This window comes from Apium graveolens, chromosome 10 (genome assembly GCF_009905375.1).
Source record: "Apium graveolens cultivar Ventura chromosome 10, ASM990537v1, whole genome shotgun sequence".
NCBI classification, from domain to species: domain Eukaryota; kingdom Viridiplantae; phylum Streptophyta; class Magnoliopsida; order Apiales; family Apiaceae; genus Apium; species Apium graveolens.
The window spans coordinates 25,310,027-25,454,205 of NC_133656.1; the positions used below are offsets into that span (position 1 = coordinate 25,310,027).

A 144,179-nucleotide genomic window follows, 5' to 3' on the forward strand; every position below is an offset into this window, starting at 1 on the left:
AAGTTATTGCCTCAGTCTTTAGAGGTTAATCACTGTCATGACTGACGCTCAATCATAATTAGAACATCTTTTATCTTAAGTCCTAATTACCCTGAACAATTTCGACCATTACTGGTTCGATCCATACTTTCTCGTGGTTTAGCACGTGCCTCACTTGGCAACATTATAATTATGTCATATTTCCTTTATCAACATTTCTATTCTTGAGAATTTTGAATATTACCTTTCTCCTTGTAAAACCTCTAAGGTTATCCTTCAATCGTTCCTCCTGTATTCCCTAGATACAGGGCATATCACAATACCATTTACTAATACTAGAACCATTGTCTATATTCTTCTGAAAAATTTCTCCACTAATTCTTAAAGGTTGTTGTTACCTTAATCCTTTCCCAATCATACTGTCAAAACTCATACTGTCCCTATTAAGGGTGACATGCCAACCTTTATGCAGTCCCCTAGGATTCATTTTAAGTTACCAATGTTCTATCCTTAATTCCACCTTTAAAAGGTACCTGCGTCCTTCCATGGATAAATCAAGTCATATATCCTTGAAAGATTATCTTATTCATCATTCCCACCTCGATAGTCTATACCTAACTTCATAATAGCATCCTTATTCAAATTGAGGTCAATCCATATGGCCTCCAAAAGATAACAATGGTCATCCGCTTTTCTTTCCTGATTTGGTAATGATAACATGGATGTTCTGGAAGATATTGGTCATGTTCAACGTGAACTTCTTCTTAATAATTCCTTATTTACTTTTGTTGTTTATCTCAACAGTCACCTCAATGTTGGGATACCTCCCATACCTGGCGTCTCCCTTTCTGGGTATCGAGCCACCGGTCTTACATTTCACATTATTGAAGGTCACTTCCTTCATCCAATTTTTCCTGATTTCTTACTTTCTTGTCTCCTCAGTCTATCCGTGTCTCAATATTTATCCTTCGAACTATCTCAAGGTTTCCTCGAATCCTCCCAACTTAAAGGGGGTACAATATATGTATCTCTTATGCCTTCAACCATCAATTTTAACTCATGGTAGATCATCATCCTGACGATTACATACTTTTCTATTTCTATTGCTATGAGTCTTTAGGGTTTCCTCATACCCAACTCCCTTATCATTCCTCAAACTCTATTGCCTTTATATTCCTTTCCACTTCAGTTTCTTTTTATTTTCCTTTCTCTTATCATTATTTCATGAACCAACACAACATAAGCATTGATTCCAAACATTCCGTCATTCTGGATTCGTGTCTTCAGAACGAATCTTGACAACTTTTACAACTTAAATTCACAATTCATCATACTCGTCTGCCTTTGTTCTGGCTCTAAAGCTTTTACTCTATCTCTATAACCTTGGGAAGTACTTTCCTGAAAACAATTGACTGAACTTAAATCAGTTTATTATAATCTCTTGCTCCGTGCCTTCCTTGGTCTTTCACCAGCGGGTGGTCTCTCTCTTAGGAGGGTAAGTGATAAAAATAGTCTTTTGTGATTCGTCAATCATTTAGAATCTCAAATAATTCCTATATTTCCTTTAGCCAGGCTCTTGCCTCGACTGGGTCAACCTGTTCCTTGGAACTCTGAGAGCTTAGCGACTTAAAGGTCCTGAAAGAATTTCTCACCGCATTGTTTCCTCAGGGTGGTGGTTGGGGATAATAGTTTAAGTCCTTTTTAGACAGGTCCATGAATTGCCGTATAGGAGTGCCGTCTCGGGTCTCCTTTCCTTACTCGACTTCTGCTTTTGCTTTTTTTTTTTTTTTTGTCTAAATATTTCTTCCTACTCCCCATAATTGGGGTCATCTTTTAATTTAAAATCTTCATTTTCCACTTTATTATTTTCCGGGTTCTTTATATCTTAATTGCGACCTCCCTGATTATCACGTTCAAGGTTTGCCCTTAATCTTATTCCTTGTGGGGGCATATTACTTGGAAAATTTTGAGAATCTCCGGATTTTTGTCTTACTTACTTTGCTTAAGTCTTCCCCTCGTTTAGTCCTTGCACGATTGCAAATTATGAATTCTTAAGTTCGATAAACTTCATGTCACTCTCTTAAGTGTTAATAGAGCAATTAACAATGTGATTTATCACAATCAAACTGATCTGAACTGAAATTAACGAATATATACATAACCATTTGTTCGAGGGTACAACAACTGAACATATTAAAGAGGATTACATCATATGAACTTATCGCTCCTATCCCAAAAGTACTACCGTAGATAGTCATCTCATCATTAACACTAATCATTCATAACTTAGGCTAATCCTCCAAAAGCGGTGCTACATGAAACCCTTGTTTGATTGCTCTGGCTCTACACACTACCATGGATTAAGAGATGCGAGCACGCACGACATCCCTAACCTGCTCCATCACAGAGGTGATGAGGTCTAAGATAGTCGCAAGTAGAGCCGGATTGACCTGACCCTCCAGATGGCCTCTTGCTGTAACACGGGTGGTAGCCTCAATCCTTTCCATGCTATACACTAATCCTGCCGGAAGTATCCCACCCTCAATCCTTGGTGCAGTAAGTCGATCCAACAGATCACTCCTAACATTACGGGCCTCAGACAGGCCACCCAAAGTCATATAATAATTGGCGATAAGAGAAGCCTGAGTGGTAGCATCTAGCAGTCCATGGGGTGCGGGTGGTGCAGACCCAGGAGATCCAAATGGATAACCAAGCACGGTATCAGGTGACAATGGTTCAGGGGATAAAGGTGGCATTTCCTCAGTATGTGCTGGGCTCTGTTCAGAGGATGGGACAGGAATTGGTAGAACCTCATGGATGTCTACAGGAGCCTCTGGAAGAGGGTCTGATACTGGTATAATTGGGGTCGTGGAAGGCCCCACTCCTTCTGCCCTCATTAACCTTTGTGCCCTTGGTAACTCTTCATCCTCTAGTGCCACCCTCGCGGCCATTCTTGCTCTGGTAGTCGCCCTGACTACGGTCATCAGTTCCTCAGCGGTCCTCTCTTCATTCTCATCAGGATCCTCCATGAGATCCTCCTCAGCCACAATCCTTTCCGGAATAACATCCTCAACCGCAACATTCTCTATCTGAACCTCATCCGGTCCCTCATTAGGGTACTCCATCGGATTCACAATTTGATCTCCAACTTGTAATAAAACATCCTCATGTTGATGCTCCTGAACCTCAAGGTTTGGTGCCCCGCTGCCCTATACGAGAACAAACTATGTTACTATCACGATACCTATAAGGGTTCCCATAAGGGTTTTAACTGTCAGTGCTACGTTAGGTAGCCCGATTATGAACTTGGCAAGAGTTCTTATTATCTTTGTGAACTTATTATCTTAACGTCCCATCATCTCTGAGGTTTATAACACTTAGCTCTGATACCATTTCTGTAACACCCCCAGATCCGGGGTCGGGGATCCGGGTCGTCACGAGTTCCATTTCCCTTAATAACACCCAATCTTAATAATTACTCAACTACTCTGTACTGTGACCCCACAATAAACACACACACCACACGTTATAGTCTCAGAGATGAACATCCAAAAATAATCACAAGTCGTTTTATTCCACAATTATATGCCAATACACCTTAAACAGGTTTCTGAATAAATTTACATTTCTTTGCCATTATTACAATTCATAAATATACATAATCTGATACATCAAAAGTTGAAAGCCTAGCCTATTGGTAGTTCCTACCTCAGCTATGGCGGCATCAGTGCTTATAGAAAACTGCGGAACGTCTCCTAACCTCTTGCGAATCGGAAGCTTGGTCCGGTTCATCTTGTCTATCTGATGTTGTGTGATGAAAGAAGAAAGCAAGGGTGAGCAGCAAGCCCACCAAAATAATATGTATAATGATTAACCATATATGAGCCTTCTCATAGTACTCATGAAAGTCTTGGTCAAAAGAAATGAACCAAGTTTGATATCTTAATGCGATGAAGTCGCAAAATATTCAGTATATATACATATATACTTTTCAAAATATTGGAAGTCCTCTTCCATGCATAATATACACAAAATCCCAGTGTATAACTGTATATATATAAAAAAAATATCGTTGCAAGGTGATCTCATACATCTAACCTTGTCTCAACGTTTTTCTGAAAATCTTTGTCATTCATAAGACAATTATTAACTAGATATAAGTTTAAAAGATGAGGTTACCAAATACCCCAATATACTTATATCTTTCCCAATACTACTTGAACTACCACCGTTCAAGTTATAACCAGTTTCAAAAGTTCATCACATAGATGAGACTACAAGACAAGATTTGAATAGATTCAATCTTTGAAATATTATTGAATGAAATAAAGTTACGAGATACTTTATTTAGTCCCGATATATATATAACCACATATATATACCCCTTTCAACATTTCCTGAAACCTCTGTTATGTAAAGTATGAACAGAGTTTGAAACATCCAATGAATTTTGGAAAGGAAAAGAATTTTGGCATAAACCCGATATCTCACTGATCAGGCAAAGATACCAATAAGTAACCTTTTCTACTGTAGATGGATGAATTCCTCACCGGTCATCACCCTGGCCGCATTAGGACCTCGCGCTCGACCGTACCCCGGCCCCTCACGCGTTGATGGACTGCCACCCAGCCACTTACACAATAATAGACCATACCCCGGCCTGTCGCTTATGCCGACTCAATCAAATGGACTTACTTCCCGAACATTGGGCAAGTAATCAAATTGTTTTCTCAAAACAGCAACCTCGTTGCGAATATAAAATACACCACAGAGCCGGATTCCCCAGGTTTTGAGCGAGTATTTAAATCCCCTTAAAAGGAAGATCTTAAATATAAAAAAAAAGAGTTTTGGGATCCGCTCTGACTTTTAAAAATCATTTTGAAGACTCGAAAACACTTTAAAGAGTGTTTGGAGTAAAGCTGATTTAATGAAGTAAATCAGTCCCCTGAATATTTAGAAAATGACTGAATATTATTATTTAAATAATATTCCCATAAAGAATAGTCTTTATAAAAATAATTGAAGTAGAAGTATTAAAATTTATACTTGAAACGAGTATTAAATAACCAAATATATACTTATATGAAAGTATTATCTTTATTTGAATAATCGAAAATAAGTTTGATTATTGACATCTTATTCTTTAATAAAATAAAGAATATATCTCAGCAAATAATCGGAGTCATAGATCCTCAAATGAATATTCAAATAATATTCAATAAATAAAATAAGCTGAGTCATAATACCTCGAATGAATATTATAAATAATATTCAATAATAATATAAAAGAGTCATAAGCCCTCGAATAATATTCAAATAATATTCAATAATAAAATAAAGTTTAAAGTTATCGAATAAACCTTATTCGATTAATAGTTTGGAAAACTATAACCATATATATATATATAAATATATATATATATATATCCATATCCATATATACAAGATTACTCGGGATCCTCGACTCCCGGTTTTAGAAAATATTTTCACCTTTGGGTCCCTATACTAAGGGTATATGCAAGATACCGCTATCCTCTAGCATAGGTATTATCAACTGAACCAACAGATATATATTTCAAGAATATAAAACAGGCATGCATATATACCATATCACATGCTACAATATATCGCAAGAATTTGCTAAATAACCAACATGCATCTATCGCAAGATAATGCATATACAAGTGTATATATCACAACAACAGTATAACGGATAGAATACTTGCCTGAGCGACTTGGGGGTGAGAAAGGCTCGGGACGAGTCTGATAACCTATAAACAACAAGTAAGTTGGAATTAAACCAAAATCACTTGTAAATCTATGATTTAACTAACTTAGACTCTAATGCTAGTTTTGCGCTCACCGATTCGCTTAAGTCACTCGGGTACTCTCGGCTCCACCATTTTTAATAATTTAACCTTTACGAGTTTTAAAGCGATTCCTTCGCGAATGACTTACCAACTGCCTAACACACTTACCATAAATGTTTCACACATTAAATAACCCTTTTTGGTCTTTAACCTACATTCCAAAGTAAGGCGAGGGAAAAAGTTTCGTTCGCGAAACGTCGTTACTCTGAACGGTCGTTTCTCCTAAACCGTAAATCGGAATCGAACGAACTACATATCAAAACGAAGCTCGTAACATGAGCTATCTAAACATGGCAGTGGTCACAATCTAGAAGGGGGTTCTCGGGTCCTAATGCTATACACAAAAACAGTCCAAAGAAAATCGGACGTTACGACGGCTATGTTTACGCGATTTCCAATTTTTTAACCATCCACAATCAACCCAAATCAACCTCAAATCCAACATACAACCATCCTCCATCCTTATCATATCATAACCACCCCAACCAATTCAATTTAATCTTTCATACTTATGCTTAAACTTAACTTTAATCATTCTTAAGTTCTTTTAAATCAAAACCACAATAATTACCATTCCATTCACTACCAAACCAAATCTCAAACTCTAAATCATAACAACAAGATACAATATCAACCCACTACTCAAAATCACCTTATAATATATATGAACCTAGGGTTTGGAAATGGTATACCTTCCTTGAAGTGGTGGGTGGAGCTAAGAAGCCTTAAGAAGCTTTGAGAAGCCTTAGGAAAGCTTGGATCTTCAAGAAAAACAAGAAAAAGTTCAAGTTAAAAACTTGAAAACACTATTCATTGTCTTCTTCCTTGATTAAATGAAGAAGTTAGAGGAAGAATTAATGGCTTAAACTCATGATATAGCCATAACTAAGCATAAAGATGATTAGGGAATTTTCTTACCAATTTAGGATGCTTGGATCTTGATTTTTGAAAAATCTAGCCTTTAAAAATGTAAAAAGCCGAGAGCTAAGATGAAGAACAAATGCCTTGGTTGTTTTTGATTTTTGATGAAATGATTTTGCTAGCTTGGTTGGCTTGATTTGTATTTGATTTAGCAAATTACTACCTTGCCCTTGAATTTGTGTGGTCCTTATTCAACCACACCTCCTTCCTTCCCATGTCATGCTTACCTCATCCTCATGATGTCATCCTTCCTTCCTTGTCTTCTTTCTATTGGTTGGATGACATCATTCCCATTAATCCCTTTGATTAACTTCCTAATCGTTTGCCTAATGACCGCTGATCTGTTATACGGTTCGCTTAACTTTCGTTCTCGTTTATCGTTTGAAGGATCATATCCGGGATCTTATTACTTAGGTTCCCTTAACCTTTCTCAATACATTATATTCCTTTTTATGATCCTCTATCATAATCCTTTAATTTAAATCCTTTTTATCCTGTTACCTTATACTCAATTCTCTCCGTATCTTGTGGATTTCCGGGAAAAACCAAAGTGTTCGGAATTGGATTCTGACGACATTTACATACACTTATATACTTCATAGAGTACTAATAATATCCCAGAATATCCATAACAGAACCCCTACATAGTGTGGCGTGAAAAGTTTTCTCATTCAGCTAAAACACTATTCACAAGGGTTACAAAAAGTTGAAAAATTTTGGGGTTATTACACAGTTGGCTTTTCGTATGAACGCTCTACACTAAAATGGTCATAACTCCTAAACCGTAAATCCCCGCGCGACGATCCACACATGAACAGAAACTAAAAATCAAGATCTACCCATTTAAGGCCAGTGACTTACAAGTTTCAATCATTTACATGGCCGAATAGACTTCCGAAGGCAGACCAAGTGCAATAGGCTCCACATTCCATTTCTACTACTTGTTCTTGACACAATCACTACTTATGACCAACACAACACTTTTTACTTCTCAAGATCCACCCAAATACACCTTATATACTTTATCCAGCATCACATACAAGCATCACAACTCGAAAACTCAAGTACTTAGCAAGAATATGAGCAAAACAACCTCACACATACACAAACTTTTGGATCTTGACACTACATCATAAATAACTCTTAAACCCACCCTTAAAACTTTAAAGAGTTGGAAGTTATACCTTATTGAGCACTAGGAGGGTTATTACTAAGATGATTAGGGCTTGGTTTGCTTGAAAAACACTTAGAAGGGCTAGATCCTTAAGAAACAAAACCAAGAAACCATGTTTGTCAAAACAGTCCATAAAGTTCTTGAACTTCAAGAATTTGTTTCTCACAAACCATTAAGAATTTGGCCATGAAATCATAGACATACCTTTACTAGGATGTAAGGAAGCTTTGTGAATTTTTATAGAATCTTTAGTAGAGGGAAGGATGGAGAAGTGAAGTGAAGAAGAGAGTTCTTTCCCTTTTCTGCATGAAGCAGCCGAGAGCAAGAGAGGGGTGGGGGGGGGGGTTGGCTTGATTTTTTGTTAAAGTGTGGGAGTGTATAAGATATGTTTGATAGTGTGTATATATGGACATAATAATCAGCCAAAAAAATATGCTTGGTTGACAATTTAGATGAGTAGAAATGAGGAGGTATGGCCTTGTACTTCCTTGTCTCCCACTTACTATTCACTTACTATTCTACTACTATTCCACTAACTATTCTTGTTAGCTTCTAATTACCTAGTTACAACTCCACACTACTAGTTAGCTTGGTTTTGCATGGCCAACTTGCATGGAATTAATTTCTCATTCGATTATCTATCGTACACGTAATTGTCGTTCCATTCCGATAGTTTACTCACATAACATTTCGTTTCGTAGTGAATTCTTTTATCGCTTATAATCTTTTAACCAATTCTATTCCTTTCTCTTGATCATAGAAACACCTTGATATAATGTTTATTCCACGTAGTATTCCCGGTTCTACGCCATTCCTTACGGATACGAAAACACGTAGTATAATCGTGAATCTTCGAATTCTGACGGCTTTTATATTCACTTATTTTCCTCGATAAACAAGAATATGATCTCGGATTTCCAAAATTCCATTATTCATATTTGTGATGAAGTCCATACGTATTACATAATTAGTTCCAGTTCCTATTCACTGAAGTTTTAAAATATTACAAAAATCAGGGTTCTTACAGTTAAGGCTTGTAGCTTTAATATCCTAACTATTTGTAGTACTTTACTGTTTAATCAATATTATGCATATTTCTGCTAGTTAGTAATGTGGGTCCGTCATAGGTTGGTATCAGAGCCACAAGTTTGAGTAACTGAACAACATAGGATAAATGAATATAAGATAGGAATTTATAGGATAGGATGAACTTAGATAATTTGGGTTTTTCGGATGTTAGAATCTATAGGTTTTCTTACCCTTTTATTTATAACTGCGTATATATATAAATGTTTGACAGGAATTATCCTCATCGACTCCCGGATTCCCTACTACTGTGCCATTCCCTCTTTATGAGCAGATGGTAAGGATGGTTGATCGACTGGAAGGCGAGAACGCAAATCTTTGACGTAGGGTGGACCAATTGTACAGCGAGGACTTTGATGACGAGCCCAACCGACCCCGACTGATAGCCAGGCTCGAGGAGATCATCCAGATGGCTGAGGACCGATTGGCATTGATGATTCCATACCGTGAGAGAGAGAGAGAGAGAGAGAGAGAGAGAGAGAGAGAGAGAGAGAGAGAGAGAGTCAGGTCACTCTTACCGCCATTGCCGACGAGCTCCGCCGAGTGATTAGCAGTCTCCGTGCCCCTGTTTCCCCACCATCCTCTTAGACTATCATATAGTCTACTTATTTCCAGCATCTTTGTTGATTAGTACTTTGATTTCCATTTGTACCTTGTACCCAGATTGTTTCGGGAAGACTTTATTTGCACTTTATTTCTTGTTCATACTTTGTTCACACTTTTCATTCGAACTAATATCAATTTCGTACTTTGATTATCTTTATTTCCATCTCACTACCATGCTATATGCTTGCTTAGATAGAATTTTGTTGTTTAAATTATGTCGACTCCTTTAGAACTTGATCATGTTTAATCTTTCCCTAAGATATCCCTTGAATATACCTTTGCTTATATAATTGCATCTGTTAGTTGTGATACCTTGTAGCTTAATAAGTTGCACCTCATCATAGAATAACAATTATAATAGACCTTTGCATTTTTGAAAACACCTTGAATAAGACCTCATTACTTAATATTTACCCTTGTTATAACTTGTATATGCAAATATTTAACTGTGAATAAACCTTTCTTCTCTATATTCAGAATCATGCCTCCTCGTAGAGCTCACAACACCAATACCGGGGATCATGAAGATCCAGCACCCAACTTGGATCAACTTATGCAAATACTTCACCAACAATCTGTTAACTTTGCTCGACATCAACAACTCCTTCAGCAACAACTTAAACATCAACAACAACCACTTTCACCACCCCCAATCCCTACAACTTTCAAATCATTCCAAGCTATGAAACCACCGGAGTTCCGTGGAACTCAAGACCCTATAGAAGCCCAATCTTTGCTTAAAGAATTGGAGAAAGTTTTCACGCTAACTGTTGTAAGTGAAGATAAGAAGGTCGACTATCTGTCTTATTTTCTGAAAGGCGAAGCGAACTATTGGTGGGAGTCAGCCCGTGCTTTAGAGGAAGAAGAAGTTATCACTTGGGATAGATTCAAGAAGATTTTCTTAGACAAGTATTTCCTGAGGTATATGCAAACTCAAATGGAATTGAAGTTCTTTGAATTGAAGCAAGAAGGAATGACTATGGGAGAGTACGGAAAGAAGTTCACTAAATGGGCTAGGTTTGCTGGATATTATGTGGACACAGATGAAAAGATAGCGAAGAGATTTCAACAAGGTTTGAAGCCTTGGCTACGAAGCAGAGTGGCTGCTTTTGAATTGACCACATATGCTGAAGTGGTCCAGAAGGCTATGGTAATCGAAGGAGAAAGTGATCAAACCTTGAAGGAGAAAAAGAGTAAGAAAAGAAAGTTTCGAAACAGTGGTGAAGGAACGGCTCAAGGGAGCCAAAGTGGAAGGAATTTCAAGAAAATTGGATTCTAGAACTAGGGAGGACCCCGAAGCTTTAAGAAGGGTGATAATAAGAGTCAGAAGAATAGGATTCAAGGGCAAAGTGGTCAAAGATCCCAGCAAGCAACAAATCTGGAGTGTAAATTCTGCAACAAGAGACACACGGGTAACTGCAATAAGGCTGACATCATTTGTTTCAAGTGCAATTCGAAAGGTCATTATGCGAATGAGTGCCAAAACCCGAAGCCTCTTGTTACATGCTTCAAGTGTGGAAAGATCGGTCATATGTCGAGAGATTGCAAGACCCCCGAAAACAACAAGTTGATGCAATTGACGGCCACCCCTTACAATCAAGCAATGACATCTTCTGTTCTAACTCTTCAACTACCTTCAAATCAACCTTTTGAATCTGCAGCTCCAGTGTTCCCTCCCTCATATCCTGCTCAGGCCAGGACATTCAACATGAATATCAAGGATGGTGTTCAGAGTTCTAAAGTTGTAGCAGGTACGCTTTCTGTCAATAACATCAATGCAAAAGTGCTATTTGATTCCGGAGCTACTAGATCTTTCATATCTGAATCTTTTGTTGGCAAGTTGAATTGTGAAATTGAACCGTTAGTTGACCCCTTATCTATCATTTTGGCTAATCGAGAACGAGTATTTGTTAAAAGTATTTGCCCTCGGTGTAAAATAGAGATTTCAGGCTATAGTTTCTCTGCTTCCCTTTATACATTTTCAACTAGGAGAATTTGATATTATATTAGGAATGGATTGGTTAGCAGAACATGGTGCTCAAATAGATTATAAGAAGAAGAAAGTGATTCTTAAGCCCCCTCAAGGAAAGAAAGTAGAGTTTAAAGGGCAGAAACAATTTAAAACATTTTTGACGATGATTCAAGCTAAAAACATGTAATTGGTAGATCTAAGGAGACGCCGAATATAGAAAGTATCCCGATAGTTAATGAATTTCCCAATGTATTTCTGGACGAACTTCCTGGATTGCTGTCTGACCGTCAAATTATGTTTTCTATCGACTTAGCACCTGGCGTGGAACCTGTATCAAAGGCACCTTATCGTATGGCGCTAGCAGAAATGAAGGAATTGGCCAAACAACTACAAGAGTTATTGGAAAAAGGAGTTATAAGGCCGAGTGTATCTCCATGGGGTGCTCCAGTTCTGTTTGTGAAAAAGAAAGATGGAAGTATGAGACTGTGTATTGATTATAGAGAGTTGAACAAATTGAAAATTAAGAATAGGTACCCTTTACCTCGTATTGATGACTTGTTTGATCAGCTTAAGGTAGCAGCTTACTTCTCGAAGATTGACTTACGATCGAGATATCATTAGTTGAAGATTAAGCTGGAAGACATACAAAAGACTGCTTTCAGAACCAGATACGGACATTACGAGTTTCTATTTATGGCATTCGGATTCACAAATGCGCCAGCCGCCTTTCTGATGTTATATTAGGAATGGATTGGTTAGCAGAACATGGTGCTCAAATAGATTATAAGAAGAAGAAAGTGATTCTTAAGCCCCCTCAAGGAAAGAAAGTAGAGTTTAAAGGGCAGAAACAATTGGTATATCTAAGGAGACGCCGAATATAGAAAGTATCCTGATAGTTAATGAATTTCCCGATGTATTTCTGGACGAACTTCCTGGATTGTCGTCTGACCGTCAAATTATGTTTTCTATCGACTTAGCACCCGGTGTGGAACCTGTATCAAAGGCACCTTATCGTATGGCGCTAGCAGAAATGAAGGAATTGGCCAAAAAACTTCAAGAGTTATTGGAAAAAGGAGTTATAAGGCCGAGTGTATCTCCATAGGGTGCTCCAGTTCTGTTTGTGAAAAAGAAAGATGGAAGTATGAGATTGTGTATTGATTATAGAGAGTTGAACAAATTGAAAATTAAGAATAGGTACCCTTTACCTCGTATTGATGACTTGTTTGATCAGCTTAAGGTAGCAGCTTACTTCTCGAAGATTGACTTACGATCGAGATATCATTAGTTGAAGATTAAGCTAGAAGACATACCAAAGACTGCTTTCAGAACCAGATACGGACATTACGAGTTTCTATTTATGGCATTCGGATTCACAAATGCGCCAGCCGCCTTTCTGGATTTGATGAACCGAGTATTCAAGGAGTATTTGGACAAGTTTGTCATTGTGTTTATCAACGACATTCTAATATACTCAAAGAACGAGGAAGAACATGCTGAACATCTGAGAATAGCTTTGGAGACTTTAGGAAAGGAGAAGTTATATCCCGAGTTTTTGAAGTGTGAATTATGGCTGCGAAAACTTCAATTTCTAGGGCATATTGTTAGAAATGAAGGAATTCAATTTGATCCCGTGAAGATAGAAGCTGTTATGAATTGGGAAAGACCGAAGACCCCGATTGAAGTTAGAAGTTTCATGGGTTTGTCCGGATATTATCAAAGATTTGTGAAGGATTTCTTAAAGATTGCGGTACCATTGACAAAACTGACCCGAAAGAATGAAAAGTTTGAATGGACAAAGAGTTGTGGAAAGAGTTTTCAAGAATTGAAGCAGAAGCTAGTCACTGCTCAAGTATTATCCCTGCCATATGATCAAGGAGACTTTGTAATATTCAGTGATGCGTCACACAAAGGATTGGGTTGTGTTTTAATGTAACACGGGAAGGTGATAGCCTACGCGTCAAGACAACTTAAGCCTCACAAGCAAAGGTACCCAACTCATGATTTGGAATTGGCTGCAATTGTATTTGCTTTGAAGTTATGGAGACATTACCTATATGGAGAGAAATGCGAGATATATATGGATCACAAGAGCCTGAAGTACATTTTCACTCAGAAGAAATGAAACATGAGGCAATGAAGATGGTTGGAGTTGATTAAGGACTACGATTACTCAATCAATTATCATTCCGGGAAAGCGAACGTAGTAGGGGATGTTTTAAGTCGCAAGGAGAGATTGAATATGTTGACTATGGCTCAAGAGTTATCAAAGGAATTTGAGAAGATGGAAATTGAGATTCGAGCTCCAAGTGCACCTACAGAAATGATTTGTACGATGACTTTTCAACCAGAATTATTAGGAAAGATTAAGAAGTGCCAAGAAGAAGTGATGAATCAGAAGATGAATGAGTTGACCGGAGAAGATATTTGTACTCAAAAAGACTACCAAAGAATTCTAAGATTCTCATCAAGAATTTGGATACCGAATGTGGAAGAATTGAAGAATGAGATTTTGAAGAATGCTCACTACTCAGAATTTTCTATTCATCCGGGAAGCACAAAAATGTACCAAGATTTGAAACAAAACTTTTGGTGGCCGGATATGAAGAAGGAGATTGCACAATGGATTAGCAGATGCTACACTTATCAAAGAGTAATAGCCGAACACCAAAAACCGAGTGGACTAATTCAACCCTTAGAGATACATGAATGGAAGTGGGAGCACGTTGTAATGGACTTTATAGTTAGATTACTAAGGAAAAAATCTAATCACGACGCTATTTGGGTAATAATTGATCGATTGACTAAGTCGGCTTATTTTCTACCGATCAACGAGATATTTTCAATGGACAAGCTGATTCATATGTATCTAAAGGAAATTGTTACTCGCCATGGAGTTCTAGTATCTATTGTGTCAGATGGAGACCCCATTTTCAACCCCAGATTTTGGAAGCAATTCCAAGAACATTTGGGAACTCGACTCAAGATGAGCACTGCCTATCACCCACAGACGGATGGACAAAGTAAGCGCTCGATTCAGACCATAGTAGACATGCTGAGATCTTCTGCTTTGGACTTCAAAGGAAATTGGGATGAACATTTGCCTTTGGTAGAGTTTTCGTATAACAATAACTTTCATGCCAGTATTGGAATTGTGACGGCCTCAACCCCGGGGTCAGGAGTTAACGTCATCAACAACCAAAAAAACAAACATAATATAATCAATTCCATGATAGAATATAAATACGACCCCTTTTTCCAAGATCTCTTCCAAGTTTAAGTATGATTTAGGCTACAACTATTACAAGACTAACTTACAACAAACCATCCTGATGCAACTAACCTAATACAAGAACTCATCAGACCATCCTTAGTCCAACACAACTTCCTCAGAGGTGCCTGACATGGAAGGAATTGGAGCTCTGCCCTGACTACCACAGAAGAGTCTCCTAGGCATCTGCAATACATATATAAAACATTCTGCAAGGGTGAGCAATCAATTGCTCAGCAGTACCACTATATGAATAAAAAGGAAAATAATTTTAAATAAAACAGGTAAAGGAACAGAATTAATAGTTCGTTAGAAAACAAGTACAACATGTATAAACTGGATATAAAAACTAGCATGCTCTGTAAAACAAAATAAATTGTTGTATGTTGTGCGTAAATACCAGAGTTCAATTTTAGCATGCTATTTTCATTTTCAAATCTTCCGTTCCATTACAGGAACCATAAAACCATTTATCCTATTACAGGGACCCAAAACCATTTGTTCCGTTACTGGAACCTCAATCACTTGTTCCATTACTGGAACCACAAAACCACAATCAGGTATATATTGGATGGTATCTATGGACGGCTGATCATGCCTCCACACAAATTATCTAGGATAGTTGGTCGGGCTATCACAAAAAATGTCTAGGAAAGCTGATCGGGATTTCACACAAAATAACTGGATCCGCAGAGACTAGTCAGGTCTCTGATTAACTATGTTGGACTAATCGGTTATGACTTGCACGCAACTGAATTAGCCACTTACGCAACGTTATCCAATATCTGATTCGTTTTATCCAGTTTCAAAATCACTTTTACCTATCTCTTGTTAAAATCAATTTTGTCACAGAACACTATTCAAAACTTCCCTTCATTTTAATCACATTTTAGAGATAGGTAATTTCAGAAGTTAGTTCTCCCCAAAACATATATTTAACAACATTTTCAAACACCGGGGATACGCGTTCCTGTTCCAGTTCAAAAATAAACGATACTTCATTCATATTGTTAGTCCCTAACAATGTAACAAGAATTACAGAAGGGGGGTTGAATGGAATTCTTGAAACTTTTTCTTGGTTTAAAAGTGTTCTAACTTAGAATATATATATCTGTGTGAATTGATTTGCAGAGTGCGGAATAATAACTTAGAATGAATCAAAACACAAGTAATTAAAAACATAAGTCTTTAAAAACTTTCTGGTGGATTTGAAAGTATCCACCAGAGATATATATTATATCAAAAGAACTATGTGTAGCTAAATTAGCTCACAGTCGCTTATAAATATGAACAACTAAGTTTATAGAGAAATTCTAAGAAATACAGCTTACAAATGTTTCTCTGAGAAAAGTGTTCTTAGTCCTGTTGTTGTTCTATTTGCTACTTCTTGGTTTATATATCACCAAGATTACAAAGTAATAAAACAAAACCTATCAAGTCTAATACTCTGCTGCTTCATTACTCTATTCCAGCATCTTTGAATATCTTCATAATAGCATGGAAATGGCAATGCTTGTTTGTTCTCTAAAACCCAATTGAATAGGCTTCCACATTCCTTTTGCATACACTCGACGCATGTGACTGTGTTGTCACTGTCAACAGATATTTGAATTGATTATCCGTTGAGTACATGATCATCCGTCGAGTTATCTTGTTGATCATCCCTCGAGTAGCTTTGTTGATCATCCATCGAGAAGCTATTTGGCACTTGACTTCATTTCATTTATGCAGAATTACAAGACATCAATCATGTACATTTAATCAACCTATTCTGCATATCTAATTAAAGTCAACATGACTTATATGCTACTACAGAATCTATACAAAGATGTATGCATAAAAGTGCTACAGACTTATTATTACATAAGCTACTCTCTCAATGGATAACAGATCATTTTCCGTCGGGACTATAATGAGTCATCCGTCGGGACTATATTTGCGTATCCGTCGAGTGCTACATTTTTCACTAAGTTAAATCTACTAAGGTATTTTGTTAATGAAATCATCAAGTTCACAACATATCCACAACAATCTCCCCCAATTTATGTCTACTGGAATTGTAGGCATAAATTAAGAGAAACTTGATGATAACAAAACAACCTAAAAATACAACTTTAAGAGGAAAGTAGATAAAACTGTTAAGTGCTTCAATTAATAAAATGTACAAAGATTGGCTCACAATCATTTTCAAGGTGCTCCTCTAGCTTGAGCAGATTAATCTATTTCCTTGAAGATCTGGATCTCTTTCCAAGCTTTCTGTTATTTTCTTCTACCTGATTTTGAAGCTGTCTGTGGAATTCCAGTTCATCAGATTATGAGAGATTTAGCTTTTCTTTCATTTCCAAAAGAGTCTCATTGCTAGAGATGCTTAATTGGTCTTCTTATCTGAAAAATCTTCTAACTCCTTTGTCATCCATGAACTCCATCAGCTAGTAGGGCCTTAGATGCACTCTACTTCATGTGTAAGGAATAGTAAGAGTCTTTGGGAGTGCATCTTTGGCTCTAATACTTCTCAGTACTTCAATCTTCTTAAGAACAAGTCTTCTTGTTGTAACATTGAATCCAAAGTTCTTCTTGAATGATGAATAAACCTTAATCAGCACAGATTGTCTTTCTTGAAGGATCCTGTGAAGTGGCCACTGTATCTCTTTTCCTCCCGTATACTTGAACACTAACCTTTTAGGTAGATTCCTGTAAGCATCAATCCATCTAACTTCTTCTAGTTCATCTAGATAGAGGTTTAGATCAGAGAATTACTTGATGTCATATAAGTACATGTAATCTCTCTTGCTGACTTTGGATTGAGCTTTGATTAAAGATTTGGATTTGAGAGGGGACAGCTTCACTTTCTTGACTGCTCTTGACTTTGTTCTTTTTGGCTTGTTAAGGATTGACAGATTAAAGTCAGGAATTAGTAGACTTTCCCAGTCTATTGCTTCATCCTTAGGCACAATAGGTTCACCATGAATGTTCCTGTAAGGATCCACCACCTTAATGTCTTCAAATACCATTGAGGGTTTTGATGCTTGAGTTGTAGTTGGAGTGGATTCCTTGGGAAATTGATCCTCCAATTCTTTATCAACAAGGTCCAATTTCCTTTTGGTTCTTTTAGCCAATTCCTTGTATCTGTGAGACTTCTTCTGTTGTGGTTCACTTTGCTTCTTTAGATCTTGAGATTCAGTGATTTCAGATGGCTTGGCAGAGATTTGTTGAGTGGTTTTCACAACTTGTAATTTGGCTAAGATAGCAGCTTGCTCTTTCTTTTGTTTAACCTTTTTAGCATCTAGAGCAACTTGCTTCTTTTCTTGCTTCAATCTTGCCTTTTCTTCTCTCTTTGCCTTAGCAAATTGAGGGTGTCTAGCCACCACACAAATTTCTTTACCATTCCTGAAAACTTTAGCACTTCTCTTTTTCAAAATTAAATCAGCTGGATCCCTGTAGAAGGCAATGGATCTTGACAACAGTTTCTTCTCATCTGGCTTAGGTGTCTCATACACTGTGTCCAAGGGGTTCTTTAGTGATGATTTTGGATAGTTCACCCTTGGCTTCAAAATTATTTCAGCCTTTGGAGATTTGATGCAGGATGGCTGTCCTCTTTCCAGATAGTTCATGCTCATTTCATTCACAGAGATTTGCCTGACTTGAGAGTGATGAATGGCTGACTTTTCTGGCTTTTTTGCTAGCCCAAACTTCTTTTGAATGTCCTCATCAATTTTCTCCCAGTTGATTGGAATCAACTGCTCCTTCTCAGCTGCTCTTATATTGGTTGTTGCTTCATTTATCAGATTAATGATGTCTGTAACTGGTGGCTTGGTGAAAGCAATTGTAAGCACAATTACCTAACTGATTTGAATGTTAAGCTGTTTCTCCCCCTCACTTGGTCCTTTCTCCCCCTTTTTGTTATTATCAAGTTGAGTAGAGGAGGAGGTTTGTGCAACCACCAGTTTCTAAAGCAAGTCTTTCTGTTGAGCTTGATGCAGATGAATTGATGTAAGAGATGCTTCCATAGATGTCATCCTTGTATCCAAGGCATCTATCTTTGTGGCAAGATCAAAATTTTTCCTGAGCTGTCTCTTAATATCAAGCATTGTAGCTTCTGGAAGCTTAGAGTCCATTTTGTCATAAATAGCCTTCTTCATCTGATCAATATCTCCTTTGATGGTGTTGACATCTCTAGCATGTTGGAAGCCTTGAATTTGTTGTAGTTGCAGAGAAGCAAGATGTGCTTGAAGGAGCTTCTTGGTGTTGGCATTTGTGGTGGTTTGAAGAGCAGAATTTGTTTGATTTATGAGTTGAATCAGGGTTGTATTGAAGTAGTGTTCATCACAATGCTTTGAAAATTCCCATGATGGCATGCCTGATCTTGAGCTAGAACCTACTTCTCCCCCTATGTCCAATGGCTCTTCTTCACTATCTCCACCTTCATCTCCAAAGAAATCTGTTGAACCACCAGTCTCATAATCAACATCACCAGCTGTAGAGGGCAAAGCTGTAATGACATCCTTAGCCCTTAGCATTGACTGTATGGTGTGCACCAAGTTGAGCATCCTTTCTGCATTGCCATTGCCCTATTCAGCTAGAAGTTGATATTCTAAAACAGGGTGAGTAAATGTCTCAGCATCAAAGGAGCTTGAATCTATAACATCTTGAGGTTGCTGAGATAGTCCCTCCCAGTCTGCATCCTGGACATTCATTAACTCACTTATAATAACATCCACCATTATATCTTCAATACATTCTTTTCTCTCATAATCTCTCTTTTCTTGCATCAAGGTCACACCTTGGCTCCCCACCCTCACACCCTCACCTTCACCATCTAAGGTGGGACTCCTCTCACTCTCTTTTGCCAATCCTGAAAAAATGGATTGCATATGTTCACTCATTTCCTCTCCTTTTTCCTGGGAGTAACCCAGACTCTCACTCATATTTTCACTCCCTTCCCTCAATCCTAGAAGTGATTGTACTACCAATAAGTCTTCTGCACTTGAGATAATTAAGGAAATTTGAAGGTGTGCAGAGACACTCGACGGATAGGAGACATCCGTCGGGGTAGTAGTTTGGCTAGCCGACGGATAACTATTGTTAAGCTTATCCATCGGGATATAATCACTACTCGACGGATGAACAATATCCATCGAGAGAGTAGGAATAAATGAGTTTGGAGTGGAAACTATTATCGACTCTGTGCAGATTGATGAGTATTTTGGCACATATGTCTCAACAGTTCCTGAAAGAATTGGCAAGTGAGCCAACAAATCATCCAAAAGATGATGCTCACTTACACTAGATTTTGGCTTCCCCAACAGAGTTAAAGAAGGGGAATCAGGAATTGATGTGTTGATCATGTCCACATCTAGAGAGTTTGTTGGAGAATTTGGTGTTTGGCCACATCAAAATGACTTTGTGAAGGTGCAGTGACTGTGTCTTTAGCACCAGTTTGCACAATGTGCGTACCCTGTGCATCCCCAATGGTTTTTGATTTCTTCTTTCTAGCATAGGTTTGTGGTGAGCTTGTGTCTCTTACCCTTTTGGCCTGTGCTCTTGGTTGAGAGATTTGTTCAATAGTTACATCATTTTGGGAGAAAGCAACTAGAAATGAGCTTTTATCCTTAGTAAACACCGCAGTTTGTTGGGAAACTACAGTGTGGCTAGGCTGGGAAACACTTACCTCTCTAACCTTATCCTTAGGGTTTCTTTTATGTTCACCCTGTCCCTCACCTACCTTACCCAACTTCACACTCCCCTCTTTTGGTTTGGTGGATTTTGCAACTGGCATCTTTTGAGAGATACCAGAGGGGGCTTTCTTTGACTTGGATTTAGAAATTTTTGTTGATTTGGTAGCTTGGGTAGGCAACTGTTGGGTCATTGACACAGTTTCCATAGCTACACTAGAATTCAAAGAAATATGTGAGGTTGGAAGAGTAGGGAAAGATGAACTTACCTCACTTACCTGAGGTGCTTCCATTACATGGGAATAGAAGAGTGGCACCTCCTTGTGATGGTTTTCCCTGTTTAAATCTGCAATAATTCATCTCTCTTGAACCCAACAATCTAATTTGTTTTTCGGGTTCTCAAGCACAATTTCCTCAGAGAGGTGGTTAGCTAGCATCATGAAAAATCTAGCATAGTAAACATTTTTACCCCTCTTGTTTAACTCCCCTAATTTAAACCCCAACTCAAACAAAACATGATCACTAAAATTAAAGAACTTATCTGTAACTAGCATGTAAAGCATCTTAAGCATAGAAATATTGACAGAATCAAAATTACCGATTTTACCAGAAAAGACCTTAGTGACTACATCACACATGAAACTCCATTCTTTTCTAAGATCCAACTTCCTAATATCACTTATCTTAGAAATGGAGAGTGCATAGTTCATGGAATGAAGCATATTAACAATATCAGTATCTGTGTGTGGTGAGGTCACAGTATTATCAGGAATTTTGAAATATGCTTTAATAACATCACTATTGATACAAAATTCCTTACCTTTAATAGTGAGTGTGATGGTCTTATCAGTAGAGTTGTATGTAGCAGTCGTCCACATCTCTTCAACAACCTCACAGAAGATGGTGGGTGATTCTAGCATTGCATAGCTGAGTTTGCAGTTCTTCACAAAATCCATCATTTTGTGGTAGTCACTTGAATGTTGAATCCCCTTGTTTACTAGAGCCGTGAAGTTGTTTTTCTCATAGATGTATCCAGTTTGTGACATGATCTTGACTACTGGTGCCATTGTTAGAGAGTGGAAATTGCAGAGATAGAGATGGTAGTTGCTTTAGAGAAAGAGAGAATTTAGAGCAGATGATTTGAGAATGATAAAAGAAAAGTAATGGAAATGAATCAAGCTTTTATACTATCTCAAAAATAACTGTCAAAAATAATAAAGTAAAATAAAGTAACCAATAAGAATTGCCCAAAATAGCCGTTTAAAAAATAAACTGCAAAAATTCCTTCAATTATCCATCGTGTTATGCTTACAAACTGTAAGTATACTCAATGGATAATGTTCAGAGAATCAACGGCTAAGAATAAGACAATTGGACGGATGAGGATAAATCAGTTATCCGTCGAGTCATAAAATATTCCAGAAAAGTAATTGCTTTTTATTTGATAATTGTATAGCGACGGATGATCAAACTCGATGGATAATGATCATTCGTCGGGATGCAAATTTTGACTTAGCCAAAATTTCATCCAAGACTAAAAAATCAATTAATTTCTGGCTGCATTACAACTTGTAAAATATCTGAAAAAATTTTAAGAATAATTTATCATACCTAACTCACTTACCAACCTTGAAAAGGTGGATTCATCCAGTGTCTTGGTAAATATATCTGCAAGCTGCTTTTCACTTGAAACAAAATGTAGTTCCACAGTACCATTCATTACATGTTCCCTTATGAAGTGGTACTTGATGTCTATGTGTTTTATCCTTGAATGTTGTACTGGATTTTCAGTGATGGCAATTGCACTTGTGTTATCACAGAAAATGGGAATTCTATCCACTTGCAGAACATAGTCTAGCAATTGGTTTTTCATCCACAAAATATGTGCACAACAACTACCAGCAACAATATATTCAGCTTCAGCTGTAGAAGTAGAAACTAAATTCTGCTTTTTACTAAACCAGGACACAAGCTTGTTTCCTAGAAATTGACAGGTTCCCGTTGTACTTTTTCTATCAATTCTACAACCTGCATAATCTGCATCTGAATAACCAGTTAGATCAAAACCAGAATCTCTAGGGTACCAAATGCCAAGTTTTGCTGTTCCCTTGAGATATCTAAAAATTCTTTTAATAGCTACTAAGTGAGATTCTCTAGGATCAGCCTGAAATCTAGCACATAAACATGTAGCAAACATTAGATCTGGCCTACTAGCTGTTAAGTATAGAAGTGAGCCAACCATGCCCCTATAACTTGAAATATCCACAGACTTTTCAGTAGTATTTAATTCAAGCTTAGTTGCAGTGGCCATTGGAGTTTTTGCAGATGTGCAATCCATTAGATCAAACTTCTTTAAAAGATCATAAATGTATTTAGTTTGACTAATGAATATTCCATCACCAACTTGCTTAACTTGCAGACCAAGAAAGTAAGTTAGTTCTCCCATCATACTCATTTCATACTTACTTTGCATCAATTTGGCAAACTTTTTGCAAAGTTTTTCATCTGAAGAGCCAAAAATAATGTCATCTACATAAATTTGTTGAAGTATACTAGAGTCATTAACATTTCTAAAGAATAAAGTTTTATCTACAGTACCTCTTGTAAAGTGATTTTCCAAAAGGAACTTTGATAAAGTGTCATACCAGGCTCTAGGTGCTTGCTTCAGTCCATAGAGTGCTTTCAATAGATAGTAGACATAATCTGGGAAATTTGAGTCTTCAAAACCAGGAGGCTGACTTACATAGACTTTCTCCTCCAAATCTCCATTTAGAAAGGCACTCTTTACATCCATTTGATAGACCTTGAAATTGGCATGGGCTGCATAGACCTGAGGGCTTCAAGTCTTGCAACAGGAGCAAATGTTTCATCAAAATCTCTTCCTTCTTGTTGACAATAGCCCTTAGCAACCAATCTAGCTTTGTTCCTGACTACTATGCCATTTTCATCCATCTTGTTTCTGAATACCCATTTGGTGTCTATTGGATTCTTTCCTTTAGGCTTGGGCACCAGCTTCCATACCTTATTCCTCTCAAATTGGTTTAGCTCTTCCTGCATAGTTAAAATCCAATCAGGATCCAACAAAGCTTCTTTTACCTTCTTTGGTTCTTCCTTAGAAAGAAAGCTACTCTATAGATATTCTTCTTCAGTTGCTCTCCTTGTTTGAACTCTAGAAGATACATCACCTATGATAAGCTCAAAAGGATGATCCTTTGTCCATTTCCTTTGTTGAGGTAGATTATCTCTAGACGAAGAGGCCTCATTGTTGTTTTGATGTGTGGTTGAATTTTGATTGATTGAAACTCCCCTGAGTTTATGGATCTTTGATTTGAGAGAGGGGAATTTTCTGAAAGTGTTCTATTATGACTTTCAGCTCTTTGTGATAACCCGATGGATGGTGAATTTTGAGTACCGAAGGACGAGGCTAGTTGTCTCTCGACGGATGATGCAGGTTGTCTATCGACGGATGATGCATTTTGTAACTCGACGGATGTTGAGTTAACAGCTTCATTTGAGGTAGATTTTCCTGCACTATCCTTAGTAGTAGTTTCTTGATCACTTTCATCATCACTGTCATCACTAACCATCTCCACATTGTCAAATTTGAGGCTCTCATGGTAATCTCCATCTTGTAGTCCTTCAATATTTTTATCATCTAACACAACATGTATTGATTCCACAACAATGTTGGTTCTCATATTGTAGACTCTGTATGCTTTACCAACAGCATATCCAACAAAAATTCCTTCATCTTCTTTAGCAACAAACTTCCCATTCTGATCAGTTTGATTTCTCAAGATATAACATTTGCAGCCAAAGACATGAAGGAAATTTAGAGTTGGCTTCTTGTTCTTGAACAATTGATAGGGAGTCATGCATTTTGCTTGATTAACCAGAGAAATATTCTGAGTGTAGCATGCAGTATTTACAGCTTCAGCCCAGAAATATGTTGGTAATTTAGAGTCTTCAAGCATTGTCCTTACAACTTCAATAAGTGATCTGTTCTTCCTTTCTACAACTCCATTTTGTTGTGGAGTTTTTGCTGCTGAAAACTCATGCATAATCCCATTTTCTTCACAGAATGCTCTCATAGTGGAATTCTTGAACTCAGTTCTATTGTCACTCCTGATTCTTCTAACTTTGAAATCAGGATGATTATTGACTTGCCTTATGTGATTGATAATAATTTCACTTGCCTCATTTTTAGACTTTAGGAAATATGTCCAAGAGAACTTTGAGAAATCATCAACAATTACTAAGCAAAATCTTTTCTTTGAAATTGATAATACATTGACTGGTCCAAACAAATCCATATGTAGCAGTTGCAAAGGTTCTTCAATTGATGAATCAAGCTTCTTTTTGAATGATGCTTTAGTTTGCTTTCCTTTTTGGCAGGCATCACACAATCCATCCTTAGAAAACTCCACTTGAGGAATGCCTCTAACCAGTTAGTTCTTTCTTTACAAGTTCATTCATGGTCTTGAAGTTTAGATGGGATAGCTTTTTGTGCCATAACCAACTTTCATCCTAACTTGCTTTACTAAGAAGACAGGTAACAGATTCTGCATTTGATGAGTTGAAGTCAACTAGGTACACATTTCCTTTTCTCACTCCAGTGAGAACCACTTTGTTGCTTCTTTTATTTGTCACAACACGGGCTTCTGAGTTGAAGGTTACTGAATTGCCTTTATCACAAAGCTGGCTGATACTCAACAAATTGTGCTTGAGACCATCCACTAAGGCAACCTCTTCAATGATTACATTGTCATTTGAAATCAAGCCATATCCCACAGTATAACCCTTGTTGTCATCTCCAAAAGTAATACTTGGGCCAGCTCTCTCCTTGAACTCTGTGAGCATGGTAGAATCACCAGTCATGTGTCTTGAACAGCCACTATCCAAGTACCATAGATTCTTTTTGTTTCCCTGCACACATCAAAATCAAATCAAGTTGATTTTGGTACCCAAGTTTCCTGGGGTCCTGCCTTGTTAGCTTTCTTTTTCTGTTTCTTAGGTTTGATCTCATTTGACTTGGGAATTTCAGATTCATCCTTAGTCATTTGAGTTGGACCTTTGAAACCATTCATTACAGCAGAATTATCATGCATATTTTGATTAACAGAGAATGACATGCTATTAGTAAACATGTTATTCTAGTAAGGCATGCTAAATGGCTTTTGTGGAATACTAAATGCAGCATAATAAGGATTAGGTGCAAATGGCATATTAGCAAATTGTGCATTCATATTATGTGCAGACATAGCATTCATAGAAGGCATGGCATTCATATTGAAAAAATGAGGTGGCACATATATGGAAGTAGGCATGGCAGATTTGCAATTAACAGACAAGTAATTTACACTACCACACTTGACACAAATTTTTCTGAGAGCATATTTATCAGGTGTGTAGTTATACTTGTTAATTCCTACTTTACCATTTCTATTATTTTTCTTTTTAGCATCTGTTTTAACCTCAATTTTCTCCAGTATGTCACTGAACTGCTTGACTGTCATATGACCAACAATAGCCTTTTTCTCCTTCTTCACTTGATTGGTTTCTCCTAGAACAAAATTCTTGGAAACTGATCCATATCTCTCATTTAACTTAATAAGTTTGGCCTTACTCACAGGCTTGCTCACAGTCGACGGATGAGGATTTATATCACTCGACGGATAACCCTTTTTGTTATCCGACGGATGACCCTCATCATCCGTCGAGTCTACATCTTTTAGCAATCCTTCAACCAAATCGGATTCTAGCTTCTCCTTATTCTTCTTCCAGGATGCATCACAAAAGGACTCAATACCTTGAACTTTGGTGATTTGAGCATGAACATCTCTAGATGTTTTCCATGCCTTAATCACCTCCTGTTCTCATTCAAGCTACTTCTTCAAGATCTCTTCTTTCTTCAAGGACTCAGTTAATTCATCATTAGCAATTTTACACTCAATTCTCAATTTTTCAAATTCAACAAACTGAGACTATAGAACATTATTCCTCTCACTTAAAAACAAATTGTTTTATTTGGTTTTAGCATTTTCCTTAGTAAGAGACTTAAGTGTAATACGCAAATGATATAATTATATAGACATGTCATTTATTGCATCATTACACTCAGCTTTATATAAATGTGCAAGGTTAGTGGTGATTACCTGATTACTTGAAGAACTTGTCTCTGTTTCATCAGACTTGGCCATTAGGGCTAGATTGACATAGCTAACATCCTCATCCTCATCTAGACAAACTGCTGCCCAGTTATTTTCTTGTGTAATGAAAGCCCTTTCCTTTTGTTTGAGCAACTCAAAGTATTTCTGTTTATAATCCACAGGCTCAAACTTTTTCTTGTTAAAATCTGACTTTCTAGACTCACTGGCAAAGTGCCCTTCCAAGCCACATTTGAAACATTTGAATTTTGATTTATCCACCATGTTTCTATTTAGTTAGCTACTCCAAAGTTCTTCTTGAACTTGAGCTTGGAAAATCTTCTGGAAAGAAATGCTAGATGTTCATCAATATCTTCCATGTCATCTTGGCTCAAAGAATCTTCATTTTCTGCTGGCAGCCCTATGCCCTTGTTTTCACAGTCCTTTGAAGTTGATTCAACAGCTTCCATCTTCATCTCCTTCTCTTTCTCTAACTCAGCAACTAGTGCAATGGATCCTCCTTTCTTCTTTCCTCTCTCCATCCTCTCAGCTTGCTCTATTTCAAGCTCATAAGTTTTCAGGATGCCATACAGTCTCTCCAAAGTAAACTCCTTGTAATCTTGAGAGTATCTCAATGAGACTGTCATAGGTTTCCATTCCTTTGGAAGAGATCGAAGGAACTTAAGATTGGAGTCTTTTATCTGATAAACCCTTCCATGCAACTTCAGAGCATTTAGTAGTTTTTGAAATCTACTAAAAATGTCAGTGAGAGACTTACTAACTTCACTATGAAAGTGCTCATATTGCTGAATTAGCAGCTACATCTTGTTTTCTCTAACTTGTTCAGTGCCATCACAAATAATTTGTATAGTGTCCCAAACTGCCTTGGCAGTTTTGTAATTGATGATGTTGTCAAACATGTCACCATCAACTCCATTGAACAGAATATTCATGGCCTTCTTATCCTTCCTGACTTATTCAATATCAGGATCAGACCATTCATGCCTTGGCTTGGGGACAGATGGCTCATTTCCAGTTGCAGCTCTCATTGGTACATGAGGGCCTCTTTCTATGCAATCTACGTAGGCCTCATCTTGAGAAAGTAAATGAAGATGCATTTTTACCTTCCAGTGATGGTAATTATCTTTATCCAGAAAAGGAATCTTGACTCCAACATCCTTCTTGTTCATCTTGTTGTTTTGTTGTGATCTTTAAACTCGTTGTTTATCAAGAGCTTGCGCTGATACCAATGGAATTCTTGAAACTTTTTCTTGGTTTAAAAGTGTTCTAACTTAGAATATATATCTGTGTGAATTGATTTGCAAAGTGTGGAATAATAACTTAGTTAGAATCAAAACACAAGTAATTAAAAACACGAGTCTTTAAAAACTTTTTGGTGGATTTGAATGTATCCACCTGAGATATATATTATATCTAGAGAACTCTGTGTAGCTAAATTAGTTCACAGTTGCTTACAAATATGAACAACTAAGTTTATAGAGAAATGCTAAGAAATACAGCTTACAAATGGTTCTCTGAGAAAAGTGTTCTTAGTCTTGTTGTTGTTCTATTTGCTACTTCTTGGTTTATATAGCACCAAGATTACAAAGTAATAAAACAAGATAATAAAAAAAAACCTATCAAGTCTAATACTCTGCTGCTTCATTACTCTATTCCAGCATCTTTGAATATCTTCATAATAGCATGGAAATGGCAATGCTTCTTTGTTCTCTAAAACCCAGTTGAATAGGCTTCCACATTCCTTTTGCATACATTCGACGCATGTGACTGTGTTGTCACTGTCAACGGATATTTGAATTGATTATCCGTCGAGTACATGATCATCCGTCGACTTGTCTTGTTGATCATTCGTCGAGTAGCTTTGTAGATCATCCGTCGAGTAGTTATTTGGCACTTGACTTCATTTCATTTATGCAGAATTACAAGACATCAATTATGTACATTTAATCAACCTATTCTGCATATCTAATTAAAGTCAACATGACTTATATCCTACTACAGAATCTATACAAAGATGTATGCAGAAATGTGCTACAGATTTATTATTACATAAGCTACTCACTCGATGGATAACAGATCATTATTCGTCGGGACTATAATAAGTCATCCATCGGGACCGTAATGAGTCATCCGTCGAGACTGTAATGAGTCATCCGTCAGGACTATATTTGCTTATCGGTCGAGTGCTACATTTTTCACTAAGTTAAATCTACTAAGGTGTTTTGTTAATGAAATTATCAAGTTCACAACATATCCACAACACATATATACTGCACCATAAGAGCATGGTCAGGCTACTTGCCTTGTAGAGCTTTATAACTATTATTGATCGACTCTAAGCCGACTCAGACGCTCAGGCTTTATCGTCTAACCACTAGATCACCTTGGATTGGACTTCAACACTCAGATTCTTCGGTTAAAACCCTACTGAGCTCGTCGACAGTCCACTAGGTTATCCTTAGTTCGACTTCAATTCTTGAGTGCTTCGACTAGAACCGGAAGAAACAGGGAAGCTCGAATACTAATGAAAAAGGGGAAGAAACGGGAATATATGGAGACGAGTGAAAGGAGAAGGATGGAAAATTAGAGAGAGAGAACTAAGGATTGGATAAAAATTGAGATTGATACAGGGGAGTTGGTTGCATATCTGCCCACACTGTTTATTTGTTATATCTGTAAGGAACCAGCAACAAATGCGTGGCCCAAATTGCATATAAATTGAACACGTAGCAAAAACGATAAATATAACATTCTGGCAGTCCGATTTAACACGAAACTCGTAATTTTTGAACCAAGTCGCGCTATAAATCACAGAAATAGTGTTAAAATGTTATAAATATCCTGAAGTAAATAAAAACGTAATTTTCATAATTTTAAAACAATTTCTGAAATACAATTTATACCCGCTTTGAACAATTAAATGAATCAACGCGCGGGTGAAATTAATCCCTAATATTTCCAGAATAATTTTAAAGTTCTCAGAATATTATAAACTTCACAAAATATGAATTTCATAATTTTTGAGATATCTCTGAATTTAATATGGAATTTACACTGAAATATAATCAGAAAATCATACAGGGTTAAATAATTGATGAAATATTGATTTCTAAATTTTATAAAATCCCAAAAATAGATATTGTAATTATAAAATCATAAAACCAATTTTAGAGACAATCCAAATATTTATGAAAAAATAAAACTGCAATAAAATCACTTTTAAAAGCGAAACAAAATCATACAACCCAATAATTAACCACACAATTCAATCCCATATACTAGTAATCACATATATATAATAATAAAGCAATAACCCGATGACAGAAGCCATGTACATATTTTATTTATTTAATAGTTTCATAATTACACATTTAAAAAATACTAAAAATATACGAGTCGCTACACCCCCCCTTAAAAAGATTCCGAGACAGAATCTAATCTAACTAAACAAGTGAGGATATTTGTCAAGCATATCTGAATCTAACTTCCAGGTAGACTCTTCTACTCAAGGATTTATTCAAAGCATACTCACTATGGATATAAACTCATTCCTAAGGACTCGCTCTTAACGATCTAGGACTTGGATCGATCGTTCCATGCAGAATAAATTTGGATAAGAGCCAATTGGCTCCTAATCAATGACTTGGTTCGAATCAGATACATATCGCCTTAATATTGACATGCGGAACACATTATATATACTGCAACTGCGGCGGCAACATCAACTCATGGGCAGCTTTACCTATATTTATCAATACCTTGAACAGTTCACTATAGTTTGGACTCAACTTGTCCCTTCTAAAAACCTAGCCAATCTCTTTCAAGGTGAAACTTTTGTCAATACCCACAATCCTATTTCTATATCCATACTCTTTTGATGCAGATCCGCCTTCTTTTTTTGTCTATTATGAGCTGCTTCAACTACTTTCCAACCCAACACTAATGCGCCCTTGGTGTGCTGAATTAACTTATGATTCGACAACCTCCTTTCTCCCACTTTATCTCAATATAATGGGGGCCTACACTCCTCAACCCCTCAACATATCTTATATTTCCTGGATCGTTTTCTCACTTTAACCCTTCGTTTAAGGATGATAGGCTGTACTCACTTTCAATTTAGTTTCCAAACATTCGAACACTTCTTACTCTTTTCCATCAGCTAAGGCTGGGAAGTAATCTCATACATTCACTTCTTATCATCTTCAAGTATTTGAGCTTCAACATCTACTCTTGCCAATTCTTTTGCTGATTCCTTAATGAGTTTGATCACATTCAATCCTTCCTCTTTGAAAACTTAACGTATAGTTGCTTCCCTCCTAATCTTCATAGGGAAATCCTTGAGCATTCTACACGGACTTTCTTAATCTCTGAATAGCTGAGGATGTTATTAATTAATATAATTTACTGATCCAGGTACTCCTTATACACCATGTTCTTTAAATTCGTAAAGACGACTGGAACACCTGTTAATCCAAACAACATCACTAGAACTTGTAATGTCCATAACTCATTCTAATCACAATCTTTGGTATGTCCTTAGGCTGGATCTTAAGCCAGTCCCCAAGAAATAACACACTCCTTGAATTGGGTCACATAAGTAATCAATTCTTAATAGGAGTTACTTATTCTGATTCGTCGTTTTGTTAAACTCCCGATAATCAGTACACAATCTCATAATTCTATCCCTCTTCACCAACAACATCACTGGTACATTCCAGGGGACTATATCTGGTATACTCACTTCCCTTTCCAATAACTTTCACAATTATCGAACTAATTATTTCATTTCACTGGCTTCCAGAGAGACTCCAGAAATTTATTTATTACTCAAACTTCCTCAAGATTAGGTATTTTCTTCTTTGTATCTTTACTCATGGTGGATCTACCTTATATCCTTAGGTAATTACTCCTTTTCTCACATAATTGGAAGAACTTCTTATATTGCTTTTGCACCTAGAAACTTACCTTACTATTGGCTTCTGGAAACTTTACAATTTGCTTCTTGTAAATACCAATCCTTGCCTTACTACAGGAAAACCAACCCGACCTAAAATCACATCGAACTCTTCTAGCTCGAAGAGTGTCAGATCAGCTGCAACTACGTCCAAATTCTAGACACTCGATCCCTTGGTCCTTTTGAAAGTTCGACCTCTAGCTGTGCTGGATGTTGGCCCTTGGGATGTAGTATCTTGAGTAACCATTCTACAACTCCTTGTAATATGCCCAACTTTTCCACAATTGTAACACGTAACTCCTGGATTTTCTGGACTGCATTCCGATGCATAATGACCCTTATGACCACACTTAAAACATTGCACATTCTTTTTACATGAACCACTATGTCTCCTGTCACAGGACTTGCAATCCACTGCTAACTTGACTGACTGAGCTGGAGTAGAAACAACTGAGATAGTATCAAACCTGGTCTGGGAGAAACTCTGTCTCCTGAATCTTTTACTCCTGTTTCGTCCAAACCGATTATGAAATTCTTGACTGGATTCTCCTTGGTCTTCCTTGTCCATAACACCTTCAGACTTCCTTTTCTTATCACTCTCTTCCTTAACAACCAACTTCTGGTCACATTCCATTACCAGGGCGGTCTGAACCATAGAGGAGTATGTCTTGAGTTGCAATGCCACAACTTCTATGCGAATTTCAGGCTTTAACCCTTGTTGAAACCTCTTTGATTTCTGAATCTCCATACTTACATACTCAGGAACTAATCAGGACAATCTGTAAACTTGGCTTCATACTCCAACACACTTCTTTAACCTTGTTTCAGTTCTAGAAACTCGACTTCAACTGATTTCTTAGACAATCGGGAAAATACTTCTCCAAGAACAATTTTGTAAATCTCTCCCAAGAAACAGGGCCTTCTCCTTCCAACGCACGAGTGGATTCCCACCAATAATTTGCTTCATTCTTAAGAAAGTAGCTTGTATAATATGTCTTAAGATCATCACTTACTTGCGTGAGGGTAAATTCCTTTTCCATTTCCTTAAGACAATTTATGGCAACAACAGGGTCCACTTCGCCCTTGAACTCTGGGTACTTAACAAACTAAAAGGACTTAAAACTAGTAGTTTGGTTTAGCACCCCTTGTTGATGTTGTTGCTGCTGAATCTGGTGGATTAACTGCAACTGTTGTTGCTGCTGCTGGCACAACAAATCTAGAATTTCGTTTATAACTGGACCCTTCGCCAAACTACTACTATTTTCTTTAGACTGGGTAGCTTTCTTGGTTGGCATTTTCCTGAAATATAAAGATGAGTTCATTGAAAACATAACAAGAATGGTTGACAGAACATATCACCATTTAAATGATGTACCTGTATCAGGAAAATGCTGCCCAATAAAATACCCATGTCCTTAATATCAGGGTCCATTTATAATAGAGATCTAGATTAGCAATACTAGCAACAATAGCAACAATGACAATAGTATAATCAACAACAATACAGAAAAACTGAAATATAAAGAAAGTAATCACCGTAGCATGGCTCCTTAATACAATAACAACTGACTAACTTCCCGTCACTACTCAATTACCACATCCACACTAATCTGATATACTACGAGACTTGGCTGGCTATATCAACCACCAATTACATAGAACAAACTAGTAAATCAGGTCAACTTAAGGAACGCTGGACTCTTCTTAGTACCATAGTCCAAATTTCAACCAACCATTCCTCTAAGGATGATTTCTTATCACCCACAAGTAATTTACCAACCACTGAATTACTTTTCCCGAGGCTATAACTCCACTGATAGATTTTGAACCTTCGCTGCTACCCTTATTCTTAAATAACATCCTGATATAAGACTTTCATTTTTTTTATTGACAGTCAACTCTTATTTGCTTTCAATAACTAAGACTGTCTAATCACAGAGATACTGATGAAATTCATTATCATGGAGTACCAAATGAAATTTCATAATCAAGGGAATCGAATAAGAAGGAACAAGGAAGATGATGTAGGTATGATTGAGGGCAACCAGACAAGTACATAAGATGGCCAGTCTTAGTACTGCACAGTTCACAACACACAGATTGGTGGCGTCCCATCAGACCCTTTGTCACACAGACAAATGGTCAAATCATATGCATTATCTTCCCTAATCAACCGATGGAATCACCGAGGAAAGAAACAATATTTAGATAGAAAATTCACAAAGGGAAATCTGACTTATGATAGCTCAACAGAACCATAAGTTGCTTAATTCAAGCTTTGACTTTCTTACGGGAAAAACAAGCAACTTATTGGATAGTGAACAATTACTCTGGAAACAAAATATGTCGCAAGAGATACGTATAAGGTTTAAGATATAACAATAGTACTGATGCCCATACTTCAAGAAACTTGGCTGTCATATCAGCCACCGACTATTATCATACTATCCGAAGTCACCGAGGTCACACACTCGGTCCAGTAACATTCTTTGACATAGAAAATACAATATTTAGAAATAACGTTGGTGTCTCTTCAGCTGGCACATCAATGGTCCGCTCAAATGCTGAATTCTCGCAAACAGACTCATTTTCTCGAGAGGGATATCTAAACCTCTATCGGCATTGCCAACAAAACATGTATATGAGGGAGACCTATTAAAAGTTAGGGCAGTTCCAGTCTATCCTAATAGGCGTCAGGGTTATGCCTCTGAAACCCTTGATTGAACTTATAGACTCGCTCCTCTGATTGAGTTGCTGACTCACATCTATAGATAAACCTTCATGCACTCTTTTGACTCTATTCCTAACCTAAATCAGAGACTCAAGCCTGTAGCTCTGATACCAACTGTGACGGCCTCAACCCCGGGGTCAGGAGTTGACGTCATCAACAACCATAATAACAAACATAATATAATCAATTCCATGATAGAGTATAAATACGACCCCTTTTTCCAAGATCTTTTCCAGGTTCAAGTATGATTTACGCTACAACTATTACAAGACTAACTTACAACAAACCATCTTGACGCAGCTAACCTAATATAGCAACTCATCAGACCATCCTTGGTCCAACACAATTTCCTCAGAGGAGCCTGACATGGAAGGAACTAGACCTCTTCCCTGACTACCACATAAGAGTCTCCCAGGCATCTGCAATGAATATATAAAACATTTTGCAAGGGTGAGCAATCAATTGCTCAGCAGTACCACTATGTGAATAACAAGGAATTTTTTTTTGAATAAAACCGTTATAGGAATAGAATTCATAGTTCGTTAGAAAAAAAGTACAACATGTATAAACTGGATATTAAAACTAGCATGCTCTGTAAAATAAAATCAACAGTCGTATGTTGTGCATAAATACCAGAGTTCAATTTTAGCATGCTATTTCCATTTCCAAATGTTCTGTTCCATTACAGGAATCGTAAAACCATTTGTCCCGTTACGGGGACCCAAAACTATTTGTTCCGTTACTGGAACCTCAATCACTTGTTCTGTTACTGGAACCACAAAACCAAAATCAGATATGTATTGGATGTTATCTAGGGACGGCTTATCAGGCCTCCACACAAATTATCTAGGATAGTTGGCCGGGCTATCACACAAAATGTCTAGGAAAGCTGATCGGGCTTTCACACAAAATAACCTGATCTACAGAGGCTAGCTAGGTCTCTGATTAACTATGATGGACTAAACGGTTATGAATTGTGCGCACCGAATTAGCCACTTACGCAACATTATCCAATATCTGATTCGTTTTTATCCAGTTTCAAAATCACTTTTACCTATCTCTTTTTAAAATCAATTTTGTCACAACACACTATTCAAAACTTCCTTTCATTTTAATCACGTTTTAGAGAAAGGTACTTTCAGAAGTTACTTCTCCCCAAAACATATATTTAACAACATTTACAAACAACAGGGATACGTAACTTAAAACGTTCATTTTCGAAAATAAAATAATACTTCATTCATATATACAGAACCATAAGAGCATGGACAGGGGTACTTGCCTTGCAGAGCTTTAGAACTATTACTGATTGACTCTGAGCCGACTTGGACGCTCAGGCTTTATCGTCTAACCACTAGATCACCTTGGATTTGACTTCAACACTCAGGTTCTTCGGTTAAAACCGTACTGAGCTCATTGACGGTCCACTAGGCTATCCTTAGTTCGAATTCAATTCTTGAGTCCTTCGACTAGAACCGGAAGAAACAAGGAAGCTGGAATACTAATGAAAAAGGGAAAGAAACGGGAATATATGGAGACGAGTGAAAGGAGAAGGATGGAGAATTAGAGAGAGAACTAGGGATTGGATAAAAATTGAGATTGATACAGGGGAATTGGTTGCATATCTTCCCACACTATTTATTTATCATATCTATAAGGAACCAACAACAAACACGTGGCCCAAATTCCATATAAATTGAACACGTAGCAAAAAGGATAAATATAACCTTCTAGCAGTCCGGTTTAACAAGAAACTCGTAATTAACGAACCAAGTCGCGCTTAAAACAATTTTAGAAAATCACGGAAACAGTCTTAAAATGTTATAAATAACCCAAAGTAAATAAAAACGTAATTTTCATAATTTTAAAATAATGTCTGAAACGCAATTTATACACGCTTTTAACAATTAAACGAATCAACGTGCGGGTGAAATTATTCCCAAAATATTGCAGAATAATTTTAAAGTTCTCAGAATATTATAAACTTCACAAAATATGAATTTCGTAATTTTTGAGATATTCCTGAATTTAATATGGAATTTACACTGAAATATAATCAGAAAATTATACAGGGTTAAATAATTGATAAAATATTGATTTCTAAATTTTATAAAATCCCAAAAATAGATATTGTAATTATAAAATCATAGAAACAATTTTAGAGACAATCTAAATATTTATAAAAAAATAAAACTGCAATAAAATCACTTTTAAAAGCAAAACAAAATCACACAACCCAATAATTAACCACGGAATTCAATCTCATATACTAGTAATCAGATATACATTATTAAAAAGCAATAACCCACTGATAGAACCCATGTACATATTTTATTTATTTAATAGTTCCATAATTACACATTTAAATAATATTAAAAATATACGAGTCATTATAGGAATGCCCCCGTATGTATCTCTTTATGTAAGGAAGTGTAGATCACCTATATATTGGGATGAAGTTGGAGAGCGAAAGGTAATTATTCCCGAACTGATTCAACAAACGAAAGAAGCGGTAGATTTAATTCGAAACCGATTGATCGCGACTCAGGATAGACAAAAAAAGTATGTTGATCCACACAGAAAGGATGTAGAATACGAAATAGGAGAAACCGTTCTATTGAAAGTGTCGCCCTGGAAAGGGATAGCTAGATTTGGCAAGAAAGGAAAGTTGAGTCCAAGATTTGTCGAACCTTTTGAGATTTTGGGTAAAGTTGGAAAAGTGGCGTACGAGTTGGCATTACCGCCTCAAATGCAGCACATTCACAACATTTTTCACGTATCATTGCTTAAGAAGTTCAACCCCGACACCAAAAGCAACATAGAGAATGGACCCGTAGAGATTGAGCCAGATTTTTCTTATGTTGAGCAGCCGGTTAGCATTCTAGATAGGAAAGTTAAAGTATTAAGGAATAGAATAGTTCCTTTAGATAAAGTTTTATGGAGAAATCCCAAAGTTGAAGAGTAAACATGGGAATTAGAAAGCGATATATTAGATAAGTATTCTCATCTGTTTACTTAGATTGTTTACTTAGATTCTGGGGACATAATCCTTTAAGGGGGGAAGGTTGTAACGCCTGTAAATATTTGATATTAATATAATATAATATTCCATTTTATGCACTATATAATTTTACGTGTATTAGATGTCAGAAATTATATGAATTCAATGTGTTCGTATATAATCTTCATAGAGTGGTATTATGAATATTGTTAGATTATTTATAAGCGTATAATTAATTGTACACAAGAAAATTTCGTTAAGCGATTAAATAATATTTGAGTTTATCGCGATTAGATAATAATAGTTGCGATTAAACGATAAATTATAATTCGTATAATAGCGGCTTAGAATCAAATTACTTGCATTTTTCTTATGTGACTTAGAATTGTTAATTATATTTTATATGGCTTGTTTATTAGAGTATTGATCTTAGAATATTCTTTTAAAATATATTCTTGCTCAAAATTTTTAAAAATAATTTTATAAAACTTCTAAAATCTCATAGTATTTACGGTATTAATTTTATGATTTATGAAGTTGTATTTTATTTACTAAAATTCATTCTTTTTAATCATACTTTTATTAATTAATAGATTACTAGTATACCCTTGCATGCATTTTAGTTTATAATAGGGTCCAAGGCTAGGACCGTCAATTCCAACCCCACTAACTTGCTAGTTTAATTCTTTAACCTTGCATGCAATTTTTTCACAACTAGCAAGAGGGATTCTTTTGTAAATTCTCCATTCCACTACCACTTTTAGTACAAAACTAAAAGAATACTCTCATTATTCACCTCACATCCACTTAAACACCTCACCCTCTCCTCTCCTCTCTCCCTCTCGGCCGAAGCACACCACCACCCTCATTCTTGCTATTTTTCTTCACTTCTCTTCATTTTCTTTCACTTTTCAAGCTAGTCAAGTAAAGACCTTCATTATCTAGTGGAGTATCTTCATATTGAGGTGAGTTTTGTATGTGCATATTGTTGAAGCCGAAGTTGAGGCCTTAGTTCTTGTGAACTCAAGGTTTCAACCATGGTGGCTTATAGAAATGAGCAATATGTGATCTTGGAGAGGTGCTACACTTCTATTTTTCGAATCCATACTCATTGTTCATGACATTTGGCAATGACTCTATGAAGAGCCGAATGAGTGATATGTTGTTCTTGAAAATTTTATGACTTGCGGCCATGTTTCATGATTTTTGGAAGTTTTTATTTTAAAAATGAAGTTTTGTTGATTTGCAGCCCTTGCATGCTATGTTTCTTTGATTATTTATCATGTTATAAACCTTGTGTAGAAGATTTAACCATTGCATGTTGGTTTGCAAGAAGATCCGAAATAAAATGCCATGTGTGGTGCCATTATGCTTTGATACTTGATGTTTTTGAGTTGCATGCCATGATTCCTTTGATAAAATTCTAGTTTAGATTATATATGATGATATGAGCTTATGGTCAGTAGGTGTCATGAAGTTACCATGTATGTTTACTTCGAATTTTTGCTTTAAAATGTTAAGTGATGGCGTGTCTTGTGATGTGTTACTTTGCTTGTCTTTATAATTGATCATCATGCTTAATAAATTTCAAATGGACCTTATATGTTGTTAGTCAGTAGGTGTTAGTGTATTTTAAGCCTCCCCTGTTGGTTGTTGTTTGGTTTTGGTGGAATCATGGGAGTTAAGGTGGAAGGAGACACGTTAGTCATAGCAGGGCAGAATTTTGTACTAGAAGTTTAGGTATTTTAGGTGAGATTTAGCAAGGCCTTGGTAGTCCTGAGCTCAGGGGAGTTAGGACTTGGTTCATACATGTGTCCAGTAGCTTTAGAATCAATAAAAACTTGCATTTGGTTAGGTGCACACACACAAACCCGAGAGTAGCTCAGAATAAGGCACAGTTGGGTAAACTTGGCTTTTGGTCAATAATAACTATGTCATAGGTTAGGTCTTCATGGGGCCTTGGTATAAATAGATATAATGAAGTCTTAGGAAGCTTAACAAGTCATTAAAACTAGTAATTGAACTAGATAAATGAGTTTTAAGTTGGTAAAAAGAGGGCAGTGTAGTAACTCAGGGAAGGCAGAACTATCCCAACTTGGCATGGAGGACTAGGGAGGCCTAAGTGAGGCCTTGATGTCAAACCAATTGCAAAAGTTAGCTTAAATTCATAAGAAGTCATAGGAGTCAGAGTATAGCAAAGGCACAAGGTTGAAATTCATATTTCTGCCAAGGCACTCAAAGGGGTGCCAAAGTGTGCAACCAGGGAAGTCTAGTTGGTGCATTGGTCTCCGAGATGTCTGGCCTTCAAGTCAATGCAGAAAAGAGTGCTTGCTTCTTTGGCAATGTTTCAAACTCTGTAAAAGATGAGATCATCTTCACCACGGGATTCACTCAAGCAAACTTTCCAGACACCTATCTACGCCTTTCATTGATCACTTCCAGACTGCGTCATATAGACTGTATCTCCCTTACCATGAAAATCTGTAAGAAATTTGATTCTTGGACTTGTAGATTTTTGAGCTATGCTGGGTGTCTTCTTCTAATCAAAGTGGTGCTCTTTGGAATGCAAAACTACTGGACCATGCATCTCTTTCTTCCATTGAGTATCATCAAAGAAATCAGTCCTTATGTGTCAAATTCCTTTGGGGAGGTAACCCTAATTTGCGGCCAGGCGTCAAAGTTTCATGGAAAGACTGCTGTTTTCCAACTAGTGAGGGTGGTCTGGGACTCCGAAATATTTCGGAATGAAATCATGCATCGACTCTCTTCCAACTCAATGAAATCATGCATCGACTCTCTTCCAACTCTGGAGGATTATCATTAACACCTCTCCATCTCTTTTGATAACCTGGATCCATAGAAATTTTATTCACAGGAAATCAATATGGACTATGAATGTGCCCAATAATGCCTCGTGGTGTTTTAAAAAAATGCTAAATGCTCGTCAGGCTGCTCTTAGTCACGTAAAGTATAAAATTGGACCCCAATTCCTCTTTCTTTTCCGGCATGACCCGTGGTCTGGAAGCTCTCCACTCATTAAGAGATACCCTAGCAATATTATGTATCTCACAGAAACAGACAATCTGGTCCCTGTTGGTGATTTTATTCGAAATAACCTATGGTCTCCGCCAATTTCAAACCACCATTTAGTCATTGAACTTCGTAATGAAATTGAGGCTATTAATATTGGCAGCCACAATAAAATGATGTGGAACAACATCTTGGCTTCTAAGATTTGTTTAGCAGACATCTGGCATTCAATTCGCGACAGAGGCATTCCTCCTCCATGGAACTTGGTAGTCTGGGATCCTCTTTCCATTCCTAAGTGCAACTTCATTACTTGGTTGGCCTTTAAAAATAGACTGTATACCAAAGACAGATTGAGATCTTTTGGCATGCAAGTTGACACCAGGTGTGTACTTTGAAAAATCAGAATGAATCTGTGAGGCACATCTTTGATGAATGCGTGTACTCTAAGATTATTCTTAAACGCCCAGTTCTCTTGGGCCAATGGGAAACCTACTTGAATGGTATATTCTTTGCTCCAGGATCTTTCTCTAAAGCTCAGAAGCGTATCTCTCTCTTATATCTCTCGGCTGCTATCTACTACATTTGTAAAGAAAGGAACTCCAGGATTCATTCTGCTGCCCACGCTCTCAACTCTAATTTAGTGCTCAAAACTTCTCAACATGATTCGGGAAAAATTAGCCTCCTGTGAATGGTTCTCTAGACATTTAGATATGGATTGCTCCCTTATAGTGGACCTGTACTAATTTGTATTATTTTTTAGAGGCTTCCTTTCTTTGGTTTAGTTACTTTCAGTAAGTCTCTAGGTTTATTCTGTTCTTGAACTGCTAGGCCTGTCCAGTATTTCTTTTTCAGATTTTTCTAGGGCTTCTGCCTTTTGTTGTCTCCTAGAGTTTTTATAAAAAATTTATTTAGCAAAAAAAAGAGTCCTTATACGTGAGTCCTCTGAGTCATATCACCTCAGTGATATAGTTTAGAGTCTTTTCAAGCCTTGTGAATTGGTTAGGAGTGAAGGACTTAGGTGGAGATACCTTATTTCCACCAAAACACCCAAGAGTCATCATTAGAGTCACATTTAGAAGCTTAGTGAGGTGTATTGCATTGTATATGTATCCTGTGTGAGGCCTTGACCTCATATTGAGTTTGAGAGTTAGTTTAAATCATATAAGTTAGTGAGAGTCAGATTGGACAAAGGCCCCAAGTAGAAGAGCATTCTTTTGCCAAGGCACACAATTGGTGTCAAGGTGTACATTCGGGTAAGTTAAGGAGTGTGCATTGCATTTGTGAGTCATTTGAAGTGAGGCACAAGTGTGCCTTACTAAATTTAGGTTGAGTTGAGGTCTGTAAAGGAGGATTAGGAGTATTGGTCATGATAATTGTATGTTATATGGTTAATTGCATAAGTGTACTATTAATTAAGTGATAAATTGTCATGCCATTTCTTGCTAAGTGTTGTGTGGATTATGTGATGCATATATTACTTGTAATTAGTTGAGTTTAAATGTATGTATATATATATATCTATATATATAGTATACGCGAAAGGGTAGTTAGCAAGTGTTGTGACGAGGATACTATTTATTATAGGTTCAAGTAGGAGGCCAGGAAAGGAGCCCATATACGATTTCATTCAAGTGCTCAGTAAGCGTAGTCCAGGCAAGTGAACTCTTAACTTACCTCTATAATTCTGTTTCTTGTGATTAAATACCATGTGAATGCATGACTACAGTTTTAATAGAATTAAATAGTCCCTGACATCACCTAATGATTAGATCTTGGATTTAGTTAATCGCTTTCATACTTGAATTGCCCCTTTTTATCACATATTACCCCATACCTACATGAATATCATAAATATATCATGTAAACCCTAAACCCCTCATAAATTTGAATTAGTTCTTTTGGGAACCCTGGTCTTAATAACATTCCCTCATTTTAGACAACTTGTCACTTGAACCTTGACAATACATATACTTGTTATCTTGTCCCTGATCAAGAACCCTTTGATCTGAAATAAAAAGAATTGGATGGTATTTTCTAATAAGACTGAGGCGCCAGTCACTATTATAATTTTAAAAACCTTAGTAGCGGGGAGCCTGGTGGTTTTATATGGCCAATGTGTGCCGAAGATCCTCAATATTTGTGAATCACTTGTTATGTGGTTCAAAGCTTTGATGTGGGATGATCACCCCTCATTGCTCATAGCGCCGTGTAGATTTCCAATTCCATTCACTTATTAAAGACTTGAACTTTTATTTGAGATCTCATATTGTTGATTTACCTGTTGTTATTGTTTTATCGAGCATATGATGAATTGTTATACACTGTTATTCACTTGCTGAGCATTTTGCTCATTAATATATTTATTGATGTTATCCCTTCAATGAAACCCGAAGATGGTTCATTTCAAGCAAACCGCACGTAAGACATGTGGGACCGCAGGGTATGTTTATCGTCAGATGTTGGAGCAGGTAGGGAACTGTTAGTGTATACTGAAAATATTTATTTGAAGTATATACATTTATTTCTGGCCAGTTTAATTGAGAATCATTTGAATGTTTACATGTTGTCTAATATTATATATTGTGAACAATCTAGTATCAAATGGGATACATAATATTAGATTGTTAAATACGATTATATAAATAAGGTTCACAACACAGGTGGTGTTGGACAATCCACTGGTATGGCTGTAGTATTATTTAGATTAGTTTATATTGACTAATAAATAATGCTAGTATACTTTGTGTATATTGAACAAGATCAAATTTAGAATTGTTCCCTTAATACTGATTAAGAAGGAGAACTAAGATTCTACGTTATTATTAATGCTTAGGTTCTTAATCCGGAAATAGTAATTGACACGTGTATATTATTTACATGCTTTGATTTATATATGAAATAATTCTTTTGAATTATATCATTATATTTTGGGTGATGGAATTATATACATGGTGGATATTATTTATTGAAGGAATCCATGTCCTGATAATATTCGGGTTAATGATGTCCCCTTGAAAGCTCAAAAAGATTTAATTATGTGAAACCCTGCAGGTGGAATTTATTCTGGCATAATTAAATAAAGGTTGAGTGGATGATCAAGGATAAAAGATATTAATTAAATAAATTATCGGTAATTTATTTAATTAATGGACATATGATATTTTAAACATGGGGAATTTAATAAGCAAATAATATTGGAACCGAATTAATTAAATTACGGTATTAGGAAAGGTAGTGCAAATATTAATTCTTTAGTGGATTGAATTAATATTTAATTACATTGGGCTAGGCTCAAGATGTAATTAGAAGGCCCAACCTAATTATCCATGGTCCCTATTATAGCCTATATATATTCTTATTCTCTTCTTGCTTGGCAATTGTGTGAAAACATATTGTAGCCACCAAGGAGCAAGAAGAGAGGATAACTTGAGAAGACGGAGGCCACACTTCGCTCAAGGAAATTTGGGAATACAATAGAAGAGTGTGAAATCAACCATTAACAAGGTAATCTTCTTTTCGTAATCTTTATCGTAAAACGTAGTAACACCCCAAGTCCGTGGTTCCCAACAATTGGTATCAAGAGCCTGGTAATGGGCTCTACGTTTTATGATATAATGTCCATGTCGTAATTATATATGCGTGTATATAGTGTTTTGCTTGTATTGGTTTTGATGCAGGTTGTTAATCCACTATTATGGCCATGTATATTTTAATTATGTGTTTGGATCCCACGTGGTTTAATCGTGGTTAATTTTTGTTTTGGTTTCCACGGGGCTTAATCGTGGTTGTAATTTACACGAGGGTTGATCGTGTTAGAATAGATTTTACAAAATTAGTTTTGTATTAGATCTATTTTTTTGTAATTGTTCCGGGTATTTTATAATAGTTATGTGCGATCGGAAATCAATTCCGGTAGTTTTTTTTGTTCAGCTGTGCGATTACATGGGGCTGCTGGGGTGCTGGGGCTGCTGGGGGCGTCGTGGCGCGCTTGGGGCAGATTTTTTTTTGAGAGCTGGATTTTTTTTCAAGGGCCATAATAGTGGAAAATTTATTTTAATTTTTTCCATTAAATTTTAATTATTGCTTTAATTTATTGATTATGTGTGTCGTTAATTATGTGTGTAATTCTTTTAAAATTGCATGTTTAACTTAATTAGGACGACATTGACATAAATTTTATTTATTGCTTTAATTAAATGTTATATGTTGCTAAAATTATGTGTGTATTTTGAATGCATGTTTAGACATAATTATAACAACATAGGGCCCCATTTAATTTTAAAATTCCTCAATTTTAATAAAAAAATTCTAAGTGGGAGAGGGAATTAATATGAAATTAAATCCCATGGTCTCCATTATTGGTTGTAAGTATATTAACATAAAGACGAATATAAATTATATATACGTCACCCATCGTGGCATGTAATTTATGGTGTCTAGAATGTTATAGAAATTACTAGAACAAATTTCTTAAATTAATAAATTTTAAAAGGAATAAATACGGATTTTCTTTATTTCTGATTTGGGGCGATTTTGTCAAAAACGGGTTCATCGAACTTGTAAGGCTGTGGGTTTTAAGCGAGACCGATGTGACTCCTCCACTACCTGGAAATCAAACCATTGATGAATATTGAATTGAAGTATTCTATTCAAGGCAAAATTATGAATATTGGAAGGTATACACGCCACCCATCGTGGCGTACCAAGTTCCATAGATTTCGAATAATTTAAGATTTGATGATGGTATACACTTAGCTATGAAAAATAATATAGTCCACCCCAACGTGGCATATTATTTAGTAATAGGACCGAAGTATCATTTAAACAAAATTAGGTGGTATACATGTCACACATCGTGGCGTACCCGAAACTTATGGTGTTTAGATGTTAGTGCATTTAATTTTAAATAATTGTTAGAGGAATCAATAGCTCTTAATAATTAATGCAACCTTATTTATGTGATGTTTTTATGCATGATTCTCAGGATAAAATGGGCTTTAATCCACTATTCACCATACTTAAGGATAACAAACTTATCGGACCTAACTATATTGAATGGAAACGAAATTTGGACATTGTGTTGACTGCTGAGGAGTACAAGTTTTGCACTTATGAACCCAAGCCTAAACAGCCTGCTGCTGATGCTCCTGAAGATGAGAAAGAGTATTATAAACGGTGGATTAAGGCTGATGAGATGTCGCGATGTTACATTCTGGCAGCAATGTCGGGTGTTTTGCAGCATCAGCATCAGTCTATGGCCACTACTTCGGATATGCTCTTTAATCTCAAGGAACTTTTTGGAGATCAGAATAGGGCTGCTAGGTAAGTAGCCATGAAGGCTTTAATGAACACTCAGATAGCTGAAGGCACACCTGTAAGGGATCATGTTCTCAAGATGATGTCGCATCTGAATGAGATAGAGATCCTTGGTGCTGAACTTGATGGGGAAACCCAGATTGACATTATCCTTATGAGCTTGTCCAAGAGTTTTGAGCAGTTCCGCTTGAATTACAACATGAACAAGAGGCAATATAGTCTCGCGGAACTGCTAACAGAACTTCAGGTAGCTGAAGGATTATTTTGGCAGAGTGTTCAAGTGAATGTGGTTGAGAAAGGTTCTTCCTCTAAGCCGAAAGGTATTAAGAAGAAGAAAAAGGCTCAGACACAGAAAGCTGTGAAGGCAGTGGGAGTTCAGGGTGGTGTGAAAAAGCCTAAGGGAAAGTGCTTCAGATGCAAACAGTCGGGTCACTGGAAATAGGATTGTCCTCTTCCTAAGAAGACAAACAATACTGGTATGTCTCTTTTTCTAGTTACAGAAACATTTATAGCGGCTATATCTACGAGCACTTGGTGTGTAGATACAGGAGCCACTGATCATGTTTGTAATTCTATGCAGGGGTTCCAACTATCCAGAATGCTTAGAGATGGTGAGATATACGTGTTCATGGGAGATGCTACGAAAGTAGCAGTAGTTGCAGTAGGAGTTATTCATTTATCTTTTGGTTCTGATAGGATTTTGGTTTTGAACAATTGTCTTTATGTACCTTCTTTTGGAAGGAATTTAATTTCGGTTTCTAAACTTGCTTTGGATGGTTATAATGTTTGTTTGGATCGTAATGTTTCTATTATGATGAATAAATGAATTATATGTTCTGGTACATTGCAAGACAATTTGTATATAATTAATCCTAGTCAACCTGCACTGCAACTGCAATTTAGGGAATTGAACAACACATCTTCTAACTCTACTAAAAGAAAGGAACCTTCTAGTTTGAACCAAACATATCTTTGGCACTTGAGATTAGGTCATATTAACTTGAGGAGGATTCAAAGACTGGTAGTAGACGGGCCTTTAAGCTCATTGGCAGTGGAGCCATTTCCAGTTTGTGAATCCTGCTTGGAAGGTAAAATGACTAATAGGCCTTTCAAGGCAAAAGGGAATAGAGCCAAACAACTGTTAGAATTGGTTCACTCTGATTTATGTGGACCCATGAATATCCAAGCAAGAGGTGGTTATAAATATTTCGTCACTTTCATTGATGATTATTCTGGATATGGGTACGTTTATTTGTTGCACCGTAAGTCTGAGTGCTTTGATAAGTTGAAAGAGTACAAAGCTAAAACGGAGAAGCGACTTAATAAAAGTATCAAGTCACTACGATCAGATCGTGGTGGCGAATACTTGCTTGGAGAATTTAGGGAATATTTATCAGAAAATGGGATAAAATCCTAGTTAACTGCACCAGGCACACCCCAGCAGAACGGTGTAGCAGAGAGAAGGAACCGAACTCTTTTAGAGAGTGTTAGATCGATGATGAGTTATTCGGATTTACCCAAGTCATTTTGGGGACATGCCTTAGAGACATCAACTTATCTTCTGAACTTAGTACCTTCTAAGTCGGTTCCTAAAACCCCCATAGAATTGTGGACCGGGGGTAAATCGAGTCTAAGACATATTTGAATATGGGGTTGTCCAGCACATGTGCTGAATAAGAACGCGACTAAGTTAGAATCTCGTACAGAAGTAAGGTTATTTGTAGGCTACCCCATGGGAACGAAAGGATATTTATTTTATAGTCCGAAGAATCGGGATGTCATTGTTAGCACCAATGCAAGATTCTTAGAGGAGGAATATATAATGAATCACAAACCCATGAGTAGTGTCGTTTTAGAGGAACTAGTGGGAGGGACAAATAATACCCATGAAGCTGTAGTACCAGTAGAACAACCACAATATAATATACAACCTGTCATTAATACCGCACCAGTGCCTCGTCGTACTGGGAGGGTTGTTCAACAACCTGATAGATTCATGTTTTTGGGAGAGTCTTCAGACTTGGTCTCTGGTGAACATGATGATGATCCCCGTACATACGAAGAGGCAGTACAAGACAAAGATGCAGATCTTTGGCAAAAGGCGATAGAATCTGAGATAGAATTAATGTATTCTAATCAGGTCTGGGAGCTCGTGGAACCACCCAAAGGTATAAAACCTATTGGATGTAAGTGGATCTACAAGAAAAAGAATGGATTAGATAAAAAGGTGAAAGCCTGGAAAGCAAGACTTGTTGCGAAAGGGTATACTCAGAAAGAAGGTATCGATTATGAGGAAACCTTTTCACCGGTAGTCATGCTTAAGTCAATCCATATTCTTTTATCTATAGCAGCTCATCTCGATTATCAGATTTGGCAAATGGATGTCAAGACAGCTTTTCTTAATGGAAGTCTTTAAGAAACCATCTATATGCAGCAACCAAAAGGATTCATTAAGGAAGGCCAAGAGCATCTGGTATGTAAGCTTAAGAGGTCTATTTATGGACTTAAACAAGCTTCTAGAGACTGGAATATTCGTTTTGATCAGGCAGCCCAGTCATATGGATTTGATCAAAGTCCAAGCGAATCGTGCATGTATAAGAGAAGTGAAGGTAATGTAGTGGTTTTTCTAGTACTATATGTAGATGACATTTTACTCATTGGAACAATGTTGAGATGTTGTCATCAGTAAAGGCATGGTTGTTCAAACAATTTGACATGAAGGACTTAGGTGAAGCGACATACATCCTTGGGATCAAAGTTATAATGGATCGCAAGAAAAGGATGTTGGCTTTATCTCAAGAGCCCTACATTGATGAAGTATTAGCTCGTTTTAACATGCAGAACTCCAAGAAAGGTTTTCTACCTTTTAAGCATGGAGTTGCTCTATCTAAGAAGCAGTGTCCTTCGACACCTAAGGATATAGAGAGCATGAAAGTAGTTCCTTATGCTTCAGCATGTGGAAGCTTAATGTATGCTATGTTATATACGAGGCCTGACATCTGCTTTGCTATAGGCATGGTTAGTAGATATCAGTCGAACCCAGGTCAGGAACATTGGAGTGTAGTAAAAACTATACTCAAGTACCTGAGAAGGACTAAGGAGTATATGTTAATTTACAAGGCCTCAGATCTATTTCCTTTAGGATATACTGATTCAGATTTCCAATCAGATAGGGATAAGAGGAAATCAACCTCGGGATATGTTTTTACTTTGGGAGGTGGAGCCGTTATATGGAGGAGTGTAAAGCAGAAATGCATTGCAGACTCCACCATGGAGGCCGAGTACGTGGCGGCCTCTTAGGCTGCCAAGGAGGCTGTATGGTTGGACACGTAGATTTTTATGTAATAGTGGATTAAATAAACACTAATATACATATAGAATATTTTGAGTATAAGTGGGAGATTGTTAGTGTATCCTGAAAATATTTATTTGAAGTATATACATTTATTTCTGGCCAGTTTAATTGAGAATCATTTGAATGTTTACATGTTGTCTAATATTATATATTGTGAAAAATCTAGTATCAAATGGGATACAGAATATTAGATTGTTAAATACGGTTATATAAATAAGGTTCACAGCACAGGTGGTGTTGGACAATCCACTGGTATGGCTGTAGTATTATTTAGATTAGTTTATATTGACTAATAAATAATGCTAGTATACTTTGTGTATATTGAACATGATCAAATTTAGAATTGTTCCCTTAATACTGATTAAGAAGGAGAACTAAGATTCTATGTTATTATTAATGCTTAGGTTCTTAATTCGGAAATAGTAATTGACACGTGTATATTATTTATATGCTTTGATTTATATATGAAATAATTCTTTTGAATTATATCATTATATTTTGGGTGATGGAATTATATACATGGTGGATATTATTTATTGAAGGAATCCATGTCCTGATAATATTCGGGTTAATGATGTCCCCTTGAAAGCTCAAAAAGATTTAATTATGTGAAACCCTGCATGTGGAATTTATTCTGGCATAATTAAATAAAGGTTGAGTGGATGATCAAGGATAAAAGATATTAATTAAATAAATTATCAGTAATTTATTTAATTAATGGACATATGATATTTTAAATATGGGGAATTTAATAAGCAAATAATATTGGAACCGAATTAATTAAATTACGGTATGAGGAAAGGTAGTACAAATATTAATTCTTTAGTGGATTGAATTAATATTTAATTACATTGGGCTAGGCTCAAGATGTAATTAGAAGGCCCAACCTAATTATCCATGGTCCCTATTGTAGCCTATATATATTCTTATTCTCTTCTTGCTTGGCAATTGTGTGAAAACATATTGTAGCCACCAAGGAGCAAGAAGAGAGGATAACTTGAGAAGACGGAGGCCACACTTCGCTCAAGGGAATTTGGGAATACAATAGAAGAGCGTGGAATCAACCATTAACAAAGTAATCTTCTTTTCGTAATCTTTATCGTAAAACGTAGTAACACCCCAAGTCCGTGGTTCCCAACAGGAACTAGTGGTTCCATAATGTTTATAAACTTTGGGTTTAAAACTTGGTAGTAATTTGACTTAAGATATTTTGGTCTGTAATATTAAAAGATGTTAAATGTTGTTCAAACTCATTCCTGTGGATTCGGGGATTGTGGTTAAGGCTTGTAGCTTTAATATCCTAACTATTTATAGTACTTTACTGTTTAATCAATATTATGCATATTTCTGCTATTTAGTAATGTGGGTCTGTCACAGGGAATCCAAATTCTGGAAGAGTATCTAAACATACCTTGTTTATCCTTTTGGGTACACAATTCTTCTCCTGTCATAGTGTCCAATTCTTGTTCCATAACTCCCTCTTGACATCTTTTGATCTTTTCCATCAATGCTGGCTAAAAGGTAATCTCGTATACTTGCTCCTTACATTTCCTTGGTACTTGAACTTTAATCTCCATCTGTTCTAAGTCTCGTGCTAACTCTTCTGCAATCTGAACCATATTCAGTCTCTCTTTTCTGCTCAAGGCATCAGCTACTACATTGGCCTTACCTGGGTGATAGTTGATAGAATAATCGTAATCCTTGATTAAATCCAACCATCTTCTTTGTCTCATGTTCAAGTACTTCTGAGTGAATATATACTTCAAGCTCTTATGATCCGTGTAAGTATCACACTTTTCTTCATACAGGTAATGTCTCCATAATTTTAATGCAAAAACTATAGCTGCTAACTCAAGATCATGGACTGGATACTTCTGTTCGTGAGGTTTCAATTGTCTGGAGGCATAGGAGATAACTTTATCATGTTGCATTAGTACATAACCTAAACCCTTTAAAGAAGTATCGCTAAAGAAGTTCCTGGAAACTTTCTTCACATTTCCCTGTCCAAATGAATTTCTCGTTCTTCCTAGTTAGCTTGGTTAACGGAGATGCGATCTTAGAGAAATCCTGTACAAATCTTCAATAATATCCTGCTAGCCCAAGAAAACTTCTCACTTCCATCAGAGTCTTTGGTTGCTCCTACTTGGATACAGCTTCAATCTTTATAGGGTCCACTTTAATACCTTCCTTTCTTACCACATGTCCAGGAAATTGTACCTCTGTCAACCAAAACTCACACTTAGAAAACTTTACATACAGTTGTTTTTCTCTAAACCTTTGAAGGGCAATCCTTAGGTGCGTTATGTGATCTTCTGGAGTCTTTGAATAAATGAGGATGTCATCAATAAATACAATAACAAACTTATCCAAGTACTCCTTATACACCTGGTTTATTAAATCCATAAAAGCAACTGGTGCATTAGTCAATCCAAACGACATCACTAAGAACTCATAATGGCCATACCTTGTTCTGAATCCATTTTTGGGTATGTCCTCAGGCTTGATCTTCAGTTGGAGGTAGCCAGATCTTAAGTCGATCTTTGAAAAACATCATGCTTCCTTAAGCGGATCAAATAAATCGTCAATCCTCGGTAAAGGATACTTGTTCTTTATCGTTAGCTTGTTCAGCTCCCTGTAATCAATGCATAACCTCATACTTCCATTAGTCTTCTTTACGAATAATACTAGAGCACCCCACGGAGAAACACTCGGTCGGATAATTCCTTTATCCAACAGTTCCTGAAGTTGCTCGGCCAATTCCTTCATTTCTACTGGAGCCATTCGACATGGAGCTTTTGAAATTGGTCCGGCTCCCGGTATTAAATAAATAGAGAACTTTATTTCTTGATCAGGTGGTAATCCTCGCAATTCTTCTGGAAAGACATATGGATTCTCTCTTAATATGGGAATCTTATCCAAAGTAGGGGTCTCTTTCTTAGTGTCCAACACATGAGCCAAATATGCTTCACATCCTTGCCGCAACAATTTCCTTGCTTGCAATACTGAAACAAACTTCTTGCCCTGCTGCTGTCCTTGATAGCTTATCCTTACATTATCTGTTGTATACATAACAACTCTCTTTTTCATGCAGTCAATATTTTCCTTATACAGAGACAACCAATCCATGCCTAAAATAACATCGAATTCTCCTAACTCAAAAGGTATTAGGTCGGAAGGAAAAGAATGTCCTGAGATCTCTATGGAGCACTTAGGACAGAATTGACTTACAGGTACTCTATCCTTATTACGCACCTCTATGGTCAAAGGTTCCTCTAAGTCTTCTAATATTAATTGCATTTTATTCACACAGTTCATGGATATAAAAGATTTGGACGCTCCGGAATCAAATAGAAAGTTAAAAGGTACGAAATTAAGAGAAAGCGTACCTGCAACTACATCAGAATCATGAGCCGGAGATTTCTTAGTCATTTTAAAAGTTAGCTCTGACGGTGCTTGTTGCTGGTCCTTGGGATGCACTTCTTCCTACACTGTCCTGGGTAACTGATCTACAATTCCTAGCAATATGCCTCACTTTGCCGCAGCTGAAACAGGTCACTCCTTGGTTCTCAGATTTATACTCTGTGGAATAATGACCCTTCTGGCCACACTTGAAACAGTTGACGTTCTCTCTGCATTGACCACTTTGCTTCTTTCCACATGTCTTGTAGTGGATCACCGGCTTCTTGAACTTTGTCGGAGTAGAATTGACTGAGGTAGTACTGGGCCTAGCTTGTGGGAAATTCTGTCTCCTGAACTTCCTGTCTTTATTCTTTCCAAACCGTCATTGAAACTTCTGAGTTGCTCCTTCTTGCTCTCACTTTTCAGGCCCACCCTCAAACTTTCTTTTCTTCTCACCTTTACCTTAGCAACTAACCTCTGGCCACTTTCTATTACTAAGGCAGTCTGAACTACCGAAGTATACGTTTTGAGTTGTAGAGCTACAACACCACTCCTAATCTCTGGCTTCAATCCTTGTTGAAACCGTTTCGCTCGCTGAGCTTCTGAACTCACATACTCTGGTGCTATACGAGCCAACTCCGTGAATTTGGCTTCGTACTCTGTAACACTTCTGTCTCCTTGCTTCAACTCTAAAAACTCCATCTCTATCTGATTTTGGAGACAATTTGAAAAATATTTTTCCAAGAACAGTTCTGTGAATCAGGTCTAAAGAATTGGACCTTCTCCTTCTAACACTCTTGTAGACTCCCACCAATAGTTTGAATCATTTTTCAGAAAATAACTAGCATAATCTGTCTTTAAATCCTCACTCACCTTGGTGAGTGCAAAAGCCTTTTCCATTTCCTTTAACCAGATCATGGCAGCAACAGGATCCACTTCATCTTTAAATTATGGGGGTTTCACAGCCTGGAAAGACTTAAAAGTAATAGCTTGGGTTGTCCCCCTCTTCTGGTGTTGATGTTGGATCTGTAGCTGCTGCTGTTAGATTAGCTGATGTTGTTGTATGAGATGCTGTTGTTGTTGTTGTTGCTGAAATTATTATTGTTGCTTCTGGGATTGCTATTACTGTTGGGCTAGCTGAGTAGACTGCTGACGCAACAAATTTATCAATTCACTCATGGAGGGATCCCGAGCATATCCGTTGTTGGGTTGGGAATTCTTCTTAAGTGGATTCTTCTGAAACATAGCAGTCATATATAAGAAAATGGATTGCTCCAACTGTTTATACATATGTATCATGAGAGTGTCCACTAAGACAATATCCTCATCCTCAGTTAATTGGATCCATCCTGAGTGAATGATTATATTCTAGAAATTCCAGCAACAGAAGCAACAATAATAGTAACAAGAATAACAACAACGCATAAGTATATATAAAAACTGAACAACATAATAAAGCAACTACCAAATAAAAACCAACAGAAATCCAACTAATACAACTAATATCCAACTAGAAAACCATCCGAGTACACAAAAAAATTAGCTGACATAAAAGCCTCCGCCTACTAAAAACTATACAAACATAATATACATATATAAAGGAAACAACTACAGAACATCTGAAAATCAACTATGAGCTTTGTATATCAGTGCTACCTCTAGCCACTGCCACTACCCCCAATAGAGCCTAACTCGAACACCAGCAAGTTAACCAGGTCCTGGTACTGAATGGCCCTAAACTCTGAGATAATAAAAGGGTCAATAGACCTAGCTCGCTCCACAATAGTCTGAGTCAAAGACCTCACTCGGGCCTGAATATTAGGTGAAGAGATAGGGATGCCCTGAAAAGGTCCAACTGGTACCAAGTCAAGAAGCGCGGCCAGCTCTGGGATCTGTTCTCTAATAATGGACCTGTTCACCTCCCGGTGAACAGGGTATGGAATCGGGGAGGAAGCACCTGTAGGAGCAGATGGAGGGACTGGAGGTCTCGAGGAAGAAGAGCTAGGACCACATCCTGGTGGAAAGTCCCTAACAGCAGATACTAATCTGTGTACCCAACGAGGACGGACATTAGGTCCTGACATGTCTCTCGGTACAGATGGAGGAACTGGTGGGGGAGGCAAAGGAGTCTCCTCGGCTACCACGTCTAAGGTCCTCTCTAAGTCGGAATTGTCCTAGTCTGATCTGTTCTCCCGGGATGGAGAACTGGAAATCACTATGGACCACTGCGAGCAATATAAATATACAGGAAAGACACAACAAGGTTAAGGCAGTTCTACGAAAACATCAATAGATGCCAGGGTAACATCATCGAAACCCTCGACTGACTCTAAGGTTTGCTCCTCTACATGAGTTGCTGACTCATACCTCAGGACACAGTTTCTATACCTTTTTGACTCAATCCCTAAGCTAAATCAGGGACTTGAACCTGTAGCTCTGATATCAACTGTGACGGCCTCAACCCCGGGGTCAGAAGTTGACGTCACTAAACACAACAAACCACATTATAAACTACAAGATGACTATTAATATTATACAAACATGACCCTAAACCAAGATCCGATCCAGGTTCAAGTATGATTCAAGTGACTCATTATTACAAACCATTTTTTAAAAAGTCTGACACACTAAACTTATTCAGCAACTCATCAGACCGCACATGGTCTGCTACAACTACCTTAGTGGAGCCAGGTCCAGAAGGGCCTGAGACTCGGTTCTACCAAGGCCGGAAAGGTCTTTTAGGCATCTATGATATATATATAACAGGTTGCAAGGGTGAGCATATAATCGCTCAGCAGTACGAACTTATGAATATCAAGATAAAAATAGTAAAGTAAACAGTTATAGTAACAGAGCTATAAATCAACACGAAATCTGTAATCTGTAAATCATTTTGAACAACAATAAATAAAAGAAACTGGATATCTCTGACTAGCATGCTCTTAATAAAACAACGTAGTTGTGTGCTGTGTAAGTACCAGAGTCTAATTTTAGCATGTTATTCACATTTGTTATTCAACTGTATCAATCACTTATTCCCTTACGGGAATCGAAAAACAAAATTAGATACTTAATGGATATGTGAAGACAGCTGACCAGGCTATCAACACTAGACGGCTCCAACTGCCATCCCATACACCTGTTCCGGAACTCAGAGACTAGCTAGGTCTCTGACCTGCTGGATTAATCGGTTATGTAATGCGTGCAACCGAATTAGCCTCTTACGCAACCTCAATAGGCCACTATAGCACCTATGTATCCCATATCTGATCGTTTTATCCAGTTTTCAAAACACTTGTACCTATCTCATTTTAAAATCATTCATTTAACAGCACACGTAAAATTAGTTCACAAACTATTTCTTTCGAGATAGGTACCTTTCGAAGTTAGTTTTCCCCAAAACCGATTTAAAACAATTATTTATAACTATAGGGGATACGTAATTTAAAACGTTTCTGTTCATGTACAAGAATAAAACAACAGTTTACTCATATGTACTGAACCATAAAAGAATGGTCAGCGGTACTTGCCTGGCAATACTTTCAGAAACCCTAAGTAACTTTTATGCTGACTTCGGTCCTGGTGAAACTCGACTGGGATCTATAGTAACAGAATACCCTAATTAGTTATACCGAAATGTTTGATATCCTTAACCTAATAACCCTATCGATAACGTGACTCGTATAATATATATACACATTATTATGCAATCAGTATTCACGATAGGGGTAAAATGCTTTATATTATAAACTACGTTCCTCGTATTTAAATATACATTTTAGAAAATTTTGACAGCGACTCTTCTATTTATAAGCCTACCCGTCGAAACATAATCGACGTCGATTTTCAGCAATTCACAATTCACATCTCGATACGACTCATAACATAACATTTATTTAGTTTCAAAAATAGTTTATAAGAATCGTTTTATTTGTTTTATATAATTAGTACTCAGATCATCACCGTCCACCGTCGACGGGGCAAAATTTTGCTGGTACCCGATTAAATTTTGGGTTGCCAACAGAAAATTCTACTGATTAATAATATTAAAAATCAATCGCACAAAATTATTTATATCACAAATAGTAGTCATAATTCCCTGCAATTTAATAAAATAATACGAAACCCTCGACTGACTCTTAGGTTTGCTCCTCTAAATGAGTTGTTAACTCACACTTTATGACACAATTTCTACACTGTTAGATATATTTATGATGTCATGGCTAATATGATTTATGTTTAGTTTACAGATCTTACTTAACAGGACAAATCAGTACTTAACTGGAAATCAGCACTTATACCGAAGACAAAACTTAAGATATCAGAAGATATTTATCAGGAGATAATATCAGGACTTAAGATGACTTTCAGATAAGGCAGGCGGCTGATTAAAAGGAAAGAAGATCGAGACTAAGACAGGAAGAAATATGCATGAAGAAATAATTCTATAAAGAATAGAATACTTGGAAGAAAAGATAACTAGTTGATATATTATAGGAAGTAGAATTATATTCCATATCAATTAGAACATTATCTTGAAACTGTGTAGTATATAAACACATGCATAGGGTTTACACTAAAAGTGTTATCATGATCGAAGTTATTATTCTTTGTAACCCTAGCAGCTCTCGTGATAATTTGTTCATCACTGATAATTTGTAAACACTGTATTCAACCCCCTTCTACAATGTGTTTGACCTAACAAGTGGTATCAGAGCAGATTTGTTAACACATATACAGTTTAAGATAAAAAAACAATCATGTCTGAAGAAGAAACTCCAACCAAGCCTACCAAAAATGAAGAACCTTCAAAAACCATAACCCATAGTCGATATGAGACTATATGAGTTCTCATATTGAGACCTTCTGAGTATTCCATATGGAAAGTGAAGATGGCTATGTTTCCGGAAGCTACAGATCCAGAATATCTCGACAGGATTTATGAAGGACCACATATGCCAACCAAACTCTCTGTGGAAGTTGCAGGTCAGCCAACAAAGTCTGTACCAAAGGAGAAAAGTGATTACACTGCTGAAGAAATCTCATCGATTGCAAAGGATGCAAAGGTAATACACTTGCTGCATAGTGCCACTGATAATATCATGTCAAACAGGGTAATTCAATGCAAGACTACAAAAGAGATATGGGATGCTTTGGAAATAAGGTGTCAGGGAAATGATTCAATCAAGAAGAACAGAAAGACTATACTCACTGAAGAGTATGAGCACTTTGACTCAAAGCCTGATGAGTCATTAACTGTTTTATATGACAGATTTGTCAAACTCTTGAATGATTTGTCACTAGTTGACAAAGAGTATGATATTGAAGATTCAAATCTTAAATTCCTGTTAGCTCTTCCTGAAAGATGGGATTTGAAGGCCACGATAATAAGAGACAACTATAATCTTGATGAAACAACTCTTGATGAAATTTATGGGATGCTCAAGACTCATGAACTTGAGATGGAACAAAGAAGCAAGAGGAATGGAAGAAAGTCAAGGACAGTTGCCTTGGTGGCTGAGGAAAAAAGTCCCAAAGAAGCTGCCTCAAGGAAAGGCAAGGGAAAGGCTCTTATCACAAAGTCTGATACTGAGTCATCAAGTTCTGATAGTGATGATGACTCAGAAACTGAAAGTATACCTGAGATGGACCCTGATGAGGAGATGATGAAGCTGTGTGCTCTTATGGTGAAAGGAATCACAAAGATTGCATACATGAAATTCAGGAGATGAAAGAAGTTTTCCAGGAAAGGTGCAAGTTTTGATAAGAAAGGTTTCAGAAAATCTGAAGGTAAAGGAGGAAAGTCTGACAGAGGAGATTACTCAAATGTTAAATGCTACAACTGTGGTGAGAAAGTCCACATATCTCTTGATTGCGGAAAAGGGAAGAGTGACAAAGGCAAGGCTCTTGTCACAAAGAAGAAAAGCTGGTTAGATGCTTCAGATTCTGAGGATGAGGAAAACTATGCCTTGATAGCAAATGCTGATAGTAGTTCTGATACTGCTGACTTAAAGGTACCTCAAACTACTTATTCCTTTCATACTGAGGATATTACTGAGTTGAGAAGATATCTTAAAACCATGTTCATTAGTTATAAAGATCAAACTTAAACATGTGAAAGATTAACTTCTGAAAATCTTGCTTATAAAAAGAGGAATGATTATTTAGAAAAAGAGTTAGTCATGTTCCATCAAACTCAGAAAGATAGAGATGATGCCTTTTATGTTAGGGATGAAGTGCTAAAAATGAATGAATCTCTAAAAACTGAGTTAGAAAAAGAAAGAGAGATTATCAGGACTTGGACTAACTCTGGTAGAGCAACTCAGGATATTCTTAGTAGTGGAAACTGGAAAGAGGGCTTCGGTTATGGAGATGATAAGAATAATAAGGGAACTGTAGAAACTGAGCCTATAGTTATTAAACAAAAACCAAAGGTAAATCTTGTTAAGTTTGTAACTGCAAAGTCTGATATTGAGAAATCAGAAGTTAAGGAGAAATTAACTTCTGACAAACCTAAACAAGATAAGCCAACTGAAGTTAACATAGGCTTAATGACAAAGAAGCGGCTTAAGTATAAGCTGAAAGAGGTTAAAAATGTAAACAAGGTAAAGCCACCTAGGAAAAATAGGAATGGAAAGGAAGGTGTGAACAAAAGTAACAATTATAAGCCTATTCCTAATGCTCCTAGAAAAACATGTCATAACTGTGGAAATTCTAACCATTTGGCTTTTTTTTTGCAGGAAGAATAAGAACATAAACTCCTTACCTTTAAAATCAGGAGTTAAGAGTTAGTCTGTTAGATATAAGCCACAAAATCCTTGTTTTCATTGTGGTAGTTTACGACATTCCATTTATACTTGTAAGGAATATCATAGTTTGTACTATGATTATTATCAAATAAAACCTTCTGTAAAGAAAGTTAGCATTATTCCTTCTAGTGTAAGTTCTGATGCAAATTCTGATATTGCAAATTGTGATAAGAAAACTGTTAACATAAACTCTGATGCTAAATCCACTGCAAATGTTAACAAACTTAAGAAGGCCAAATGATCCAAGCAAGTCTGGGTCCTTAAAACTAATCATTAGTGGTCTTTGTGATTGCAGGGCAACAGGAAGAACATCCTAGTTCTGGACAGTTGATAGGGATAAATAAGTCCTGATTTTATAATTAATGGGCTGCTAGGCCCAATAATAAGATGTATAATATTCAGACCAGAAAGGTTAAGCTTGATGGACCAGATCAGGCCTGGTGGAATAAAAAAGGCCCAAAAGCCCTGATTATTAATTAATTTCGTAATTAATTAATAAGGGAAAAATTAGCTATTGAGAAGAATCCCGATAAGGATATAAATCCTTATAGATTAGCTTCAAGGGGACCTAAAAGGATAAGGAATCAGCTTCCTACTTCCTAGGACTCCTAAGTCTATCCTAATTCAGAGGCTTGTCCACCAAGTCTCCTATACCAAGTCCAATTCAAGGACTCCCACATCTATATAAGGGGCCTCACCCTACAAATCAGAACTACGTTTTTGACTTGATCCTTGGCAATCAGCAAGGTACGTAGGCATCTTGTTAAGGCAGATTGAGTCACGAAACACAAGAGCAGTCAAATCGAGCCTTGAAGCTCACGTTCCTTAGTACTAAATACAGCAATTATATATATTAGTTTTTTATCCATAACATTTGGCGCCGTCTGTGGGACAACATCAACAACCATGGCGAGAACACGGAGAACAATTGGAGCTATAGAGGAAGGAACACAATCAGAGACAACCCAGGTGATTTCATCAACCGTGGAGGTTCCTCCCCATTCAACTTATGCATCTACTCAGGAGGAAGGCCAGACAGGGGCAACTCAACCCCAGCTACAAGGGACAACTCCCCCGATTCAAGGTTGGAGGAAGCGGATATGCTGGGCCAAGCGAAGCACGAGGGCGGTCGCCCCCCTATATACGAGGTTTGGGTCCTATGCCTGAGGATCGAGAATTTTCTGGTCCATACACTGAGAGAGACTCCGAATCTACGGATGATGAAGTGGCCCCGAGAAGGAGGCATCCTGGAAAAGAGCCAATGGCCGATGGAAGGCAACGCCCCCAAAGCACCCCAGGGGCGAATCCCCAAGTAGTGCAGGAAAGGATCAGGGCTCATGAGGCTGAAATCCAAAGGCTGAGGCGTGATTTGGAGGCTCACCAGGCCACCAGACCCCACATACCTCCTAGGGGGAAAAATCCTCCTCCTATCATAGACCTGGATGGTCCGGTAAGAAACAGGGGCTGCTGTCCCAAGAACTGATCCAAGCAATCTCCTTCCCCTTGGAGATCCTGACGATCCAACTCCACCCTTCACAGAAGAGATAATGAATGCCCATATCTCAAGGAAATTCAAGATGCCCACTATCAAAGCCTATGATGGCACGGGAGACCCCGCTAATCATGTTAGGACATTCTCTAATGCACTGCTGCTGCAACCCGTGAATGATGCTATAAAATGTCGGGCCTTCCCTCAAACCCTGTCGGGTGTGGCTCAAAGATGGTACAGTCGCCTACCCCCAAATTCTATTGGATCATTCAGAGAATTAAGTCAGGCTTTTATTAAGCAATTCATCAGTGGAAGAGTCCATGAGAAAAGTTCAGCATCTCTTATGAGTCTTGTGCAGGGAGCTAAGGAATCCTTGAGGGATTACCTGAATCGTTTTACAAAGGAGGCTTTAAAAGTCCCAGACCTTGATGATAAGGTAGCCATGATAGCACTGCAACAAGGAACTAGGGATGAGTTTTTCAAGATGTCCTTGGCCAAACGTCCCCCAGAAAACATGTTGCAACTCCAAGAGAGGGCAGGGAAGTATATCAAGGTTGAAGAAAGCATGAAGAAGACCGTAGTAAGTAATGAGCCCACTGGAGGCAAGAAACGAAAAACTGATTTGGAGTATATCGCTAAGGACAAATATCCTAGAACCGAACAAAACCCTGATTCAACCCCCAAGAAGGGAGGACCTGGGCAAAAGTTCACTAAATACGCTAAGCTGAATGCTCCCAGAAGTCAGATTTTGATGGAGATTGAGAAAGACAGAGATATTCGTTGGCCTAAGCCCTTGAAGCCTGATCCCGCCAAGCTAGATAAGGGCAAGTATTGCAGGTTTCACAAAGATGTTGGCCATGACACCGATGAGTGTAGGCAATTGAAAGATGAAATTGAGTTTTTGATTCGAAAAGGAAGATTGAACAAGTATACTGGAGATGGAGGGGACATAAATAATAATGGAAGGAAGAACTTTGAAGATCGTAGGAGAGACCAAGACGATCAGGGGCGGAATCCCCAACCTAGAGGGCTGGTTATAAATGCAATTTTTGGAGGACCGCGACGCCCTCGAGGGCCAGTGATAAACACGATCTTTGGAGGTCCAACTGCTGCTGGATTGTCCAGAAATTCCAGAAAGGCATATACTAGGGAGGTTATGCATATTGTTGGAGAAGCCCCGAAGAGGGCCAGGACAGAAGTAACATTGACTTTTGATGATTCCGACCTAGAGGGTGTGAAGTTTCCCCATGACGACCCGCTGGTCATAACACCGATAATAGGAAATAGCCCGGTTAAGAGGGTCCTTGTGGATAATGGTGCTTCTGTGGATATCTTGCTCCACGACACCTTTCTAAGAATGGGGTATAACGACTCCCAGTTGACACCAACCAACATGCCGATATATGGATTTGCTGGAGTAGAATGTCCTGTGGAAGGGATAATCAAATTGCCAACCACCATAGGTAAGGAACCAAGGCAAGCAACGCAGATGCTGGATTTCGTGGTGGTAAAGGCTAGTTCAACTTATAATGCTATTATGGGGAGAACAGGGATACATGCCTTTAAGGCAGTCCCCTCTTCCTACCATTCAGTCATGAAGTTTCCCACCCGAAACGGGATTGGAGAAGAGAGAGGAGATCAAAAAATGGCTAGAAGCTGTTATGTGGCCTCTTTGAGGGCAGATGGAGTCGGGGGGCAGGTTCTTCCTATTGAAGATATGGATGTTCGAGAAAATGATGAGAATAGAGGAAGGCCAGCAGAAGAATTGGTTTCGGTTCCTTTAGACCCCGAGAATCCTGAGAGGATGACTTTCATTGGAGCCACATTAGAGGAGCCTCTTAGAGGGAAGTTAGTGAAATTTTTACAAGAAAATAGTGATGTGTTTGCATGGTCAGCAGCTGATATGCCAGGCATAGACCCAGAGTTAATTACTCACAAGCTAAACATGGATCCAAGCCGGAAGATAGTGAAACAAAAGAAAAGAAATTTTGCCCGGGAAAGACAGGAGGCTATAAAACAGGAAGTAGAAAAGCTCTTAGAGGCTAGTTTCATTGAGGAGATTCAATTTTCGGAGTGGTTAGCAAACCCTGTAATGGTGAAGAAGGCTAATGGAAAGTGGAGGATGTGTATAGACTTCACTGATCTGAATGATGCATGCCCCAAAGACTGTTTCCCGCTGCCTAGAATTGATACTTTGATTGATGCCACTGCTGGACATGAGATGCTGAGTTTCATGGATGGATTTAGCAGATACAATCAGATCAAAATGCATAAGAATGACATTCCAAAGGTATCATTTATCACTGACTTTGGTGTTTATTGTTATCTTGTTATGGCGTTTGGTCTTAAGAATGCAGGAGCCACCTATCAGAGGTTGGTGAATAAATTTTTTAAGGATCTTATTGGGAAGACTATGGAAGTCTATGTTGATGACATGTTAGTCAAGAGTCTAGTAAAGACTGATCATATAACCCATTTGAGGGAAGCTTTTGAGGTCCTAAGGTACCACAAGATGATGTTGAATCCAACGAAGTGTGCTTTCGGAGTAGGATCGGGAAAATTCTTGGGATTGATGGTCTCAAAGAGGGGAATTGAGGCCAACCCCGATAAAATAAAGGCAATCCTGGATATGGAACCACCAAAAACTGTCAAGGATGTACAAAAGCTCACAGGAAGGGTTGCGGCGCTAGGACGATTCATCTCCAAGTCAGGAGACAAGTGCTTGTCATTCTTTAAGTCATTAAAGAATATTAAAGACTTTGTATGGAGTGAAGAAAATTAGAAGGCATTTGAAGAGTTAAAGAAGTATATGGGCCAGGCCCCGTTGTTGGCCAAGCCAGTTCTGAGTGAAGTTTTATTCTTGTACTTGGCTGTTTCAGAAAGCGCCTTGAGCGCGGTGTTGGTTAAGGAGGAACTGAAAGTCCAGAAACCCGTATACTATGTCAGCAAAATCTTACATGGTGCAGAGTTGAATTATTCAACTATTGAGAAATTTGCTTTAGCCTTGGTAATGGCTTCAAGAAAGTTGCGTCCTTATTTTCAAGCTCACCAGATTGAAGTGCTAACAAATCAGCCGCTGAGAAACATCATTCACAGCCCAAGGCAAGTGGGAGACTGATTAAGTGGGCAATAGAGTTGGGAGAGTTCGATCTCAAGTATAAGCCACGTACGGCCATAAAAGCCCAGGCACTAGCTGACTTCGTGGTGGAATGTACCATACCCAACCAAGAAGTCGGGGGGCAGGAAGATACCATACCTCAAGACAAGGGAGTCGACAATGGGGACAAGGAGAAAGAATATTGGGTTCTCTATTTTGATGGAGCATCAAAAACAAATTCCAGTGGAGCAGGGTTGGTTTTGCAAAGCCCTGATGGATTCCTAATTGAGTATGCTATGAAGCTAGACTTCCCAACCACAAACAATGAAGCAGAGTATGAAGCCCTGATTGCTGGCCTTGGTCTAGCTGGGACACTTAGAGTCAAAAACTTAAAGGTCCGTGGAGACTCGAAGCTGATCATATCCCAGGTAAAGGGAGAATTTGAGGCAAGGGATGATACGATGGCTAAGTATGTTCGCCTAGTAAGGGCTGTGATGACCCAATTTAATGAATGCCATGTTGAACACATTCCAAGGGAAGAAAATGCTAAAGCAGATGCGCTATCAAAGTTTGCTTCATCTGAGATAGAAGAAAGTTCAGGAAGTGTGTACTTCCGTGTTTTGAAAACACGAAGCATAGATGTTAAGCTTGTGGCTCCTATAGGCCTGGGGAAATCCTGGATTGATCCCATTAAGGCTCATATTCAAACCGGTTGGTTGCCAAGCGATGCAACTGAAGCACGGAAGTTAATTGTTCGGGCACTAAGGTACTCTTTGATAGATGGGATTCTTTACAAAAGATCCTTCGTGGTTCCCTACTTGAGGTGTCTCAGGCCCGATGAGGCACGCTTGGCTCTTGAAGAAGTGCATGAAGGTATTTGTGGAAAACACTTGGGGGGCAGGGCCTTGGCTCATAAGATAACTCGTTTAGGCTTTTATTGGCCAGAAATGATGGCTGAAGCCAAAGAGTACGTGAAGAAATGTGACCGCTGTCAGAAGCATGCACCTGTTGTTAGACAACCCCCCGAGATGCTGACCTCTATCAACTCGCCCATTCCTTTTGCTATGTGGGGGATGGATATTTTGGGGCCTTTTCCCATGGCCACGGCACAAAGGAAGTTTCTGATTGTAGCCATTGATTATTTCACCAAGTGGGTCGAAGCCAAACCCTTGGCTAAGATTACAACTAAGCAGGTTGCACAATTCCCTTCATGTTAGTATATGGGGTAGAAGCAATTGTTCCAGTAGAGATATCACATTCCTCTCCAAGGATTCAGGCTTTTAATGCAGAAGAAAATGAAGAAGGGCAGAGGTTAGCCCTGGATTTAATCGATGAAGTGCGAGATAAGGCACATGCAAAGATAGTAGAATATCAGAAAAAGGCTTCATTCTACTACAACCTCAGGGTTAAAGAGAGGTTTTTCAAACAAGGTGACCTAGTCTTGAGAAAGATAGAAGCTTCTGGTGTCGGACAAAAAGGAAAGCTAGCCCCGAATTGGGAAGGGCCGTACAGAGTCAAGAGCGTTCAGGGTAGAGGAACCTACAAGCTGGAGACTATGGATGGTTTTGAAGTCCCGAGAACCTGGCATGCACAAAACCTGAAGGTTTACTACGTGTAAGATAATCTAAGGTCGAACCCATGCTATGTAAGGTTTTAGAAAACCAGACTTCGTATTAAAGAGTTTGAATATTTTTCAATCTAAGGGTGCTTAAAGTTTAAGTGCATATTAAGTATTGTAAAGAAGAAAGAGGCAAATAAGGAAAACAACATATGGAATATAACCCTGAAGGGTAACAAGTTCTGATATGAATAAAGTTCAAAAAGAAGATATACAAAAAAACTTAGGCCTTGGAAGGCTGAGACTCCTCGGAACCACTATCCGAAGTCTCCTCGGATGTCTCAGTCGTTCCTTCGGACGTCTCGGTCGTCCCCTCGGAAGTCCCTGTTGAGGTTCCCTCAGCGGGAGATGCTGGTTGTTGAGGCGCTGCTCTTGGAAGCTCTTCCACCCTGGCCTTCTTAGTGATAGGCTCAAACTCCTCTTCGGAAGAATCTTCCTCCTCTCCGTCCTTGATCATATCAGCAAGCTTCTCAGTAATACCCCCAAGCTCCGGAACTCGCATAGGGCAAGGGAAGGAGGACTGCTCTAGGACTTCCGGAAATTCATCTTGGACGGCCTCCATAGCAGCATCCCAGCCCTCCTTATAGCTAACTGGGTGTAGGAGGGCATCGTGCTCCACCATCAAGTCCTTGAACTCCTGGGTGTCCATCCAGCCACCAAAGGCTTTATCCTTCTGCGCCTTCAGAATAACATTTTCGGCCCGGGCTGTTTCCAGGTCAGAAGTGGAAGAGGCCAGTTGAGCTTTAAGGGCCTCTATTCTTTGGTTGGCCTCCTCCAACTTCTTGTTAGCATCTTCCAGGCCAACCTTCCAAGCCTTAGCTTGGTGAATTGCCCCTTGGAAATGGGCGTTAGCCTGCAAGAAAAGCAGCAAAAGTATGAGAAAAGAAACATGAAAAGGCAAGTATGAAGGGCATAGGTAAAGGACGTACCGTCGCCAAAGCCTGGGCTCCAAAAAGCTCATTCCCCTCTAAGTCCTGTTGAAGGACAAAATCTTGATAGTCCACCGGGGAGATGGAGTGCTTAGACCATTCCTTGGACAGGGCCGTGCTGCCCAATATTGAATCCTTACCCCGGATCCCCCAAGCAGGTTGAAAATAGGCCCCTGGCCTCTGCTTGGTGTGCAAAACCTGGCTGGGGCCTTCCTCGCTCGGTTCCATTGCTTGAAGGAGGAACTCAGGGAATCGGTCACCAAGGCGTGGGTCTTTAAAGACCTTTCCAGCCCTCTTCATCCTGGTTGTCTCCAGGTCTTTAGGCTTGGTAGCCTCCTCAATCTTCTCAGCCACTGCAACAAGCAAAGTTGAAAACTTAGTGGAATAGAAAATGAAATAAAGAAAAGAGAGCGAGATATAAGGGAGGAAACTTACTTTTCTCAGGGACGGGAGAGAGGCCGCGTTCTACAAGAATGGACTCCCGGATAAGATCCCAAGAATAGGAAGTCCCATTATCTTGTGTAAGGAGGTTGAAAGCTCTAGCCTCCTCCTCAGACAAAGTTATGTCATTTGGGCTCCCATCGACGGCAAGCCCGAAGGACGATCGAAACAGGGTGCCCCAATCTCCACCCTCCTAAACAACGAACAAAAAATCTTTCTTCCACCCCAAGTTGTTGTCAGGGATGGACTTCCCATTCACAATGTGGGGAATAGTGGGGCGCTGGTTTAGAGAAACCCAACCCGGACTTTTATCAGGGCTGTTTTTGAAATGGAAAATTTTCCTGAAAACAGCAACAGAAGTAGGGACCTTGTGCTTGGCACATTGTGACAGGTAGCACAGAATAAGCCTCCAGGAGTTGGGGGGGAGTTGGCAAGGGCTAACGCCCACATCAGCCAGTAACAAGGGAATGAACGGATGAAAAGGGAGTCTGATACCTGCCCTTAGAGTATCCCTATAGACGCATAGTGCATCCTTTTTCCACTGGCAGGCCCTGTCGGCCGGACCCGCAAGAACCAGCTTAAAAGGCTCCTTGATTTTGAAGCAGCTGCTCAACTTCTCCAGCTCCTTGGGATCCCGTAAAGCACTAATATGATCGTGCGCGTCCAGATGCGCATCAGACGGGTACTCGTCCCCTCGAGTGTTGATCATGTCGATTAAGGAAGTATACCTCGATCGAATAGGAAATTCGTTGGACTTTCTAGCCACGTTCATCTTGGCCAGGCGAGTCATTTTTTTGTCAGCCATCTAAAAAAAAAAGAAAGGGGCACGTAAACAGGCTATCTTAAAACGGCACACAATGGAAAAATAGATACGAAAAGTTAAGGGAGGAATTTTACCTGAAGAAGCACTCCTGAAAAAAGGCTTTGAGCTCCGACTTGCTGTTATTGCTCTGAGAATCTTAGCAGGAGGAGAAAGAAGAAAACTTAGAAATGAGAAGGTGAGGAGTAGTAGCCTTTCCTAATTCCTTTATATAAGAGGAAAAGGAAGTTGAAGGGACGAAAGCCCATTAAGGACAAAGGCCCATAGGAAAAAGCCCAGAAAAAGGAATATTCCAGAATATTCCTAGGAATTCTAGAGCATTCTAAACAGGGTGTATTAAGCCCAGATCAATAAAGAGGCCCAGTAATATTTGGTAAAGCCCAATAAAGAGGCCCAGTAATATTTGGTAAAGCCCAATAAAGAGGCCCAATAATATTTGGTAAAGCCCAATAAAAGAGGCCCAGTAATATTTGGTAAAGCCCAATAAAGAGGCCCAGTAATATTTGGTAAAGCCCAATAAAAGAGGCCCAGTAATATTTGGTAAAGCCCAATAAAGAGGCCCAGTAATATTTGGTAAAGCCCAATAAAAGAGGCCCAGTAATATTTGGTAAAGCCCAATAAAGAGGCCCAGTAATATTTGGTAAAGCCCAATAAGAGGGGCCCAGTAATATTTGAAAAAGCCCAATAGAGAAAGCTAGGCCCAAATCCAATTAGGATTTGGAAAATTCAATTTTAGCCCTAAAAGATGTAAGGCCCAATGGAGAAGGCTAGAAAAAGACTAGAATCCAGGTCGAGATCCAGGTCATGAATCCTGCCCGAAATCTTTCGAGCAGACACCCGAAAATAACGGGTAATAAAGACCAGAATCCAGGTCGAAATCCAGGTAGTGAATCCTGCCCGAAATCTTTCGAGCAGACACCCGAAAATAGCCGGAATAACGGGACTGAATTGAGGTCGAAACTTCGACCAGGAATGAGGTCGAATAAACCAAGCTTCTTTCAAGAATGGGGGTTAAAGATCCAGGTCGAAGTTCGACTAGGATCCTGGTCGAATTCCAGGTCATGGATCCTAGTCGAAATCCTTCGACCAGGAAGCAAGAAAACCAAAAAATTTTCGAACAGGATTCAGGTCGAAATTTTGACTAGAATCCTGGTCGAAATCCTAGTCGAGGCTCAAGACCAGGAGCTAAAAAGTGGGGAAGTTTTCGACCTAGATCCAGGTCAAAAGATCGACTAGGATCCTGGTTGAATTCCAGGTCGTGGATCCTAGTCGAAATGCATCGACCAGGATTGAAAGATTGACCCAAATCCAGGTCGAAATTTCGACTAGGATCCTGGTCGAAAAAGGGCTGGAAATTTGTAAAATAGGGATAAATCCCAGAAATTAAGGGAAAAATCCAGAAAAATAGGGATAAATCCCAGAAATTAAGGGAAAAATCCAGAAAAAAAGGATAAATCCCAGAAATTAAGGGAAAATCCAGAAAAAGGATAAATCCCAGAAATTAAGGGAAAAATCCAGAAAAATAGGGATAAATCCCAGAAATTAAGGGAAAAATCCAGAAAAAAGGATAAATCCCAGAAATTAAGGGAAAAATCCAGAAAAATAGGGATAAATCCCAGAAATTAAGGGAAAAATCCAGAAAAATAGGGATAAATCCCAGAAATTAAGGGAAAAATCCAGAAAAAAAGAGGATAAATCCCAAAAAAATAAGGGAAAAATCCAGAAAAATAAGGAAAAATCCCGGAATTAAGGGAAAAGTTCCTGGAAATTAAGATAATTCATTGTAAATGTGTAGGTCGCTCCACACTTTACGGAAAAATGAAACCCTGTAAGGGAATGAATAGACTTAACTTCTGCGAAACCTAATCAATATTTCCCAAAAGTTGGGGGGCAAATGATAGGGATAAATAAATTATGATAGTATAATTAAATACTGCATTAATTGTACAAGGTGTGGACTGCTAGGCCCAATAAGAAGATGTATGACATTCAGACCAGAAAGTTTAACATACTGATCAGGCCTGATGGACCAGATCAGGCCTGATGGAATAGGGAAGGCCCAAAAGCCCTGATTATTAATTAATTTCATAATTAATTAATAAGGGAAAAATCAGCTGTTGAGAAGAGTCCCGATAAGGATATAAATCCTTATAGATTAGCCTCAAGGGGACCTAAAAGGATAAGGAATCAGTTTCCTACTATCTAGGACTCCAAAGTCCATTCTAATTATGAGACTTGCCCACCAAGTCTCCTATACCAAGTCCAATTCAAGGACTCCCAACATCTATATAAGGGGCCTCACCCCACAGATCATAACTACGTTTTTTGGCTTGATTCTCTAATTCACAGAGATACGTAGGCATCTCGTAAAGGCAGATTGAGCCACGAAACACGAGAGCAGCCAAATCGAGCCTCGAAGCTCACGTTCCTTATTATAAATTACAGCAATTATAAATATTAGTTTTAATCCATAACAATGCTCTTCAAGATCTGATGGGTCAAGTTCTGATAATTTTGGAAACTTGTGTTCTGATATTTCTGGAAACTCATGTTCTGAAGGATCCAACTCAGAGAGCATAATTTTAGGGGGAGCATCAGAAAATGTTGATGGAGACAACATGGATCATGAGGGAGCATCCAGTTCTAGAGATAACCTTCCATCTGCAAGGAAGTGGACAAAAGCACATACACCTGACTTAATTATTGGAAATCCTGATGCAGGTGTCAGAACTAGAACAGCTACATCAAATGATGTCTCTATCATTCTTTTCTATCTTAGACTGAAGCAAAGAAAGTGGAAGAAGCTCTTCAAGATGCTGATTGGGTGCAAGCAATGCAGGAAGAGTTAAATGAGTTTATAAGAAATAAAGTCTGGACCCTAGTGCCAAGACCAAAGAACAGGTCTGTTGTTGGTACAAAGTTGGTGTTCAGAAACAAAACTGATAGTGATGGCATAATTACAAGGAATAAAGCAAGGCTGGTTGCAAAAGGATACTCTCAACATGAGGGAATTTATTATGATGAAACATTTGCACCAGTTGCTAGATTAGAAGCCATAAGAATATTTTTGCCTTATGCTGCTCACAAAAAGTTTAAAGTCTTTCAAATGGATGTGAAAAGTGCTTTTCTTAATGGAGAATTGGAACAAGAGGTATATGTTGAACAACCTTCAGGCTTTGTAGATACCAAATTTCCCAATCATGTCTACAGGCTTGATAAAGCACTTTATGGCCTTAAGCAAGCTCCAAGAGCATGGTATGAGACTTTACCTCAGTTTCTTCTGGAAAGTGGATTTAACAGAGAGACTATTGACAAAACACTGTTCTACCTCAACCATGGAAAGGACTTACTTTTCGTGCAAATATATGTTGATGATATCATTTTTGGTTCTATAAATGACAGATTTTGTAAGAAGTTTGCCAAGCTGATGCAGTCAAGGTATCAAGTGAGTATGATGGGAGAACTTAACTATTTTCTGGGCCTTCAAGTCAAGCAGAATGAAGAAGGAACTTTTATTTGTCAATCTAAGTACACCAGAAATTTGTTGAAGAAGTTTGGAATGTAAGATTGTTCAAGTGCATCCACTCCTATGGCCATTGCAACAAAGTTGGATAAGGATAATGGTAAATCAGTAGATATTACTGATTACAGAGGTATGATTGGCTCTCTACTCTATCTAACTGCAAGTAGACCTGATATCATGTATGCTACATGTTTTTGTGCAAGATTTCAAGCAGATCCAAGAGAACCTCACTTAACAGTTGTGAAAAGAATTTTCAAGTACCTTAAGGGTACAGCTGATCTGGGATTGTGGTATCATAGACAATCAGACTTTAAGCTAATAGGTTACTCAGATGCAGATTTTGCAGGATGCAAAATTGATAGGAAAAGCACAAGTGGAAGCTGCCAATTTCTTGGAGGCAGATTGGTTTCTTGGTTTAGCAAGAAACAGAAGTCAATTTCCACATCAACTGCAGAAGCAAAATACATTGTTGTAGGAAGCTTTTGTGCATAGATTCTTTGGATGAAGAATCAGTTACTGGATTATGGGTTAGAATTTTCTAAAATCCCTATCTACTGTGATAATCAAAGTGCTATTGCTATGACAGGTAATCCAGTTCAACACTTAATGACAAAGCACATCAGCATTAGGTACCACTTCATAAGGGAACATGTGGATGAAGGTACAATGGAATTGCATTTTGTTCCAACAGATCAACAACTAGCAGATATCTTCACAAAACCACTATGTGAAGTTACTTTTACAAGACTAGTAAATGAACTTGGAATGGTTTCAGGTTCTTTCTCTAAATCTACTTAGTTTATGCTTTGGTACATCAGATTTTGTGATCAGTATTTACAGATATTACTATCTTTGTTTATTCTGTGCTTAAATTGAAATTTGCTCAAATGTTGATTGTTATTTAATGTGAATTTCTAAACTCTAATAGTAATATGAATGTTTCTGTGACTATTCAATCCAATGAGGATAACTGTGCTAGATGCTGACCTAGTAGTTTTTAATATACTAAAGATCCCATGTAAGAAGTAATTGTTTATGTGGAAATCTTTTAACACAAGCAAACTCTGATATTGAGCTTAGTTAAAGTTTACCATGTGTATCTTATTACTAAGTCAAAAACTAGAATAGTGCTTCTTATCTGTTAAGCTCTGATGTTAGTAACTCTGATGAATGTACTAAGTGCTGATAAGCCTCACTTATCAAAAGAAAAAGAAAAGGAAAGAAATAAATATCATGTACTCATTTGAGATCTAGAGTAAAAATGTGGAAGGGAAGACCCAAGTGCATTGCTGGTATTAACTAATGCATTAGAAAAGCAAAATAAAATTTTCTTGGTGACTTTTCACACTCTATGATTACTGGAGAAATACTCTGATAACAGCATAAATTCTAATAAGCAGTCGTAACTCACTTACACTGAGAAGCCACTGTAAAAAGGAATTTCAAAAGATGCATAAAATAAGTACAAAACAGTTGAGGTGGACTCATGCATGAACTCATTCTAAAGTAGACTTCAGAATAATGACAGATTTTGAGCAAAGTTCTTAGTTATGCCTTATTTCTAAGATGTACTGAAGTGAATCAGACTTTACTCTTTGTCTAATATTTAGCTTAATGCACACACTTTCACTCCATATGAATGATGAAAATTAATGTGGTGATAAATGTTGTTTTAGATGAACAGTTTATGTGTCACACTGCATAAATTCTGAGGACAAGAACTGATGTTTAAGTTCTGATGAAACCATATCAATATTTGTGTGAAGAATTACAGGAATAAACATTCACCTTTCGAGTTAAGGAGCCATATTCTGATGACTTTTAAATCCTGATAATGATCAAGTTCTGATGCTGACATGGCAGTATTTATTTACTTGATTTATTTTTGGTCATTACTTGAATGATAATATTTTTACAGAATATTGATTAATGTGAGATAAAATAGTCATAATCATTATGGGTTAATGGTTAGCGTGTATATCTTGGAAATCTGCATGTGCACAGTAATTATTATTATATCCTATGCCCATTAACTCTGGCTTTAGATCTTTTACTGACAGTTATTATTACACATCAGTCTAGGGAGTCGAGGGGTCATTCTTTTTACTTGTAATTTTTTTTACCCAGTCCTCGCATCCCTTAGTATTCCATTGCCTATTTAAATGACTGATAATTCATCAGAAAAACCACATCTGCTCATTTCTCTAAAAAAATGACATATTTTAGTTGGTATTACTGTTATGACACAGATACTGGGACTATCTTTCGAAATGTAATTCCCACTTCATATTCTATCCATAACATTCCATTCGTCATCTGGATTCAACTTCCAGAGAACATTAAAAATGATATGTTGTCTTTCCAAAGAGAAGTTCATCTTTGTATTCTTAAATGGCAGGAGCAAATCATTCGTCTTACTCTTCTCTTTGTTAAAAGTAGGAAGAAGAATTAATTGTCATCCATCCGTTTCTCTTCACCGTCAACAGCAGAAGAAGTAGTCATTAGGTCTTCTTAGACTAGGACTAAGGCTGTTGATGTTAAGAATCGTAGAATAGGCCTATCTTGTAATTTTTGCATGTAATTGATAAATTTCATGAAATGTACTCATCTGATATATCAATGAAATTTTCTTTCATTGCAAGATTTGTTCTTTGTTTCCCAAATTATGTGACTGTGCATGTTTAATTACAATGTTTTAATCTTTACTTCATCAATTTTTAATTTTATTTTATGATGAATGCTTTGATTAAATTCTGTTGATTTGAGGAAACAACTGAGGAACAGGTTCCCATATCAGAACCTGTTTTTGTAGAAGCTGAGAAGGTATCTTCTCAGAAAGATACTGTAACTGGGAGTTCTAAGCCTCTCAAAAGGCTTAGAAAGTTAAATTCTGATGATAAAGCTCCTACAGTATCTCCACATTTGAAGAAACTGAAGAAACAGAGAGCTCACAGGGACATAGTTGAGTCAGATTAAGAGGATGTAGTGGAAGCATCTAAGGAAGGGGATCAGGAATCTCTGATCTCAACAGAACCAGTTGTTATTGAATTACTTCCTTCTACACAACCAGAAACTGCTCAAGACAGAATACCTACACCTCCTATGTCACCTATAGTTGATCCAATACATACTGAAGAACCCGGTCCAACTGATGAAATTGATATTCATAACTTCATTGTACCTGAGGTTTTGTATTTGGAAGCTCCATAAATTCCACTCACTCCACCAACAACACCAATTATGGATGTTGATCAGAACCTGGATCCAGATCAGAATTTAGAGGATGATGTTGAAGCCTCTACAACCTCACATACTGCTATTTTATCTGAGGATGCTGATAGTGCAGGATCTGCAAGTTCTGATGCTACCAATGAGGAAACTACTGGTGAAGCTGCTACCAATCTAAATGCTGATGCAGCTGGTCCATCAGGACATGCACCTCAACAAACAGTTAATAAAGCTGATTTAGTCAAGAAGTTTGTTACAGGGGAAGCACCAGTACCTTGGAGTGAAACTCCTAGAGGAAAGGAGTGGACTAAGGAATGAAACACAATTAGTTTTGTTCCTTCTGAAAAGATTCTTGCTGAGCATCTGGCAAAAGCTGATGAAATGCTGATCAATGATGATTTCAAGGCACAACTGAGAGTTACTGCATTGAGTACTAGGCACCTTCAAGGTCAACACTCAACAACTCATGCCAAGGTGAATAAAATTCAAGAAACTTTGATCCCTCAAGATATGAATGTGAAACTTGAAAATAACAGATTTTTCAAGCCAACCTTTGACAGAATTGCCAACATTGAGAAAACTCAGGAGAAGCAAGAAGCTCAGATTTCTGAACTTCTACAGAATCAATCTTCTCAGCAAACTCAACTCAATGAGATCCAATCCTTAGTGGAATTGCTTGTCTCTCTTCTATTACCTGCTGATGCCAAAAAGAGGGAGAAAGTGATTAAGTCAAAATGCAAATCTATTCAGACACTGAAGGGAAAGGATGATGGAAATGATGACCAGGGAAACTCTGATAAGGGTAGAGGTCAAGGTCAAGGCAAAGGATTCTCATCAAGTAAAGCTAGAATTACAAGTCAAGGAACAAGTTCTGATACTGGGAGAAGAATAAGTTCTGATACTGGTAAAAGGATAAGTTCTGGTGAACATCTGGAACTTGATGAAAAAATTTCAAAGGAGTTATTTCTTAAAGAAAATCCAGGAATGGACTTTGAGAGTCTCAAGGAAGAAGAAGCTAGACCCAAAGCAGAAGGTGTCAAGACAAAATCTAAAGCTTCTGTTGTTGAAAAGAAATTTCCAAAACCTAAAGGTATTGTGATAAAGGAAAGAACAAATTCTGAGGCAACCAAAGCCAAATCACAAGTGGAAATTGATCCAAGGTCCAAGGGCAAAGAAAAAGTTGATGAACCTGTAAAGGTTTATATGGAAGTCATGGATGAAGAAATAACTTATGATAAAGAAGATGCTAGTCTTACTCTGATTTCAAAGAAGATTTTTCAAACAACCTCTGACACGGCTCATGTTGTTCAAAGTCAAGATATAGTAAGATCTGATATGACAGTGAAGCAAGCAACCTCTGACATAGCTCAAGTTGACTTGATATCAGAAGATAAGGAAAAGGAAACCTCTGACATTGCTCATGTTAAACCTTCAAAGATACTTCTACCAGGATTCACCAAAGCTAAACAGACTCAACCTTTGAAGACTGCAACAAGTTGTTTCGAAGCAAGAGTTGTTACAGGAAAGGAAGCAAGAGATAAATTTGGGTTGGGTAGTTCTGATGAAAGAAGAGTACACAACACAACCTTAAGTGAACCAGGTGTTGGAGCAAATCCTGAAAGATTGAATCGACTTGAATATGTACAAATGGTTTACCATACCTTTTTGAAAGAACATATCTTGTTATATTTTATGACAGATGGGAGGGTATACCATATTAGGAAGAATGCTATACCATTGAAGTATTTTGAGGAACTTGAACATGTTCTATTCCTACTTCAAGTGAAAGACAGATTAACAGATAGTGCTGCAGTGTTAGATATATTTGATAATGTCATGGCTGATATGATTTATGTTTAGTTTTCAGATCTTACTTAACAGCACAAATCAGTACTTAACTGGGAATCAGTACTTATACTGGAAGTCAGGACTTAAGGATATCAGTACTTATATTATCAGGAGATAATCATCAGAAGTTGGATATCAAAACTTAAGTGCTGAAGGACGATCAGATAAGGATAGTAGCTGATTGAAGGAAAGAAGATCGAGATAAACATAAGAGGAGATATGCATGAAGAAGGAGTTCCGTGAAGAATGGAATACTTGGAAGAAAAGATATCTGATTGATATATTTTAGGAAGCAGAATTATATTCCATATCAATTAGCGATTATCTTGTAACTGTGTAGTATATAAACACAGACATAGGGTTTACACTAGAAGTGTTATCATATTCGAGAAGATTATTCATTGTAACGCTAGCAGCTCTCGTGATATTTGTTCATCACTGAGAGGTAACAGTTCCATCCTGTAACAGAGGTTATTGTTTCAATAAAATTTGTTTTCTGTTACTTAAGATATTAAAGTTCGATTTGATTGTATTTTACACTGTATTCACCCCCTCTACAGTGTGTGAGACCTAACAAGTGGTATCAGAGCCTATCTGTTAACACACATACAGTTAAAGATCCAAACACAATCATGTCTGACACAGAAACTCCAACTAAGCCTGCCAAAACTGAAGAACCTCCAAAGACACAAATCCAAACTCGGTATGAAACCATCAGAGTTCCCATACTGAGACCATCTGAATATGCCATATGGAAGGTGAGGATGACCATGTTTCTGGAAGCTACAGATCCAGAATATCTTGATAGAATCAAGGCAGGACCTCACAAACCAACCAAGCTCGTTGTTGCAGTTGCAGGTGAAGCAGCAAAAACCCTACCAAAGGAAAAGAGTGATTATACTGCTGAAGATATCGCATCAATTGCTAAGGATGCTAAGGTACGACACTTACTACATAGTGCCATTGATAATGTAATGTCAAACAGGGTAATTAACTGCAAGACTGCTAAAGAGATATGGGATGCTCTGGAAACAAGGTGTCAGGGAACTGATACGATTAAAAAGAACATGAAGACAATACTCACTCAAGAATATGAACACTTTGACTCAAAGGCTAATGAATCATTGACTGATTTATATGATAGATTTGTCAAACTCTTGAATGATTTGTCACTGGTTAATAAGGAGTATGATCTTGAAGATTCAGACCTTAAATTCCTATTAGCTCTTCCTGAATGTTGGGATTTGAAGGCAACAACAATAAGAGACAATTGCAATCTTGATGAAACAACTCTTGATGAAATTTATGGAATGCTCAAGACTCATGAACTTGAGATGGAACAAAGAAGCAAGAGGAAAGGAGGAAAGTCAAGGACAGTTGCTCTTAAGGCTGAAGAAGAATCCCCCAAGGAAGCTACCTCAAGAAAAGACAAGGATTCTGAAAGCTTGCCCGAGACTGATGTTGATGAGGAGATGATGAAGCTGTGTGCTCTTATGGTGAAAGGGATCACAAAGATTGCATATAGGAAGTTCAGGAAGGGAAAGAAGCTTTCCAGGAAAGGCATAAGTTCTGATAAGAAGAATTTCAGAAGATCTGAAGGCAGAGGAGGAAAGTCTGATAGAGGAGATTATACTAATGTCAAATGCTATAACTGTGGTGAGATAGGCCATATATCTCCTGATTGCAAGAAGGTAAAGGGTGGCAAAGGCAAGGCTCTTGTCACAAAGCAGAAAAGCTGGACAGACACCTCAGACTCTGAAAGTGAGGAGAACTATGCGTTGATGGCAAATGCTGATAAAGAAAGCGTTGAGAGCAGTTCTGAAGCTGCTGAAACAAAGGTACCTCAGACTACTTATGCTTTTCATACTGATGATATTAATGAGTTGAGAAGATATCTTAAAACCATGTTTGTTAGTTATAGAGATCAAACTTTAACATGTGAAAGATTAACTTCTGAAAATCTTGCTTTTAAGAAAAGAAATGATTTCTTAGAAAAAGAGTTAGTTATGTTCCATCAAACTCAGAAGGATAGAGATGATGCTTTTTATGTTAGGGATGAAGTGCTAAAAAAGAATGAATCTCTAAAAACTGAGTTAGAAAAGGAAAAAGAGATAATCAGGACTTGGACTAACTCTGGCAGAACAACTCAAAATTTGCTAAGTAGTGAAAATTGGAAAGAGGGCTTAGGTTATGGAGAGGATATGAATGATAAAGGAACTGTAGAAATTAAGCCTGTTGTTAAGCAAAAGGCAAAGTTAAAACCTGTTAAGTTTGTAACTGTAAAGTCTGATAATGAGAAATCAGAAGTTAAAGTGGAATTAACTTCTGACAAACTAAAACAGGAAAAAACTGCTGAAGTAAACGCAGGCTTAATGACTAAGAAGCAGCTTAAGCATAAGCTGAAAGATGTTAAGAATGCAAACAAGGTTAAATCACCTAGAAAAAATAGGAATGGAAAGGAAGGTGTGAATAAAAGCAATGATTATAAACCTGTTCCTGATGCTCCTAGGAAAACGTGTCATAACTGTGGAAGTTATAACCATCTGGCTTCTTTTTGCAGGAAGAATAAGAACATAAACTCCTTACCTTCAAAATCAGGAGTTAAGAGTCAGTTTGTTAGATATAAACCACAAAATCCTTGTTTTCATTGTGGTAGTTTATGGCATTCCATTTATACTTTTAAGGAATATCATAGTCTGTACTATGATTATTATCAAATAAAACCTTCTTTGAAGAAAGTTTCTATTGTTCCTTCTAGTGTAAATTCTGATTCAAAGTCTGATAGTGTGAGTTCTGATAAGAAAAATGTTAACATAAACTCTGACGCTAAATCCGCTGCAAATGTTAACAAATTTGATAAGGCCAAAGGATCCAAGCAAGTCTGGGTCCTTAAAACTAATCATTAGTGGTCTTTGTGATTGCAGGGTAACAGGAAAAATATTCTAGTCCTGGACAGTGGATGTTCAGGACATATGACTGGAAATAAAGCCCTGCTATCAGACTTTGTGGAGAAAGCCGGCCCAAGTGTTTCTTATGGAGATGGCAACATTGGAAAAACATTGGGATATGGCAATATCAATCTTCGGAATGTCATCATTAAAGAAGTATCTCTGGTCTCAGGACTTAAACATAATCTGCTGAGTATAAGTCAAATCTGTTACAGAGGTTATCATGTTGATTTCTTCGAAGAACACTGTGAAGTTGTGAGTAAATCCAAAGGCAAAGTTGTTCTGAAAGGATACAGGCGTGGTAACATTTATGAAGCTAAGCTTTCAACAAGTACTGATGGTTCTGCAATCTGTCTGATGAGTAGAGCATCAATTGAAGAAAGCTGGAATTGGCACAAGAAACTCTCTCATTTAAATTTCAACAATATAAATGAGCTGGTCAAGAAAGATCTTGTGAGAGGACTGCCAAAGTCAGTATTTGCTCCTGATGGCCTTTGTGATTCTTGTCAGAAGGCCAAACAAAGAAAATCTTCATTCAAGAGCAAGACTGAATCATCAATTCTTGAGCCTTATCATCTACTACATGTTGATCTATTTGGTCCAGTAAATGTTATGTCTATTGCAAAGAAGAAATATGCATTGGTCATAGTGGATGAGTTCACTAGATACACATGGGTGTATTTCTTGTACACAAAAAGTGAAACTGCATCTATCTTGATTGATCATGTCAAACATCCAGATAAATTGGTCAAAGATTCTGTGAAAACCTTAAGAAGTGATAATGGCACTGAGTTCAAGAATTTGATAATGGAAGAGTTCTGCAAAAACCATGGAATAAAGCAGGAATTTTCTGCTCCTGGAACTCCACATCAAAATGGAGTTATTGAAAGGAAGAATAGAACTCTCATTGAAGCTGCACGTACAATGCTTGAAGAAGCAAAGCTTCCAACCTATTTATGGGCTGAAGCTGTGCAGACTGCTTGTTTTACTCAAAATGCAACACTCATTAACAAGCAAGGAAAAACACCATATGAGATGGTGAAGAAAAAGAAGCCAAATCTGAAGTACTTTTACGTATTTGGATGCAAGTGTTTTGTTTCAAGACTCATCCTGAACAGCTATCCAAGTTTGATCTAAAAGCAGATGAAGGAATCTTTGTTGGATATCCACTTTTCACAAAAGCCTTCAGAGTCTATAATTTGAGAACAAAAGTGGTCATGGAATCTATCAATGTCTCTTTTGATGACAAGAAGATTACTGGTCTTGAAGATTTTATTGACCATGATCAGCTGAGATTTGAAAATGAAGACTCAAATTCTGATACTGAAAATCCTGACAGTCTAAGTCCTGATACTATAAACTCTGATGGATTAAACTCTGATGTTATTGAAACTGTGGTGACTACGCTAAAGGAAGATGCACCTATGCAGGGGGAGCATACTCAAGATCTTACCACATCTCAAGAAACATCAGAACATACATCTGGCTCTTCAAGTTCTGATTCGTCAAGTTCTGATAAGCCAAGTTCTGATAGTGCTGAAAATCCAAATTTTGAAGAATTCAACTCAGAGAGCATAGTTTCAGGGGGAGCATCAGAAAATGAAAATGAAGACAGCATGGATCATGGGGGAGCATCCAGTTCTAGAGAAAACCTTCCATCTGCAAGGAAGTGGACTAAATCACATACACCTGATTTAATAATTGGAAATCCTGATGCAGGTGTCAGAACTAGAACAGGTACTTCAAACGAATGTCTTTACAATTCTTTTCTCTCTCAGACTGAGCCAAAGAAAGTGGAAGAAGCTCTTCAAGATGCTGATTGGGTGCAAGCAATGCAGGAAGAGTTAAATGAATTTGAAAGAAACAAAGTCTGGACCCTAGTGCCAAGACCAAAGAATAGATCTGTTGTTGGTACAAAGTGGGTATTCAGAAACAAAACTGACAGTGATGGCATAATTACAAGGAATAAGGCAAGGCTGGTTGCAAAAGGATATTCTCAACAGGGGGAATTGATTATGATGAAACATTTGCACCAGTTGCTAGGTTAGAAGCCATACGAATATTTTTGGCTTATGCTGCTCACAAAAAGTTTACTGTCTTTCAAATGGATGTGAAAAGTGCTTTTCTCAATGGAGAATTAGAGGATGAAGTATATGTTGAACAACCTCCAGGCTTTATAGATTCCAAACATCCAGATTATGTCTACAGGCTTGATAAAGCACTTTATGAACTTAAGCAAGTTCCTAGAGCATGGTATGAGACTTTAGCTCAGTTTCTTCTGGAAAGTGGATTCAACAGAGGAATAATAGACAAAACACTGTTCTACCTCAACCATGGAAATAACTTACTTCTGGTCCAGATTTATGTTGATGATATCATTTTTGGGTCTACAAATGACAGACTTTGCAAGAAGTTTGTCAAACTGATGCAGTCAAGATATCAGATGAGTATGATGGGGGAACTTAGCTATTTTCTGGGCCTTCAAGTCAAGCAGAATGAAGAAGGCTCTTTTATTTGTCAAACTAAGTACACCAGAAACTTGCTGAAGAAATTTGGAATGCAAGATTGTTCAAGTGCATCCACTCCCATGGCCACCGCAACAAAACTGGATAAGGATACTGGTAAATTGGTAGATATTACTGATTACAGAGGTATGATTGGCTCTCTACTCTATCTAACTGCTAGTAGACCTGATATCATGTATGCTACCTGTCTTTGTGCAAGATTTCAAGTAGATCCAAGAGAACCTCACTTAACAGCTGTGAAAAGAATTTTCAAGTATCTTAAAAGAACAGCTGATCTGGGATTGTGGTATCCTAGAGAATCAGATTTTAAACTAATAGGTTACTCAGATGCAGATTTTGCAGGTTGCAAAATTGACAGGAAAAGCACAAGTGGAAGCTGCCAATTTCTTGGAGGCAGATTGGTTTCTTGATTCAGTAAGAAACAAACGTCAATTTCCACATCAACTGCAGAAGCAGAGTATATTGCTGCAGGAAGTTGTTGTGCACAGATTCTTTGGATGAAGAATCAGTTACTGGATTATGGGTTAACATTGTTGGATTTTAAACGCAGCGGGGGCATGGCAAAACACTTTTACACATACAAAATCCAAATAAAAGCATATAAATCATGAATAAAAATTCGAGGGATCGAATCTAACCTTTAAAAATAATTCGGAGACAACGATCAGAGATCCTTAGCAGTTGCTCCTCAAGTGTGAAGCACTCCACCGGTATCCACCAAGAAAACGATGTTAAGGAGGAGGAAGGAGGTGGAGAGAATTGGGTTTTCCAAACTTTTTGGGTTTTCAGGTTCGATGTGGGTTAGAATAAAATAGGGTCTATAATACTGTATTTATAGGCAAAATTTTCAGCTGAAATTTTCCCATAAATATTATTATTATTATCCCATTTATTATTCTCATTAATAATTAAAACACCTTTTAATCATTAATCCTTTTTCTAAACACTTTAGAAATAATTATCTCTCGATTTAATTTCCAAAAATTAAATCCTTTAATTAATAATATTAAGAACTTTTCTTAATTAATTTATAATCAATTAAATCTCATTTAATCAATTATTAAATTTGCCAATTAATTATTTATTTCATAAATAAATAATTATTAGCCATTAAATCATTCTCTTTTTATGGTGTGACCCTGTAGGTTCAATATGAAGCCGGTAGTAAAAATAAATAATAATAAAACTATTTTATCATTATTTATATAAATTCTCTAATTTATTAAATATGATTAATTAATTAATCACATTTATTCTACATCGTGAGTGATGCTTCTCAACATATCGCGACTATCCGGATAATATGAATTCACTGCTTAGAATACCAAGAACCTGTCAGTGAATAGTTACCGTACAATAAACTCCTTCTACCCTACAATGTCCCGATTAAATACAAGGCATGGATCTCGTGTCAAGCCTATCAAATTTAATCACTTGCTTACCATTTACTATGCGTAGTTCTATGCAAATTAGAAACTCCTTTCTAATTTCATTTACTCTGGCCAGAGATTCCTGAACTAGCATAAGTGGATCAGCCTTGAACATTCGCTTCCTTCACTGGAAGGGGTAGATCCTTTATTGATCATAAACTATCTTTGTGTACAAATTCCTATACCCAGAAGAGCCCTAATAATTGTCCCTGGAGACTAAGAACTAAACCAAAGCATAGTTCAGTGTACACAAGATGACTATGATGACCTCAAGTCTAAGGATACTTGTACAACTATCACTAAGTGAACAACTGCTGACACGTGAGTGAACTCCATCAGTTGTTCAGCTAGGCGAGTCATGTTCAGTGAACTTATTCTATAATAAGCACCTACATACTAGCTATAGTGTCACCACACAAATGTCTATGAGAACAGACATCCTTCATAATGAAGCAAGCAAAGTATGTACCGATCTTTGCGGATTATTAATTACCAGTTAGTAATCCTATGACCAGGAACTATTTAAGTTTAGAGTTATCATCTTTTTAGGTCTCACTATTATGATCTCATCATAATCCATAAAAAGCTTTACTCTAAATTATGGTATATCTTATTTAAACACTTAAATAGATAGAGCCCGTAATAAAAACAAAACAAGTCTTTTATTAATATCAATGAAATCAAAATAGATTATATAAAAGTTATTCCTAAATCCTAATACATGATTGGACTTAGGACATATTCCTTTCAATCTCCCACTTGTACTAAAGCCAATCACTCTGGTATCTAATACCCATCTTGTCTTCATGACGATCAAAGTGACTTTCATAAAGTAGCTTTGTGAGTGGGTCTGCTATGTTGTTATATATGTCAACTCTAATTCAATACAAGACAAGAAATGTTACCGCGCTCCCACTAACCCTTTTGTAGACACATGGTTCATCTGCGTTTTTGATAAAATCAAACTCTTTGATTGTCTCATCAAAACGAATGTTCCATCTACGAGAAGCCTGCTTTAAACCATATATGGTTCGCAATAGCTTACACACTAGGCTTTCATTTCCCTTGGAAAGAAAATCATCTGGCTATATGCCATATCTCATAGTCGTAGTAAGCAGCAATCGCAAGCAAAATCCGAACTGATTTTAACAGGGCTACAGGTAAAAGGTTTCATCAAAGTCAATCCATTGCCTTTGTTTGAATCCTTTTGCCACAAGCCTGGCCTTATAGCTCTCCACCTGGCCATCTGCTATAATCTATCTTTTGTATACCGTATACATAGATTCCATTCTGGATTTCATGGCACTATGCCATTTCTCTGAGTCAACACTACTCATAGCCTCATTATAGGTCACAGGGTCGTCATCATCAATGATCGACAACTCATTGTCATTCTCAATGACAAGGCCATATTACCTCTCAGGTCGGCGAGACACTCCCCCTGATCTATGAATGGGCTGTTCCACAAAAGGTTGTTCAGTCAGAATAGGTGTTTCCATTTGATCTGTAGTAGTTTGTGCTTCTTGAACTTCATCAAGTTCAATTTTCCTCCCACTATTTCCTTCAAGGATAAACTCGTTTTCCAAGAAGGTAGCATGTCTGGAGACAGACACCCGATGATCGGTGCAAAAGTAATACCCTAAAGTCTCTTTAGGATATCCCACAAAACTACATTTTACGGATCGATATTCCAGCTTATCTGGGTCAACTTACTTGACATAAGCTGGACATCCCCAAATCTTAACGTGTTTAAGACTCGGTTTCCTTTCTTTCCATATCTCATACGGAGTTTGAGGAACAGATTTGGAAAGCACCTTATTCAGTAAATATGCTGAGGTTTCCAATGCATAACCCCATAGGAATACTGGAAGATTTGCATAGCTCATCATGGACCGAACTATGTCTAACAAAGTTCGATATCTCCTTTCAGATACTAATCTGGAGGCATCCACTGGGAGACTATACCATTTACTTTGAGATAATCTAGAAACTATCCATTCAAGTATTCACCACCTCGATCTATTCGAAGAATTATAATACTATGTTTGGTTTGTTTCTCCACTTCATACTTATACTCTTTGAACTTTTCAAAGGCTTCAGACTTTTGTTTCATCAAACACATATCCGAATCTAGATCTATTATCTATGAAAGTAATGAAGTATGAAAATCCACCCATGGCTTGCGTAGACATCGGTCCACATACATCTGTGTGTACCATTCCTAGCAAATTTGCAGCCCTCTCTCCATGTCTACTAAATGGAGACTGCAGTGCCACAACGAAGTGAGATTTTCATCATCCCTTTTCTTTTATTAGTTTGTTCAATCTGAAGTAAATTATGTCACATATATTCAGACCATTATTTAAAGTACCACGTCCATAAAGAATATTATCTCTAAGAATAGAACATTCATTATTCTCAATAATAAATGAAAATCCATCCAAGTCTAACATGGGAATAATATTCCTCACAATCGAGGGAACAAAATAACAATTATTTAAAACAATAGTCTTGCCCGTAGGCATATGTAAATGAAATGATTCTACATCTACAGCAGCAACTCTTGCTCCATTTCCCATCAGTAGAATCACCTTCTCTTCCTCAAGAGTCCTACTTCTCCTTGGTCCCTGCAACAAATTGCAGATTTGAGAACCACAGGCGGTATCTAATACCCAAGTAGAAATTTGATTTAATGACATATTCATTTCTATCATGAACATACCTGAATCAGAAGCGGTAGTCTCACTACCCTTCTTCTTCTTCAATTCTGCAAGGTAAACCTTGCAGTTCCTCTTCCAGTGCCCCACCTTGTTACAGTGAAAGCAAACAACATTGCTCTTGGGGTCTTCAGCTTTTGGTGGAACCGGCATTTTCTCACCTACTTTCTTCTTCTTGGAAGAGTTCATCTTCCTTTTCTTAGGATTGGAACCTTCACCAATTAGAAGAACAGAACTCTTCTTAGGGGGAAAATTCGATTCCGCAGTCTTCAACATGTTGTGGAGTTCATGCAGGCTGACATCCAACTTATTCATGTGAAAGTTCACAACAAACTGCGAGAACGAACTCGGAAGTGATTGCAAGACCACGTCTTGGCTCAGCTCCCCATCCATAACAAAACCAAGTTGTCCAAGATGTTCAATCAAATTGATTATCTTAAGTACATGGTCATTCACAGATGATCCCTCAAACATCCTACAACCGAACAACTCCTTCGATATCTCATATCGAGCTGTCCTCCCCGCCACATCATACAACTCTTGTAGATGCATGAGGATAGTGTGAGCATCCATATGCTCATGTTGCTTCTGTAGCTCAATGTTCATGGAAGCTAGCATGATGCATTGAGCAACATTTGCATCATCTATCCAGTTACGATACACAACATGTTCATCATTATGTGCATCACTAGCAGGTTCAGTAGGCTTAGGTGAGTCAATCACGTATTCCAGCTTCTCAATCCTGAGAACAATTCTCAAGTTTCGAAGCCAGTCAGCATAATTAGGACCAGTCAATTTGTGAGCATCTAGTATGCTCCTGAGTGATAGTGCAGAAGACATAACGTACAAAGTAAATCTGTAAATGATAAACACATAACAACACTTAGCAAATATTCGATTTCATTTTAAAACACTATATGAATCGGGTCTTTATTCATAAGTGGCTCCCACTAGTTTTCCTAATTTATTCAACCCCCTACGTGAAAAATTAAGCATTCATAATGCTAGTGGGAATAGGGATCCTACATTCCATTACACGACCCCGGATGTAGCATGAACCGCCATGTAATGTTCAATAGGCAGACAACTCTTGTCAATTACATCTTATGTTATTCCCTAATCAAACTTTAGCCTCTTGAATAATTGAGTCTCGGCTGTAGCACGACAAACTCAATATTCTAAGTCAAGTCTAACCCAACATTCCGTATAGTTGAATCAGTCCCCAAAGGCCCACGGCGGTGGCACGTACCGACCTTTAGATTCTTATTCAATGTACACATCTCTATGTAATAGACAAGTATTTCTTATTTCGAAATCAAAGCCCTCGGCTGTAGCACGAACCGACAATGATTCAAAAATAAGAACTACTTTTCTATCATGTTGGAAGGCTATGACCGACACAAGCCCGTTGTGTCATTGGCCAATTACTACTTGATATTATTTAATTTTAGAGGGATTATATTACGTTACAATCATAATCATATTATAAAGAAATTCTTCCTTTTAAATTAAATATTTCAAATCAATAATCAATAATCAGACGATTCCCAGATCGGGTGGAGCATTGTCAAGTGGCGTCACTTAATAACCCTTTCTTACATATAGAAATCTGTTGTTGACAGAATCATCCTTTCTCTCATATCGAAAATTCATATTCAATTACGTGTTTCACAAACACAAGAATCTCATGATTGTATTCATAATATTGTTATTAAGGTTATGAAACAATTTCACTATACTAGGTTTTCTAACAAACGCCTTATGTTCATTTAAGTTCACCTAAATCTATCATCGCATGATAAACTAAGCATATATCACATATATAAACATGAATAAACATCAAGGTAGGCATGTTACATCATCTAGCATATTAGTCTAAGCATTATACATCTCTATGTATCACATGAAGCATTTAAAAGCAATTAAAATAGTCAAAAACATCTTTAAAACACTTCATGGAAATATAAACAGTTCAAAACTTTTATATAAACTAAAATTGATCACTCCATTAGATCCGTCTCGGAAAAACGAATCCAACGGTATATTGCACGCCCAAAACGGAGTTACGAAACTCCCAGAAAATCAATTTTAAAATTAACAGAAGGGCTGTAACGCATTACCGGAACGCGTTACAAGCCCCGTAACGCATTGCGGTGATGCGTTACACCCCTTTTAAGCCATTAAAGGGTGTAATGCATTTCGTGAATGCACCACAGGTGTGTAACACATTCCCGGAATGCATTACACCCCCTTTTCTTTTTTTTATTCCGCCGCCTGACAGCTTTATCTTTCTCGGTTGCCGTGCCTGACAACTCACCTCAGAACAGCTGTCCTTGCCATACAGTAAACAACAGACGTACAGCAGATATATGCACTAATATATATACTTACAATTTATATATATACATATATGATTATTTAATTACGAATTTAATTGCTAGAACTTCAAAAATTCATAATAAAAAATCTATACATCCTAAAATTATGAAAAAAATACCCAGACGATCTACAACACTTGTAGAACCCAGATCAACATTCAAAATTATTCTGAGAAACGATTTCTCATCAGACAAAATTAAACCATGATATAACTTGTAAAAATCATAATTAATTCATACAAGCATATAAAATTCTGAAATTTTTACCACAGATCTATATGCATACAACCTATGCTCTAATACCATTGTTGGATTTTAAACGCAGCGGGGGCATGGCAAAACACTTTTACACATACAAAATCTAAATAAATGCATATAAATCGTGAATAAAAATTCGAGGGATCGAATCTAACCTTTAAAAATAATTCGGAGACAACGATCAGAGATCCTTAGCAGTTGCTCCTCAAGTGTGAAGCACTCCACCGGTATCCACCAAGAAAATGATATTATGGAGGAGGAAGGAGGTGGAGAGAATTGGGTTTTCCAAACTTTTTGGGTTTTCGGGTTCGATGTGGGTTATAATAAAATAGGGTCTATAATAGTGTATTTATAGGCAAAATTTTCAGCTGAAATTTTCCCATAAATATTATTATTATTATTCCATTTATTATTCTCATTAATAATTAAAACACCTTTTAATCATTAATCCTTTTTCTAAACACTTTAGAAATAATTCTCTCTCTCGATTTAATTTCCAAAAATTAAATCCTTTAATTAATAATATTAAGAACTTTTCTTAATTAATTTGTAATCAATTAAATCTCATTTGATCAATTATTAAATTTGCCAATTAATTATTTATTTCATAAATAAATAATTATTAGACATTATTAATTAATTCCTCCACCATTAAATCATTCTCTTTTTATGGTGTGACCCTGTAGGTTCAATATTAAGCCGGTAGTAGAAATAAATAATAATAAAACTATTTTATCATTATTTATATAAATTCTCTAATTTATTAAATATGATTAATTAATTAATCACATTTATTCTACATCGTGAGTGATGCTTCTCAACATATCGCGACTATCCGGATAATATGAATTCACTGCTTAAAATACCAAGAACCTGTCAGTGAATAGTTACCGTACAATAAACTCCTTCTACCCTACAATGTCCCGATTAAATACAAGGCATGGATCTCGTGTCAAGCCTATCAAATTTTATCACTTGCTTACCATTTACTATGCGTAGTTCTATGCAAATTAGAAACTCCTTTCTAATTTCATTTACTCTGGCCAGAGATTAACAACTATCACTAAGTGAACAACTGCTGACACGTGAGTGAACTCCATCAGTTGTTCAGCTAGGCGAGTCATGTTCAGTGAACTTATTCTATAATAAGCACCTACATACTAGCTATAGTGTCACCACACAAATGTCTATGAGAACAGACATCCTTCATAATGAAGCAAGCATAGTATGTACCGATCTTTGCGGATTATTAATTACCAGTTAGTAATCCTATGACCAGGAACTATTTAAGTTTAGAGTTATCATCTTTTTGGGTCTCACTATTATGATCTCATCATAATCCATAAAAAGCTTTACTCTAAACTATGGTATATCTTATTTAAACACTTAAATAGATAGAGCCCGTAATAAAAACAAAACAAGTCTTTTATTAATATCAATGAAATCGAAACAGATTATATAAAAGTTATTCCTAAATCCTAATACATGATTGGACTTAGGACATATTCCTTTCAAACATATTTCAAAATCCCTATTTACTGTGATAATCAAAGTGCTATTGCTATGACAGGTAATCCAGTTCAACACTCTATGACAAAGCACATCAGCATTAGGTACCACTTCATAAGGGAACATGTGGATGAAGGTACAGTGGAATTGCACTTTGTTCCAACGGATCAACAACTAGCAGATATCTTCATAAAACCATTGTGTGAAGCCACTTTTACAAGATTGGTAAATGAACTTGGAATGGTTTCAGGTTCTTTCTCTAAATCTGCTTAGTTTTGTTCTGTTATATCAGAATTTATGTTCAGTATTTACAGAATTTAATCTCTTTGTGTATTCTGTGCTTAATTGACAAATGTGTTTAAGTACTGACTGTTGTCTGATATATGTTTCTAAACTCTGATAAGTGATATGTCTGTTTAAGTAACTATTCAATCCTATGAGGATAACTGTGCTAGATGTTGACCCAGTAGTCTTCAATAAACAAGGGATCCCGTGTAAGAAGTAATTATTTTTGTGGACATCTAATGACACAAGCAAATTCTGATAATTGAGCTTAGTTGAGTTTACTTTGTCTATCTTATTACTAAGTAACAAACTAGAATAATGCTGCTCATCTGTTAAGTTCTGATGCTAGTAAATCTGTTGAATGTACTAAGTGCAGATAAACCTCACTTATCAAAAGAAAAAGCAAAAGAATCAAGGATTAAAAATCAGGTACTCCTTTGAGATCTAGAGTAAAAATGTGGAGGGAAGACCCAAGTGCATTGCTGGTATTAAGTAGTATGCATTAGAAAAGCAAATAAAATATTTTTTTGGTGACTTTTCACACTCTATGATTACTGGAGAAATACTTTGATAATAGCATAAATTCTGATAAACATTCGTGACTCACTTACACTGAGAAGCCACTGTAAAATGGAATTTAAAAAGATGCAAAAAATTAGCACACAATAGTTGAGGTGGACTCAAGCATGAACTCATTCATCAGTAGGTTTCAGGATAATGACAGCTCTTTAGCAAAGTTTTAGTTATGCCTTATTTCTAAGATGTACTGGAGTGAATCAGACTTTACTTTTTGTCTGACATTTAGCTTAATGCACACAATAATCACTCCATATGAATGAAGAAAATTACTGTGGTAATCTATGTTGTTTTAGAGGAACAGTCATTGTGTCACATTGCACAAATTCTGAGGGCAAATTCTGGTTGCATGTTCTGATGATTAAGTTCTGAAGAATATAAATCAGAACTTGTATGAGGACTTACTAAGATAGGCATTCCTTTTTCGAGTTAAGAAATTATGTTCTGATGACTGTTAAGTTCTGATATAAGTCTAAGTTCTGATATTACTGTCTAATTCTTTACTTGACTTATCTGTGGATAAAATTTGATAACAGTCCCGGTTCAAACTAGAATATGTTGAAGTGGGAGATTAATAGTCACTATGGTTAGGGTTAGTGGTACTCGTACTTGAACAATCAACTTTTACTTGCTTCTTGTGCGCATTAAACCATGTTTTCTCTTTCCAATGAATGTTTTTCTTTTTTCAAGTCTGGGGAGACGAGGTAGAATTAATTCTACCTGTCAACATTAAATTTCTTTGCGTCTCTTGGCATTCTGCTGCCTATATAAGCAACCACTTCACATCAGCCTTCCCATCAAATCTTTTCTCACAAACTTACCTTCATACTTTTTCTATCAAAAACACCATGGTCAGATACAACATGTTTTTGAACTACGAAACCTTCAATATAGAGCTAAGCTGTGCCGATTGGCAGCAGGAATGGCACGTCACTGCCATTCCTGATGAGATATGGGACTATATCCCACAGAAGGTACTCACCCGCCTCCTGTTCTTCTATATGGATTACCATCGCCATCTGGAGCGATTGGAGGAGGAAAGGTTCGAAGCTCTCCGCCAGCAAGAGCGAATCATTCGTCTCGCCATTCTGTTTGTCGAGAGTCGGAAGAAGAAATGATTTATTTTCTTCTTCCTATTTTTCTTCATCATCAGCCTTGCCCTGCTTCTTGAACTAGGACTAAGGCTGTTGATGTTAGGTTTAGCAGCTTAGGGAAATCTTGTATAAATTCTGATGTAATTTCAATTTCATGAATGTATTCTCTTGATATATTAATAAAATTTGTTTTTGTTTCAAGATTTTGTCTCTGAGATATTTTGTAATGCATTGATAAATCTTGATAAATATTCATATTCTGACGACCATATAAATTCTGTTTTAATTTAAGTTCTGATTTTACTTTATCAGTACTTACTCATCTGATTTATTTTGGTCATTTTCACTTCATTTATTTTCAGAATATTAATGTTGCAGTGAAAAATAATTAAATAACTGGGAACGGTTTCAATTTTGAATTAAAACTATTTCACCTTGATTAATGGAATATATGGGTAAGTGGAACGGTTTTTCCTTGAAAAACGGCAAGTGGGTAAGTAATGATTACTGTTTTCTCGTGCCCAGTAACTATCCGTTATTACTGCATGTCTGACAGGTGTCCAACGGTAACATTTTTTTAAGAGTATAAGTAAGACAGAGAGAGGATTTTTTAATCTTTTATTTTCTTTCATATTTTTTTCTCTCTACCTGATTTTACTCTCTTTCTTCTTCTCACGTTGGTTTTTCATACAGACATTTTATCAAACACCTAACAGGCACTCTTAAATCTCATTTTTTCACATAGCACCTAAGGATTTAATAATTGATGGAGCTAAGTTTGTTCCAAATAACTATGCTGCAATTCTTGATCATGCTGAAGCTCCATCTGAACTGCATTTTGTGCAAGATCTTCTTGCACATAGTGAAATTGGGTATGCATTGACCCATCCTTCAATCTTTTCAAGCCAACAAGTTCTGACGTTTTGGCGGACTGGGCACTTTGATAATGGTGGTCACATGGTACTCCTAGTATTGTTTTTGAAGTAGGTGATTCTTCATACGCAGTCACTCCTAGTACAATACGCAAGGCTCTACATCTCCCAGAAGGATGTACTTTTTCAATTCTAGAGGAATCAGCTCTTCAGGAGTTAATGGCCAGTTTGGGGTATGAACAGAGTTTGGCAAAGCTTGGGCAGTTGAAACGGGCTCATATCAGAAGGGAATGGAGCTTCTTTTTCGACTGCATCACTAAAGCTTTTGGGAACAAGTGTTTGAATTTTGATGCTATTCCTATTATGAGTCAGCACATCGGGTATGCAATTATAAACCAAACTCATTTTAATTTTGCAACTGCTATAATTGGTTTTATTGAGGATAGGATGACAGAGGATAGGAATGTTGTTTACTTTTCTAGATTCTGTCAACTTATATATACTTTTGGCACTGATGAACCTCAATTAGTCAGTTCCTCAACTCCACCTTTTAAGGTTGCAAAACGTTACTTTAATGACCTGATAAATGCTGACACTAAGAAATCAGTGGTTAGACCTTTACAGATTCCTCATTCTGTAAAACAGATCTTAGTAAATGCTGATCCTGATACTTATAGATCTGTTTATTCTGATGTCCAACCAACTACAACCTCCCAAACACCACAACAACCATCAGCACCTACCACTCATTTTACTTAACCTACCCTCAGGAAATATATCAAATCCTATCTCTCCACTTCACAGACAGTTCAACCCTCATCCTCAGCACCTACTGTGAAGCCTTCATCTTCCAAACCTAAGAGGACAAAGACTGTTCCTCAAACACCTCAAAAGAGAAGGAGGATTGTTTTGAGAGATGAATCTGATACTGAGGAACAGGTTCTTTCTTCAGAACCTATTGTTGATGAAGCTGAGAAAGAGACTTCTCAGAAGGATTCTGGAATTGGGGGATCTAGGCTTCTCAAGAGGCTTAGAAGAATGACAGTTCCTGAAACTCCCAAGGAATCCAAATCTACAAAGAGATACAAGAAACAGAGGGCAAATAGGCCAGTTTCAGATGATGAAGAGGAAGCAGCTAAGGAAGGGGATCAGGAATCTCTGATCTCACAAGAAAAGGAAATTGCTAAAGTCACTTCTTCTCCATCAACTCCATCTCAGGAAGCTGTCTCTGAAAAGGCCAACACACCATCTGTATCTCCTGTTGATCCAGGCACAAGTGCTGATATTGATGTTCAAAACTTGGTTGTGCTTGAAGTAATTCTCTTAGAAGCTCCAAAAGCAACTAATCCTTCAACAACACCTGTTACTGATGTTGTTCAATCTCCAGAGTTATCCACTACACCTTCTCTGCATCTAGATGCTAATGATCAGAATTTAGGTGAGCATCAGGATATGGCTGTTGATCAGAACTTAGAACCAGATCAGCAATTAGAGGATGCTGAAGTCTCCATTGCTACTCACACTGTTGTTTTATCAGAAGATACTGATTCTGTAAGTTCTGATGCTGCAAATGCTGGAGATACTGGTGTTGCTGCTCCAAATGCAGATGCTGATGCAGCAGGTCCTTCAGGACATACTCCTCAACAAACTACTCTTAAGTCTGAACTTGTTAAGAAGTTTGTTACTAGAGAAGCACCAGTGCCTTGGAGTGAAACTCCTGCAGGACAGGAGTGGACTAAGGAATGGAACTCAGTTTCTTGTGTTCCAACTGAAAAGAATCTTGCTGAGCACTTGACTAAAGCTGATGAAATGTTAAATTCTGATGATTTCAAAACCCAGCTTAGAGTCACTGCATTGAGTACTAAACATCTACAAGGTCTTCATTCATCTACTCATGCAGAGCTACACAAGATTCAGGAAGAATTTATCAAAAAGGAACAAATTCAAAAGATTGATAAGAAAAAGTTCTTCCAACCTACCTTTGACAGGATTGCTTATATTGAGAAGACTCAAAAGAAACAACAAGCTCAGATTAATGATATTCTGACAAATCAAGCTTCTCAGCAATCTCAACTTACTGAAATCCAAGCCTCAGTGGAATTGCTTGTCTCTCTTCTACTACCTGCTGATGCCAAAAAGGGGGAGAAAGTAATTAAGTCCAAATGCAAGACTGACAAGACACTGAAAGGGAAGGATGATGAAAAGGATGATCAAGGAAACTCTGGAATGGGTAGAGGTCATAATCAAGGTAGAGGATTCACATCAAGAAAAGCTGAAATCACAAGTCACAGGACAAGTTCTGATACTGGGAAAAGAATAAGTTCTGCTACTGGTAAAAGGATAAGTTCTGATGAACTTTTAGATCTTGATGAAGAAATGTCAAGACAGTTATTTCTTAAGGAAAATCCAGGAATGGACTTAGAGAGTTTAATGGAAGAAGAAGCCAGACTTAAATCAGAGAAAGTCACATATAAATCTGAAGCTTCTGGTAAAAAGCCACTTCCAAAACTCAAAGGCATTGTGATAAAAGAAAGGACAAATGCCGAAGCAACATTGGCTAAATCACAACCGCAGATAGATCCAAGATCCAAGGGTAAAGAAAAGGTTGGTGAACCTATCAAGGTTTATGTGCCTCCTGAGGATGAAGAAATTACTGATGAAAAGGATGATCTTGCTCTGACTTCAAGAAAAGTTCTTAAAACAACCTCTGACATGGCTCAAGTTGTTCAGAGTCAAGAAACTGTAAGTTCTGATATTCAAAAGAAGCAAGTAACCAGCTCAAGTTAACTTGATATCAGAAGATAGACCAAAGACACTCCTACCAGGATTCACTAAAGCAAAACAGACTCAACCTTTGAAGACTACTGCAAGTGGTTTTGAAGCTAGAGTAGTTACTGGAAAGGAAGCAAGAGATAAAACTGGATTGGGAAGTGCTGATGAAAGAAGAATACAGAACACTACCAATGATCCAACTTCCTTGAGTGAACCAGGTATTGGAGCAACTCCTGAGAGATTGAATCAACTGGAATCTGTACAAATGGTTTACCATACCTACTTGAAAGAACACATCTTGTTGTACTTCATGACAGATGGTAGGGTTTATCATATAAGGCAAAATGCCATTCCATTGGAGTATTTTGAAGAATTTGAGCATGTACTATTCTTACTTCAAGTGGATGACAGATTGACAGGAACCGCTGCAAACTATTTGAAGGATCAGATTCAGAGACAGAAAAGGCTTTATTCTGTTAAGTCTGACATCACATATGTTCCAAAGTATAGAGATCACAAGGGTGATATAGTTGAAATGAAGCCCAATTCTACTCAAATTATAACTACCTTTCTAGGGTACAGGGCTGTGGAATTCAATCTTGAGTCTGATAAAGCTTATTTGATCAGACTGGATCAGGATATAAGAAAAGCAAAGATTAATGATCTCAGGGCTGCAATCTTTCAAATTGGTGAAGATAATGCAGAGCTTAAAGATGCTAAAAGGAGGATGATTGATGAACTTAGATATGCTGAGAGATATTTGTTAAAGAACTATCTCAGAACAACTCCTGACATCAGAGAGATCAGAAGATGAAACCAAGTCAAAGATCTACAACTGATTAAATTCTGATATTTGTACAGACTGAAGCTGTTATCAGAAGTTAAATGTTGGTAAAGCTTTAAGGACTGGAAGTTGTAGTTATCTAGTCTAATTCTCATGCATTTGTACTTAATGTTTTTGACATCATCAAATATTTGTTAAACTTGTATATTATGCTAATTTACAAGTTGGGGGAGATTGTTAGATATATTTGATAATGTCATGGCTGATATGATTTATGTTTAGTTTTCAGATCTTACTTAACAGGACAAATTAGTACTTAACTGGGAATCAGTACTTATACTGGAAGTCAGGACTTAAGGATATCAGTACTTATATTATCAGGAGATAATCATTAAAAGTTGGATATCAGAATTTAAGTGCTGAAGGACGATCAGATAAGGACAGTAGTTGATTAAAGGAAAGAAGATCGAGATAAACATAAGAAGAGATATGCATGAAGAAGGAGTTCCGTGAAGAATGGAATACTTGGAAGAAAAGATATCTGATTGATATATTTTAGGAAGCAGAATTATATTCCATATCAATTAGCGATTATCTTGTAACTGTGTAGTATATAAACACAGACATAGGGTTTACACTAGAAGTGTTATCATATTCGAGAAGATTATTCATTGTAACCCTAGCAGCTCTCGTGATATTTGTTCATCACTGAGAGGTAACAGTTCCATACTGTAATAGAGGTTATTGTTTCAATAAAGTTTGTTTTCTGTTACTTAAGATATTAAAGTTCGATTTGATTGTATTTTACACTGTATTCACCCCCTCTACAGTGTGTGTGACCTAACATGCAGGTTATTTAAAATCACAAATTCAAAGACAGAAGAAGCTTTATTCTGTAAAGTCTGATAGCACATACTGTCCCAAGTACATAGATCACAGAGGTGATATTATCGAGATGAAGCCTAACTCTGCTAAGATTATAACTACTTTTCTGGGTTATAAGGCTGTGGAATTCAATCTAGAGTCTGACAAGGCATATCTGATCAGACAAGATCAGGAGATAAGAAAAGCTAAGATAAATGATCTCAGAGCATCTATTTTTCAAACTGGTGAAGATATAGCTGAATTGATAAATGCTAAAAGGAGGATGGTCAATGAACTTGAATATGCTGAGAGATTTTTGTTGAAGAATTATCTCAGAACAACTCCTGATATCAAAGAGATCAGAAATTGAAGCCATGTCAAAGATCTACAACTGCTTAAATTCCGAAGTGTATACAGACTAAAGCTGTTATCAGACCTTAAGATGGTAAAGCTAAAAGGACTGTAAGTTGTAGTTATCTAGTCAAATTACCATGCATTTGTACTTAATGTTTTTGACATCATCAAATATATGCTGGACTTGTATATTATGCTAATTTACAAGTTGGGGGAGATTGTTAGATATATTTGTGATGTCATGGCTAATATGATTTGTGTTTAGTTTTCAGATCTTACTTAACAGGACAAATCAGTACTTAACTGGAAATCAGCACTTATACTGAAGACAGAACTTAGGATATCAGAAGATATTTATCAGGAGATAATATCAGGACTTAAGATGACTTTCAGATAAGGTAGGCGGCTGATTGAAAGGAAAGATGATCGAGACTAAGACAGGAAGAAATATGCTTGAAGAAAGAATTCTATGAAGAATAGAATACTTGGAAGAAAAGATAACTAGTTGATATATTTTAGGAAGCATAATTATATTCCATATCAATTAGAACATTATCTTGTAACTGTGTAGTATATAAACACAGGCATAGGGTTTATACTAAAAGTGTTACCATTATCGAAGTTATTATTCTTTGTAACCCTAGCAGCTCTCGTGATAATTTGTTCATCACTGAGAGAGGACAGTTCGATATTGTAACAGAGTTTATAATGTTGAATAAAATCTGTGTTCTGTTACTTGAGTTCTTTAATTCGATTTAATTGTAGTAAACACTGTATCCAACCCCCTTCTACAGTGTGTGTGACCTAACATACACCTTTCTGACTCTACTCATAACCTAAATTATGGACTTAAACCTATAGCTCTGATACCAACCTGTGACGGCCTCAACCCTGGGGTCAGGAGTTGATGTCACTAATACAACTACAATGTATATAATATAGCCTGAATCAACATAAATACATAAACACAACCCCATCACTCCCAAAATCTTTGCCAGGTTTAAGTATTATTTCGGTTACAAAACTACAACCAACTTATTCAACAAGTTTGACATACTAACTTATTACAGCAACTCATCAGACCACATGGTCTGATACAAACCGGAAGGGGCTGAAACTCTATTTTGATCGGGTCTTATAGGTCTTCTAGGCATCTGCAACATATATATATATATATATATATATATATATTTATACAACACAAGCTGCAAGGGTGAGCAATCAATTGCTCAACAGTACCACTATATGAATAACAAATAAAGCAATTTCTGAAACAGTTATAGGAACATACATATTAAATTGTTAGGAAAAGAGTAAAATAAGTATAAACTGGATATCAACAACTAGCATGCTCTGTAAAACGTATCATCAGTTGTGTGTTGTGTGAATACCAGAGTCCAATTTTAGCATGCTATTTTAATTTCTAAATCCACTCTTCCATTACAGGAATCACAAAATCATATGTTCCGTTACGGGAACCACAAAACCAAAATATTATATATATATATATATATATATATATATATATATTGGACGAACTCTAGGGACAGTTGATCAGTCTATCCCACCACAAACCTGTTCTGGAACTCAGAGACTAGCTAGGTCTCTATCGCGCTGGACTAAGCGGTTCAATAGGGCGCGCAACCGACTTAGCCACTTACGCACACCCAGTGGGCCGTTACGGGCCTCTTACGCAACATCCAATATCTGATCCGTTTTATCCAGTTTCCAAAATGACTTATACCTATCTCTTTTTAAGATAATTATATCACAGTACACTTTTCAAAACCTTTCCAATTTTATTCACAGTTTTAGAGATAAGCATTTTCAGAAGTTACTATTCCCCAAAACATAATTTAAACAAATATTTTCAACTACAGGGGATACGTAACTTAAAACGTTCTATTCCCCTACACAAATTAATTTAACAATTATTCATATATTACTGAACTGTAAAAAGTTCAGGGGTACTTAACTTGCAAAGCTTTACAACTATACACTAGCTCGACTTTTAAACCGACTTTAACATTCGAGTCCTTCAACTTGAACCTACAAAAATCAAAATGTCCTGTGTTAGACGACCAGTTATGCTTGACATATCCTCGCTAATCACTTTACGCGAACAATAGCAATTCCCGACTCATACTTATACGCATTAATAAAATATACGTAACAATCAGGTTTCATTAAATATTTATTTACTAATATATGTGCTCGACTAATATTCCCATTTAGCGCGAGCAGCGGAACGAGCTATATTTACGTAGTCTATTTTACGAGGTATAACTAAAAATGCTTGTTTTTTGTTAAATATAGGTTATGTTTCCGTATTCTCGAAATCCATTTCCTGAAAATCGGACATCGTCTCCGCTATTTATCGGACTTCCCCTCAAAACATAATCGACGTCAAATTCCCAACAATCACAATTTCGCAATTTACGTCACAATACAACTTTTACAATAAATACCTATTTACGCTCCAAAAACTAATTTTTTGAATTACTTTATTTGTTTTATAAATTTTGACTCAGAATTAATCATCACCGTCCATCGTCGGCTCATCGAGGCTCATCGCTGACAGCGGTAAAATTTTCAAGTACCCTATTAATTTCGGGTTTCCAACGCAAATTCCACCGATTACTAAAATTTTTCCCGCACGAATTTCATTTATTTCACGAAATGTACTCAAATAATTTCCTACTGGAAATAATTAATTCAGGACATCACCAATTCGATTAACCAACAACTACACTCAACAATACAACCATCAAAGCATAGAAACAACAAAGGCAACAGGAGCAACACAACCAACCAAAGCAACAGCCTTCACCCACACACCCACCATGCGCGACGCGCGCAGACACACATACACCACACACACGCGATACTCACACACGCACAGAAACACTATATCACACACACAATAACACACATAAACACACACACATACACACATATATATATATTCATAGCAACAATCACAGAGCCAGAGAATCGATCGACACCACCGGCCGGAGACTCACCGGAGAAAGGTGGTGGTGGCGACAACAAGAACCGGGGAGGGTAGAGAAATCGGAGAGAAGAAAGAGAGGAAGGAGGGAAGAAAACAGAGAGTGGGGAAGATGAATCGAGAGACTGAGAGATGGAGAGAGCAGATGAAAAATCGAGAGCAAGAACATGGGTGGGGGGTTTGGGTTGTTTTATTAATTTCTTTTCTAATTTATTCTGTTGTTGCCACGTAGCAACCAACAAAAACACATACCATCTTGATAAACCAAATGCAATACACGTGTCCTAAATTTACTTTTAAGAATTTTCCTGGTTCATTATCTAATAAAATAAAGAACCAGCTGCGCATCAAAATTCATCAAAAAATTACAAATTTTGTACCAAAATTTTTGAAATATTCAAGAGTTAATATAATAAAAATTTTATAATTTTTAAACCATTTTTGAAACACAACTCATGCCCGCATTTAACGATTCAACGAACAACCGTGCAGGTGAATTTAATCAGAAAATTTTCCGAAATAATTTTAAAATTCTCGAAATATTTCAACTTAATAAAATATGAATTTCGTAATTTTTGAAGCATCCTGGAATTCAATACTGAATTTACCAATAAATGTAATCAGAAAATTATTTAAAGATAAATAATTAATAAAATATTTAATCCTAAATTTTATAAAATCCCAAAAATATTTATTGAAATTATAATATCATAAAAACAATATTAGAGACAATTCAAATATTTATGAAAATAAATCTGCAATAAAACCATATTTTAAATAAGAATTAAATAATACGTCTCAATAATTAATTATACAAATAATTCGTGCACATCAATAATCACTCAGAAATTGTAATAATACAACGCACAACTGACGGAACCAGTACACATATTTTATTTACTTAATTATTCAATAATTACACATTTAAATATACGAGTCGTTATACGTATAATAATTACTAACCACTAGGACTCGATTAACCATATAATTCACATAGCACATAAGTCACATAGTCATTCTAGGCTTAAAAATATTTTTAGGATTGAGATCGGATCAATATTCACATTATTGAACAATATCTGGCTCGTTTCCTAATTCTCAGAATTTATTGGACACATCTCTATAATTAATAAGGTCTATAATTAAATAAATATCAAAATCTGACTCATTTCCAAAAGAAATTATTGTTCGAAACTATTTTTATTGAAAACAGATCATTTTTCGGAGTCGAAGGACTTTCGTTTCATTTAAATCGGATAAACGGTTCAATTATTATTAAATAAATAAGGATAAATCAATTTATTATTCAGTATAATTAATTATTCAAAATAATTAAATCTCAAACATATTTTAAATAATTATTTGGGAAAAATCAGAATTATAAATGATTTTCCATATTTTTTGGAATTAAAATGAATTTATTATGAATTATTGAAAATAAGTTGATTAATTATCAAAATAATTAATCATTTTCAAATAATTAATAAATAATAAATAATTAAAGAAATAATTAATTTCGAATTTTAGAAAATATTTTAGATTTATTTATAAAATAAATAAATCAATTAAATTAATTAATTAATCAATTTATAAAATAAATAAAACAGATTTTTATAATTTATAAAAATAAAAGAAAAGAAAAATTCAAAAACAGTTTTTGAAAATGGGTTTTCGGTTAAAATGGATCAAAACCCGGTCAAAAATCGGTTCTTGATACGGGTCAACGAGTCAGGAAAAACATCCGAGTCGGGATGAACTTGCCGGAATCAACCCAGAATCTGGCGAGTCCCCGTACTCCGGTGATGCTCCGTTATTGACCAAAAGGGTATCGTTTGATACGTTTTTCGATCCCAAACCATTCTTCATCATTTCCCCAGTTTATTTTTGGCAATTACTAGTCGTAATGACCCTGGAATCATCTCCGACCAAATTTGAACAAACTCCGGCCAACACCCGATTTTTCAGACATGTACATCAAAATTCATGTTCTATGGCTTAAAATGAAGCTTATAACGTATACAATAAAACCCATATGCTCAATCATGCCTCAGGTATCTCTAAAATAAAAAATGATTAAACATAAAAATCATATAAACCCTAGAATTCGAATTACACTAATTAGCTATCGTTTGATGATATAAATTATATGAATCAGACATGAACCCTAGAATCAAAAATACCCAAAATCAGACATGAACCCTGGAGTTTAAAATCCAAAACAACGAATCAAATCATGAAATTGATTGCAAAAACTGAAAGAACAACTCAAAACCTTCGATTTGAGTACTTACATCAATAGATTTGATGCTTAGAATTGCTCAAAATCACAGTTTGATTCTTCGACCCGTTTCTGGAAAAATCCGACCCGGTATGCAGAGAATTTGTCATTTTCTGATTTTTCTATGATTGAATTATAAATAAATAATAATAATTAGGCTACTTATAGCATAAAAAAATACTCCTAATTAAAATTAAGGCAATAATTATATATCTAATAAAATTAATGGCCCTTAATTAATAATTTTTGAGTATTAATTTTTAAATATTTAATAGTAAATATATACAATATATGTCAAAATTTCCAAAAATTACGAATAATTCAAAAGTACAAAGAAATGGAATAATTGAAAGTCCCATAATTTTATAAAAATAAAAATATGTTTTTTTGGGGTTTTTGACACCCGAAGGAGCCCGGAAAAGTCATTTTTCGCGAAATGAGAAAATTCATAAAATAACTGGATATTCAGAATAACGATATGGTACAAGCCATACTAGTTACAATAAGGCCAATTATTTTATTTGAAATATCAGCTATTAAAACAAAGTTCGGGTCGTATAACTTTTGATACGAAAGCTTTTAACACGAAAAAAAATACCCGATAAATACCCTGACGACAAAGAACACACATGACACATAACCGCTAGGATTTTATGACTAAATACACTTAATGACATAATAAAACACATAATTTATCTTTATTATGATATAATACAAGCGTAATTTCCCAGTCGCTACAATTCCTTTGGCAGGGATCTAAGGAATTTGAGGTTTGAGTCTTTTGTCCGATAGACTCTTCCATGCAACTTTAGAGCATTTAGTAGTTTTTGAAACCTACTAAATATGTCAGTTAGTGACTCACTTTCTTCACTATAAAAATGCTCATATTGGTGAATCAAATGTTGCATTTTGTTTTCCATTACTTGCTCAGTTCCATGACATATAACTTGAATTTTATCCCAGACCTCTTTAGTAGTATTGCAATTTATGATGTTCTCAAACATGTCACCATGAACACCATTAAACAAAATGTTATTGGCCTTCTTATCCTTATGAACTTTTTCAATATATAGATCAGACCATTCTGCTCTAGGTTTTGGGATGGATGGTTCATTTCCTGTATCAGCTCTCATAGGAACATGAGGACCTTTCTCAATGCAGTCCACATACTTTTCATCTTGCGAGAGGAGATGCAGGTGCATTTTCACCTTCCAATGGTGATAATTGTCTTTGTCCATAAATGGAATCTTCACTCCAATATATTTTTCTACTCATCTTGTTAGTTGTTGTGATCTTTAAACTCTTTGTTCTTCAAGAGCTTGCTCTGATACCAATTGTTATTCCCAAACAATCTAACAAAGAATTACAGAAGGGGGGTTGAATGTAATTCTGGCTTCTTTTTGGATTTTAAGAATTGTTCTACATTGAATATATAACTGTGTTGATTTAGCTAAGATGCGGAATGAAAGTATTGAAGAAATCAAACACAAAGTAAGCAAATACAAGTATTTAAAATTTTCTGGTGGATTGAACTTTTCCACCAGAGATATAAATAAATTTGAGAACTCTGTGATGCAAGATTTGCACACAGCTGCTTACAACTTGAACTTACAAAGAACAGAGAAATTCTTTACAGACATAACTTTTTTTAATTTCTCTGGTAATTGCTTACTAACTTCGATACTGTTCTACTTGCTACCCTTGGTTTATATATCACCAAGTTCGATGATAAAAACACAATCAAATAAGATAAAATGTTTCTAGTCTAATTTGATGCTTCTTCATTTCTCTATCTCGCATCTTTGAATATCTTCAGTTTATCATGGAAATGGAAATGCTTCTTTGTTCTCTAAAACCTATAAATAGGCTGCCATATTCCATTTGCATACAATCAATGCATGTGACTGTCAAGTCACTATCAACTACTTTTAAATTTGATCATCCGTTGAAACTCTGTGGGATCATCCATTGAAACTTTAGTTGATCATCCGTTAAGAGTCTGGTTAATCATCCGTTGAAACTCTAGTTGTAAAGTGATCATCGGTTGAAAGCTACAAAATTCACTAAATTAAATCTACCAAGGTGTTTTGTTTAACATATCATCAAGTACACAATATATTCCTAACACGGTCGAGATTTGTTTTCTTTGATTCTTAATATTGGAGTTAATTTTAAGAACGTTTAGAAACCGAATACGCTATGGTCTCAATAATACCATTCGCGGATGGATGAGAAGAGTAAGAGAACGATTATAGAGCTTCAAATGTGCTTGGAAGAGATTCCAAGCTAGTCTTTTAAAACAAATAAATATGTGGAGAATGGAGTTAAAGAACCAGTAAATGTTGGAAGCAATCATAAACACGATTTATTAGAATTAGCAAGAAAAGAAAGTTTAGTATGTATTATGTAGGTCCTTTTGAGATAGTAAGTTATGTGAGGAAGGTTATATGTGAGTTGGCTTTACCACCATATATATAGCATGATCATAGTGTGTTTATATGTTTATATTAAAAAAGAGTAGTCTAGCTTCATTATATATATGATGGAAACTCAAGTTGGGTTGTATGAACAACCGATAGAATATTTTGTCAGCAATAGGTTGTTGAGTAATAATTGATACTGTGAGTTAAAATTTTATAAAAGAATTAAAAGGTTGAAAGGTCAGCATGAGAAATTAGAAGAGAGATACCTAAAAAGTATCATTATCTGATCCTTAGCGTGATTCTGAGGACAAAATCCTTTTAGGGGGGAGGATGTAACAACTGAGAAATTATGATTGTTTTGTAAGATATTAAATGAATATTATTTGTTTTAGTATATAATAATAAGTGTTGATCATAAAAGATTAATTGTTATGTGTTACATGTGGTTTAGGGTATTTTTCAGATATTTTATTACATGTTAAACGCTTTTATATTAAAAGTTATATTATCCAGACTTTGTTTTAATAGCTGGTATTTCGTATAGAGCAATCGGCCTTATGTTGCATAATATGCCGTATACCATGTTAATTTTCAGAACCTCCAGTTAATTTAGAAAATATTTTGTTTCGTGAAAAATGATTTTTCCGAACCCCCACCGGGACGTTAAATCCCACAAAAATCGTATTTTTATTTTTATAAAATTGTGGGACTATCAAATATTTAATATAATGCGTTTTTGGTTATTCATAAGTTTTGGAAAATTTTGATATTAATTTTGTAATTATTGGATTAAAAATTATTCCCCGTTAATTATTAATTTTGGGCTAATTATTTTTATAAAATGATATAATTAGGCCCTAAATAATTTTGGGGGTATTATTTTTATAACTATAAATACCATTTATATATTATTTTATTATTATTTTATTAAATAATAATCAGAAAATATATTAAAAAATCAGATTTTCTCTCAAAATTAGGGTTAGGGTTTCAATTGTGTTCTTGAGATCAAACGATGATTGTGGCTTGATCTGGAAAGCAAAACCACTGAGGTTTGTAGTCAAATTGACCCACTCTTCAAGCTCTATTCAGTTATGCCATCAAAAACATTCACAAAGGTATGAATTTTAAAATTCGATATTAGGGTTCTTAACCCGATTTGGGGGGTTTCGATTTACGAATCGTTTGATGGTTTTGATACTTAAATAATCTTTATTATTGAATTTGCAATCGATTGGTATATATAATTTATGATTATAACCCCTATAGTAGTTAAATCGAGTCCTTAAATTTTAAGTTTTTTATTTTTGATTTCTTGGATTTCTTAGGGTTTGTTTGATGATTTGGATGGCAGTAGTTAATTGTACGTGTTATAAGCTTCATTTTCGTATGTAGCTCGTTGTGTTTGGTTTAAATTTGATTGAAATCGGATTTTTCCGATTAGTTCACTGGAAATACCTCATTTTTACCGGATTCCTAGTTTGATGAATGATCAGTGAATCCAGAGGTTGCGATGAGGTTATGTTTGATGTTTGGAACGATTTTGGACTAAAAACGTAGCGATTGAACTCGTTTGGCCCTTCATCGGAGGTGGCCGGAGCATCGCCGGCGATCTGATTGTGTTTTTCACAACTGGGGATTTGACCCTGTTTTGATCCATATTTGCCCAAATCTGAAAACCTAAAATGTTTTTGGGTTTTCTTTTTTCTATTTTGTTAGGGCGAAAACACGCGCTAATATTCACGCAAGTATACGCGTTCGCAAGTAATATAGAATACTTTCTAGTTCGTTCCCACAGAGACTCAGACTAATAATTGTTCAATTAAACTCACTCACCAATGTATGATTACTTCTCAATGTTAAGACACTAACACTTAGAATTATTAACTAAATATTAACTATAATTAACTACTTAATTAATCACTTAATTAACACTTCGAATTAACAATATTAAAACACTCATGAGATCACAACTTCATTACTACTTCCTTCAATTGTAATTATTATTACCCTTAGCATGCAACAGTGATGATATTAATCGAATAACACGAAACTGATAAAAGCCAACTTTCATTGTACTAATACCATTCTACCAGGCATCCACAATTGAGATAGAAGTTGAATAGGCATCAATTATGTTGAGTCCCTATATGTCTACAGAAATTGACAACATAACGATTTAAGCACAAGTTATTCCTTTTGATTACACAGGGCAAATAATACGGTTAGAGTTACCCACAAATCATGTACATCATACATGAACCTATGCTAGCATGGCAAGTTCTAAACCTCGAGATCCACTTTCGCCTCACAAGAGATTAACACCCTATCTTATATGTTCGCGACGCACAAAAGACGAATACGCACAACCAATACTAGATATCATACCATCATCATACACTAAGGTATCAAACAATTAACTAAAGAATTCCATAGTAAATCCGTTACGACCCCATGATCACGATTAACCCATGATAGCACTTATCGTTATCATGGGTTCATATGAAAACATGATAAACAAACACAAGAGAATAATAACTAAACTAAACTAATTATATTAAACCAGAGTACGTCACAAGAGTAATTAGGTTCAAACAAAGAAAACTAGCATCCACGTTACAACGAAATAAAGAATCACAAGAAAATATGCTTTCTCTTCGTTGCGGTGTGCTAAAACGGTCTTCTTCCTTTTCTCCTTTGCTCCTTGCTTAATACAACGATCCAACCTTATGAAAACGTCTCTAAATCTACTTATATAATAGTCCCATAAAACTCAGATTAAATAGAAGTTGGAAGCCAAACAGAAGTAGAAGTCTAAAATATTTTATCAAAATTCCTGACCCTGCGCGGCCGCTCAACATAGCTGAGCGGGCGCTCAGCCTTCTGTGCGGCCGCTCAGCATAGCTGAGCGGGCGCTCAGGACCCTACTGGAAAATTCCTGAGTTTGCTCCGTTTTTTTGCTGCAATCTGCCCCTTTCTTTCCTCTCGCAATGTTGAACACATGCCAAGGCTTATTCTTGATGATTTCTCCTCTGAAATGCAACTAATACCCTGAAATGCACAAACACTAGAAAAACGCATCAAATACAAAAAATACTTGATTTCAAGACACCAATTTAAGCTATTTTAAGACATTCTAAGTGGTATAAAATGCCACTTATCACACCCCCAAACTTAAATCGATGCTTGTCCTCAAGCGTCACAGACTCAAAAACAAATAAAAACATGCATGAATGCAATCTATATGAAATGCAACGATCCCCCTTACTACGAACAAACCAACCAATTTACAACATCTCAACAAACGCAGTTAGGCGAATAAAGATCAATCAAATCATGCCAACTAACATACAGCCAGAAACGTGGTGTGTGTAGATGCTTAACAGATATGCTTCAGAACTAGACCAATTATTATGACTCAACCATCATCAAGGCAATCACATGATTATACAAAGAATAAAAATTCTAGGCACAAAGTAACTTATAACACTACAAGAATCATGGAGCTCATTACGGAATCATGCTTTTTATTCATAACAATAATGCTTATTTGACTGTGCAATGAGTGAGGTCCACAAAAGACATATACAATGGTAACCATGTAGCGAGCGTTAGGTTAGTGGATCCCAGACTCTAAAAGCCTTAGGTCACTAGGAACAAAGTCCCCTAAGAACTTAATAACTCGAATACCAAAGAGCCCACTCGTGATCAATTATGCATAACCACATACTTCTTTTTTTCTATTTTTTTTCTTTTTCTTTTTCTTTTTCTATTTTTTTTTCTTTTTTTTTCCAAAATTTCTAAGCAAGTGCGTTTCGCTCCATCTTGCTCAACCCTAGACTACTCGCATAACATGTGAGCCGGCTACTAGCCATTTGACGCCTAGCCACAACTAGCAACAAATTCCATTTTTACTCCATTTTTTTTCTTTTTCATGCCTTTATCACTAAGAACCTATTATCAAATTCTAAGCATAATAAATAGATTATCCTCGAAAATAATTAGATCATAACAACAATCTAGTCCTTAAGCATTCTCTAAGACTTAGTGAAAATAAGTGTTTTTAGCATGCATATCAACCTACATGACTCAACATCACTTTAATGCTATCACTACACTCGCATCAACATCACAAATCAGTCGGCAAATCATCGCAAAAGGGATCATGGCATATGCATGAGCTACATGACACGATAAACAAATAAAGCTATAAATAAAAAAAACTATATGGCAAAAAATTATGCAACTATATGAACTAAACTATCATGAATATACAGCTATATAACACACACATAAAATATTCCTTAACTACCACCCCCAAACTTAAAATCTTCACTGTCCCTAGTGAAGGTAGTAGAAAGGAACACAGGGTATACCTACTCGGAGTCATCATCATCATCACCCTCAGTGGGTATACCCTGTGTTCCTTTCTACTACCTGAGCGAACCTACTCTGTGTCTCGTACATGGCATCCATCCACCGTGACAGCCTCATATACTGGGCATCAGCCATCCCAGCACCCTCCTGAGCTCTCGAAGAACCAGCCTCATCACGCCTAGGCCTAGCCATAGTAGCACCTCGTGCTGGACGCCCTCCTGGAAGATGATAACCCAGCCCATGCTCCTCGGGCTCACCACCGGTCCACTCCTGCATCCCATTCAGAGTCCCAGAATCAATCGGAGCGGCCGGCAACTGAAACTGCTCATGAGACGGCCAGTTCACTCCCACTGCTCGGCAAAGCTTCGTGACCGTGGATGCATAAGGGATGTTCATGTGCTTAGCTCCCCTCAAAAACTTCAGAATTCCTTGGTAGATGAACTCACCAAGGTCCACATAGTACTCTTCATTTAAAATTCCCCACAACAACTGTGCTCTCTCAACTGTGACCTCATGTGCATGCGAAGAAGGTAGAATATTAGCACAAATAAACGCATTCCATGCACGGGCATAACTGTTCATAGCGATAGCCGGAAAGTTACGATACTCATTAGTTCCTGTCTTGAAGGTCCAAACTGTGCCCGGCCTACAGAGAGTAGCACAAATCAAATCCAAGTCAAAATCCTCAGCAGTCTTCTCATTCCAATTCTCCTCCTCGGGCTTCCTCTCTCGCTGCCCAATCACACGGGAATTTGCCGCTGGGTGATAATCAACCGTCAGCCCTCGGACCACAGAAACCCCATTCTTCTCAGCCTTCGCGTTCGCATAGAACTCGCAAACCACGCTCATCGGTACTGCTTCAGGTGACTCGCAGAAAGCTATCCACCCCTTCTCTGCAATCATAGGTAGCAACTCACCATCCCTCCCTGATGGTAAAAACCCCCTCTCCCTCAGAATCGGCTTCCCCAAAAGCCTAGTGTACTCCTCCTCCGCAGCTCTGTCATTCAACCGAGGCCTCGCATCAGTACCCCTCGATGAATCAGCAGTAGGGACTGTGCTGCTGCTATCAATAGTCCTTGCTCTCTTGGGTGCCATTGAATCTGAATAAAAGTGCTTGGGAATAGTGTTTTTGTGTTTGGGAGAGAGTTTGAGTGTAGAAGATGTGTGGGAGATGTATAGGATAAGTGTATGTATATATAGGGTATGGATTAGGTTAAAATTAGATTAGGAGTGGGTTTGAGGGATAAAATCATGGGGTAATGGGGAAAGAAATCGTGGGTAATGGGGCTGTAATTTATGTTTTTGATTTTCTGATTTTTTTGGATTTTTTATGAACTGAAAAAAATTTCTGGTAGTCGACCCCTGAGCGGTCGCTCAGCAAAGCTGAGCGGACGCTCAGCAGAGCTGAGCGGGCGCTCAGGGGGTCTCTGGAAAAAAAATTTCGAGCCCGGTTTTTCTGATTTTTTTGTGGTTTTGGATAGGTTATTAACTTATAAGGGTTCCTGTAACAACAATTCATGGGTTGCCTCCTACGCATCGCTTCTTTTTCGTCATTAGCTTGACGTTGCGTACCTTCCTTAAGTTGACAATAAAATGGCACTAACTACTTCTCGGGTTGCCGTGTCCCCATAGTAGTGCTTCAAACGCTGACCATTAACCTTGAATGCCTGGTCCGGATCATCCGCAAAAATCTCCACCGCTCCATGTTGAAACACAGTTTTGACAATAAAAGGTCCAGACCACCTTGATTTCAATTTCCCAGGAAAAAGTCGGAGACGAGAGTTGAATAAGAGAACTTGTTGCCCCGGCACGAATAACTTAGGATGTAGCTTCCTATCGTGCCACCTCTTCACCTTTTCCTTGTACATTTTGTTATTCTCGTACGCTTGAAGTCAAAATTCATCAAGTTCATTAAGCTGAAGCATTCTTTTTTTACCAGCTGCATCTAAATCCAGGTTCAACTTTTTCAACGCCCAATAGGCCTTATGCTCAAGCTCCGCAGGTAAATGACATCCCTTACCATACACCAGTTGAAACGGGGACATACCCAGTGGAGTTTTGTATGCTGTTTTGTAGGCCCAAACAGCTTCATCGAGCTTTAAAGACCAATCCTTCCTTGACGGACAAACAACCTTCTCTAGAATGTGCTTGATCTCTCTGTTAGACACTTCCGCTTGACCATTTGTTTGCGGATGATAGGCAGTAGCAACTCGATGATTCACATTATAATGCTGCATCATAGAAGTGAACTTACGGTTGCAGAAATGCGACCCTTCATCACTTATAATTACCCGAGCCGTTCCAAACCTTGTGAAAATCTGCTTATGAAGAAATTCAACACTGCCTTTGCATCATTTATCGGTAAAGCTTTGATTTCTACCCATTTTGAGACATAATCGACTTCCAGAAAGATGTACTGATTATTGCAGGACGAGACAAAAGGCCCCATGAAATCGATTCCCTAAACATCAAAGACCTCGACTTCTAGCATCACATTTAACGACATCTCGTCCTTTCTCGTCAAATTTCCCACTCTTTGGCAGCGATCACACCTTAAAACAAACTGATGCGCATCCTTAAACAAAGTAGGCCAAAAAAAACCTGCTTGCAGAATATGAGCTGCCGTCTTCTCACCACCATAGTGTCCACCATAAACTGTGGAGTGGCAGTCTCATAATATCCCCTCCGTCTCACAGAACGGGATACATCTCCTGATGATCTGGTCAGCTCCCTGTCTAAACAAATATGGTTCATCCCACATATACCACTTCACCTCATGCAGAAACTTCTTATTTTAAGTTGAGGTCAAATTAGGAGGCATTATATTGCTGACAAGATAGTTTACAATATCTGCAAACCATGGTTCTTCCTCCTGAACTGCGAACAACTGCTCATCCAAAAAAGATTCGTTGATCAATGTCTTATCTTGTGAAGTAGACTCGGGATTCTCCAATCTAGAGAGATGGCCAGCTACTTGATTCTCAGTACCTTTTCGATCCTTGATCTCTAACTCAAATTCCTGAAGTAAGAGCACCCAACGAATGAGTCTCGGCTTCGAATCCTTCTTGGAAACCAAATAGCGAATGGCCGCATGATCAGTGAATACTGTCACTTTTGTCCCAAGCAGATAAGATCAAAATTTCTCGAAACCAAAGACTATAGCCAAGAGCTCCTTCTCAGTAGTGATGTAGTTCATTTGGGCCCCATTTAAGGTCTTACTAGCATAGTAGACCACATGAAAAAGATTATTCTTGCGCTGCCCAAGAACTGCGCATACCGCATAATCACTCGCATCACACATCATCTCAAACGGCTCTGTCCAATCCGGTGCTGTAATAACTGGTGCCGTGATTAAACTCTTCTTGAGAGTCTCAAATGCCGACAAACATTCATCATCAAATTTGAAAGGCACGTCTTTCTCAAGCAAGTTGCACAACGGCTTAGATATCTTTGAAAAGTCCTTGATGAACCGCCGATAAAAACCCGCATGACCAAGAAAACTACGGATTCCTTTTACAGAAATAGATGGTGGAAGATTTTCAATGACTCCCACCTTGGCCTTATCCACCTCAAGACCCTTGCTAGAGACCTTATGCCCAAGAATAATGCCCAATTGAGCACCAGATTAGTTTCCACACACCTTTTGAGCATGACACGAAGATTATTCAAACATTCATCATACGAATGTCCAAAGACGGAGAAGTCGTCCATGAACACCTCGACATTATTTCCAATCATGTCAGAGAATATAGCCACCATACATCTCTGAAAAGTGGCCGGTGCGCCACATAAACCAAACAAAACTCTGTGAAAAGCAAACGTGCCAAATGGACAAGTGAAGGTAGTCTTTTCTTGATCCGCTGGTGCAATACAAATCTGATTATACCCTGAGTAGCCATCCAGAAGATAATAATACTCATGACCAGCCAACCAGTTGTCGAGCATCTGATCAATAAATGGCAGAGGGAATTGATCATTCCTCGTGGCTTTGTTCAACTTTCGGTAATCCATGCATACTCTCCATCATATAACTGTTCGAGTGGGGATGAGCTCATTCTTCTCATTTGCTACCATAGTGATACCTCCTTTCTTAGGCACACATTGTACGTGGCTCACCCAAGGATAAATGATGCCTGCATCCGGCCATTTCAGAATTTCTTTCTTCACCACCTCCTTCATGATAGGATTAAGTCTGCGCTGCTACTCAACAGTTGGCTTACTACCCTCCTCTACCAGAATCTTATGCATACAATATGAAGGGCTGATCCCTTTGATGTCTGCTATGGTCCATCCAATAGCCGATTTGAATTCTCTCAAAATCCTTAAGAGCTTGTCTTCCTCACTACCTGAAAGGTCAGATGCAATAATAACAGGTAAAGTAGATGCATCACCTAAAAAGGCTTACCTCAAGTGCTCAGGTAATGGCTTGAGCTCCAAGGTAGGTGCTTCCTCAATTGATAGTTTGAGCTTTCCTTCAGCATTCTTGAGGTCAGAAGTACCAAGAGATTCAAATGGCATGTCCAACTTTCGCCTCCAGGGAGAAGCATTCAGATATTGTAATTGCTCGTTGTCATCTTCATCATCACTGTCAAAATCCCCCACTAAGGCCTTTTCTAATGCATCGGACATTAGCATATGATCGAGTTCTGAAGTAACCACAGAATCAATCACATCCACTTCTAAGCACTCCTCATCTTCTGTAGGGAATTTCATTGCCTTGAATACATTGAAGGTCACATCCTGATCCTGCACCCGCATAGTATGTTCACCTTTCTGCACATCTATCAAGGTACGGCCAGTAGCCAAGAAAGGTCTTCCCAAGATTATGGGAATCTTCTTATCTTCCTCGAAATCCAGAATAACAAAGTCTGCAGGAAAGAAGAGCTTATCCACCTTGACTAGCACATCCTCCACTATGCCCCTTGGGTAAGTAATAGAACGATCAGCCAATTGTAGAGACATGTAGGTGGGTTTTGGATCAGGAAAATCCAACTTTTTAAAGATCGACAACGGCATCAGATTGATGCTTGCTCCCAAATCACAAAGGCACTTGTCAGACGACAACTTGCCAATGGTGCAAGGAATGGTGAAGCTACCTGGATCTTTAAGCTTTGGAGGTAACTTTTGCTGCAGAACAGCGCTGCATTCTTCCGTTAGAGCAACGGTCTCAAGGTCATCCAGTTTCACCTTACTTAAAAGAATACTCTTCATAAACTTTGCATAACTAGGCATTTGCTCCAGAGCCTCAGCGAAAGGTATATTGATGTGAAGTTTCTTGAACACCTCCAGAAACTTACCGAACTACTTATCCAGCTTTTATTGCTGCAATCTCTTAGGGAAAGGTGGTGAAGGATGGAGCTGTTTCTCCCCTGTATTACCCTCAGGCAGAGTGTGTTCAACAGTAGTCTTCCTTGGTTCCGCCGCTTTCTCCTTCTGCTTAGATTCGTCATCTCTAACTTCAGCTTCTCCTTCTTTTGCCTTTTCAGCATCAGCAACTTTCCCAGACCTTAAGGTAATAGCCTTGACTTGCTCTTTAGCTTCCTTTCTGCCTGGTACTTCCGTGTCACTAGGAAGTGTTCCAGGTTGACGATTGAGCATTGCATTGGCTATTTGACCGATTTGATTTTCCAAGGTCTTGATAGAAACCGCCTGACTCATGCATAACAGCTTACGTTCCTTAAAATCAGCACTAGTAGGTGCAGCTGCACTTCCCTGTTGAGGATATGATTACCTTTGAGCATACAACTGTGGTTGCTGGAATCCAGGTGGAGTAAACTGTTTACTCACATCTTGCTGATATGGTGGCTGAATAGCATTCTGATTATTACCCCAGCTGAAATTTGGATGATTTCTGTTGTTAGGATGATAAGTAGCTAGCACAGGCTCCTGTTGTCGCTGATAATTGTTCACATACTGAACAGATTCGTTGACAAGAGAACACTGATCCGTAGCATGAGAACCTACACAAAGCTCATAGACCATAACTATTTGATTAACTCTATATGTAGCTAGAGAATCAACCTTCATCGACAGCGCTTGGAGCTGCGCTGCAATAGCGATGGCTGTATCGACTTCCAGAATACCTGCTACCTTCCCAGGCATCATCCTCTGAGTTGGGTTTTGGTGCTCATTTGCAGCCATAGTCTCGATAAGATTATAAGCCTCAGTATAGCTTTTGGCCCACAAGGCGCCTCCAGCTGCTGCATCGAGCATGGGCCGAGATTGGGCCCCCAAACCATTATAGAAACCAGTGATCACCATCCAATCGGGCATTCCATGATGTGGACACTTTCTCAACATTTCCTTGTAGCGTTCCCAAGCTTCGCACATAGATTCTGTAGGTTGCTGCGCAAACTGAATAAGAGCACTCCTCATAGCAGCAGTCTTTGCCATCGGATAAAACTTCACCAGAAACTTTTGCGCAAGATCTTGCCAAGTAGTGATGGACCCAGCTGGCTCAGAATGTAACCAGTCCTTAGCTTTGTCCCTCAGTGAGAATGGGAAAAGCCTCAGCTTGATAGCCTCATCAGTCACGCCATTATACTTGAAAGTGCTGCAGATCTCGACAAAATTCCTTATATGCATGTTGGGGTCTTCAGTCACAGCACCTCCAAAAGAAACATAATTCTGCACCATCTGAATAGTGCCCGGCTTGATCTCAAAGGTGTTAGCTTGAATAGCCGGATGAAGAATGCTTGACTGAATGTCATCAATTTTAGGCCGAGAAAAGTCCATAAGAGCTGGATCGGCCTGAACAATACGATCACCCATGATTACTGGTTCTTTCTGCTCACTTCCTGAATCCGAATCTTCAAAATCTATCTTCTCCTGAATATCAAGAACTTCGTCTGTCTCCTCAGCTGTATCTAAAGTCCTCTTGCGGGTACGAGAACGAGTTTACATAAACGCTCGCTAAAGTACCTGAAACAAAACCAGAAATAATAAGTAACAAATGCGTCCTAATCACTGAGTCCTAACGACCAATGATGGTAAGTACATAAACTAAACAAATACGCCGAGTCCCCGGCAGCGGCGCCAAAAACTTGTTAGGGCGAAAACACGCGCTAATATTCACGCAAGTATACGCGTTCGCAAGTAATATATAATACTTTCTAGTTCGTTCCCACAGAGACTCAGACTAATTATTGTTCAATTAAACTCACTCACCAATGTATGATTACTTCTCAATGATAAGACACTAACACTTAAAATTGTTAACTAAATATTAACTACAATTAACTACTTAATTAACACTTCGAATTAACAATATTAAAACACTCATGAGATCACAACTTCATTACTACTTCCTTCAATAGTTATTATTATTACCCTTAGCATGCAATAGTGATGATATTAATCGAATAACACGAAACTGATAAAATCCAACTTTCATTGTACTAATACCGTTCAACCAAGCATCCATAAGTGAGATAGAAGTTGAATAGGCATCAATTATGTTGAGTCCCTATATGTCTACAGAAATTGACAACATAACGATTTAAGCACAAGTTATTCCTTTTGATTACACAGGGCAAATAAAACGGTTAGAGTTACCCATAAATCATGCACATCATACATGAACCTATGCTAGCATGGCAAGTTCTAAACCTCGAGATCCACTCTCGCTTCACAAGAGATTAACACCCTATCCTATATGTTCGCGACGCACATAAGACGAATACGCACAACCAATACTAGATATCATACCATCATCACACACTAAGGTATCAAACAATTAATTAAAGAATTCCATAGTAAATCCGTTACGACCCCATGATCACGATTAACCCATGATAGCACTTATCGTTATCATGGGTTCATATGAAAACATGATAAACAAACACAAGAGAATAATAACTAAACTAAACTAATTATATTAAACCAGAGTACGTCACAAGAGTAATTAGGTTCAAACAAAGAAAACTAGCATCCACGTTACAACGAAATAAAGAATCACAAGAAAATATGCTTCCTCTTCGTTGCGGTGTGCTAAAACGGTCTTCTTCCTTTTCTCCTTTGCTCCTTGCTTAATACAACGATCCAACCTTGTGAAAATGTCTCTAAATCTACTTAGATAATAGTCCCATAAAACTCAGATTAAATAGAAGTTGGAAGCCAAACAGAAGTAGAAGTCTAAAATATTTTATCAAAATTCCCGACCCTGCGCGGCCGCTCAGCATAGCTGAGCGGGCGCTCAGGACCCTACTGGAAAATTCCTGAGTTTGCTCCGTTTCTTTGCTGCAATCTGCCCCTTTCTTTCCTCTCGCAATGTTGAACAGATGCCAAGGCTTATTCTTGATGATTACTCCTCCGAAATGCAACTAATACCCTGAAATGCACAAACACTAGAAAAACGCATCAAATACACAAAATACTTGATTTCAAGACACCAATTTAAGCTATTTTAAGACGTTCTAAGTGGTATAAAATGCCACTTATCATATTTAAATCAAAATTCATTTTTATTTTAGAAATATTCATTTTAATTATTAAAATTTTGATTTTAAATTCAAAATTAATTTAGTTAATTATTTAAAATAATTAACTAAATTATTTTAAATTCAGAAAAATCATTTTCTTTTAGTATTTTCAAAAATTTAAATTTGATTTAATTATTTATAATTTATTTTAATTAATTATTTATGGATTTAATTAATTGATTAATTTATTTATTCAATTAATTTTAGTTATAAATAGGTAAATAAAATTTAATTATTTAAAATTAATTCACATAATTCCTAAAATTATTTTGAGCTTTAAAAATTATATTTAAGTATTTAAAAATCAAATAATATTGTTATTAATTGATTTATTCTTATTTTATTCATAATAAATAGACCGTTCGTCCGTTTAATATGAAACGAAAGCGTCTAGACTCAGAAAAATATTTTGATTCTATAAAAATACTTTCGAGACATAAAATCTTTCCTTTAGAATGGTCGTTTGATTTTTTAAACGTTTCTGAGTCCCGTAACTATCAAAAATTAGCATTTCGACTAGATTTCAATTTTCAACACATTGAGTTGAATGTTTTGACAAACTGAGTTATATGTTATATGAAATATGTGAGATGTCCTTTTTATGTTTATGTGTTATGTAAATTATGGGTCCACGTTTCTATTAAACTTTATATGAATCAATATGATCCTTATCTGTTATTATTGGGTGGGTAGACGACAGGGATAAGCATATAATAGACAACTATATGTTGTGGGTTAATTGAAATAGTATCTTTTATGATAGACACGCATATAGTTTGAGTCATTTAAAGCCAGAAAGTGTCAGTAAAAGTAAAGCCTGATGTATGTGGTAATGAGACGAGTAAATACATAATAGAGGTTAACATAGAATGGTGATTGAAGGTTAGAAAGCGGATCAATTGAGGCAAGTATCTATATTATTCTAATTTCAGAATAGTTTATTGTTTTACATATCAGCTTATTTAAATATAATCATGCAAGTATTCCAGAACTTTATCTGATATATTGCAAGTATTTATTAACTATTCTAAATTCAGAATAGTTAAATGTTTTAATATTTTGGTGTAATTACTCTTAATTACACGACTACCTTTTTGTTCCTGTTCCTAGTTAAACTAAACGTGCTTAATCTTTCATTCGGTAATCAACCATCAAAACATCCATATACAATCTTTAAAATATACAAGTTAATACCATAAATTAAAGAGGGAAAGCTCTGGTATACCTTTTTGAAGCTTCTAATAATCTTACAAAGGCCTATGTATCCTTGGATGAGCCTTAAACAACCTTAACATGCTATGAACTTCAACACAAAACCAAGAATATTAGCATGGTTACTATTCACCTAACTGTAAATAATGAAAAATGAGTATGGTAATTGTAGCGCCCCAAAATCCGGGGTCAGGGAACTAGGAGGCCTCGCCATCTTTAATCCTGTATAACACTTATCTCATACCATATTATATAAATACTCACACTTTTACGACCCCACACTTATCAACGCACACACTAACAGGTTATTGTCTTGGTAACGAACCATTCATTACTAGAGTGTATCAATCCACAAAGTGATAATTATTATAATCCTAAAAGTGATTAAGTCTTACTGCGGAAATAACCTTTATGTAAGGTTAGACTGTCAGCCAAATATACGTTTCTTATTTATTACCTTACAAAAGTCATACTTTTAAATAAGCCGGACTAAAGACAACTGAAAACCAATCCAGCTTATTCGGTATACCTGAGGTACAGCACCAAACATCTTACGAAACAACTGGTCATTTCCTAACCATTTCCTGGACGTGAGTTTCACGATAGGCATCTTCATTCACTATTGTGTTGTGTTAATTTAAGAAAACAAGTGTGAGCTATAATGCCCAGCATAATAATGTACAGTATGAAAAGACTGTACGAGAAATTTAAGTATAATTCTATATATGATAAGTATGTTTATTTAAAATATCATTCCTCGGTGAGTCACACCTTCTTTAAAAAATAATTCTTTTATTATCACGCAAATACCTTAATGGTAAACCCGGCACCTAGGTTTGGGTTACGATATTGCATCACAATTTCATTTAGAAAAATAGGACATTCACTGGAGCCCCCGAGATACGATGATCAGTTGTATAACGGTATCATTTTTTACATGTAGATGGACGACTTCTTTACTCTCGGTTGTCACCCTAGCCGAATTCGGGCTTTATATGCTTCCCCATTCTACCTGGGTATGATTTGCATACTTCGTATATCCCTCAGTACATGGTAGCTTTGTAATATCCGGGATATATTGTGTAATTATTTTTGCTAATAAATAATAATTATATGTGTTCAGTATCTATTATGTGAATTATTTGTTAAGTGTTAAATGTGTTTGGATGTTTAAAATATTATTAATTGAGTATTTTAATTTTTATATGTCCAAAATAAAATATAGATAATTGTCATATCTTCTTAATTATTTTTATGTTGACTTATGAATTTATAAGAATCATATGAAATTTATAAAATCTTTTTCCGGGTATTTAAAATCTATTTTATAAAAACGGGAACCAACCGACGTCATCCGTTGTTACGTTTTTGGAACCCGAAACTCTTCCGAGAACTCCTTCCAAACCCAATTGTAATATTCTGAGCATATTCCATATTTCGAATTTTTCGATCCGGCGTATGGTTTGTCCTGCGCGGGTCTCAGCGCAACATTTTCAATACAATATTCGTTTTGGTAAATCAATAAAACTCATATTTTCGATAAACGGGAGCTTTTTATTAAACTATCCCAATTATCACCTCGTAGTACGTGTAACTAGGCGCTGAGAACAAGACCGCAGTATAAATTGTACTGATTTGGATAATTATCCCGAAAACCGATACCGTGTGGATCAGTTTTTACAAATAAACGTACCGTTTTTATCCGGAATGATCCAACGGGATACTAATTTTCCGTAATTATTAATAGCCTTTACCATATTTTATTTCGTATCAAAAATCATTTGCAGTCAGAAATTATATAAATTTCCAGAGAAAATTCATATATTCATAAACCTTTCTGAGAATCAAACCAACAATGGGAGGTGTTACCGGAGTCCGTTTGAAAAGCTCGAGTACTCAAAAGGAAGGTCTTGAGGTGTTCTATCAGATTCTATGTTCCATATCACTGCAGAAATCAAGGTTTATTTTCTGAAAAATTATTTATTTTCGAATTAATTTTATTAAAAATATGAATTTTTGTTCGGATGATTATTTGTATGATTTGATGCTTGCATGTTGTAGAGCTTGTTTTCCTGATGATTTTCATAAGTCATACGTCTGATTTGGAGTTCAATAACATGCTCAAAAGTGGGTTTAATTCTCGAATTTTTTAATTTGGGTTTATAACTCGTATGAATGTTTTCAATTGAAATTTGGGACTTTTTGATTTAGGGATTATTAGCTGTTGATTTATAGTGGATTATGTTCCTTATAAAATTTTCAATCGATTGGTACATAGCTCGTTAACAGACGATTAGTGAATCGAAGGGAGTTGTGTTTTGAAGATTTTTGATGTTCGCCGGAAACCGGCAATGTTCTTGGCCATTTTCCGGCCAGAACAGGGATGATTGATGTGTTTTGATTGCATGAATAAGTTCCTGGTGATGTGTAGATCGTATCTGGAAGTGTTGGTGGGGTGAGGACGCCGGGATCGTCTTCTCCGGCGAGACAGAACTTTTCCGGTGACCCCCCTGTAAAATTACAGTTTAGTACCTTATCTTTTGGGGAAGAAACAGTTAGGTCCCTGAGGTTTCCAGAACTTGCAAATTTTGGATTCGTGTTTTAAAAATATTCAAAAATCATATTTCCTATTTATTTTTATTATAAAAATTCGATTTTAATTTCTGAAAATTCCAAAAAATTATTATTTTAATTCCAAAAATTATATTTGATTCAAAAATAAATCTGAATTAATTAGTTAATTAATTTCAGTTAATTTTTAATTGATTAACTAGTCAATTAATTTTAAAATTAATTGATTAATTGATTTAATTAATTATTAATTGATTTTGATTAATTATTTAATTAGATTTAATTATTTAAAAATGATTTAAAAATTCCGAAAAATAGTTTCGAGCTTTAAAATATTGTTTTAAATTGTTTTCAAGGCTCGATGATTATTATAAAATTAATTTGAAGCTAGAATTGGCCAACCGAACCCTGTTTACTACTTCGAAATTGATTCAACGATCTGTTTTAATTCCGAAAAATGTTTTAAAAATCATTTTAAATATCTGAAAGCATGTTTATGACCCGAGACTTCTTTATAAATGATGTATCATTGATTATGTGACGTGTTATGTGTTATATGTGACTTGTTGGTTAACTGTCAGTCTGTATATTGGATGTTTACTTGTTTATTGCGTAACTTTCAATCCGTTAATCGGATTTGGGTGAAACGAAGGGTAGATAGAAGTATGTGTCGAATAGAATCGTATGAGTTGAATATTGATAGATGCTTATGATATGTGAGCATAAGAGGCAAGGCGTAAGAAAGGGAAACAAATTGTCAAGGAGTAAGACAGTGGTGATTGAGAGCAAGTGCAGTTTTGTAAGCTAGTACCAGGCAAGTGTTCTGAACTTTCTTGATATATTATAGTGATTGATAGTCATATTTTATATTGCAAGTGCTTTGAAACACTGAACCATAAACCCTGATTCCAGTTATTGGTCTTGAGCTGTAAACCTGATTCTCTCTAAACCATTTATTGTTGTATACCCAAATACGAACCTCAAATATACGAAACTACTCCACAAATATATACAAACTAATTATCAAACACTGAACCAAGACTGCTTACACACTCAAACCATTGTATCTTATGCTTTAAAAGGCTAAATCTTTGAAACCCTGAAACACTAATTCTTTTGTTATCCAATTCTTTCACTACCTAGCAGCCAAGCTTTGGAAATGCCATATTGATCTTTATGTAGATTGAAATCAATTTCATTATTGAACGTCCAATGTTGTTAATGATCCTGTTTATTGTTTATTACTGCTTATTTTGTTATTATGTTAGAATTGGATTGTTTTTATAAAATTGTGGACCAGATTTGTGGTCAAACCATATAATGGTTAAGTTAGGCTAATGTGTGCCTTGGATCCAGTAGTTAGAGCAGTGTTGTGTGCTTTGCTCGGGGTTAGTGCGTAACTGATCATCAGCCTAATCTTGGTTTTTAAAATGAAAATATAATATCAAATTCTAAATCATAATCCATTATTCACTTGTTATCATAACCATATTTACCTGATGATCATTATTCTCAGTTTTGTCATTGTGACTTGCTGAGCTAGTTAGCTCATTTGTGCGATATTGTTTATGTTCTTTTCCAGTTAAGAAGGAACAGGTTGGTAACGAGGATCCCCAGTCCAGCGCGAGAGGTAGGGGTTCAGGTTGATCGAGCTAAGCTAGTAGGCTTCTTTTGGGATAATTTTGAGTTTGTAAGAGTTTGTAATAATGTTTAATACTCAGTGTTGAGTTAGAATAGTTGGGATTTAAAAGGTTTGTAATATAAGTGTGTGTTTGGCTTGTGTGCATACTTTAACCTGTTGCGGTCCGTGGTAGTTGGTAAGTAGGGTCACTGCATATCATTATTATTATCTTTATCATTATTATAAGCAGGTTATAAATAAGGTGTGTGTGTAGACCCCAAACTTCTGACCCGGGTTTGGAGGGCGCCACAGGTTTGGTATCAGAGCTACAAGTTATAAGTCACTGACACAAGCCTAGATTGATGGGAATGGGTAGAGGGTTAGGATTAGAAGTAAGGAATAGAAAGATAGAACGTCGAGAGGTTGAGTGCTATGATATAACAGGTATTAGTATGATTCGTGTCGTGGTTCGAGATTCTTATATTGTGATATGATTTCAGATAGCAGCGATGGCCGACTCTTTTATCCCCGTATCAGCTGATCACTCAGAGCCTTCAGTTAGAGTACCGTCTTCGGATCCACGTCCTGTTGTTCCACCAGTATTGGCTATACTACCTCTACCTGTGTTACAGCCCGTACCATTGCAGGCTATTCCACCCCCAAGCATGAGGCCACCTATCAGAGGACCCCCACCAGCTGATTCAGATTCCACTGGGCATTCAGTTGCGAGTGTCCCATTCCAGGCTACATTGCCCCCAGTTCCTTACTACCGGTATGAGGCTCTTCTATTGGAGTGTGATTCCTTGTTGGCCCAGATCAGAGAGCTACAGCATATCATTAGGACTACTGATGTTGATCGTGGTGTGATGGAGCTTTGAGAGGATATTCATGTGACACGAAGGGTTCTTGAGGCTAGGCTACATGGAGCTACACTACCTGGTAGAGGCCTTGATGCACTGATGGGCTGGGCTACTGAGGTGATGGAGGACTTTGAGAGGCTGGCAGGACCAGAGTTTCCTTGGAGTTGAGTCAGATATCCAGAGATGGAGATACTGAGCAGTGTTATTATGGTTGTATAGTATGTACAGTAGTTTGTAGTGTGTATCAGTAAAATTTTGGGTTGTATTTATAAACTAGCTATGCTGACTAGTGAGTAGGTTGTTGTACCCTTTTGCTTTTACTTTCGAAGCGTCTTTACGCTTGTACTACCCAAAACTTTTGATCTATATATATCAGTACCTTTTTCCTTTCCAGTATTATCATTTATTTTACTGCACCTGTTTTACCTTACCTTATTTATTGCACCAGTTATACCCCTATGATACCATGTACCCTATTTCCCATAACTGTTTATATTCTGTAAAGAAGCATGCAATTTACTTAGTTACAACTGTTTTCAAAAAGAGATATTTCTGTTTTACAAAACTTTTCTTTTCTGCAAAGAATTTGGTTTAAAAGCTAAATAAGTTGTTTGATTCTTTACAGAAAATGCCTCTCAGAAGAAATACCCGCACCGACACCCAGAATGAAGAAACCAACAACAACAATAATAACAACCAAAATGATACAAACCAGAATGCAAACCCAGGACCTATAGACCCAGCAATAGCCTTGATTCTTCAAGTCTTGGCCCAACAAATAGTTCACCTGGCACAACAACAACAAAGACAGACCAATCCCCAGGTAACTTTCAAAACTTTTCAGGCAGTAAACCCACCAGAATTCAAGGGTTCCTTAGAACCGATCGAAGCAAATGTTTGGTTAAAGGAGATAGAGAAGGCATTTGCCTTAGTAAAAGTAAAGGACGAACAGAAAGTTGAGTTTGCAAGTTACTATTTGAAAAATGAGGCCACCTATTGGTGGGAGATGGTGAAGACATTGGAAGGTACAAATGTTATTACTTGGGAGAGGTTTAAGGAATTGTTTTTAGAAAAGTATTTTCCTCAGTTTGTCCAGGATCAGATGGAGTTGAAGTTTTTAGAACTAAAGCAAGGAAACATGTCGGTCATAGATTATGAGAGTAAGTTTGAGGAATTGTCAAGGTATATGTCGTCGTATGTGGATACTGATAGGAAGAAGGCTAAAAGATTCCAGCAAGGTTTGAAACCATGGATCAGAGGGAAGGTAGCCATTTTTGAGTTGGATACCTATGCAGGAGTTGTACAGAAGGCTATGATCGCAGAGACAGAGAGTAATATGTCACAAAAGGAGAAAGAAAACAAGAAAAGAAAATTTGAAGGGGATGAAGGTCAGTCACAACCAGGGAAGTTTCCAAATTTTAAGAAGGGCAAGTTTCAGCCAGGAAGAAATTTTAATTTCAAGAGACAAAATGCAGGCGACGGAAGCCAAGGCAACCGTCCAGTTAATGCGAATCAGCCAAATCAGTTGAGATTAACTTTTCCAGATTGTCAAGTATGTGGGAAGAAGCATGGGGGAGTTTGTAATAAGTTGAATGTAGTTTGTTTCAAGTGCAATCAGAAAGGGAACTATTCAAGGGAGTGCCGAAATCAGCCAGCAAGAGAGCCAACAAATAAGGATCAGCCTATCCGGAATCCTGTAGTGAAGGTTCCAGCCATTGGATTTACGTGCTTTAAATGTGGGAAGCCAGGACATATAGCCAGGGATTGCAAGACACCAGTCCCAGTCAGTAATGCATTGAGGATTATGGGATCTACCTCAGCAGTGAATGAGACTCCAAGGGCTAGAGTTTTTGACATGTCTGTGAAGGATGCTATCCAGGATACGGATGTCGTGGCAGGTACGCTTAATGTGAATTCTTTATGTGCCAAAGTGTTAATAGATTCGGGAGCAACTTGATCGTTTGTTTCACAAGATTGTGTTAGTAAGTTAAATTGTCCAGTTGAGTATTTAAATGAAATAATGACTGTGGAATTGGCAAATCAAGAACGAGTATCTGTTAATCAAGTTTGTGGGAATTGTGAGATTGAGATTTCTGGTAGTAAGTTTTGTGTAGATTTGATACAATTTAAGTTAGGAGAATTTGACATTATCTTAGGAATGGATTGGTTATCTAAGCACGATGCCCAGATAGATTGTCGAAATAAGAAGGTAATGGTGAAGACGCCAGATGAAAGAATAGTAACGTTCAAGGGCCAGAAACAAGTAAAGAAGTTCTTAACGATGATTCAAGCTAAGAAGTTACTACGACAAGGATACGAGCATTTCATGGCATATGTGATTGATAGGAGTCAGGAGCCAGCGAAACTTGAAGATATTCCAGTAGTGAATGAATTTCCAGACGTGTTTCCCGACGAGTTACCATGACTTCCTCCAGATAGAGAAATTGAGTTTGTAATCGACTTAGCAGCTGGAACAGAACCGATATCCAAGGCCCCGTATAGAATGGCGCCCGTTGAGATTAAAGAACTAGCGAAGCAATTGCAAGAGCTGTTAGAAAAAGGAGTAATCAGACCCAGTGTATCCCCGTGGGGAGCCCCGATATTATTTGTCAAAAAGAAAGATGGAAGCATGAGACTGTGCATCGACTATAGGGAACTCAACAAGCTTACAATCAAGAATAAGTATCCGTTACCCAGAATTGACGATCTATTTGACCAATTGAAGGGAGCCAAGTTTTTCTCCAAAATTGAAGGGAGCCAAGTTTTTCTCCAAAATTGACTTAAGATCGGGATATCATCAACTGAAGATTAAGCCAGAAGATTTACCAAAGATACCTTTCAGAACAAGGTATGGACATTACAAATTTTTAGTGATGTCTTTTGGATTGACCAATGCCCCAGCAGCGTTTATGGACCTGATGAATAGAATTTTCAAGGAATACTTGGACAAGTTCGTCATTGTGTTTATAGACGATATTTTGATTTATTCAAAGGCGGAAGGGGATCATGCGGAACATTTGAGAACAGCTTTGGAGATTTTAAGGACAAAGAAGTTATATGCTAAATTCTCGAAGTGTGAGTTTTGGCTACAGGAAGTTCAGTTCTTAAGACACATAGTCAGTAATGAAGGGATCAAAGTGGACCCAGCAAAGATTGAGGCAATTACAAACTGGGAAAGACCGAGAACACCCACCGAGGTAAGAAGTTTCTTGGGATTAGCGGGATATTATCGTCGATTCGTTCAAAATTTTTCAAGGATTGCAACACCATTGACAAAGCTTACATGGAAGAATGAAAAGTTTATATGGAATGACAAGTGCGAAGAAAGTTTTCAGAAATTGAAGCAACGATTAATCACAACACCTGTTTTGTCACTTCCAGACGATCAAGGGAATTTTGTAATTTATAGTGATGCTTCTCATAAAGGACTAGGATGCGTTCTAATGCAGCACGATAAGGTGATTACGTATGCGTCAAGGCAATTGAAACCACACAAACATAAATATCCTACTCATGATTTGGAGCTAGCAGCCATAGTTTTCGCTTTGAAAATTTTGAGACATTATCAGTATGGAGAAAAGTGTGAGATATACACGGATCACAAAAGCTTAAAGTACATGTTCACACAGAAGGAGCTTAATATGAGGCAAAGGAGATGGTTAGAATTGATCAAGGATTACGACTGCTCGATTAATTATCATCTCGGTAAAATGAATATTGTAGCAGAGGTGTTGAGTCGGAAGGAAAAGTTAAATGTGTTATCAGTACCTGAAGAGATATATAAGGAATTTCAGAAACTGGAATTGGAGATTAGAGTTTGCAGGCCTGATGAAGCAAAAGTGTACCGTATGACTTTCCAGCCGGAGTTGTTAGAGAAAATAAAGAAGTGTCAGGAAGATGTAATGGATCAAGATATAAATCGTTTGGTAGGTGAGGAATTGTGCACGCAGAAGGATGATCAAGGTATTCTTAGGTTTTCTTCAAGAATTTGGATTCCACTGGTGACGGAGCTGAAGAATGAAATTTTACAGGAAACACATAATTCATGGTATTCAATCCATCCGGGGAGTACCAAAATGCACAGAGATTTAAAGGAAAATTATTGGTGGTCAGATATGAAGAGGGAAATTGCAGAATGGATTAGTAGATGTTATACATGTCAGAGAGTTAAAGCCGAACATCAAAGACCAAGTGGATTGCTACACCCATTGGAGATTCCAGAGTGGAAGTGGGAATATATTGCCATGGATTTCATAGTTGGATTACCAAGGACAAGGGCTAATCATGATGCCATTTGGGTTATAGTGGATAGACTTACTAAATCAACTCATTTTCTGCCTATAAATGAAATATTTTCACTCGACAAGTTGGTCTATATGTACCTGAAGGAAATTGTAGTTCATCATGGAGTTCTTGTGTCTATCGTATCTGATCGAGATCCAAGATTTAATTCAAGATTTTGGAAAAGTTTTCAAGAATGTTTGGGAACAAGACTGAATATGAGTACAGCTTACCACCCACAGACGGACGACCAAAGTGAAAGAACGATCCAAACAATCAAGGACATGCTGCGTGTCTGTGCAATTGATTTCAAAGGAAGTTGGGATGAGCATTTACCTCTGGTATAATTTGCTTATAACAATAGTTATCATGCCAGTATTGGGATGCCACCCTATGAACCCCTTTATGGACGCAAATGCAGATCTCCAGTGTATTGGGACGAAGTAGGAGAACGCAAAATACTTGGACCTGAACTAGTATAGTAGACAAAAGAAGTGGTTGAAATTATCCAAAAGAGATTGATAACCGCACAAAAGAAGTGGTTGAAATTATCCAAAAGAGATTGATATTGCGAGCATATTCCATGTTTCGACTTTTTCGATCCGGCGTACGGTTTGTCCTGTGCGGGTCTCGGCGCAACATTTTCGATACAATATTCATTTCGGTAAATCAATAAAACTCGTATTTTTGATAAACGGGAGATTTTTATTAAAGTATCCCAATTATCACCTCGTAGTACGTGTAACCAGGTGCTGAGACCAAGACCGCAGTACAAATTATACTGATTTAGATAATTATCCCGAAAACCGATACCATTTTGATCAATTTTTACAAATAAATGTACCCTTTTATATCCAGAATGATCCAACGGGATACTAATTTTCCGTAATTATAAATAGCCTTTACCGTATTTTATTTCGTATTAAAAATCATTTGCAGTCAGTAATTATATAAATTTCTAGAGAAAATTCATACATTCATAAACCTTTCTGAGAATCAAACCAACAATCGAGGTGTTACCAGAGTCCGTTTGAAAAGCTCGAGTACTCAAAACAAATATCTTGAGGTGTTCTATCAGATTCTGTGTTCCAAATCACTGCAGAAATCAAGGTTTATTTTCTGAAAAATTATTTATTTTCGAATTAATTTTATTAAAAATATGAATTTTTGTTCGGATGATTGTTTGTATGATTTGATGCTTGCATGTTGTAGAGCTTGTTTTCCTGATGATTTTCATAAGTCATACGTCTGATTTGGAGTTCAATAACATGCTCAAAAGTGGGTTTAATTCTCGAATTTTTTAATTTGGGTTTATAACCCGTATGAATGTTTTCAATTGAAATTTGGGACTTTTTGATTTAGGGATTATTAGCTATTGATTTATAGTGGATTATGTTCCTTATAAAATTTGCAATCGATTGGTATATAGCTTGTTAACAGAGGATTAGTGAATCGAAGGGAGTTGTGTTTTGAAGATTTTTGATGTTCGCCAGAAACCGGCAATGTTCTTGGTCATTTTCCGGCCAGAACAGGGATGATTGATGTGTTTTGATTGCATGAATAAGTTCCTGGTGATGTGTAGATCGTATCTGGAGGTGTTGGTGGGGTGAGGACGCCGGGATCGTCTTCTCCGGCGAGACAGAACTTTTCCGGCGACCCCACTGTAAAATTACAGTTTAGTACCTTATCTTTTGGGGATGAAACAGTTAGGTCCCTGAGGTTTCCAGAACTTGCAAATTTTGGATTCCTATTTTAAAAATATTCAAAAATCATATTTCCTATTTATTTTTATTATAAAATTTGATTTTAATTTCTGAAAATTCCAAAAAATTATTATTTTAATTCCAAAAATTATATTTAATTCAAAAATAAATCTGAATTAATTAGTTAATTAATTTCAGTTAATTTTTAATTGATTAATTAGTCAATTAATTCGAAAATTATTTGATTAATTGATTTAATTAATTATTAATTGATTTTGATTAATTATTTAATTAGATTTAATTATTTAAAATGATTTAAAAATTCCAAAAAATAGTTTCGAGCTTTAAAATATTATTTTAAATTATTTTCAAGGCTCGATAATTATTATAAAATTGTTTTGAAGACAGAATTGGCCAACCGAACCCTGTTTACTACTTCGAAATTGATTCAACGATCTGTTTAAATTTCGAAAAATGTTTTAAAAATAATTTTAATCATTGATTATGTGACGTGTTATGTGTTATATGTGACCTGTTGGTTAACTGTCGGTCTGTATATTTGATGTTTACTTTTTTATTACGTAACATTCAATCCGTTAATCGGATTTGGGTGAAACGAAGGGTAATAGAAGTATGTGTCGAATAGAATCTTATGAGTTAAATATTGATAGATGCTTATGATATGTGAGCAGAAGAGGTAAGGCGTAAGAAAGGGAAACAGATAGTCAAGAAGTAAGACAGTGGTGATTGAGAGCAAGTGCAGTGTAGTAAGCTAGTACCAGGCAAGTGTTTCAAACTTTCTCGAGATATTATAGTGATTGATAGTCATGTTTTATATTGCAAGTGCTTCGAAACACTGAACCCTAAACCCTGATTCCAGTTATTGATCTTGAGCTCTAAACCTGATTATTTCTAAACCATTGATTGTTGTATGCCCAAATACGAACCACAAATATACGATACTACTCCACAAATACATACAAACTAATTATCAAACACTGAACCAAGACTGCTTACACACTCAAACTATTGTATCTTATACTTTGAAAGGCCAAATCCTTGAAACCCTGAAACACTGATTCTTTTATTATCCAATCCTTTCACTACCTAGCAGCCAAGTTTTGGAAATGCCATATTGATCTTTATGTAGATTGAAATCATTTTCATTATTGAACATCCAATGTTGTTAATGATCATGTTTATTGTTTATTACTGCTTATTCTGTTATTATGGTAGAATTGGATTGTTTTTATAAAATTGTGGACCAGATTTGTGGTCAAACCATATAATGGTTAAGTTAGGCCAATGTGTGCCTTGGATCCAGTAGTTAGAGCAGTGATGTGTGCTTTGCTCGGGGTTAGTGCGTGACTGATCACCAGCCTAACCTTGGTTTTTAAAATGAAAATATAATATCCAATTCTAAATCATAATCCATTGTTCACTTGTTATCATAACCATATTTACCTGATGATCATTATTCTCAGTTTTGTCATTGTGACTTGCTGAGCTAGTTAGCTCATTTGTGCGATGTTGTTTATGTTCTTTTCCAGTTAAGAAGGAACAGGTTGGTAACGAGGATCCCCAGTCCAGCGCGAGAGCTAGGGGTTCAGGTTGATCGAGCTAAGCTAGTAGGCTTCTTTTGGGATAATTTTCAGTTTGTAAAAGTTTGTAATAATGTTTAGTACTCAGTGTTGAGTTAGAATAGTTGGGATTTAAACGGTTTGTAATATAAGTGTGTGTTTGGCTTGTGTGCATACTTTAACCTGTTGTGTTCTCTGGTAGTTGGTAAGTAGGGTCACTGCATATCATTATTATTATCTTTATCATTATTATAAGCAGGTTATAAATAAGGTGTTTGTGTGTGGACCCCAAACTTCTGACCTGGGTTTGGAGGGCGCCACAACCTTCTCATACAGAAAATTAATATGATAGTCTCCTCATTCAACGAAATACTGGATCTCTACCCCTCTTTTGTCCTTTTAAGAATCTTATCATATACTTGAAATCATCGAACTACATCGAAGTTCCCAAAGCATTTTGCTTGGTGATAGGCACAATTCATCTCATATATATATATATACATGTACTTCCGAAAGTGTTCAGAGAAAGTACTAAGGATGTGAGTTGACCGTTGTCAACAGATAAATAAATAAGGGGAAGAGTTTCCTTCGAAACTATGTTTAAATATTTAAAGTAAGTCGAGATATATTCATCGACGGTCTGAAAATATTTGAATGATTTTCTGAAACTCAGGAAATATTCTAAATTAGGTTTTATGATTTTTAAATTATATTAAATTATTTAATAAATAAATAGTAAATAATTAATAATTATTAAATAATTAGAACTCGAATTATTATGTTTTAAAAGGATATTTGAAATAATATTCCCCAACTATTTTACATTTAAATAATTAGGGTAACCTTTATCAATATAATTAATCGAGTTTGAAATAAATAATCGTTGGATAATACTTCTCCTATAATAAATGAATAACTGAAAGAATATTCATTATTCGAATAATAAAATATAGTTGAGGAAATACGATCTTTGGAAATCGTTTTAACTAAATTCGAGGTATTTTAATATTTCGGAAGTCGACATCGAGTCCTTTGGAATAAAATAAGTACGAACTTTTAATCGTCCAAACATCTCCGGGATAACTCCCGGGTTTTCATTTAACTCCGACCGACTCTCAGTCTCATAATTATACATCGTGCTCATGGTGGCGCTAAAATATTATACGATATATATATACATCGTAACACAATCGCTACTTATGCGAAAACTTAAATACTCGTATCATGGAAAGCATGTCATTTATGTAAAAGACAACAAAACAATCCTTTCACAACACAACAGTATATGTAGTTTGGTTTGTAAACTTTCCAGGGTACTTTGAGGTGGAGGATGTTCTAGGGTCCGCTCGGAAATCTATAATCATAAACATATATCGTTTCGTTAGATCCCGTTCTTATTTTTGGCGACTCGTACATACGCACTACTTATTAATTGTTCCCGCAACTTATTTTATTCTTATTGTTCGTTTAAGTACTCATTCATGTCACAGTCTCTTTCTTTTCGAAATCCTTTATGTCTGTTTACATTTCAATCGTCGGCTCCGCTTATGATTCTCAATAGTTTTCTAATCGCGCGGTCTTGGCTCCGACATTTTTATAAAATTGAAAATCTTTATATTTACTTGAAACTTTTATAGAAGTTAATAAAATCTATTTATTACTCTCTGCAAAAAATTCATTATTTTTTAAAATTTTTAAGTCGATCATTTCTATTCCCAAAGTTCGTAATTTGTAGCAGTTTTTGTCGCGTAAATCACTTTTACTAAAACGATCATAACTTTTGATCCGTAAATCAAAATCAAGTGATTCAAGTGCCTAAACGATCCTTATAAATTCGGGAAATTCTGCAGAAACTTTAAGTTGAGTTTTGTTCATTTTAACGAGGTTACGATTACGATCTGAGTTTCATTTACGTCTTAAATCATTATACAACCATCAATAACCATCAAATAATCATCCCAACACTAACTCCTCTCAATAAAATCATATGTTTTGAGGCAACAATCATTAAACTTAAAACTAATTAACTAAACTTCAAAATTACAACAAATCAACCACCAAAACTAAGTTTATAACTAGGATTTCAAAGGTTCTTGAAACTTCAACCTTAAATAAAGATTGGTCAAAGATTTATACCTTTCTTGAAATCTTGTGATGTGTTCTTGATGATGGTGGAGTCTTGGGGATGCTTGGTTGGGTTTAAGGAACCTATATCAACCATTAAAAATCAAGAAACAAAGAAAAGTTACCATTTATACTATTCATTATCACTTTTCTTGAATTTATTTCACCCATCAAACCTTAATAGAATGATCTCAAAACTTTATATTACCTTAGTTTAGGATGTATGAAGCTTGGGAATTAATGGTGGAATTTTTCCATGGCTAGAACTTGGTGTTGGAGTTTTGATTTCTTGCTTCTTTTTTATGAAGCCGAATGGAAGGAAATGGAGGGGAGAGAGAGAGAGTTTATTTTTTCTTGGAATGCTTTTATTGGAATATTTTGGTGAGATATGATTTATTATATATCCTAGTACTACTATATCCTTAAATATCTTAGCTAGCATCCTAGGTTTGCAAGCTATTCTACTTAGTTTAGCCTTTAGGTTTACTATTACTAGTCTTTAGGATATCATTCTATCTAGTCTAGCTTACTATTTGGTTACTTAACCATGGTTAGTTTCTTACCATAGTTAGCTAGTTTAGTTAGCTTGGTTTGATACGTTTATTTATTCATTTACACGTTCGCTCGGTCGCTTACTCGTTTCCGTAATAGATTCACGTAAACGATTCGCGGGGTAAATCCTTGCGTATACGTTCTTTATGTTTTGAAGTAGCGTAATTGGATTTGAATTTGTATGATTTTAAATTTGTAATTATATTTGAATTCACGTAAACCTTGATGGTTCGTAGATACGATCATTTTTCAAAGTTCGTTTTCTTCGAAAACTAATAGCGTTTACATACACTCATTTGGTACATATAATCTTATTATTGACTCAGAAACTCAATTTCTCATGCACAACATAGTGTGGGCTAAAAGGTTTTCCCCGTTTGTCAAGGTTACTATTCATAAAGCATTTTACAAAGTCTAAAAAATTCAAATTATTACAGTCTTCCCATCTAAAAAGGATTTCGTCCCAGAATCAATTAAAAAATAGGTGGGGATATCTATTCTTCATTGCGTCTTCTAGTTCCCAATTTGACTCTTCTGGTCTACTTGCAGTAAGATAGAGCAACGAGCCAATCATACCTCTGTAGCTTGTGACATCTACCTTAATGGAGTTTTCACATGGTCCAAGCTTGACAGCTGTAGTTGACGGAGTCCTTGCTGATGCATAATCCTCTAGATTGTACTTTTTGAGGAGTTCCTTGAGATACTTGGATTGATAAATAAAAGTTCCATCTAACCTTTGATTTACTTGTAATCCAAGAAAGAACTTCAGCTCTCCCATCATGCTCATTTCAAATTTGCTGTGCATTAACTTAGCAAATCTCTTACAGAGATTATCATTAGTAGACCCAAATATTATATCATCCACATAGACTTAGACTAATATTGTATCATTCTTATGCTTTTTAGAAAAGAGAGTGTTGTCTATGACACCTCTAATAAAGCTATTTTCAATAAGAAATTCAGAGAGAGTGTCATACCATTTTCTCGGAGACTCTTTGAGTCCATCGATAGCCTTGAAAAGAAAGTAGACAAAATCCAAATGATCTGGATCTTCAAAACCAGGAGGTTGCTCTACATATACCTCTTCATCCAGTTTTCCATTCAGAAAGGCACTCTTGACATCCATTTGATAAACTTTAAAGTCATAGAATGCTGCAAATGCCAGAAATAACCTGATGGCCTCTAGTATAGCCACCGGAGCATAGGTTTCATCATAATCAATGCCTTCAGCTTGAGAATACCATTTAGCTACCAGTCTTGCTTCGTTTCTTGTAACCACACCATCTTCATCTAGTTTATTCCTGAATACCCACCGAGTACCTACAGCTTTCTTGTGTGTAGGTCTAGGTACCAGTTTCCAGACTTGTTGATGTTTAAACTGATTGAGTTCCCAATCTGGATTAGTCAGTTCTTCCTCAATCTTCTTAGGTTCCATCTCAGAAAGAAATCTTGAACACAGACACTCATTTTGGGTAGCACGTCTAGTTCTGACTCCAACATCTGGATCACCAATAATCAACTCAAAAGGATGAGCTTTATTCCAGACAGTCTGTCTTGGAAGATTTGATCTTGATGATTCGCCTTGAAATTTATTGGGATGTTGTGTCCTACTAGTTGATCCTTCAGCATCTCCCCCTGAATTGTTGCCATGTTGACTTGAAGATTCTCCGTCAGTAGCAGTGGTATCTCCATTGTTGCCAAAGTTTCCATCGCCATTACCTTGAGTATCATCATGATTAACAGGTTCTTCACCAGCAACAACCTCAGGTTCTTGACCATGTTCTGATTCTGAATCTGACATATCATCAAACTTCAGTTTCTCAGAAGGATCTTCAGTTTGGATACTAGGGAGTTTAGTGTCATCAAATGTAACATTGACACTTTCAGTTACTTTGTGTTGATCAATGATATACACTCTGTATGATCTTCTTCCATATCCAACAAAAATACCCTCATATGTCTTTGCCTCGAATTTACCACGGCGATCATCTCCATCCTTGAGCACGAAGCATCTGGCACCAAATACATGAAAGTATTTTATAGAAGGTTTCTGTTCATTCAAAATCTCATAAGGAGTTTTCATGAAGTCTTTGTTGATTAGAGTTCGGTTCTGAGTATAACATGCAGTATTGACAGCTTCAGCCCAAAAGTACATTGGAAGACCTGATTCACTTAACATCGTTCTTGCAGCTTTAATCAATGTACGATTCTTCCTTTCTACCACTCCATTTTGCTGAGGGGTTCTAGGAGCTAAAAATTGTCTGGTAATCCCTTTGTCTGTACAGAATCCATTGAGAAGTGAATTCTTGAATTCTGTTCCATTATCTGACCTTATTGCTCTAACAGGGACATTAGAATCTAACTCGATCAACTTGATATGATCAATCACAACTTGTGGTGTTTCATCCTTAGAGTGAATGAATAAAACCCACGTATACTTGGAATAGTCATCAACTATCACAAGACAGTAACACTTTTTTGACATCGAAAGGACATTAACTAGTCCAAATAAATCCATGTACAATAATTGCAGAACACCAGTTTTGGAGGATGTGTCAGTTCCTCTGTGACTTGTTTTCTTTGACTTTCCTTTCTGGCAAGCCTCACATAGTCCTTCTGGGGAGAATTCCAGCTGAGGCAGACCTCTGACCAATTCTCTTTTGACAAGAGAATTCATTGTTTTGAAATTGAGATGAGAAAGTCTCTTGTGGCATAGCCAACTCTCATCTGACGATGCCTTTGCATAGAAACAATTGACTTCAGGATTGCTTCCAGAGTTCATGTCAGCTACGAATAGATTTCCTTTCCGGATTCCCATCAAGGAGGGTTTTTCATTTTTCTTGTGCAGAATCTGATACTTCAGCTTGTCGAATAAAACATTGTAGCCGTTGTCACATAACTGACTAATGCTAAGCAGATTGTGTTCAAGTCCTTGCACAACATACACATTTTCAATGATAACATTTCCAGCTAGCAAACAGCCATATCCCTCAGTTAAACCTTTGCTGTTATCTCCAAAGGTAACCACTGGGCCAGCTTTCTCAACCATATTTGATAGCAGGGCTCTATCTCCGGTCATATGTCTTGATGATCCGCTGTCAAGAATCCACACTACCGGTTGTACCTGTTTAATGCCCTCTTTTCTTGACGATGAGGTGTTTGCATCACTAGCCATGAGAGCAAGATTCCCAACTTCTTCATCTTCACTGTCAGTATCATCCCAGCTTCTTCCCTTTGCCAGGTAAGCCCTTTCAGATTTACTCTTTTGATTAGAATCATAAGAGTTCTTCCTAACTTGTTTTGGCTTCCTGCATTCTGTGGCAAAGTGTCCCAACTCATTGCAGTTGAAGCATCGAATGGTGCTTCGATCAACCATCCCTGTTTTGTACCCACCACTGCTGGTGTTAGAGGATGAAGATCCACCTTTCTGGAACCTGTTGTAGTTGGACTTGTACTTGAACTTGGGATTCCTCTTGAAACTGACATTGGAGAATCTCTTGACAATCAGGGCCATTACCTCATCCTCCAATTGCTCCAGTTCTTCCAAGGAATAAAAATCATCTCCTGATTGATTTGTAGTAGGAGGATCAAATTCTGCTACTATCACATTTTCTTGAACCTTGGAAGACTGTACCATTCTTTCTGACTGTTGGGATTGTTGTTGATATTGTGGTTGTTTTTGTTGTTCATCAGCTACTAGAGCAGTAGATGTGCTGACCACTCTTCCTTTCCCGTAAACTTCCTTCTGCTGAATCTGCTCCAAAACATAAGTCTTTAACACACCATAGAGCCTTTCCAAAGAAATCTCACTCAGATCTCTTGCTTCTCTTATGGCAGTGATTCTATGTTCGAGATGAGTTGGAAATGTTAAAAGGAACTTTTTGTTGACCTCCCTGATGGAATAGTATTTACCATTAATGTTCAGGTTGTTGATCAATGCATTGTACCTTTCAAAACTTCAGTGATTCCTTCTCCTGGATTGGATTTAAAGTATTCATACTCAGAGGTTAGGATTTCTAATTTGTTCTCCCTAACTTCCTCTGTACCTTCATTAATAACCTCAATAGTTTCCCAGATGTGTTTGGAATCTTTACAGTTCATCACATGTCTATTCATCAAGGGATCAGGGGAATCTACTAAAATTAATTGAAGGCTAGCATCCAGGGAGGCTTCTTCTTTTTCAGCAGGAGAAAAATCCTCAAGATCTTTCACATAAGTTCTTGCTTTGGTAATCACCACATCATTTTCTATTACCTCTGGTTCAATAACCATCGGAATTTTAGGACCCTTCTTTAACACTTCCAGATATTTGGAATTTGCAACTTGTAAAAACAATAGCATCTTGTTCTTCCACATAACATAATTTTCTTTATCGAATAGTGGAATTTTAGCGGTTCCAACTTTTTGTGTAGTCATTATGAATTTTTGAGTAAATAAAAAATTCAAGGAGTGAAAGAATCACAAAAGTCTAGGATCTTGATTTGTTCGTTAATCAGAAGGCTCTGATACCAATTGTTAGGTCTCAATATGTTTGTAGCAGGGGGTTGAATACAAACAATACCGTTTAATCGAATAAAATGCGGAATAAAAAAGGTGAAACAAAATTCAAGTTAAATAAAACTATTATTAAACTTGAAAGGTGTTACAACAACGGTATCGTTTACAAGGGATTAATCTCAAATCAATTATTACAAATCTAGAATAAATTCGACATGAACTTTTTCTGTTTTTGCAATAAAAAGATCAAATGCTAAACGCGATTTGAGATTAAGTTCTAGGGATTTCGATCCGCTAGATAGTTACACAAGAATAAGAAAAGGATTTCTAGTGGTTAAGATTTAACAATAAATACTAGAAATGAATGATCTGTGAATTTGCAATAAGTTCTCTATAGGTTTCTTTTGTTCTGTGTTCTGTTGAATTTGATATTCAATGCTCTGCTTCTATTTGAAAAACAGCTGCTCTGTTTTAATAATGAATCCTGTGATTTTAATTGGTAAGACAATCCATTTAGCTCAGCATGACAATCCTTTGAACTGGTAAGACTTTCGGTAGGACTATCAATTGAAGTGATAGGACTTTCGGCAAGACAATCTAAATTCATTAGCATGACTTTCGGTATGACTATTGATTGTCATACCGATTGTCTTGCTAATACAAAAGATATTCTTGCTGGATTAAAATAAATTTTAATCAAATAATAATTCTGAATTAATTAATCAATTAATTTAATTAATCAATAAATTAATCTTTGCAGATTTAATTTATTCTCTTAATTAAATTATATGACTTAATTAATTAATAAAGAATTAATACAAATCTTGAGCAGCAACCATTCTTCTGAAAATCTTCTGAAAATCACTTTCAATTATGAATCAATTCCACCACTTCAATGTTGACACTCGATGTACTGTCTGGTTCATGAGTGACTAACTTTCGTGACGTTTCTTCATGTCTTGACCTTGATACTCTTGATTTTCTTCAGACTAAATCCTTGTAATTAATTGATACCCTGACGAGATCTCTGTCACTTGATTAAATCCACAATCTTGATTTATATCACTGAGGCTTGATCAATTTCTTGAGCTTCTTCCAGTGAATTAAGTCATCAAGTCTGTAGACGAACAATGTTACTTAATCCTTTGACATATGTTACTATGAGAGATCTCTCTGACGATAGAACCACTATTTACTTGTTACATCCTTATTTGAGTTGAGTTAAATCCTCGAATGAACAAATAGGCTATGACATATGCCTTTTAGAGTTGTCTGTCCAGTTTTTCTTCTTTGTGACAAGAGCCTTGCCTTTGTGACTCTTTCCTTTCTTGTTGTCAGGAGATATGTGGCCTTTCTCACCACAGTTGTAGAATTTGACATTTGAGTAATCTTCTATGTCAGACTTTCCTCCTTTGCCTTCAGATTTTCTGAAGCCCTTCTTATCAGAACTACTTCCTTTCCTGGAAAACTTCTTTCCCTTTCTGAATTTCCTGTAGGCTATCTTTTTGGTACCGTTCACCATAAGAGCACACAATTTCATCATCTCTTCATCAGCATCTACTTCAGGTAAACTTTCAGTTTCTGAGTCATCATCATCATCAGAACTTGATGAATCTGAATCAGACTTTATGATGAGAGCCGTTCCTTTGCCTTTCTTTGAGGCAGCCACTTTAGGGGATTCCTCTTCAGCTTTAAGAGCAACTGTCCTTAACTTTCTTCTATGTCTCTTGCTTCTTTGAACCATCTCAAGTTCATGAGTCTTGAGCAAACCATAAATTTCATCAAGAGTAGTTTCATCAAGAGTATAGTTGTCTCTTATAGTAGTTGACTTCAAATCCCAACTTTCAGGAAGAGCTAAAAGTAATTTAAGATTTGAATCTTCAAGATCATATTCCTTGTCCACCAGTGACAGATTATTTAAGAGTTTGACAAATCTGTCATATAAACTAGTTAATGACTCATCAGCTTTTGAGTCAAAGTGCTCATACTCTTGAGTGAGTATAGTCCTCCTGTTCTTCTTGATTGCATCAGTTCCCTGACACCTTGTTTCCAAAGCATCCCATATCTCCTTTGCATTCTTGCATTGAATCACCCTGTTTGACATGACATTATCAATGGCACTATGCAACAAATGCCTTACCTTTGCATCCTTGGCAGTAGGTGAGATATCTTCAGCTGTGTATTCACTTTTCTCCTTTGGTATGGTCTTTGCTGGCTGATCTGTAACCACAACAGAGAGCTTGGTTGGCTTATGTGGTCCTTCATAAATTCTGTCAAGGTATTCTGGATCTGTAGCTTCCAGAAACATAGCTATCTTCACTTTCCATATGGGATACTCAGAAGGTCTCAGTATGGGAACCTTTATAGTCTCATATTGACTGTGGGTTTGAGTCTTTGGAGTTTCTTCAGTTTTGGCGGGCTTGGTTGGATTTTCTGCTTCTTCAGACATGATTGTTTTGGATCTTTACTGTATGTGTGTTAACAGATAGGCTCTGATACCACTTGTTAGGTCACACAACACTGTAGAAGGGGGTTGAATACAGTGTAGAATACAATCAAGTTGATTTAAAACACAAGTAACTGAAAACAGATGTATTCAATATAATAAACTCTGTTACAATAGAACTGTTCTCTCTTAGTGATGAACAAATATCACAAGAGCTACTAGGTTACAATGTATGATCTTTTCGATGATCGTAACACATATAGTGTAAACCTATGTCTGTGTTTATATAGACACACAGTTACAAGATAACTTCTAATTGATATGGAATATAATTTTGTCTCATAAAATATATCAATCAGATATCTTATATAATTCTTCTAGTCCTCTAACTCTTTACATGCATATCTTCTTCTTGTATTAGTCTCGATCTTCTTTCCTGTAAATCAGCTTCTTTGCTTAACTGTTAGTCCTCCAGTACTTAAGTTCTGATATCCATCTTCTGATATTATCTTCTGATAATCTAAGTCCTGATATCCTTAAATCCTGACTTCCAGTAAGTCCTGATTCCAATAAGAACTGATATTTCCTGTTAGTTAAGATCTGAAAACTAAACATGAAACATATTAGACATGACATCTCAAATATATCCAACAATACGCTTTTTTGAATAGAGGATTATATATAATGTATATTATATGATTTATAGTTTTTGTCTCTCAAAAATACGTATGAGTCATGCATAGTATATAACTTGAGGAACTTATATAATAAAAGACTAAATTATTGAATAGTTTGTTTAGATGTTCATGCAACAAATAGTAAAAAATCAAATTTAGGATAATAGATAGAATTTAACGACGAGCGATAATAATATTGAATTGTATATTAAACAATTTTATACTTTAGGATTATAAGAAAAAAATATATTTTTCAAATGTATATTAAAAGTTTAACAATGTGGAAGTTGAGTTATCAATATTTGATCGCGCAATCCGCTTTAGTTTTGATCAATTTAAAATATACAATTAAATCCCGATTAATGAATAAGGGCGATTATAATATTTCACTTATTGATATTATTCTTCTATTAAATAAGATTAACATATATTTCACTACTATATTTAAAATCAAACAAATTGTTCATACAGATTATTCATTTTATGAAATTATTATTTTATGAACATTCGTTTACCAAATTTGAAAAAAATGTAAATAAAAAATTTTAAATTAGTTATAGAAAAAAGTTAGGCTAAAGGCCCGAATCTCACACAAACTTTTAATAATTAAAGAAAAACTAAAGCGTGCATATACAAAGCTCTTTATAGTAATAGTAGTGCTAGAGGTACCAAAATAACTCCAAAAAAATATATGACATATTTTTATTGGTGTGATTCACATTAATACACGTGGGTCTATTTCATTAAAGAGAAAATAACCAATAGAAAAGCGACCTCTCATTTTTTGGGAAAGTTTTAGTAAAATATTTTTGAACCTCTAGAATTACTTTTATAGTAATAATAAACTCATTTCAATGTTTGGTCTTTCTATTCACTCCCGTTAGTAAAATACTTTTGTGAATGAAATTATAATTGATTAAAAATGAATGCATCTGTTATTTAAGGACATGTAAGGCACATGAGCAATTTTAACTTATGACGACCGAAACACAAAAAATATGTATCCAGTCATAATTGATCAATCTTAGGCTTAGAGGTTGAAAGATTGATCATCTTGTAAAACAACATAGATCAATCCATGTAATTACTCAAAATTGAATTGTTTAATATCTTAAAAGGCATTAATATAGGGAAAGAGAAAGAAAGACAAAAAATGCTTAAAAATATTGGAGATTCGAAGAAAAAATATACTAAATAGTTGGAAAGAAAGTCTCGAAATATGAGAGTACATAGATTGAGTAGAGTTTCAGAGGATTCTTAAATATTTGTGAATAAAACTAGAACTTAAACTTTTAGGATGTAACATTTGAAAACTATTGAGATTTTATCATGAAGATTATTGTTGATGAGTTATAGTTTCTTTAACATCATTCTTGAAGAATTAAAAGTAACACATGAATATAAATATTCTAAAAAAATCATCTTAATTAAACAACACCCACAAAAAATTATAAATATATTTATGAGCCACGACAAAGCTAAAAATTATTTTTGCACGCTATAAGTATTAGTCGTGTCAGATTCTAAATTACAAATTTCTTTAATCGACATTATTCACACATAATTTAATTGAACATACGCAATTTAGATTATTGGCTTGTGCCTCGCATGAGCTTTCATACTAGTTTAATCAATTAATCCCTGATGAATTCTTTACAAGATAAATTTCCCAAAAAAGCACCCAAAGCGATCAATTCTTGTAATATTTAATATTACTGGCATCTTCTCTATTCTCCCAACTCTAGATCATGAGAGGCCAAGGTGGTTGTTGATATTTAGTTATTTACTACACAAATTTACAGAACAAAAAACATTTTC

At 36.7% G+C, this 144,179-nt stretch overlaps 1 non-coding gene across 1 annotated transcript; it reads left to right on the forward strand.

The window, feature by feature from the left end:
* The first annotated feature begins 116,028 nt into the window (after nt 1-116,028).
* Nucleotides 116,029-116,135, forward strand: LOC141694413 (small nucleolar RNA R71). The gene has a single exon (XR_012563722.1). It is a non-coding gene; the product is annotated as a small nucleolar RNA R71 (small nucleolar RNA).
* The last annotated feature ends 28,044 nt before the right edge of the window (nt 116,136-144,179 follow it).